General features: G+C 38.7%; 1 protein-coding gene across 2 annotated transcripts; it reads left to right on the top strand.

Moving 5' to 3' along the window:
• Positions 1-34902: 34902 nt before the first annotated feature.
• Positions 34903-97040, top strand: DOK5 (docking protein 5). Of its 2 annotated transcripts, XM_026697296.2 has the most exons (8): positions 34904-35589; positions 66185-66292; positions 79747-79861; positions 80897-81016; positions 82432-82621; positions 84480-84615; positions 90050-90170; positions 96531-97040. In XM_026697296.2, the coding sequence occupies exons 1-8, from the start codon at positions 35524-35526 to the stop codon at positions 96587-96589; spliced, it is 915 nt and encodes a 304-aa protein (XP_026553081.1). In that variant the 5' UTR covers positions 34904-35523; the 3' UTR covers positions 96590-97040. The 2 variants fall into 2 exon arrangements, with proteins under 2 accessions (XP_087785106.1, XP_026553081.1); XM_087928980.1 differs by lacking the exon at positions 80897-81016 and having other exon boundaries at positions 34903-35589.
• The last annotated feature ends 47139 nt before the right edge of the window (positions 97041-144179 follow it).

Here is a 144179-nt window from a genome sequence, read left to right as displayed (position 1 = left end):
TATGTTCATCAGTGATGGCACGGATCCCAAAGAGCAATTGTGAACACGTTGCAGGCTAAAACACAGCATTGTCAAGGTTTTCTAGAGGTTAAGAGCTCAGCTGGGTTCAGCAACATATGGACAAATCATATGTGAGATTTCCTGCCCTCATAGAACCAGGTTGATTAAACTGTGGAGAAAATATGCTGCATCCTGAGGGTATGTCAGAACACTGCATATGCATTCTAATTGGATGGGATGCAGACAATTATAGAGTGGCTTGCAAGATTATCTCTAAATTAGAGGTGTTACCTTGTATTGAATAGTGGCAAGCATGGCTAGAGTAAAATTAGACTTTCTCTGTGATTATGATATCAGATCAATGTTGTCTTTTCTTTGCAGGGAATGATGAAGGGCAACAGAACATAGAACAGAATAATAGTGTTGGAAAGGACCTTGGAAGTCTTGTAGTCCAGCCCATAGTATGAGCCTAGATTATGAGCCACGGTGGCGTAGTGGTTATAGTGCAGTACTGCAGGCTACTTCTGCTGCCTGCCGGCTGCCTGCAATTTGGCAGTTCAAATCCCACCAGGCTCAAAATTGACTCAGCCTTCCATCCTTCTGAGGTGGGTAAAATGAGGACCCAAATTGTTGGGGGCAATATGCTGACTCTGTAAAACCACTTAGGGCTGTAAAGTGCTATAAAGCGGTATATAAGTTGTTATGTCTTTGGAACTGGTTGGAGTCCCCAACCAGGTCCGCTGTTTGAGCGGGAGCACCAGCCGCTCCCATTGGCTGGCTCCGTTTGACAGTCGGCTATAAAAGCCGACTGTCGGGCAGAGTCAGCCCGTTGTCGCCAGCTAACCTGCTAGTTAGAAGGCAGATGCGGCAACCCTTTATTCCCTGTAATAAAGCCTGTTCGTGTTCACTCTGGCTCTTGCCTCGTCCTTCCATCGCTCTACAACATAAGTCTAAGTGCAAATTGCTATTGCTTCTTCTTCTCTACCTTACCAAAAGTGTTATGGATAATGCTGCTATAACATTTAATGAATGATCATGTCAACACAACATTACATGGTGTTGGTTACCACTTAATTTTGAAAAGGGGATGGCTAGAGAGGAAATATATGGTTTAGTTAAAACAGAGTAGGTTTTTTTTAAGTAGATAAGCAGTGAGCAGTAACAATTCTCCCGCAGATACTGTAGGCTTTTTGCTTGTAGGAGGAAGCACAGGGGCATTGCTCCCCAGGCTACCTCGCCCTTCATGGAGAAAAGAAATAATATAAATTAACACATTTTTTTCCTTAGGCCCCAAAGAGTCTCCTTCTTAAATATATGGTTGAAGGCATGTAGCCTCTTGAGCTTTCATTTGACCCTGTTAATTTGGATATCTATGCAAAATGTAGCTGTTTACCAACCCACAAACCCTTTGTGTTTCTTTGTTCTGAAATGTACTGAAATTAAAAAAATAATTTGGAAAACTTTGGTGTATTTATTTCCTTACTAAGAAAATTGGGTATTATAAAAGATGCTCAATTAATAGGCAACAGTAGCAAGACGATGAATGGCCTTAAAAAGAAGATGTTGTTTTATTTTCATTTAAGGGTGAAAGGGATCACTTGATGATCATAATACAGGACACCACTTTATGTAGCTTATCACAAAGGGAGTCTCGAGAAAGAACTTTGAAAATGCAAAATCTGAAGGCACCAGAATGACTTCCATAATAAGGTTATCTGAGGTAGCATTCTTGTGTGAGAGTTGTATAGTAATTTACATTACCTTTGTAATTCATGGCATTTGTTTGAAAAGTTATATAATTTAGATTTGGGGACCCTACAGCATTCATCTGGCATTCCTGCAGACATTACTGTAGGATTGCATATGCCAATAAACTATACTGTGTTGCAGTATCTCGAGATGCTTTGGTTCCTTGTTTAGTAAGCGTTAAATTATGTAGAGTACAATTAAGTGGAACTCCAGAAATAGTGGCTATTGAGAATACTCTGGTATTCTGTTCTGTTCTGCATTTTTCACACAACAGGTGCCCTGCTTTCTCACTTTTCACACTTTCTGGCTCTTCTTCCATCTAGCAGTGTTCCACCTCTCTTCTGTAGCCTTTTATAGGAAAAAAGACTTCTGAGGATGACAAAACTCATTTTGTCTAACCCTTTTAGGGTTCCTTCAAAGTTCTTTCCTCTATCTTGCCAAATTAGAAACTTATACATCTGTTTGAATTTTCCTTCAGGAAAAAAAAATGTTATGATGCTATGGGAGCCTGTTTGAACATTGAACCATTGTTTAGAAATTTTAGTAGAATTGAATAAACTTTTTAAAAAATTTACAAGTCTCTCAGTTGTTTTGCCCTTTAAGCTTGCCTCACATTTTTCTTAAACTGACACTTTGGTAGAACTCATGATTTCATATTTCTGCCATTTATGGAATCTTAGTGAGCTGAAAAAAAAAACAGTAGCTGACAGTGTCAGATCAATGTGTAAAAGGAAGAGAGTGGATTACTCATATAATTAAAATAAGAAAATAAATGTGTTGTTCCATAGGAACTCCTGGCTACACACATATATTTGGAATGAGATCAAACCAGAATGCCACAAATGGCTGCAAGAATGAGGTAGAAGGACAAGTCGAACATTAGATAAGTGCTATTCGGAGATTCTTAATCATTCAGGTCATGGTTGTACCAAAGATGCTTTTACAAAAACAACTGGAGTTTGTTGATTTTTTTCTTTGAAAACATTTGACTTCTCATCCAAGAAACTTCAGAACTGAAAAATGTATTGGATGATGTTTTCAAAGAAAGAAAAAAACAAAAAACAAAACAAAATCCAGCTGCCTTTTAGAAAAGCACCTGTGGTCTAAAATCTAAAGTATCAGAATGAATGCATTTACCATTGCAGCAGCTATAAGTTCCTCTCAGCTTTTCAGATAAAGATACAATAACTGGTTATATTCTGAAAAAGCAAGCAGCATCTCCTGTTTTCAAAGAAACCTACTTCTGTCTTGGAAGGGAGCAGAACTAATGAGAGATATAACAATCTTCATATCAACAATTCTGGAGATCAATTTTAGGTAGCGCGTAAGACAAGGAGGCAATTGAAGTCAAATTGAGCGGTACAAATATTATGACTTCTACTCATTTGGTAATGTATGTGGCTACGTATTCCTTGTCTACAGAAACAGTGAAGGTCTTTTTATCTGTATATAGAGTGGAAGTAAAGTAAGATAAAAAAGCTGGGATTTGTATTAGGAACATTTCAGTTGTTTCTCCAACATTTCAGTTTGAGAAGATTTCAAAGCAAGTAGCAATACAACACAACACAGAAAAATATCCAGTAATATTCAGTAAAAAAAGCAATAATAAAAATAATTAAAAATTAACAGTAAAAGAAATGGCACAATAGTATATATGAGAGGGATCCAGGTGTCCTAGTGGAACCACCACTTAAATATGAGCCAGCAGTGTTCTGCAGCTGCCAAAAAAGCCAATGCAATCCTAGGCTTCATCAACAGAGGGATTGCGAGCATCAAGATCACAATAATTGTTAGTACCACTCTCTACTGCACCAATGTGGCCACACTTGAAATTTTACATCCAGATTTAGTCATCCTGATTTTTTTTAAAAATGATGCTGAATCCCTAGAGAGAGTGCAGAGAAAAGCAGCAAAGATGACAAAGCTTCTGGAGGACTAAACTATATGATGAATGGTTAAGGGAACTAGATACATCTAGCCTAACCAAGAAAAGGATTTGGGGTGATACGATAGCTGTCTTCCTGTACTTGAAGGGCTGTCTGGAACTGAGCTACTCTCCAAAGCAACTGAAGACAGGACAAAAAGTAATGAGTGGAAGCTCATTAAAGAACGGTCCAACATGGAGCTAGAGAATTTTCCTAAAAGTGAGAACAATTAATCAATGGAACAGCTTGCCTCTCAGAGCTGTGGATGCTCCATCGCTGGAGGTTTTCGAGAAAAGATTGGACAGCCATTTGTCCAGAATGGTATATGGTCTCTTTCCTTGGGCAGAGGGCTAGACTAGAAGACCTCCAAGGTTCCTTCAAGCACTATGATTCTAGGATTAAGTTTTCATCAATGATAGCATTTTGACTAATCTGAATATCCTCCTCCTTGCTCTTCTTGTCAAAATTTACCACCTTGCATATAAAAATCAGCTTAGCAAATCTGAATCATCTATAGATATCAGTCATTCACACAACAGGATCCATAAATTCCTGCCTAAGCTTTAATTACACGTTGTCATTTATTCAAGAGGCAGTTTACTCTGCCCTGCTAGTGCCCTATTTTATTGTATAACAGTATAACCATGGTATATTTAAAGAGTTCAGAAAATCTGGATTACGTAGTTGTCAAACAGATCTATTATAGCAGTCAGGCTCATTAAAAACACAAATCAATATCACTCTAGTTTCCAGGACAGTTATTGATTACATATCTCTAGGTTTAGAATGCAGAAGTTGACAAGGTCATGAGTTATAGAGACATAAGCAGCAAAGCCCTTTGGTTTTGAATAATAATTATAAGAATATGAGTTTGGGGGAAGATATCAATAGGAATATTTACGAATGGTCCCTTTTCATTGTATAGGTTGGCTTGTTTATCAACATTCCTCTTTTGTAAAGCTGGTTTTAGCCCCAGTCCTCATTATCGATTGAAATAAAGTCTTCTAGATAAAATAACTGTGTTCTTGCTCATTTTTCTGTGTGGGTCCAACAGGAAACAGAGCTAAACAGCACAAACTGAGTCCAAGCAGGACATTTTATTTCTTAGTTTACAATATATACATTCTGCCCCAATCCAAATGGATTTTGGGCTGGATACTACAGTGCAGAAAGAGAGGCATTAAAAACATTTATAGATAATACAAATCAATATACATTTTTTTTTTAAAAAAAACAGCTCCAGTATATCTAAGGCACTATACAAGTAACCTAATGCCTACTGGAACAAAGCTATTTTAGCTTGTTTTCAAAATACTGGCACAATAGAGTCCATCTACACCTCCAGAAGGAGAGTATTCCATACAGTGGAACTACAACCCAGAAGTACCGTTGCCTGGCTAATTCTCACAAACTTTTCAAGGAAGGGGACATTTTACAAAAGGTGCTCTCTAAATCAGAGGTCGCCAACTTTTTAGACCTCAGGGACCACCAAACTCATAATTTTAGATCCCAGGGACCACTAACTGGTTCGGTGGGTGTGGCCTAATTTGTAGGTGTGGCTTGGTGGTTATGTGACTGGCTGGGCATGGCTTGTATGTAAATATTATAAATATTATAAATATTTACATAAATATTGAATTTTTTATAAAAAAGAACAGTTTTTACCCAAAATCAGGCAAAGCAGGCAGATTGAGTTGCTCATAGTGTCATTCAGTGATCTATCTATCTGCCATCGGCTAGCTCAATCTTTCAAATTTGCTTGCCATGAGTCTGCACTGAATTTGCTTGCAAGCAAACTTTCAGTCCTAAGGTTCGGCTGTACTTAAAAGCAGAGCCAAAGATCTAAAGACTAGCTAGAAAGCAAGAAATCCAACCATTTCCTGCTTCCTAGCTAATCTAAATCTCCCAGCACAGCAGAACAGATGATGGTCGGAAAAAGGAAAAATAGAAATTTAGCAGGCAAGTTTGAGGGGTAAGGAGTGAGTGGATGGGGAGGGTTCCTGCAGGCCATATGGGTGGCGCAACCTTGTGATTCTGCGCAGCCTGGATTAATTGCTTTGGGGGGTACTCTGGGGGTGAGATTTCTCTGCAGCCCACCAAAATTTTCTCATGGCCCTCCAGTGGGCTACGGCCCACCAGTTGGTGACCGCTGCTCTAAATGACCCCTATAGATAGGCAAATCTGATTTTACCAAGACATTGTCTGAATCAATCCTGGTCCTGCATCATAAGGGAATTTAAAAGTGATTATCAAGATTTTGATTTGGAGAAGAAGTCTACTGGCAACCGGAACACCTTTTAGAGGTCAAGCCATCATATTTTATACCAATTGAAGTTAGAGGTTATCTCCAAAAGCAGTAATCTTGCTGAAGGGTCATCAAGACATGAGTTATATAAAGGCAATAGATGTTGATGTTGCTTAGGCACTGAAACTAATAGTAAACTACCAAGAAGTAATATACAGAAATCAAAACTAGTCGTAAACAGCCCTGTTCTCCACAAATATCCTTTTAAAGCTGTCGCTGTTGGTAACCAATGTTCTAGATTTTTTTAGTGAAAAAATCGATGTGTGACGTGATTTTCTTTTTTTTTTCCCCTTTCTCATTTAGAGTTCAGCTGATACTAAAAAAATAGCCTGAAGGGGTGTTGGGCAGATTTGAGTGTGGTTTGAACACGCTTGATACTATACCAGCTGCAAAATTCACTTCGCCTCTTTGGTGCCTGCCTAGCATTTATTTCTGATACGACCGTTTCAGAAAACTTAAAATAATATATGAGGCCTGAGATATTTGTGTGTGGAGCTAACAGTTACTGAGAAAAAAAATGCTATGCATTGCAATGAATAAAATGAATTTCACAAACCTCTCCTCTTACATGTTTCCTTAGCATAGAGCAGTTTGCAAAATGAAATCTTTAAAAAGGGAGTTGGATAGATGTGTTTATTGAAGTATACATTTCTTAGCAGTTTTTAGGTCAAGTGGCATCAATTTACAACTTGGGCAATGTTTTCTTTCTAATTGCCAGTGCTGACAACTAGCTGAGATGCAAACGTCAAACTGGATGAGCAATCTCGATGCTATGTCTTCTGCACCATCAACTGAATTTAGAATTTAGCTTCTCAAGTCTCATCCTGCTGGCAATGGAGCATGCAATACGTTTTCAACACGGAGTCTGAAAAAATCCCAAAGCTTAAATGTGATGCTGTTGGGCTGAAATTCAAAAATGGTTTGCACTTGCTTCTGCAAAGAAATAATATATGTGTCTGAAAAGCTTCCCAAATATGTGCAATGTTATGTTTTCTTGTTTGTTCTCCCTTCTTCTTTAACTGTCAACACTGCTGCATTCTGTGCCAGTTTCCTAGTATGATTTGATTGTTTATTGTACCCTATGACTATTATTAAGTGTTGTACCTTATGATTCTTGACTCTTGACAAATGTATCTTTTCTTTTATGTACACTGAGAGCATATGCACCAAGACAAATTCCTTGTGTGTCCAATCACACTTGGCCAATAAAGAATTCTATTCCGTTCTGTTCGTTCCATTCCATTCCATTCCATTCCATTCCATTCCATTCCATTCCATTCCATTCTATTAAAATGGATACACTTCAAGGGCAGCTCCACGGAAAGCAGTGGTCCAATATTGAAGAGGATGTTGATCACCAGCTTCTTGGATGAGAAGTGAAACATCTTCAAAGAAAAACCAGAAAGTCCAGTTGTCTCTTGAAAAAGCACCGTTGAGACAACCATGACTGAGAATCTCCATTGATATTATTATGCCTCTAGTTTTCTAACACAATACATACATTATAAGTAATCATGGATTTTACACTGATGAAGGAACGGGAGGAGAAATTACCTCTCTTTGGTGAGAGGTAGGCAGGAGAAAAATAAAAGGAGTGTGTTTGGAAAACCTGCAATCATTTATTTGAGTAGCAAGCCTTCCCCAGCCATCAAAGCTGATTTTCCTGAGGAAGGAAAGGAGAAAGAGGGAATGGGGGAAAAAGAAAAACAATAGCAAACAATGCACCTGTTGTGCTGTTTCCTAGGATGGGTAATCAAAAATATTTTTATGATTGCACTTTCTGTGTATGTGTGTTTTCATGTCACTGTTGTGCCACTGTTAGGGTTAATATGTTTAGAATTCTATTTCATTGATTAATTATTTAAATAACTTCTTTAAAAGGGTGATGTAGAGACACTTATGGGCATTTTGTTGCTCATGGGCTGCCAATTTTCCATTAGATTCTAATTCAATAAGCTGTAGGTCTGGGGTGTTCTTTGCTGTGAATAGTTAATAATATATCACATTTTATTAATGGAAGTCCCTAAATAATAGATGTCACTAGAGGAATACTCTCAATCATCCAAGAAAAAAAAAGTTAGTTTTCTTCCCTTTTTAGCTTATTGTGCTAAAAAATAGTGCAGCTTAGATATGTGCTTCATGCTGATCTTAAACACGTTTTCCCAAGCCTCCAACAGAACAGCTTTAAAATTGAAGATGCCCTACTGTCTAGACGTATGTCAAAAGCTCTTGTCTGCAATTCAGCATGTGTGGAATTGCTACATTATTCTAATCAAATTTACTTTTCACTCAGAATTACTATTCTTCCTTAGGCAGTTTTGTCCCCATCTGGAAGCAGACATGGGAAAAACAGTGTGTATGTGTGTGTGTGTGTGTGTGTGTTTATTTAGGCAGGGAGGCAATCATTTGATATAATAATTTCTATTGTACCAAAACATAGCAATAGCAATAGCGCTTAGGTTTATATACCGCTTCACAGTGCTTTGCAGCCATCTCTAAGTGGTTTGCAGAGTCAGCATATATTGCCCCGAACAATCTGGGTCCACATTTTACTGATCTTGGAAGAATGGAAGGCTGAGTCAACCTTGAGCTGATGAGATTTGAACTGCCAAACTTCAGACAATCATCATTCAGTAGAATTAGCCTGCAATGCTGCATTCTAACCACTGTGCTACCATGGCTTCTTGTAGGTCCTTGTTTCTGCAGATGTGTCACTATATATATATGGTCAGTTGTGTTAACTCAAGGGGACAGAAAAATAATATGCATTTCTAACTTACTCTATAAGACAACACAACACTTGATCAGTGGGATGGAGTGTGTTTCTCTCTATGCTGAAGTTTTGCCTAATTGGTCAATTACACATGCATACACATTTATTTGAAAGGAAGTCAGTTGCAGAATTCCAAAGACTGAAAAGTTCAATTCATTTATTTTAATTAGTATTTCTTTTTTATTTTTCCTGTTCATTTTTGTCTGGTGCAGTGGTGGGATTCAAAATTTTTTACTACCAGTTCTATGGATGTGGCTTGGTGAGCATGGCAGGGGAAGGATACTGTAAAATCTCCAGTCAGAGGTGCAATTTGCCAGTTCTCCGGACTACTCAAAATTTTTGCTCCAGAACTGGTCAGAACCTGCTGAATACCACCTCTAGTCTAGTGTTTGGAGACTGCCTGGACAAGTCACTATCTTTTAAAGGTAAAGGAAAAGGTTCCCCTTGCACATATGTGCTAGTCATTTCTGGTTCTAGGGGGCAGTGCTCATCTCAGTTACAAAGCCAAAGAGTCAGCGCTGTCCGAAGATGTCTCCATGGTCATGTGGCTGGCATGACTAAATGCTGAAGGCACATGAAATGCTGTTACCTACCCACCAAAGTGGTCCCTATTTTTCTCCTTGCATTTTTACATGCTTTTGAACTGCTAGGTTGGCAGAAGCTGGGACAAGTAACAGAAGCTCACTCCGGTATGTGGCACTAGGGATTCGAATTGCTGAACTGCCAACCTTTCTGATCAACAATCTCATCATCTTAGCCACTGAGCCACTCTCTCTTAGCCCTAGGAAATAGGCAATAGCTAACCACTTCCAAAATCTTACCTAAAAAACTGCAGACACTTGTCCAGGCAGTCACCAGGAGTAAAGTCTGATTCAAAGGCATGCACACCCAAACTTAGCCAAAAAGCATTTTGATATTTAATGCTCAAAATCTGAATCTCCAGTACTTCCATGCGATGTAAACATGTCACAAATACACGATGTCCCTATGAACACAGTGGAAGAGCTTCCTGATGAAGAGCTGTTGCGTCTGTTATAATGAGCAGTGGAACCATCATGGGGGAAAAGAGAGACAGATGCCTTATAAGTTAATTTTCATCTCTCACCTGCTCAGAATGCATGAAATGGTTCTGGTTCTGCTTGGCAGATGCTCTCACTGAAAATGTGTCCTTCTGCCCGTCTGCCCCAGAAACTAAATTCAAGCTGAAACATTGGAAGCAAATGGCTTTTAGAGTAAAATTAACAGCTGTTGTTGTATTGGCCTGAGGCAGCATTTGTTCAGGGTTTGATGAGGGGGGAGGGGGAGGAGGGGAAGGGGAAGAAGAGGAAGAGGAAGAAGAAAAGGAAGAAGAGGAAGAGGAAGAAAAGGAAGAGGAGGAGGAGGAGGTGGAAGAAGAAGAAACAACAACAACAACCTTGGTCATATTGATGCCTTCTGCTGTAAGTCCTAGAAAATGAGGAAATATAAACAGGGAGTGCATCATCAAATGGCCAGCATACATACATTGTTTAGTAATAGAGGAAGATACTGAGGGAATAGATATTGAAATTCAACTTTGCAAGGACTCACTTTTTTCATTTATCCATCTGCTGACCATTTAGATATAGATATTTAGCATTCTTTTTCTACCATATCAATCTGCTATCCAACAGTAGATGAAAAGTAAACCAAATATCATTTGTGGGTAGCTTGGAGACAAAGCTAGAAAGACCACTGTTTGCTTGAGAACGGTGATCCCTGTCATTAACTATAGGCAAAAGACTAATATGGTTGGGATTCAATTAATGGTGACAAGAAAAGTGTTAATAACAATAGCTGTAGCACTTAGACTTGTATACCATTTTACAGTGCTTTACAGCCCTCTCAAAGCAGTTTACAGAGTCAGCATATTGCCCCAAACAATCTGGGTCCTCATTTTATCCATCTCAGAAGGCTGGAAGGCTGAGTCAACCTTGAGCCTGGTAGGATTCAAACTGCTGAACTATTGGCAGCTGGCATTCAGCAAAAGTAGCCTACAGTACTCTGTTCTAACCACTGTGCTACCACAGCTCTTAATTATTATTTTTTTTAGAAGCTAGACATGTCCATCCATTTTCATAACCATTCAGTTTGCCCATGACTTAATAATCTTTAAATATCCTAATACAGTTCCTATCCAATGCCCTCATTTTGAAGTTGTGGTCCATCATTTTGTAGTCCTGATTTAAAAGGGATATGGAAAAAAGATGCAGTCTTTGTGCTATCAAGTCAGTTTTGACTCCTGGCAAGTCTATGCAATTTTCTTGGCAAGATATTCAGAAGCAGTTTTCTCATTGCTGCCTTCTGGCTGAGAGACAGGAAGTGACCCAAAGTCACCCAGCTGGCTTTGTGCCTAAGGTGGGAATGAAAAGTAATGACCGCCCAGTTTCTCGCCTAATACCTTAACCACTGCACCAAACTGGTTCTCATATGGATATTTTAAATTCCAGAAATAATATGGTATGGATAGATGATGAGCAACAGCAAGGAAACGATCTTCTATTTTGGATATATTCATGGACTTTGCAAAGATATCTGGTTGGCTCCAATATAATATAATATACTTATATTAAATATCATATAATGTACATTATACTTTAGTATACAGTATAATATTTTCATTTATTCCAGCATAGCTGTTCTGGGATAATTGTTCTTAGTGTTTGAACATAAGTTTCCAGGTATATAGCTTACTTTTCTCCATGAAATCATTTATGATGGACCCCGTCACATTGATTTCTGTGTACCTTGCACCAAAGTATAATGTGGTTGATTTGGGCTCAGTGCTATGCTTGAAAACCATCATTTATGGCTTTAGAGTGTTGTGTGATCCCAGCCAGTTAGAGTTTAGCATTCTACGGTTAAACAAATAAGGGATTAGGATGATATTTCATAGATTAATGATAGACAGATAGATGACGGATACAGAGAGAGAGAGAGAGAGAGAGAGAGAGAGATGGGCAGGCAGACAAACAGGCAGGCAGGCAGACAGGCAGGCAGACAAAAGACAGGCAGGCAGGAAGACAGGCAGACAGATAAGAATAACTGCCTCTATTTCCTCTGGTCTAGCCACAACTTTGATAGCAGCATGCTAGGTTGTTTTGGCAACAATCTTTGCCAGCTGTGCACACAGATGCAATATGGAAGAGTTTTTCCATAATTCTGTGCCTAAACAAAATTTCTCCATGTAAGAAGAGAGAATAAAGGGTCAATCAAAATCCCCCCATCTCCATCCATGGCAGAGTTTTTGTACTTTAATGAAAACCTTCATCTAAGTCGGGGGTGTCAAACTCACATTGTCACGGCATTGTCACATGATGTATCAGGACATTCCCCCCACTTTGCCAAACCGGGCAGGGGCAAGGCCAACATATGACACATCCAGCCCATGGGGTGCAAGTTTGACATCCCTGATCTAAGTGAAACTACAGTGAAAATCAATGGCAACAAGCAGAGTTATGCATCTTCACTGTATGAGAGGGATGACTTCTCTTATTGTTCAAAATATAACAAATGAATAAACCCGTTCCTGGAGACTCACAGCAATTTAAATATATTCCCTTCTCATATATATCCCTTATATCCCTAGCTACGTTATGATTTCCATTTCTTTGATTGACCTACGCTAACTTTTGTTGTGATGTGACTGTATGAAATCATTCATTTTTGTCACATGCTTTACTTCCCAAAGGAGCCCAGAGCTGAGTGTTACTACTATGCTTGATCCTAATAGTTAAGGCCAACATTGATTGCTTATTTATTTTATTTATATATGAACTCCTTAACCACCTATTTTCCTTGAATGCAAATGACTTGAATTACATACAATTTGATATTTGCAATTATGTAGTTTAGACCATGATGGTATGATGCAGATAACGTCATCGTGACTTCCACAGGATGATTATGGAGAGAATAACATAATCCTTAGAATAGAAGCTATCAGCATGTTTAATCTCAGGAAAACGAAAGCAGGAAGCTATTATAAAGGCTTCTGGCTGTGCAATCCTTCTTGTTGGATTTAACCAGATTTGTTTAATGTTCAGTTGGCTAACAGCTGGTCTTAAATGGTAAATAACAACAGTTGATTAAAATATCCTTACTCCGTTAGTGCCCCTTATTACTGTTTGAGTACAAAGTCTGCCCAAACAGCAACAAAATCCCTGCTTTCTAAGCCTGTAAGTAACGTCATGTTATTACCATTTAGATCAGGGTTCGCCAACCTTTGGACCTCAGGGACCACTAAACTCATAATTTTAAATTGCATGGACAGAGACCCTGGGAAAATCCCAAAAAAGTCTGCAGGAAAATTCCCCACTCCATTTTCCTACCGATTGATCATTCTTTATTTGGGATCATAGGATACCGCCTCCAGCTCCATTCTCGGGGGGGAAGGGGGGGAAGAGACTTTTGGCTTCATGCAAGGAAAGCAGCAGAAGCAGCAGAAATCTTTCTTTTTCTCCCCCAAATTCCCCAGAAATGAGTCTTTGTGAGAGTTGTTGTGCCAGTGCAGCCTCTTGGAGCAGGATGCCTTGCAAGGTCCCAAAGACTTATTTCTGGTGGAGTTTGGGGGAGAGAAAGAATTTTTTTTGCTGCTTTCCTTATGTGCAGCCAAAAGCAGAAGAAAGAAGCAGAAAGAAGCACCCCAGTGGCCATGGGGCAAGTGGGTCAAGGTCCCCCCTCTCCCTTTCCCCCCTCCCCTCACTACCTCATGTTGTTCGCAATGCAAGTGATGCAAGCCTTGGGCCATGTGGGTGGCACAGTCTTGTGTTCCCGCACAGCCTGTATTAATTGCTTTGGGGGTGACATTTCTCTGTGGACCACCAAAATTTTCTCATGGACCACCAGTGGTCCCTGGCTCACTGGTTGGCAACCACTGATTTAGATAATTTGCTATTACAAAGGGCCATGCATTATTTAATGATGATTTGGGGGACAATATAGAACATTAAAACCAAGAAATAAGAACATTGATTTTTTTAATAGGAGTTGTTTCTTCTGTTAAAATATATTCTTCTGAACAGTTCACACCTTTAAATGTGTGCATACACACAAGAAGGAGAAAACTTAGCTCCCTCTATTTTCCAACTGCCAAAATATTACCATTACTGACCTTGACAACAATAGCTAGAGCTTCAAACTGACATATGGATTTCTCCCATGTTTGAGTTTTCTGCCATCTGGACAGGCAAAGCTTGATGTGAATTTCCTGTAGCAGCTAGAAGGAAATTACATTTTTAACAGTGCATTTGTTCAGATGCTGGTTCTCTTAGATGGTGGGCATGTGGGAAGGCAAATCAACCTCTCAAAATAACTTTAGGTTATATGTGTTCCAGTAAAATCTGTCATCAGTCATCTTAGACTACCAATACTCAGGGATACTTGTTTAGTGACTGTTTAAAGTTAGGATGTCACCTTAAAAAGTGTCATACAACCAGTTTTTCATAGTGTCCTGCATTCATGTGACCCATAATCTGGATACTACTGGCTCATGCTTACAATAGTTGCAGCATCACTGTTACGGGTAAAAATTGGTTATTATACTTGAGAATATAAAGAAACGAACTGAAGCCATTTTGTGTCCACAGTCTGAACTTTTGAAAGCTCAGAACAGTTATGAAATGTGTTTTTGCTAGACAAATATGTTGGATTGCAAAACCGTGTACTTGGCTTAAGTTAGAGATATGTTCTAGGGCGCTTTGACATTATATAGTCACATTAAGAGAAATTAATGACCCTATTATAGCCTTCTGGTATTTGCATAACAGGAAATCTGTAGATAAATCTGAATAAAGAATGTTGATAATTGTCCAATATCAAGTGGGGGAATTTTTGTGGAAAGACCCACAACTTTCCTATGGGATTCTGTGTATTTTTGATTTGGAAAACAAGATGTGTTATGTAACTGTTTATATAACTATATTTGGATATAAATATGTGGTCTTTTTGGAAAAAGGCATCTCCTTTTCCCCATACTATGTCCAGTATGTGTTAAAGGTTGATCGATACTGCAGTATCTTAAATAAAAGCCAGTTACGTGTTTCAACATATCAAGTCTGTTATTTCATTTCTGCTCTGACTTATAACAATCCCCATCCCCATTTGCGACTTTCCCAGTTGGCTTCTGACAAAGAAAGTCAATGGGGAAGAAGGAGGTTGCAAATGATGTCTCCCTTAATGACCATGTGTGATTCATTTAATGACTGTGGCAAAAAAAACCTTAAAATCAGGTATAATTATGTAATGCCTTACTTAATGACTGCATTGCTTAATGACAAATTATGGCCATAAATTATGGATTTGCTGTACCTCTCCTTTTATTTTTCCTAGGATAAGAACTCTATGAATTCTAACAGAGAATGGCCTGAATTTAGCTGGCTTCCATATCTTAAAAAGGATTTACAATCTCCCCTTTTCTAATCCACCTTAACTATGACATCAAAATTTGGTCTTAATATTTAAGGTTTCTAAAATGTGGATTTTGGATTTCTGGCTCAGGGTTCACTGGGATTGTCCCCATATCCTAGTAGCAGCGAATTTCTTAAGTCTACAATTCATCATTGTGATTTCTAACTTGCAGTGGCCATTGCCAGTATGTGTATAAGAGCAGGAGGTCATAATGATTCTGAATAAGATCTGCTTTTTTGCATATTTCATTCCCCCGGAGATTAGAATGGACCCCACTCTAACACTCTTCCGGAAGACACTGAAGACTTGGATCTGCCAGTGGGCCCAGAGAAGGCAGAGCAGGGTGGAACCCATTAAATGGCTCATGTGATATGTTGTCGTCAGGGTAGTGAGTTATTTTATTATGTTATTTTATTAATTTATTATTCTCTCTTTTATTAGTTTTATTGTTTTTATATTTAAAATGTATGTATGTATGTATGTATGTATGTATGTATGTATTCATGTATGTATGTATGTATGTATTTAAAAACTGAGATAAATGTGAGCTAGATCTGACAATGGTGCAAAATATATAAACTGAGTATTCAGAATGAAACTAAGTACTGTAGCACATGCTCAAGAGCTAAATTAGTAGCATAGGTAGGATTTAAATTTTCCTGAAATTCTCCAGGTTTCTCCTGCCTTGTTGCTAAAAATGGACAACCTATGGGTTTCATATAATGCAAAATACTGCAATTTTATATCTTATACTTTAACAAAAAATGAAAAACTGAAGTCTGCAAATAGTATCTTTCCCATACTGGTTCTTTTTGGATAGGCTGAGGGTTGTGTACTTCCAAAACATGCAATATTCCTTTTTTGGCACTGTTACAGATGCTGCTGTGCTCGTCTGATCTGCTAAGGCAGGGCTGTCATACTCCTGGCCTGCAGGCCGGATACGTCATATGCTGGCCACACCCACGCCTGGTTTAGCAAAGGGGGAAAAAGGTCCCAATATGTCACATGACACTGCTGTGATGACATGAGTTTGACACCCCTGTGCTAGGGCAACCCAAGAAGACTTGCTTTCTAAAGAGGAAGATCTGAGGAGTTTGTGGTAGGAGGGGAGAAATCAGAGACATTTTTGCCTCTGCTATCATAGTCAACTTACTGTGAATCAGAGAAGGAAATTGAAAACATATCACCAGTTAATGAAAGAATAACTCATTAAGATTCTCCTGACCAGTTTTTCCTTTAACTGAAACTAGAAGAATCAGGAATTATTCTCATGAATTCATAGGAACAAAGATGTAGGTGTGTTGGTAGTCCTTGACTTACAACCATTCCTACAATGACTCTTCAAAGTTACAATGGTACTGAAAAAAAAAGTGACCTATGAGCAGTTTTTACATTTAAGGTCCTTGCACCATCTCCATGATCACATGATCAGAATTCAGGGGCTTGGCAACTGGCATGTACTTATGACAGTTGCTCTGTTCCAGGGCCACGTGATCACCATTTGTAAACTTCCCAGTCAGATTCTTGTTTTTCCCTTGCTCGATTTGGACTGTCTCCTCTCTTTTGATTCTGGACAGTTTATTTATCACAGCCAGCACATGGTCAGTAGCAGAATATAGCTAACACATTGAACACTTCTGATTCAATCCTTGGACCCTCTGAGTTTTGACATTAAAGTTCTGTGACCATTCTGAATTGCTTGGATGGACATTGTTCTAGATTAAGGGTGTGAAACTTGGTTTGATTGAGGGCTGCATCAGGATTGTGTTTGACCTTGGGGGTGGGGGTGGGGCGTGGCCAGAGTGGGTGTGGTCAGCTCGATGTCACTCATGTCGGGGGCACCTGTGGTTGCCAAGTGCTAAGGCAGGACTTCCCTCAGACCCTCCCTCCCTCTCATAATCTCCTTCCTCCCTTCCCTCCCTCGCTCTTCATTCTCCTTTCTTATCCTTCCCCTCTTTTTCCTTCCTTGCTCTCTTCCCATCTTTCCTTCTTTTTGTTTGTTCTTCCTCTTTCCCCTTCTCCTTTCCTGTCCCTTCTTGGATGCTCAAATGCAAAGGGGGAAATATTTCTCCTTTTGTTTTGTTTTTAGTTTGTTTTGACAGACATCTGCCAGTAAAAATGGAACCCAGGCTCCATTTTCTCTGGCAAAGGGCTGCAGGAAGCTGTCATGGCTGAAAAGGAGGTCTGGAGGGCCACATGCAGCCCTCCCAAACTCCATTTTCACTGGCAGAGGCACTATGGGATGGTCCTTCCCTGTTTCCAGGGTGGCCCCATGGACCAGATTTAAGCACCTTGTGAGCCAGATCCGGCCTGCAGGCCTTGAGTTTGGCACCCCTGTTTTAGATCAATACAGTGCAATCCTATATATACATTTGGAAAGGGTTTTAAAGAACATTCCTTGGGGTACTTCAACCTGGCTTCCATAATATCACAAACTTCACTTTAATGCATTTGAACCCCAAACACGTGTAAATCCAGCTGCAGGATGTCATTCATTTTGCTTAGCAGGAAACAAAGCCTCAGTCATAGTCAGTATTGATTTCCTTGTGAAGAAGACAACTCAGTTTCCCTGGATAGATATAAGAACAAACAATGTCAGTTTGGCATGACAGTACAGATTTCATCTTAATGGGATTTACTAGTTTGAAGTTGGACAGGGATAATCACACCTATTCCATATTAATCTTTTCATGACAGTCTTTCCTAATAGTACCATTTTTTAAACTTCTAGGGTAAATTTAACCTTCAGTGTTAAATCTCTAACTGCAGATCATCCATCCTCACAATGTCATTGCACACTGTCAACATCAAAAAATAAGTATATGTGGGTTGGTGTGTGTGTGTAAAGTATGGTGGTGGGGAAAAAATGGGTAGAAGAGTTATGTAATATAAAGCTTGGATTAAAGACCAAAAGCTTAAAAACAGTAGGAAGTGGTGAGGCTAGGACTCGAAGTCAGATCCAAGATTCAAGAACCAAATGATTAGGGATAGACAGCTAACATGAACAGCTCAAATATACCAGCAGCCAGGGAGATTTAGGTACATCGTGATCCACTATTCAGGGGTTTCAAACTCGCAGCCTACAGGCCAGATGTGTCAAACACAGGCCATACCCACCCCAGCTTTGTGAATGGGAAAAATGTTGTAAAACATCACATGATGACAATGTGACGCAACAACTTTGACACCCTTGCAGGAGATTCTGCAAGTAGAAGTGTTGGTGTTCTCAGTCATCCAGGTCATAGTTGTCTCAAAGGTGTTTTGTTTTTTAAAGGAAATTGGACTGATTTTTTGAGGAGGAGGAGGAGGAGGAGGAGGAGGAGGAGGAGGAGGAGGAGGAGGGCACAACATAGAAGATCTAACCCATCGGGACAAGATTCAGTGGTCCATCTGCATTTAAAAGATACAGGTCACTCTTTTGAGGACACATTTTGGATGGAGAGGACCATTGATGTGAAAGAGGCTATGTTAGAACTGAACAGCCCTCCCTCAACAGAGGCAGAGGAGGAATAAGACACCACCTAACTCCAGTATACAATGCAATCCTTCTGTCTGTTGCAATATTCCACAGTTCTGGTTCAGGTGACTCTAAGGATGACAGGGTCATATTTGGGCTGTTAAGGAGGTTGATTCAAAGGGATCCAGACTGGCTAAGTAACTCTACTTTCTTCTAGAAGCTGAAAGGGGCTTCTTCAAGAGTGGGCTTCATACATTTTAGCAAAGGATTCTCTGCCTGGTTGCTGGGGGGCATGGCCATGATGGGTGTGGCCTAGTTGTCCACATGCACCATGGGGGGGGGCATTTTTGCCCTCCTCAGGCTTCAGAGGTTTTCCTCAAGTCTCCGGGAGGGCGAAAATGGCCTCCTTGGGCTCCGGAGGCTCTCTGGAAGCTGGAAATGGCCCCATTTCTCATCTTCCCAAACTTCCTGGAGGTCCGTTTTTTGCCCTCCCTGAGTCTCTGCATGCCCCCTGCACTTACCTGCATCCAAAACGGGCTGCGTGGGGACTCCTGGAAGGGGAGGGGTAGGTGGGGCCAGCCAGGAGTGGGATTTGGGGATTCTCCAAATGGCACAGAATCTGAGCTAGGGGCTCTCCCGAACCACTGTGAACCCCCAGCAGCCCACCCCTGGACTTCTTATTCAGCATTACAGATGTAGCAAAGCTTCAATTTGATAAAGAATCTTGATTTTCCAACTCAAAGTGCCATCTTGTGTGGTGATGTCTGCTTTGTATGGACTGAAACATGGCAATGCCTTAAGGAAGAAAATGGCTATTTCATAGATAACATGATAGATGATAGACAGACAGACAGACAGACAGAGAGGCAGGGAGGCAGACAGGCAGGCAGGGCAGGCAGGCAGACAAATAAATAAAGATAAATGCCTTTATTTCCTGTGATCTAACCACAATTTTGCAACAGTATGCTACATAAGGTTGTTTTGGCAACAATCTTTGCCAGCTGTGTATGCAGATGCAAGGTGAAAGAGTTTTTCATAAACAGAATTTTACTATCTAAGAAGAGAGAATAATGGGCCAATCAAAATCCCCCCATCTCCATCCATTGCAGAGTTTTTGTACAGGCATGGAAATCCTTCATCTAAGTGAAATTACAATGAAAATCAATGGCAACAAGTAGAGTAATGCACCTTCACTATGTGAGAGGGATGACTTCTTTTATTGTCCAATAAATAACAAACGAATAAGCCCATTCCTGGAGACTCACAGCTATTTGAATATATTCCTCAGGTGACCCTGAGGGAACAGATAAAATGCCAAGTAGCCTCAGTGATTCTCAGAGAGTGTTAAGACCAGATGAATGCAAAGAAACACAAACCATCCCATCACCATTGAGTCTTAACTGTCAGTTCCTGTCCTTCCATCTCCCCCATAGTCCAGTACAACTGACGAAGCTTCCTGAGTGGGAAGCTCCTCCTCCTCCTCCTCCTCCTCCTCCTCCAAAAAATTCATCCAGTTGCTTTTAGAAACAAAAACAAAAACCTTTGAAACTGTAAGGGAGAGGTTCTATGAGGATGAATTGGCTCCATCACAAATATATAAATGATCTTTGCGATCACCTTATAAGCAACTGTGTCCTCTTTGCGGATGACGTAAAACTATTCAACACCACTGACAATGCTACTATCCTTCAAAGCGACCTTGATTATGTGTCTGAATGGTCAAACATCTGGCAACTCCAAATCTCGACCAACAAATGCTTTGTCCTACACATTGGTAAAAAAAAATCAGTACACCAAATACAAACTAGGTGGATATGACCTTGTTAATGATCCTCACTCTGTCAAGGACCTTGGAGCTCTCATATCAAATGACCTAAGCACCAGAGCTCACTGAAACAGCATTGCCAAAAAGGCATTAAGAGTTGTAAATCTAATCTTATGAAGCTTCTTCTCTGGAAATATCAAATTGCTAACTAGAGCATACAAAACTTTTGCCAGACCAATAACCCTAACCCTAACCCTAACCCAATACTCAAATACAGCTCATCAGTCTGGAATCCGCACTGCATATTGGACATTAATACAATCGAGTGAGTCCAGAAGTATTTCACAAGAAGAGTACTACATTCTTCTGCTTGCATCAGAATACCCTATATCACCAGGCTTGAGATTTTGGGCTTGGACAGCCTTGAACTATGCTGGCTATGGTTACACTTAAGCGTAGCACACAAAATTATCTGATACAATGTCCTACCAATCAATGACTACTTCAGCTTCAACCACAACAATACAAGAGCACACAACAGATACAAACTCAATGTAAACTGCTCCAAACTTGATTGCAGAAAGTACGACCTCAGCAACAGAGTGGTCAATGCCTGGAATGCACTACCCGAATCTGTTGTTACATCCTCTAACCCCCACTCCTTTAACCTCAAACTATCCACTATTGACCTCACCCCATTCCTAAGAGGTCTGTAAGGGGCGTGCATAAGTGCACCATCGTGCATACTGTCCCTATCCTATTGTCCCCATTTATTAGTACCTATTTCCTGTATTCTTACTCATGTTTATACTTATACCTATTATCTTGTAAGCAATTGACAAATCAAATAAATAAATCCGAAAGCTTGGAAGACTAAACCTTTGGTTTCGATGACCAACCCTGATTGGATCCTGCAACATTATCCTGGGACACATATATTCACTTTCATTTATGGATAACCTTTGGCCGCACTGGATGTTGCTGAACTTCAGTTCCCAGCTATTCTTGATAGCAAGTTCAGTGATGAGGAATGATGGGAGTACATGACTGTTTGGAGGATCGCTGGGTTCTCTCTCTCTATCTGTAATTATGAATTTGGAAAAGAACATTCCAATCATTGAATTTAACCTTTGTACAGTGTATGAATCCAAATACAAGTATCCTCAGCATCTGCTTGATCATATGAACACACTGTAAAGGAATAAAATAAAATGTTGAATAATTTATTTCTGCCTTCTTTCCTCCTGGATGGATTCCAGCTAGGCTTGTTTGTATGCTTAACTGTAATGGATTGTAAGGCTGTCCTTGAGAAACAGGAAGAAGTGGAGAAGCTATAGAGTAGGCAAAGGATAGATGAGACATAGCTTAAATTGCAGGATTGGTTGTCTGAAAAGGGACCCTCCCTAGTTTCTTTGATTGTAAGGGTAACGGGGGAGAAATGTACTTCTTGCCAGATTCTGTTACTCTAACTCAGGGGTCCCCAAACTTGGCAACTTTAAGATTTGTGGACTTCAACTCCAGAATTCTGGGAGTTGAAGTCCACAAGTCTTAAAGTTGCCAAGTTTGGAGACCTCTGCTCTAACAACAAACATAGTAAGTATGTGTGGTTGATGCTTCTTGTCTGGACTATCTTGAAAGGCTTACACCAATCTTGCAAATCTCAAAGTACATCTCTCTCTCCACCAGCCTCACTCTTGACTTGTAAAACTTGATTCCCTTGTTTAACATCTTTTAAACGCAGTCTATCTATAGAGGCAGGTGCTCTTCAAATTAACCTCTGAGTCCACTGTTTAAAAATATCCTTCAGTATGTCCAGCATTAAAATATTTTCCTCAATTCTGTATTAATAAGTCCAATTTAAGTGTTCTTGTGTTATTGTAATCTCTAGTTTCTTCTAATTCCCTCTAGTATCCATTCTTTAAAGTCCCATCCTATCATGATTTTTAAAAAGAATTGAAAACAAAAGCCTTTTTCCACATGAAGGATCCTTATAATTAATTCCAAAATCTTATTTCAAATCCACCTAAACCATATACAATTTTCCAAAACCAAGTTCTTTTTTTGCTTTCTATTCACCCCAAAACTTGAACCCTCAAATCTTTTTTTTATAAGAATTGAAGGAAACTCACAGATGTTTTCAGCCTTGTTGATCCAAAAGTTCCTAATAGCCAAAACAATTGCTCTTAACAATTTCCAAAAGTGATTTTAAAAAAGAAGTTTGCAAACCCATTGTTCTTCTGAAGGTCCTGATTGTTTATTTATTTTATTTATTTATTTGATTTGTCAATCACTTACAAGATATAAGTATAAACCATAGTTATGAATACATGAAATGGATACATATAAGAAAAATAAAAGAAACAATAGGACAGGGACAGTAGGCATGTTGGTGCACTTATGCACGCCCCTTACAGACCTCTTAGGAAAAAGGTGAGGTCAATAGTAGACAGTCTAAGGTTAAAGTTTTTGGGGTTTGGGGAAGAAACCACAGTCAGGTAGAGTATTCCAGACATTGACCACTCTGTTGCTGAAGTCATATTTCCTGCAATCAAGTTTGGTGCGATTAACCTTGAGTCTGTATCTTTTATTTGCTCTTGTATTGTTACGGTTGAAGCTGAAGTATTCATTGACAAGTAGGACATTGCAATGTATGATTTTATATACTATACTTAGATCAGACCAAAGGCAGCATAATTCTAGGTTTTCTAGGTCTAGAATTTCAAGTCAGGTGGCATAAGCTATTCTGGAACGAGTAGAGGAATGGAGAACTCTTGTGAAATATTTCTGGACTTTCTCAACTATGTTAATATCAGATATGTAATGTGGGTTCCAGACTGATGAGCTGTATTTGAGTATTGAGCAAATGTTTTGTAAGCTCCAGTTAGTAGTGTAATATTACCAGAGGAAAAGCTATGTAAGATTAGGTTAACAACCCTTAATGCCTTTTTGGCTATGTATTTGCAGTGGTCTCTAGCACTTAGATCATTAGAGATGAGTACTCCAAGATCCTTGACACAGTTTGGATCATCAATAAGGTCTAGACTATTCAGCCTGTATTTTATTTTCTGATTTTTTTTTGCCAATATGTAAGACAGAGCATTTATTTGTTGAGATTTGAAATTGCCATTTGTTTGACCATTCTGATACATAGTCAAGATCTTTTTGAAGGGTAGCAGTATTGTCTGTGGTATTGAACAGCTTTACATCATCAGCGAAAAGAACACGGTTGCTCTTAATATGATCACAGAGGTCATTTATGTAGAGTATGAAGAGAGTTGGTCCTAGAATACTGCCTTGGGGGACACACCACTATTGACAGGTACATAATTTGATAGGACACTCCCAATTTTGCCCTTTTTGTTGTCTGTTTGACAGGAATGCTTCTATCCAATTATGCAGGTGTCCAGAGATACCATAAGATTTTAGTTTTAGGAGTAGTTTGTTGTGTACCACTGAATCAAAGGCTTTACAGAAGTCTATGTAGATTGCATCTATTGCTTTGCCCTGATCGAGTTGTGTCATCCATATGTTTTTGCAGTGTAAGAGTTGCAGATTGCAGGATAGTTTTTTTCTGAAACCAAATTGTCTATTAGAGAGTAGGTTGTTTGTCTCTAAGTGGAAGATAATAGATTGGTTAATAATTGATTCCATGACTTTACAGGTGATGCAGCATAAGGAGATTGGTCTATAATTTTCAACTAAGCTGGGGTCAGGGTTGGGATTCTACCAGTTCACACCTATTTGCTAGAACCAGTTGTTAACATTCTAAGCAGTTTGGAGAACCAGTTGTTAGAAGAAATTACTGGCCTAATCCTGTAAGGAAGGCAGGAAGGAAACATTCTGGTGTTGCTTACAGAAACTTCCTCTTCATTAACCCTTATTATATTCTTGGCAGGACTAGACTTCCTGTCTCAGGAACTTCTCTGGAGCTTCCCCCCCTCCTTTGCTGGTACTTTGCTTGTGTGGAGTGACCATTCAAAGTTACAATGGCACTGAAAAAAGTGACTTATGACCATTTTTCACACTTACAAATGTTGCAGCATCCCCACAGTCATGAGACGCCAGGCGAGGGGATGCGTGCCTTGATGTGAGTGATATTGAGTTGGCCACGCCGAGCCAATAACATGACAACCAAGCCATATCCACCTGGTCACATGACCACCAAGCCACACCCACCAACTAAGCCACACCCACAGAACCGATTGTTAAAAAATTTGAATCCCACCCCTGGCTGGGCTCTCCCTTTTTGAAGATGGGAATGACCATGGCTAGTGACCATAGGTTTGGCAAGGAGCTGGTCCTGAAGGATTTTCCAAAGATTATGCTTAGAGGTTTGGCTATGGCAGTGAATAGCTTTTTAAAGAAGTAGGCACATATTCCATCTGGTCCAACAGCTAGAGATGATTTTAGATTGCATAGTGCTTTTTCAACATTTTCTTCTGTAAAATTGATCATTGTAGTTGTCTGTGATTCGACTAGGAAATACTGGGCATGATCCATTGCTGTTTACAAATACTGAGCCAAAGAATGTGTTAAAGAGGTTGGCTTTAATGGTGTCATCATTGCAGTCTTTACCATTAGGTCCTATCAGGGTGGGATGGACCTTGAGTCTTTTAGTTTGTTGTTTACAAAATTGTAGAAAGCGCAGGTGGAATTTGTGCGTAGAAGATTTTCCTTTTGTTTAATATGATATTTGGTGCATTCAGTCTTTATCGGATGGCATAATTTTTTGTATCGGCTTTTGAAGTTGGCAACGTGACTAGATTTGTTTTTTCTCCAAAGTGATTTCATTTTGGATTGAAGCTTCCTTATTGTTATGGGTAATCTGTTTTTGTTGTTGTTGTTGTTTTGGGAGTTGTTATTGGTACATATAGTTTGATGACTCTTTTGACTTCAAGTAAAAATATGTTGCAATGGTCTTCAACTGTATTGAATCCAGGGAATAGAAATTGCCGAACAAGAGATGAGGGATCATTGTCTCTAAGATCATAATTGCCTTTTTTGAAGTTATAATTGGGGATCCCATCATTTTGATGATTTTTTGTGGGCGTATGTTCAGACAAAAGTCAACCATATAGTGGTCACTGTTGGAAAAGGGTTCTTTAATTTGTATTCCATAAATTGAATTCAAACTATTGCAGAAGATGAGATCGAGGCAGTTGTTAAGTCTAGTATTGTTGGTTACTAGTTGTTCCAGTCCCAGATTTGTTACAGCATTGTAGAAGGTTGCGTGTATGGGTTCAGTTGTATATTTGTTAAGGGTCCAGTTAATATGAGGTAGATTGAAGTCACCAAGAAAGATAAAAGCATGTGGGCGTGATGTTGCCCAAGTTAGTAGTGAATTTAACTTGTTTACATGTTCAATGTCATAATTAGGGGCTCTGTAACATAATAAAAATCGAAATGTGATATTTAAGGATATTTCACAGATGATGGTCTCAGGAAGAGCAAGCTCCTGGGTAACTTGGATGTTTTCTTAGATGTAGGGACTTTTTATAGAAGATAGCAACACCACCTCCTCTATGGCTTTCGCGATCTGATTGGTAAACATGATAGTCTCTTACTGTGGTAATGGAGTCAGGGAGAGATGTGTTGAGCCATGTTTCACAGACAAATATGGTGTTAAATTTAGCCGTATTTAGTAAGAGGAGAAATTCAGGTATTTTATTTACAAGGCTTCTTGCATTGAGTAGTTTGCATTTAAGGCCAGTTGTGGTTGGAATTGAGGTAGTTAGGGGTATGTGTGCCTAGTTTTGAGTGATGGTGGGTTGGATGAGGTAGGGTTGGATGTGGAGTTGTGGGTTGTGTGACTTACTTTTGATACAATCAGTGCGGTAGTCAATTTAAAGATCCTTCTCTCCATTGTCTAGACGTCTTTTGAGTTCTGTGCGGAGTTCAAGGGAGTGGATTCTTTGCAGTATGGATAAGTCTGGTCTTGAGTGAAGCTTTTTATGGTTGGGATTGGTTTTTGCATTGGTGTTTATTGTATGAATGAATATACATTTGCTGGACTCATTTTTGCATACAACTCTACAAAATTTTGGGGCCATCGAGCCATCATTGTATTTGAACTCAGGGCCATCTCTGGTTATTTCAATGATATCTTCAGGAGAGATGTTTGTTGTATTTGAGTTGCTTATGATATTGTGAACTTTGGTGATGTCATCTGATTCGTTGGTGTCCTCAAGACCAAATAAGATGGCATTTGAACATTTCTAATCGTGTTCCATGATGTCTCTGATGAGTAAGGGGATATCATTTGTGGAATCATTTAATGGGATAGTAATTATTTGTGGTTGTGGTTTGGTGGTTATTTTTGGTTGTAGTTGTGATTGTAGTTGAGGTAGTAGTTATGGTAGTGGTTGCTGAGTTGGGATTTGATTTTGAGCTGATAGATAGTCGCTTATCTGTGCTGTTGTTTTTTTTTCAAGAGAGATTAGGCTTTCTTGTATAGTTGTTTCAAAATGTGTGGCTAAGCATTTTTCTATCGAGTGAATGAGTGATTCTATGCTATCAACTCTGTCAGGCAGGGTGTTTAGTTTGTTTAGTTTAGTTTAGTTGAGAAAGATGGTTATTTCCTCATCTCCCAGAACTGTGAACCCACCAAAAACTGCTTTGTTAAGAATTCCCTGCAGGGACCATCTGTCTGCAGCATTATATATGATCTCAAGTTCTCTTCTTATTCAGAGATGGATTATAAAATGTTGGCTCTGCTTTAAGTTGAGCCATTTTCAATTTTCCATTTCTTCCCTGAAATCACTTCAATATTCCTCTAAGACAAATTTTACTAAATCAAAAACCTGCATAAAAATTAGGATTTTTTTCTTAAGACAAAAAATAGCATTTTTAAAGGCAGCATGTTTCCTACCAGTGTAATGGTGTAAATAAGAAATAGCTGCACATGTGTTTTTGATCTCTCAGATGACCTTAAAGTTGGAGTTGCAGAAAATTATTTCCAATTTCTGGAAACCTGGAGTTTCAGCCACTGTGCTGAGTGCAGAAATGACATTCTATCTGAGGAGTTTGAACTGTATCAATGGCCCATGAAAGACATGCCTGCTCATCCCCTATTGTCCCCCAAATTTGCTGATTGTCATTGTTTCTATTTTGCCTGGATTCTTCTTTTTCAGTGAATGGACATGTTGCTTCTTATGTGCTGACAAGAGCCTGGCATGCTAATTAGTGAGCCACTTGATTTAAGATTTTGCAGTAATTGATTTATTAGGCTAAGCTTCAGTGAGTTCCAGATAATGTTTGCATTCATTCAGTGTTGGAAAGAAACAAGAATGGCTTTTAAAAAAAGAAAGAAATCTTAGCATGCAATATGAGTATTTGTGTGTATGAGTGTGTGTGTGTGTGAGAGAGAGAGAGAGAGAGAGAAAGAGAGAGAGAGAGAGATATAAAGCGATAACATTTATTTGTTTTTCTATTTGAAGAAGTAAAAATTCTTGGGTGAGTCAGATAAAACCAATTATCTGATGCAGGTAACAAAGCATGAAATGTCACAACTCTCTAGGTGCATCATCCTTATAGGAGGCAGGATTTCTTATTTCAAGATATTGGACCGGACAATTTGATGGCTATTAAATGATGGAACAAGACCTTTGCAACTTGCTCTGGTCTGTGCAAGCTAAAGTAAATGTGTTTACTAGTTTTGGGTTTTAATTTTAAATGGGGACAAAAGAAGAAAAATATTTATTTGGCTGTGCCTCAATGCTGCTCCAACCAGCTTGTAAAAGTGATTGATTTTTTAAAATTCTTGTATTGCACTGACAAGCAGATTGGACAGAGGTAGCTTTGTTCATTTTAAGATGTATATACTGACTCTTAAGCAACACCTTCACCAAAAAACTTTGACAAAAATTGGGGGGGGGGGGTCAACATTGCAGTACACATTATCCATATATAGGTCAAAACATCAGTCAAATCTCAAAACGCTGAAGCTTTAAACCATTAAAACCATGGCACTCTGAATAAAGACTGAATGGCACATCATAATGATTAATTAAAATTAGTTTGAGATGAATAAACTCTGTGAGGGTTGCAGTCTTAGTGTTCTTGAAAGGAGGAGTTAGAGAAACCTGTCTTACTGAGCAACAGAGGTGAGCAGCTGACAGAGTAGAACAATGTTGGAATTTGCTATTAGGAGATGCAGATTTGTCTATCAGGATTGGTCCAGTTGGAAGTCATTGGGATCAATGGCCATTAGCCTTGAAGGTTGTGCGATTGCATGTGTAGGCATCTCTGGGGTGATGCTGGGAGACTTACTTGTGCAATTGGTTGACCATTGTAAAACAGACTAGTGGAGTAGATGAGTCAGAGATCTTATCTAGCAGGACACTGCTTATGATCTTTTATTCTTAAGATTAAACAATGGTTAGCAGGCACTCTGGGAGTTTTAAAAATACACACAGGCACGTTCACATAATGGCTATCAGGAACAATATGGATATTTACAGACAACTAGGTAATGCTATACCCAATCATTTCCCTTACCACTGACCCCAACCCTAACCCTACCCATTCAAAATGCTGAATTGCACTTAGCAATCTTTTTGTAATGATTATATTCTAAATATGGGAATAGGGATTATGTATGGGCATCTTTATAAATAATGGTGATACTCAAGATCAACATTGGTAAGACTACAGTTCGAATATTGCATCCACTTTTGGTCGCCACAATATAAAAAAGACATTGAGATTCTAGAAAGAGTGCAGAGAAGAGCAACAGAAATGATTAGGAGACTGGAGGCTAAAACATGGACTACCATTTGTCAGAAATGGTGTAGGGTCTCCTGCTTAGGTGAGGGGTTTGACTAGATGACCTACAAGGTCCATTCCAACTCTGATTATCTGAATTTAATAAAAAGAAGGACAAGGGATGATACTGCTAGTGTTCCAATATCCAAGAGGTTACCAGAATGAAGGGGGAAGGGGTCAACCTATTCTCCAAAGCACCTGAAAGCAGGACAAGAAGCAATGGATGAAAACTAATCAAGGAGTGAAGCAACCTAGAACTAAGGAGACATTTCCTGACAGTTAGAACAATTAACCAATGGAACAACTGTCTTGCCTCTGGGAGTTGTGGGTGCTCCAACATTGGAGGTTTTAAAGAAGAGATTGGACAACCACTTATCTGAAATACTATAGCTGTGATGGCGAACCTATGGCACACATGCCACAGGTGGCACACAGAGCCATTTGTGTGGGCACACGAGCCCCAGGCAAACTTACCTCACTGCGCATGTGCGTACCTCCCATCTGATTTTTGGCCCATTTGAGGCCTTTTTCAGCCTGCCAGAGACTTGCGGGAAGCTTCTGCAGCCTTTAGAGGCCGAAAAGCAGGCCCGTTTCATCACTTCCAGTATTTCCGGAAATACAAGAAGTGACAAAACAGGCCTATTTTTCAGCCTGCAAAGGCTGCAAAGGCTTCCCCCAAGCTTCTGGGAGACCGAAAAAGGCCTCAAACAGGCCAAAAAACAGCTGGAAGGTGCAGTGCAGGTAAGGGAGCTGGGCGGGGGGAATCACGCAAGCATGCGCGGAGGGCATGCGGGTGCGCATTGCCTTCTGGGTACTGGGTACTGTGCGCACTTGTGCATGCATGCAATTTTTGGCACAGGAGCCCCAAAAAGTTAGCCACCACTGAACTATAGGATTCCCTGCCTGAACAGGGAATTTGACTAGAAGATCTCCAAAGTCCCTTCCAACTTTGTTATTTTGAGGATACCAGTCTTTTGATGTGTGCTTGGTGAAGAAACACACCACAAGATCTCCAGAAAAGTCAACAAAATCATGAAAGCCTGTAAAGGCTTCTCTATGTTCCATTTTATACTAAACAAAAGAAGGATTATTCTGAGTTTCTTTCCCATGCTTGCTTCAATTTTATTTAATCTTTTTTGCAAGTCCTTTCTTAAAAGCTCTTTCATATACTTCTCAAGATTATTTATTTCTTTACATAGACAAATTTGTGAAAACCCTTACTAAGACATTATATAGAATCCAAAACTCAAATCCTGAAACTCATCTCCATAATTGTGTGAATTTATTTTTAGAAAATGAACCTATGAGCATATAGATTGCTGGCATTAAGGTAAATACTTGATCTATGATGAGCTTTCTTCATCACATTTGTCAATGAAATCTTTGTTTCCTTTTAACATTTAAATAACACAATAAACAATGAATTAGGCAGGTTCCAATCTCACCTCAACCCTTAGTCATGTTGGGAGTCCTGTCAACTCCCAAATCCTGTAGGATTTTTTTTCTCCATCAACATGAAACTGTTGATAAGACTAAGCGGCATATCACTTGGATTTATGGCATTTGTTTTCAGGAATTCTACCTAGTTTATCACTTAACACACTATAAAATTAAAATCACAATAAAGTTTCAGAAATGCTAATGAGCAATAGAATAGTGTGTGTGTTCAGCTAGTTGGGCAATGAAACATCTGTAAGCAAACAACCAAGATCAGAGAGCACGATGGACTCCACAGTTCAATCCTGCATTATATTTTTTTCTATTGAATAGATAGATAGATAGATAGATAGATAGATAGATAGATAGATAGATAGATAGATAGATAGATAGATACTGGTAGATAGATGATCTCTTGTTCTGAATATCCTGAAAGCATCAAATTGATCACTGTAAAGCCTAAAATGAGCTTTGGCTGATCCATAAGACCAGCAAATATTGCTGAATATCTATAGACTCAGCTCATTCATATGTTAGTTTTTCCAATGCTTATAACCTGTATGTGTGTACAAAGGTGTCCATAAATGCAGAACAGTCATATCTTTCAAAACTAGCATAAGAGCTGAATGAGTTCTATGCTCTGTGAAGGTGTTGGTTCCTTATTTTCAGAAAACACCATTAAAGGTTGATATTACTGTTCAAAGTCTTAAAAAATAGTGGGATCATTCATATTCTCATCTTCAGGAAGAGAAGTTCAGAAGGGCAAAAAATGGAAGACCACTGGAATGAATTGTCGATCCTTTTGGCTGAACCATTTAAGTGCTTTTTCTTCTCTTGCCAAATGAAATCTTTGTGAAACTGCACCACAGATTAAACATTTTCACCCACTCTACAGAATAATGTAATTATAATTACTATTCATGTAAATTATTAATAACAGAGCCACCAATACTTCAGTCTGACCTTTTGTTCTCCTGCAATTATAAATGCTAACACAGAGTTGAGATTGCCTAATGATAATATAGTGAAAAAAGCTTGAAGATTACCAGAGTAGCAGCATTTGTCTCTATTTAAGTTTTCAGCTTATCCAGGACAAATATAGCAAGACAATGTCAATTTTCTCCCCACAAGGAAGAAAAGATGGGAAGATGCTATCACAATGTGTAGGCAATGTGTAGGCAATGCAACTACATCATTGGATGAAGTCTACGGTACAGTCCTTATTGGTACAAGGAGCTGGAAGATCTCAGTTATAATGCTAAAGATGTGATCAAGGGTTGAGCATGGAATGGATCAAATATACAAGTTCCAAATATGAAGTGGAAGAATGAAATTGACCATTTTCCATGATGAGAGAGTGTCTATAATCTCACCATTTTTCAAGAATCTCTTGGAAGTCCCAAGCCTCATTGATAGGGAACCAGAGGAACATGGAATGAAATCAAAGATGTTGTTAAGGGTCAATGTGAAAAGAGACCAGAAAAAAATACAACAAACAAAAAAGAGAAGAAACCTGAAGCAGTAACGCATTAACAAAGACGGAAAGAATAAACCATACAGTAGGAATCTGTAGAGATGCTAACCAAATTGGGCCAGAAAAGTTGAAGAATGGCACAATGGTAAACAAACTGGAAGAAGCAAGTTTACATACCAATACCAAAGAAAGAAGACTTAACAATGTGCAAAATATTGAACAATATCCTTAATTTTGTATGCATGTGAAATAATGCTCAGGAATAGCTAACACAGATTAGAGCCCTACATAGAAAGGGAAATGTTCATGCTGGTTTTAGAAAAGGCTGAAAAACAATAGGCATTATTCTTGATGCACAAGAATAGCAAAAAGACATTCACTGACAATGGGAAGACCTTCAATTGTTTTTAACCATGTCAAGCTATGGAATAGCCTTAAGTGGGAATCTCAGAACATCTTACTGTCCTCATAAAAATCTGTACATTGCAGTGGTGGGATACTGTAAAATCTCCAGTCAGAGGTGATATTTGCTGGTTCTCCAAACTTTCTGCTAATGGTTCTCCTGAACTGGTCAGAACCTGCTGAATACCACCTCTGGTACATAGGACAGCAAGCCAATCTGGGCAGAAAACAGTGAAGTAGATTGTCCCAAAGGTGCTTTTTCAAGAGGCAACTGGACTTTCTTGTTTTTTTTTTTGAAGATGTTTTGCTTCTCATTCAAGAAGCTTCTTCAGCTCATTTAGTGAAGTAGTTTGGTGCTCAGTTGGCAAAGGAATGAAGTAAGACTCTATATTCTCCCTTTATTTATTCAATCTATGTGCAGAATATATTTTGAGTGAAGATGGAGGGGAAGATGTGTGTGATTTTATATTTGGAGAAAAAAAGCATCAATAATTTTTATCAGGATGTTGATAGCCAACATGCACATCAGTTGCAAGCTCTAATAATGGAAGTCACAGAGCACAGTGAAAATTGAGGTTATAGTTAAATATAATCAAATTAATCACAACGGGTTCAGCAATCAGTCTTAGAATTGACCATGAAGACAATGAAATGGTGGATTGCTTTTGCCTTTTAAGATAACCTATCAACAATAAAAGAACCAGCAGTCAAGAAATTCACTCCAGACTAACACTTGATATGGCAGCAGTGAAGGTCTTGGAGAAAATGCTGTGTCGTGTTTATATGTATTGTACAAAAATTAGAATTCTGCAGTCAATAGTTTTCTTTGTGTTACTCTACAAATGTCAAAGTTGGACTTTAAAGAAGTGGAATAGAAAGCATACTGATGCCTTGAACTTCAGAGATGGAGGTGACTGCTGAGAATACCAGATAACAAACAAACTGATCATAAATCAAGGCAATTTGGAATTCTCATTTGAAACACAAATGAACTGTCTCAAATATTTTAGACACGTGTAGACCCAGCTGCCTAGAGAAGTCCATAATTTTGGGAAAGATGAATGGAAAGTGAAGAAGCATCCAGCAATAACTTAAAGGGACAAGTCAACATGTAGAATATTTATATATAATATATAAGAATTAACACTGACAATGCTAAATAGCAGTTGCTGTATTATCATTATTATTTACAGCACAAGTGCTGATTGTAGAAAATTCTCATGTTCAATTTTGTGATATCATTTGGTATTAGAAGTTGCAAGGCGTGGGACTGGAAAAAATGTGGTTAAAATCTGAGACATATATTTCCAATATAATTAAGTTTCCTGAGATGGTGTTAGATTACTGCTTCAGAATTTGCATTCATCACATCTTTGACCCCAAAGTGTGTGAAGCAGAATCCTCATTGTATTGACATTATAAGTACTTACAATCCTCCTTGGATACAGAACACATTAGAACACATACTATTTTTTTGAAATAAATGATGGTGAGAGGGGGATGATTGCAAAACACTAGGAACTCAACATCTCTTGTCACTGGTATGTTCAGATTTTCTTCTCTCCAACCTACTTCTTAGAAAATTATCTTCCTCTGCAAATAATTTCAGATATTGATATATTACAATTTTCTTGAGAAAATACCATATCCAAAAGGAGAAAGGGTCTCCCGGTTAGAATGACCTTAACTAAGTGGCCCTTGTTTTCATTTAATTTTTTCTCGATTCTAATATAATCTAATAGATAATCTATATTAGATTCTAATAGAATCTAATATATCCTACAACATAAAAAACAATATTTTCAACATTGCTCTATCTTACTAAATACATATTTGATTGATTGTATGCCATCAAGTCAGTGTCAATTATCACTGACTACATAGATAGATTTTCTCCAGGACAAGCCAGCCTTAACCTGGTTTTTCAGATCTTTCAACCGTGGACCCATCAACCACTGTAACTGGCTATCCATTCGTCTTGGTGGTGATCATCCTCTTTTCATTCCATTCACCAGTCACAACATTAGAACCTTCTCCAGAGAACTAGGTCTTCAGAAAACGAATCCAAAGTAAGATAATTTGAGCTTAACCTTGAGTGAGAACTATTGGCTGACTTGTTCAATGATTCGTTTATCTTTGGCTATCCATAGTATATTCAGGGGTCATAGCTAGTGACACACTTCAAACTCATTGACGCTATTTCTATCTTGCTCCTTCAAATACATTTCAGGATAGTGTGCAACATTAAGAAGCTCTGAGTAGCTCATAATGAAGATTATTATTTTATTGTTAATTTACATTTATTACACTTGCCCGCTTCCATAGGCTCTAGAAAACATACTCCATATCTCCTGCCGCCCCCCGCCCCTTTATTTATTCATCTAGATGTGTTGAACTACAATCCTCATGGAAGTTTTTGCTCACCATAGCTGAAGGACAGAAGCTTGAGGAAACTTGGTCAATTCTTAGTCTGATGATCATGATAGTCCCTTCTTGGCATTTGTCAAAGATGCTAGAATAGAAGCTTATTGAACATGAAATTAGAGCCCCTTGTGTTATACTATAAGATTGTCACTTCCTCCTCCTCTCTAGTTGCAGATGGTACTTCTGCCCTATCAAAAAGTGAGGTGGAAAGGAGGGAAATTTGCTCCTGCATCGAGGAAGCAAGAGAGGGAACTGTAGTCCCTACTAGGAAAATCAAGAACAAACTGGGGAGGAGGGAGAAGGAAGAGTATTTGGGCTGATTCCCTTCTCTCATTCCGCTGCGACTTACGCAGCGTTCAAGATACCTTTCTGTCTCTCTAAGAGAGGGAGAGAAAGAGAGAGAGAGAGAGTTAGAGAGACAGAGAGCAGAAAAACAGTCGTACTGATCGCCGAGCTTCTGGGTCAGGACTGGAGGATTTATCCCAAAGACGAATCGATCTGGGGTGGGTGAGGGGCAGTTTCAAACGGCAGCCAAGCGAGAAGCCAAACCAGCCAGGCACAGCTACAAACTGTTTTGCGTTTGCAACTTTCCTCCAGCTCGCCTTCGTCCGCCGTAATTCAGGATGGCTTCTAATTTTAACGATATAGTGAAGCAAGGGTATGTCAAGATTAGGAGCAGACGTTTGGGCGTAAGTATTTTGCCATTGCTTTGGGGTGTCCCTCCCCTATTTCTCTCTCTCCCCCATCCCCGCTTTTCCCTTTGGCATTTTCATCCAAGACTGGCCGGCGGCTTTTGAGCCTTGCCAGATGCTCCTCGCGGCCCCCGGGTGGGTTGGTGGGATCGGTCGGAGAGTCTGAAACGAGAAAAAAAGCAAGCCAGCGGCTGCTTTAGTGTTATAGTTATTTAACTTATACCTTGCGGAGAGTTGAGCCTTTCCAGATCCCTGCCCACCATACCCGAAAGACTTGCAAGGCACGTTTCTAGATAGCGGTTCAGCAAATGGAAAATAGAAGATGTGCGCTGGCATTAAATGGATATTTTTCAGGAGCTTCGATTGTGCTGGTAGAGTAGCAAGCGTTGAATGTCACAGAATTCTCCCTCAAATGGGACTGGGGTGAATGCTGCCCTGTGGGAATTTGGTTGGAGAAAATGCCTTGATAGGAAACTGATTTAGAAATCGGGAATTGACTGATTGAGGCAGCCTGACTTTTCACTTCCTTCTCTTTCCTGAAGAGGAGCCCCGTTATAGCAAAAGAGCAAACAAACTTCAGTGCAGTTGTGCCATTTGCATTTGCAACGGGGTTTGGTTTAAAGTTTTGTGGCACCTTGGAGATGTGCGGCTTAATCCTAGGTAACTTCACCTAGAAGTGAGATCTGTGGTGGATGATGTGCAACGGTGCAACATTTGCTTTTTATAAAAAGAAGTAGATGTTAATAATTTAAGTAAAATGTGCATAGACCTGACGTCAAGGCAACAGGCGTCCTTTAGAATCAACACGCATAGGCTTGTGTTGGCACAACTGTTTGAGATAAGAAGCCAGTAATGCAATCATATATATGATTACCCAATATATATACATGATTACCCAGAAGTAAATCTTCATGGCTTCAGTTGTTGGATTGCTTAGGAGTATAAATGTACAGAAAAGTCCAAATTGACGCAAAATACTCTCAGGAATAGATCTGCAGCATTCATCCCACTTGAATAAAACTGGCCCTGCAAGTAGAAAAAAATCTACATTATTTACACTTAGTGAGTCTTGTATCTCATCATCTGCACCAGACAATTCTGAAGTTTTGTGATATTAAACCATTCCGGCAAGATGAACCCATCATACTTTTGTTAGCTGTCTCTTTAAAAATGTGCTGTCACTCTGCATGTGGGCCACATGGAAATACCATTCAAGTAAACTGTTTCTCCAAGTCAGATGTTGATGGTATGTTTCCCCCAGAGGATTCCTTCATTCATGAAACTTTTTATAGCTCAGGGAAGTCAGGAAGCCACAGCCTTTGACATGGAAAATAAATCTAGATAAATTTGAAACTGGAGTCTTGGGGATATAAGATCTATATCAATCTATCAGGGTTCCTACTGTGCAGGGCTGATTGTTTGGGTGTGTAGAAAACTGTGCATGGGAATTTTTAATTGTCAAAAAAATAATAATACTTGGAATAGGTTCGCATCTCTGATTTTCAGAAGGGTTGTCAATCTGGTTGTCATATTTGTGCTGGAGCATTTCTTTCAAGCATTTAAGCATTTGTTTCATTTTTTACTTATCCAGCATACTTTTTCAGTACAAAAAAAGGCAGAGATGCCATGCATAAAAGTATTAGGAGTCTTATGTTAAAATTGTGCACCGGGCTGTTTTGTACCAGACTGTTGTCGGTGCACTGGTAGCTGTTTTGACAGTTATTGTGGCTTCCCTTGAGAAGTTGATTCATAGGCATCTGCAAGGCTTTAACTCTTTGGAGGCACATTGTCTGCAGTTTTGATATAAACAACTGAGACCGATGTCTCAGATTCAAAAGAAATGGAATACAATTTCAACTCAAGCACCCATCATTTCACCAGGTGGATAGTAAATGTCACTGGCTACTGTAAAAGTGGAACAGCTTCTTTATAACTGAAAGGTTCATGTAGTGTGAACTTTGTGCCTTGTACTGCATATATGTGAGTGTTGGAAGAGCTATGTGGTTGAAAAGAATAAATGCACTGATCTAATAGAATAACAGAGTTGGAAGGGACCTTAGAGGTCCAAACCCCTGCTTAGACAGGAAACCCTACACCACTTCACACAAGTGGTTATCCAATCTCTCCTTAAAAGCTTCCAGTGTTGGAGCATCCACAACTTCTGGAGACAAGTTGTTCCACTAATTAATGGTTCTAACTGTCAGGAAATTTCTCCTTAGTTCTAAGTTGCTTCTCTTCTTGATTAGTTTCTACCCATTGCTTCTTGTCCTACCTTCAGGTGCTTTGGAGAATAGCTTGACTCCCTCTTCTTTGTGGCAGCTCACACAGTGTTCCTGGATACCTGTTCCTAATCATACACAGATAGTCCTTGACTTACAAGCATTTGCTTAGAAACTGTTCAATGTTACAATGACACTGAAACAAGTAACCTATGGCTGGTCCTCATGCTTACAACTGTCTCATCATTCCCATAGTCATGTGATCAAAATTTGGGTGCATGGAACTCATATATTTAAAATAAAGAGCTGTGGTGGAACAGTGGTTAGAATGCGGTATTGCAGGCTACTACTGCTGACTGCTGTCTTCCTGCAATTTGGCAGTTCGAATCTCACCAGGCTCAAGGTTGGCTCAGCCTTCCATCCATCCGAGGTCAGTAAAATGAGGATCTAGTTTGTTGGGGGAAATAGGCTGACTCTGTAAAGCGTTTACAGTGGGCTGTAGAACAATGTGAAATGGTATAGAAGTCTAAGTACTATTTATGATGGTTACAGCATCCCAGGGTCATGTAGTTACCATTTGTGACATTCTCATATAGCTTTCAACAAGCAAAATCAATGGGGGAAAAAGATTCATTTAAGGACTGCAGTGATTGGTCTTAACAACTGTAGCAATAAAGGTCATCAAATCAAAATGTCTTACTTTGTAATGGAAATTCTGATCCAATTGTGCTCTTAAGTCGAGGACTACTTGCACAAATATAAGTCCTAGTTTTTAGTGACCCATTATACACTTCTAAGTAAAAATGTTCAGATTAGCATCTCCAGAGCTCAGACATTTCTGAAGAAGAAAACATGGGCTGGAGGTTATGTTTACTACATCGCTATCATGCCTCTCCTCCAAAATGCTTAAGAAATGTCTATTTTCCCTCTATTTCAGTTTTACAAAAAATAAGATCAGCTAGGAAGATCATTTTATTTCTCTATGGCCCTATTGTTATGGTTTGTTTAATTGTATTTAGGAAATAAATGTCATTTTTTTTTTTTTACAATACACTAATAAAGGGCTTAATGGAATATATGAACAATAAGTTGCAGTATGTAAGAGGCAGAGCTTATGTGATGAAATCCTAATGCACATTTTGGCGTTCAGCTGGCAATTCTGGATTTTATGGACATGTGTGTAGTTTTCCTGGTAACGGTATGGAAGGTTGTCCCAAATATGCTTTTTCAGGAGGCAACTGGACTTTTTTTTTGAAAATGTTTTGCTTTAAAAGAAAGAAAAAAAAAACAGAATGTCCAGTTGCCTCCCGAAAAAGCACCTTTGGGACAACCATGACCTGGATTACTAAAAATCTCTATAGACTGGTATGGAAGATTACTGTTACCTATGGAAGGTACCCAGTTTAACCTGTGGCTGTGATATAACCTTCTGGTTATCCATTCAAGTACTAAGGAGGTATAACCTTTCTTAACTGTTTTGGGCACCACCAAAATTGGCTATAGTCTGCCACTTGTCTTTCAGGAGACCTCATCTCCATTGTCAGAGGACTCTTGCTGTGGAAGTGGGAGAAAACTTGCATAAAATCTTTTGGGTTGCACTTACTCCCCATATTTTTGCCTTTAGAAGAGCAACTCATTTCAACAGGCTTTTAATTGCTAATTGCTAGTCATAATAGACGTGCTTAATTTTGTTAATATCCCGATCCAAGTAATTATATGATGTTCTGACATTTTTATGTATGTTTATTATGATTATCATTACTGTGCCTGTGTTAATTTGATTAATTTAAATCTAATTATTTAAATTGGTTTACTATGGATATTTGATGTTCATGCTCATGTTGTTACCCACTGGGAGTCATCATAAAATATAGCTATGTACAAGGATGATAAATAAACACCAATTGTTTTATTGTTCCTTTAATCAATATTTTTTATTTATTTTCTGTTTTGTTTCTAAATTTTGTAGATGTCTTGAGTACTCACCAAAGTAAAAAGGTAGGGTAAAAATCAGAGAAGCAAATAAAGAAGAGTTTTAAATCCTTATTTTGATTTTTAACAACCCTTTTAGCTTTCTGGACAAGGCTATTGCTAGTATGACATATAAATAAAAAAGATGGAATACATTTGAATTTTAAAAAATCCCTCCCACCAACCCACCTCACCAAGTATACGGATTTAGATTGCAGGTAGAATAATTAATGTAACATTACTACAAACCAAAGTTTGAGATTGTGGCTAAGATAGACAACTTGAACCATAGTTCTAGCCTTGGAATGATTTTAAAGTCTAATTTAAGTAAAGTTAATCATGTCAAATAATTATACCTACAGAGTGCCATTATATAATCTCCCCTCATTCTCCTGTTCTGCGTTTAATGGATCCAGATTATGCATTGTGAGTTTTTCAAGTATAGGGGCTTAGTTCCTCATGGAAAGTGTTTCTTGAATCTGAGAAACTGAAAAGAGGAATGAAGAGAGCAGTTGATTCTGATCTTTCCATTCCCATGTACCAGATGACCATCTAGAAGAGGGGTGTCAAACTCAAGGCCCACGGGCTGAATCTGGCCCATGGAGTGCTTAGATCTGGCCCATAGGGCCGACCTGGAAATAGTGGATTGGCCCAAGATGCCTCTGCTAGTGAAAACAGAGCTCTGGAGGCTGTGTGTGGCTCTCCCGAGCTCTGTTTTCACTGGCAGAGGGTTGCAGGAGGCCACTGCAGCCAAAAACAGAGCTCAGGAGCCCATTTTTGATGGCAGAGCATTTGAACCACCACAGGCACTCCCAACATGAGTGATGTCAAGCTGACCGCACCCACCCTGGCCACGCCCACCCTGGTTCCCCAAGGTCAAACACAACCCTGATGCAGCCCTCAATGAAATCAAGTTTGACACCCCTGATCTAGAATAAGGGCTTTCAACCTTGGGTCTGTGTACTTTCTGGGCATGTGTGAACTTAGATGGAAAAACCTTATCAATTTTACTTTCACTAATGTCTAACTAAAATGTAGCTATTCAGATAGATACCAAACTAATTTATGGCAAAATGTTTCTTTACATCAACAAACACTAAAATTATTACACTTTAAAAAGGGGATGGCCTTATTTATTTATTTGGTTTCTACAGCTGCTCATCTCCACAAGTGATTCTGGGCAGCATAAAACAGGTATAAAACAGTTAAACAAGCATTGATCTTGATTTAATGGGTTAATAAAGAAGTACCTATATTAATAATATCCATATTGGCTATTCTTAAAATATTTTGATAATTGAGGATCCTTGGCTTCCTTTGTAATAACTTCTATATGTGTTTTATGCAATTCAATCATATTTTCTGAGAAGTGTCTATAGGCTTCACCAAACTCTCCAAAGTTCTTGATGGTACAAAAAGGTTACAAACCATCATCTAGATAAAGCTTTAGTTTTCAGGAGATTTAAGAGCGGCTAATGACTTTGTACCACACTGTGCTTGCCTATAGTCTCTTTTCCAAATTTATATGCAATGTGGATAGATGACCTGCTGGGAGGCCAGAATTCACTACAGCAAAGTGGCCTGGGAGAGCTTAAAGTCACCTTTTATACTGCAGTTAATACTGAAGAATGAAATCCATGTGTTGAGAAAAAGGCTGCAGCCAAGGTGAAAAGCCATAGATCCCGGCTGTGTATTACAAGTAGTGGCAGCAAGGTCACACAACAAGAAGGCTCCCTCTGGATCATTTACCTTGAAAAATAATAAATCAGATGCGTTTGTGGTTATTGTCCACTTAAAGCCCTTCCAGAGAACTTTGGGACATATAATGGTGCCTAAGAGTTGTAAAATACTTTCATCCCTCATTCAAAGGACATCAAGGAGAATGGATGCAGAGACCTCAGAGCTGATGGGAAATCCACTGGCCTGTGGAAAGTGGATAAAATTGTTTTAAGGGCCACAAATTGCTTTTATTTTCTTCTTGTTTTTAAATAGCCCTGTATAACTACAGGTCAGGTCAGAATTTGTTTACTTAACAGTATTAATGGATGGCCTTTCAGCCAACACAGTCATGGTGGTTAAGAATGTAACACAATGAAAGGCATCCACAAGGCACAGTTCTAAAGAAAAAATAATATGAAGAGGAAAAAAGGGAAGACAATCAACAGACTGAAATCCTTTATTTTTAGGTCACAAACATGACCCCATGTGGCTATATTCTGTATTTCTTTGCTGTTTTTAAATAATCCTCCAGGTTTGTTTATTTAGTCTTGATCTAGCAGTATTAATTACTTCTAAATTTCATGATCAGCAGCTGTATTGTTAAATAGAAGGGAATAGCTCAGGATTGAAAAGACTTGGTTGAATCTAGTGGTTAAGGCAACCTAGTAGAACCAGGAGACTGTGAGTTCTAGTTCCACCTTAGGCATGAAAGCTGGCTGGGTGACTTTGGGACAGTCATTCTCTGTCAGGCTACAACATCAGGCTTAGGCAACAAGCCAGTCAGTCAATTCCTGTTATAAACAGTGGAATAACATTTGGTTAATTCAAAAAGCAGACCCTGCATCTGAGGAAAAAAAGCTAGGAATTAAAAATAAATCATTTTGTTACCTAATCAGGTAATGAAACATCTGCAACCAACCAACCAAGCTCAGAGACCACCAAGGACTCCGTAATATTGTTAAATATCAGAATTGGTTGAAAAGAAACACTATGGATAGTTTCTATAGATACTTGAACACCAAAGTTTGTGGCATAACCAAGGGAAATATATAAAATCACATAAAATATTAAATTATATAAAATAATCTACACATATATGCAGGCAGCAGTAATTACAAATATGTGTTACAGGAAAGTGAATTACAGAGGGCTAGCCAAGGAATACTTCAGACATATAATCTAGGTAGTTTACTCTTTGTACAATAAAGGAAAATTAAAAAAAAAGTTTTACATGTAGTTTAAATAGCCAATTTCATAAAAAATATTTTTATAGCAGCAGATATGTTCTGAAGTAAATTATCACATCTCTAAATCATGTGTGTGTGTGTGTATGTTTTCTTAAGTTTTTGCGGGTACTTACATGTATGGTATTCAGCTTTGTTCGGGTATTTTCCCACGTCATTATAGTTGTGCTTTTAAAGTTGTAGCAATGTTTCGGCAGAATCTCATCTGCCATCATCAGGCTTCTGGATGGACACAACCAGAAGCCTGATGATGACAGATGAGATTCTGCCGAAAAATGCTACAACTTTAAAAGCACAACTATAATGACGTGGGAAAATACCTGAACAAAGCTGAATGCCATATATATATATATATATATATAAAGCACAACTACAATGACGTGGAAAATACCCAAATAAAGCTGAATGCCATACGTGTAAGTACCCACGAAAACTTAAGAAAATATATATATATATATATATATATATATATATATATATATATGTGTGTGTGTGTGTGTGTGTGTGTGTGTGTGTGTGTGTGTGTGTGTGTGTGTGTGTGTGTGTGTTATATATATATATATATATATATATATATATATATATATATGATCTTTGGTTGTTGGGTTTTCTCCAGCGTAAGATTGAAGTATCTAGGCAACGTTTCGATGAAGTCTCATTCATCATCTTCAGCTTCTGTCTCCGGCTCTATGCTTCTCAGAGTGATGTGAGATTGCAGCTGCTTCTTCCTTTAACTGCTAGTGGGGTGGGACTTGATTGGGTGGGGTCCCACCCCACTAGCAGTTAAAGAAGAAGCAGCTGCAATCTCACATCACTCTGAAAGCACAGAGCCGGAGACAGAAGCCTGAAGATGATGAATGAGACTTCATCGAAGCTGCCTAGATACTCGAATCTTACGCGGAGAAACCCAACAACCAGATCCACATACAAATACCCTGAGAACCTCAGAAAAAAATATATATATATATATATATATATATATATATATATATATATAGAGAGAGAGAGAGAGAGAGAGAGAGAGAGAGAGAGAGAGAGAGAGAGAGAGAGAGAGAGAGAGAGGCTTTGCTCGGGTATTTTCCCACGTCATAGTAGTTGTGCTTTTAAAGTTGTAGCGACGTTTCAGCAGAATCTCATCTGCCATCATCAGGCTTCTGGGCAGATGAGATTCTGCTGAAACGCTACAACTACTTAAAGCACAATTACTATGACATGGGAAAATACCCGAGCAAAGCCAATGCCATACATGTAAGTACCGCGAAAACTTAAGAAAAAAATAATAATAATAATATATATATATATCTCCTTGGCTCACAAAGAGGAAAATATTATTATGTGTTATATTTATTTTACAACATTGTTTCTCATTTTTAGCCCAAGAAGGAAGCCATGGTAACTTCCAAACTGTAGTTTTATTTTTTTTAAAAAACTTGCAATTTTTAGTTTATAAAATTATTATTTTATACATTGAATATATAGCTATAAAGGTAGAATAACTCCATTTGAAAACAACAGAGTGTACTAAATCATAATGTCTATGGGTGAATTTTATTCAGTGTATTAAACTGTGTCTGGTCCATGTCGCAAGGTGAATTGAATTCCTTTTAATCACAAAAGTAGTTTGCTTCCATAGTAATAATGCCTTAATAATATAGTCCATTATAGAGATTATCCATTAACAAAATGGAATTTTGTGTTCCATTTCCTGACATAGAGGTTATCTGCTTACATGTTTTAATTCAAACTCACTGCTTCCTGTCAGTGAATTTAATGAGCTGTTGTACAATTACTGTGACAGAAACATTCTACTCTTAGCAAAACATTCACCGTATCTTCTCTCTAAAGCATTTGTCTAGACATAGGCATTTCTTCTAGTGTGGTCTCATGATATTCCTCCTAGTTCTTAAATCACCCTTGTGGGCCTCCTAAAGATTTTGCATGGCTTATCAAAATCCATGTTCACATGTTATAGGCCCTGCAATCATCAATAATACCCTCTTCTGTCACTGACTGTAACATGAAGAAGAATTCCGTGTAGATAACTTGTGTTTATTTTTAGAATGTGAGCAGGGTTGACTTGGACATTCCATAGTGGCTTCCTTCCTGCAACTTTTATATCCTATTTAAATAGGGAATCTGAGGACATGGTATGGAATTGCCAGTATCCAGTCTTGGATAGGAGCCATCCAAAGTCTTCAGACTTTTTTCTCCGCCGAGTGTAGTTATACCTATTTTTTTGTAACTTCTGTCTCACATTCTTTAGCAGTGATGGGCGGGTTTATGATCAGTAGCAGTGAAGAAGTTGAGGTAGCAACAAGATCATTGTGGAATTAAGTATCTTAGGAATAACTGTAAATGAGATGTTGGAATGCTGGCTTAGAAAGGACAGGGCCTCCGAGGAAGCAGGAGCAGGGTGGGAAAAAAATGAAGTCACATGAATATACCAGACTCACAAAGAAGGAAGAATTGCTCAGAAAGGCAATTTTTCACTGGTCCCTGAGTTGCTGATCTCTCATGCAGTTCCCACCTCTTTTATGAGCACCTTCAGAAATTCTAGTCTGGGTTGCAGAGTGTTGTCAGCAGGACTGCTTAGTGCAGACTGTGGTCACCACAACACCTAACAGAATAACAGAGTTGGAAGGGACCTTGGAGGTCTTCTAGTCCAACCCTCTGCTCAGCAGGAGACCCTGTATCATTTCAGACAAATGGCTGCCCAGTCTCTTCTTGAAAGCCTCTAGTGATTGAGCACCTACAACTTCTGAAGGCAACCCATTGGCATCCCACTAGTTAATTGTTCTCACTGTCAGGAAATTTCTCCTGGCAGAAGGCATTACTTCTCTCCTTGATTAGTTTCCATCTATTATTTCTTATCTTGCTTTCTGGTGCTTTGGAGAATAGCCTGACTCCCTCTTCTTTGTGGCAGCCTCTCAAATATTGGAACATTGCTATCATGTCTTTCCTAGTCCTTCTTTTCACTAGACTGGACATACCCAATTTCTGCAACCATTCTTTGTACGGTTTTGCCTCCAGCCCGCTACTCATCTTTGTTGCTCCAGCCCCCTACCCATCTTTGTTGCTCTTTTCTGTATTCTTTCCAGAGTCTCAACATCTTTCTTAGATTGTGGTGACCAAAACTGGATGTAGCGTTCCAAGTGTGGCCTTACCAAGGCATTATAAAGTGGTCCTAGCACTTCATGTAATCTTCGCCTATTTGGTTATTTTTCTGCTCCTTGACTTCCTCATTTGAGCAGGGAAGGAAAGTCTCCCAGGTTATCCTTTTTAGGAGCTGGTTTCTCAGTACCTACCTTTTCATCTTGGAGAATAGCAATAGGACCAGGGGTGTGATTCACTGGTATAACAACAGGTTTGGTGAGCACGCGCATGCTAAACATGCACTCTACACACGCAATCTGCATTTTAAAAAGCTGATTTTCAGCTCTTCAACTGCAGCCCCTGTGAATCAACCAACTGAGGTGAGGCAAACCGTTCTGCTGCGCCAATCAGCTATGCTCTAAAAACAGGAAATAAAGCAGAGGAAAGAGCAGGGGCTGGTGGCGGGCCCACAGTGAACCGGTTTGGAGCCAGCTGATTGTCAGATCAAGAGAGTCACCCGAACCGGTCCAAATCGGGAGAATCCGACCCCTGAATAGCACTTAGACTTACGTACCGCTTCACAGTGCTTTACAGCCCTCATAGAATAGAACAGAACAGAACAGAACAGAATAGAATAGAATACTTTATGGGCCTACTAAGCAGTTTACAGAGTCAGCATACTGCTCCCAACAATCTGGGTCCTTATTTTACTGACCTCGGAAGGATGGAAGGTGAAGTCAGTCTTGAGCCACTCAGAATTGAACTCCTGGAGTGAGCAGAGAGTTAGCCCTGCAGTACTGCATTCTAACTGCTGCACCACCATCGTATGTTCCCTTCTTAGTATTCCAATGCCTTGCCTTTTCCAGATATTTGCACCCATGGATGCCTTTAATCCTTCTTCCCACATTACCTCCTTTGACATTAATGCAGATGCTTTCTATTTTTTTTTCCTTGAAAAAAACATCAACATCATTGTGATGCCACTGTAATCAAAGTAAAAGGGAATAGGTTGGTTTCCCCTCCCAACACACACACACATTTTTACAAACCACAGCCAGAAAAGAATGAATGAATGTCAAAGAATACACATATGACAGACTGATCTGATTTCTATGTTAGTAATAAAAAGAGTGAATTAATTCAGAATTTTATAGAAGTCCTTTTTAAAAGAATATACAGAGATAAAACCGGCAAAAAATGCTAAGGAGGAACTCCTATAATGTGAAGGTATAACTCTTTCTGTGATGCAATTTGTCAAATTTCTTTACAACCAATTCTTTTTTAAAAAACTTAGCCCACGTTTGAAGTCAAGAAACAATCATCTTTTTGAGTTTTATATATCCATAAAGATTCACAGACCCAAGACTTGATTTGTGGTAAGGCTAGGAAAATGCTGATTTACTCCAGATTGTGCAATCTGATCAACCATCCAAATTCAGAATAGAATTTATTAAAACAAAGCATTGCTTGTCCCTAACGTGGGTGAAATGCAAAATAACAAAAAACTATTTTACTTTTTCCAGCAGAACGGAACAAAACATGCAAGCTAATTAGGTAATAATGACAGGATCAAAATTGCCAGCTTTGATTAAAATCAATGTAGAGGTTTCCAAGTTGCAAATTTCTGAATTGGGAAATAAAAATGCCTGTTAATTTAGGCTGTTTTGACATAGAAATTGATGAAATTTATAATGATGATAGCTTTTTTTCAAGATCACTGTGCCAGATTTCTCTTTCACTCCCTCCCTCATCCCCCTCACATACACACATAGACACATAACATGGACACACACACAAGATACAAATGAGATAGTTTCAGGGATTGCTATACAGTTGGGAAAGATGTATGCAAAGTATGGTAATATTTTTCAGTGAATAGTATTCTGCTTACTGCATTGTAAATTCATTTATACTCTAAACATACATTAAAGGAAATTGCATATTATAGGAATAGCAATCTATTTGTCCAATTATTGTTGAATTTTAAGAATTTTCTTCTATTGAACAATTCTTCTATGGAATGAAGTCAGATGGTATGAAAATAACAAAAGTTGCAATAAAACTGCCACCTTATATGCTGAAGAAAACCATTTACTAATATTAGTCAAATGGGAAATAGGTTACCTATTCATTACTAGCGACATGATATCCATACTTAAAAATAGAGAAATGTATGTATTGCACCTTCTTTCAGTTACTCAATTTTACCATTTGTCCCTTTAATTCCTATTTATACGGTGTCCTATGCCTGAAACATTGCAGGGTATTCTATTAAAAGTAGAAAAATCAGTTTCTGAGTAAGTTTTAAAAAATAGAAGTTATAAAAGAAGTCTTGCTCATATGACCTATTGAAATCAGAAGCAATGGAAGTAATACTTCCTATGTTCTTGTGTGAGAATTTATGTTGATCTCATTACCGGAACAAACAGCTTAGAAGCTGATTGGATTTCCATTCCAAGAAAAGATTGAGCAGGAATTTCTCAGGAAGACATTAAGTGTGTACGGTAGTATATAATCTTAGGACATATTTTTGGATCAGACGACAGGATTTAAATTGAACCAGGTCTCACTAGGGAACAGACAATACAAACCAAGAAAGAATGGTAATCCTGAGCATCTACAGTTCCCCACTAAGTTGTTATTACATCCTCAAATTAGTCTTCAGATAAGAATACCTCATATATGTGCAATTAAAAAAAAAAATCTGATGTATGACTTTAAAGCCCATCATTGCTCAATGGTGCCCTCTAAACTGGACTTCTAAAATTTCCAATTAGTTTGGCCAGCTAGGAATTCTTGGTGTTGAAGGCCATGCATATTATTGAACCCCCCAGTACAGGTAATCCTCGACTTATGACCATAACTGAGCCCAACATTTCTGTGGCTAAACAAGACAGTTTGTTAAGTGACTTTTGCCACATTTAGAAACTTTCTTACCACAGTTGTGAACCACTGCAATCGTTAAGTTAGTTACTTAAGTGAACCTGGCTTCCCCATTGAATTTGCTTATCAGAAGCTTGTAAAATGGGATCACATGACCCCAGGATATTACAATCATTATAAATATAAGCCAGTTGCCAAGCATCTGAATTTTGATTGTGTGACCATGGAGACGCTGCAACAATCATACGTGTGAAAAATGAACATATGTCAATTTTTTCAGTGATGTTCTAACTTCGAACTAAATGAAATGTTTTTCCTCCCAAATTTTATTGATTTTTTATAAATTATATTTCTTAATAAACATCATATTGTCTCAGTATTTAATTTGCTTAACAATTCTGATTATATTCTTAATCTCCACCCTTTTTTTCCAACCACTGGTAAAATAGATTCCATGTTTGATAGTATTCTGTGTCTTCTTTCTGCTTAATTTTCAGTGTCAATCTATCCATTTCTGCACAGTCTAGTATCTTCTTAATTATCTCTTCATCTCATTGTGTTTCTTCATTTTTCCAATACTGTGCAAATATAATCCTCACTGTTGTTATAACATGTAATATTAAATACATACTTTTCTTATCTAATTTTTCTGATATTATACCTAATAAAAACAGTTCAGGTTAAAAATCCACATGATTTCCTATCATCTTTTCTAACCACCTGTGCATCTTTGCCCAATATTTTTTTGTTTTAGCACAAAGTTAAGGACTACCTGTTACTGGTTCAAAAGGGTTTCATGGTCACCAGTACTGAAAACTCCTGAGAGATCAAAGATGGATGCACCACTGCCATCCTGGCTCTGTCACATGTCATCTAACAAGCATGATCAAAGCTGTCTTCTGACCAGTGGTGGGATTCAATTTTTTTTACTACCGGTTCTGTGGGCATGGCTTGGTGGGCATGACAGGGGAAGGATACTGTAAAATTTCTATTCCCATCCCACTCCAGGGGAAGGATACTGCAAAATCTCCATTCCCACTAACCTATTTTCCAGCTCTGTTCTCCTGTGCAGGGCAACAAAAGAAGACTCAGCTGATCAGCTGGGACTTGCGAGGCAGAGAATAGATGGGGGCAGGGCCAGTCAGAGGTAGTATTTGCTAGTTCTCCAAACTACTCAAATTTTCCGCTACCGGTTCTCCAGGACTGGTCAGAATCTGATGAATACCACCTCTGCTTCTGACCTGAAAACTAACTGAAAGCATTCTAGAGAAATCTATTTCATCAGAGTTTTCATGAGCTGCATACTGACTAGTTTTTGAACAATCTTCCCCCTAAAGGCTGGGGACAGATTAATAGTTATGGAAAACATTTGGATCCAAAGGCACCCCTTTTAGGGGTGGGGAGTCAGATGGGCATATCAATTCAATCAGTCAATCATCATCATGGCTGGGAGCACCACTCTTTCCATCTAAGAGGATGACGTTAATGTACTTTTGACTTGTTCATAATTGCTATCCACTTCTTATCTCCCAGTCATGTTTGGTTCTAAATTACAAAATCCATCCATGCTTGAGCTATTGAATATCTTGCCCTGACAGATTGTCTGTGTTATTAAAGAACTGAGTCATTTTTTTAAAAAAAGTTGCAGTACTGGAAGCTTAATCAATAACAGGAAGCATGTTGACTCAACTGTGTTTTCTGGATCTTTTTTTTCTTTTATGAAAAATTTTTTTTATTGTTTTTTTAGACAAACATAGACAAATACATAAAAACATCAAGCCATCTTCCACATATATACACACAATGTGTCGGTTGGTTTACAAATTGTTTTGTGCATACACTTCATAGTCATCACTTACAATTTCATTGTATATGTTCTCACATTGTCAATCAAATATTATGAAATACATTAATATTGTTGTTAATCAATCATTTGACTATACTATTATTCATTCATGTTTTACAAAATAATCCATATATTACTTGATTTATTTTATGACAATTCATATTATCATCCCAAGTCTATCCTATAATTATATTGTAGTTATGATAAAAAAATGCATCTTTATATATTCCTTATATTCTAAAAATCTACATATTTCATTACCATGTTTTATTGTCTAACCATTGATAAAGTAAATCCCAAATCTTACAAAATTGTTTATCTTCTTGTTCTCTGATTTCAAATGTCAATCTACTCATTTCAGCACATTCCATTATTTTCTTAATAACTTCCTCCTGCATTGGTATTTTCTCATTTTTCCAGTTTTTAGCAAATACAATCCTAGGTGCTGTCAATACATTTACAATCAAATACTTCAATTCCTTACTGTATATATACTATATATTTCAGGTAAAATTCCCAATAAAAGTATCTCTGGTTTTAGGTCTATGTGTTTAATTGTCATTTTTTCCAACCACGTGTGGATTTTAGTCCAATATCTTTTAGCATCCGCACACGTCTACCACATATGGTAATATGAGCCAGGTGTCTGATGACATTTCCAACATTTTTCAGATTTATTCTTGAACATTCTTGCTATTCTTGCTGGGGGGAAGTGCCACCTGTAAAACATCTTATACAAATTTTCTTTATATGCTGTTGACATTGTCATTTTATAATTTTGAGACAACAATTTTTGTCATTTCTCTATCAATCCCATATCCAAAATATTTCCCCAAGCAATCATTGTTTCTTTGACTTGTTCTTCTTCTAGCTTAATTTCTAATAAATATCCATACAGTTTTTTACTCACCTTTTCATCAGTACCTGTCAAAATCTTATCTAAATCAGTCAATTTATCATAGAAACCCTCTGTTTTAGAATCTTTATCATATCTTGAATGTATTTGTGCATATGAAAACCAATTCATCTTTATACCTTGTTCCTCTAGTTTTTGCATAGATTTAAGTTCACCCTTTTCATTCAAAATTTCACCATATCTAACTGTTTGTTCCTTTTTATATATTATAGGATAAGAAAAAGCTTCAATAGTCGATAGCCAGACTGGAATTTTCAAATAACATTGCCTCTTAATCTTCTCCCAATTTAACCACAGAGCCTCCCGTATATAATGTCTTCTGAAGTACCCCTGTGTTTTAGTTCCTTGGTACCATAGGAAGGCAAGCCAACCCAACAACAGATTATGTCCTTCTAATGTCAACTATCCAGTATTTCTTAATGTTCTCCATTCCTTGACCCACATCAAATTTGTAGTTTGGTAGTACAATTCCCAATTAGGCAAACCAAATCCTCCTCTTATTCTAGTATCTTGCAAGAGTTTTAGTTTTATTCTCACTTTTTTACCTTTCCATATATTTTTCAACACAATTTTATTTAAATCTTCAAAATAATCTTTTCCAAGCCTAATTGGAATTGTTTGGAACAAATATAAAATTCTGGGTAATATATTCATCTTGATTGTTGATATTCTCCCTATTAATGATAATTGTACGTTTTCCCATTTCACCAGATCTAGCGCTATCTGCTGTTTAAGTTTGATATAATTATTCTCTTTTAATGTACTACATCTTGCTGTCAAATGTATCCCCAAGTACTTGATCTTATTTGTGACCTGAATTTTCAAAACATCCACCAATTCTTCCTTTTGTCTTGGTAACAAATTCTTTGTCAAAATCTTTGTTTTGTCTTCATTTATTTTCAAACCAGCCACCTTTCCATATACCTCTATCTTTTCTATCAATTTTAATGCTGTTTCTAGTGGGTCTTCTAAAATGAAAACCAGATCATCTGCAAATGTTTGCAATTTAAATTCTTCCTTTTTAATTTTCATCCCTTTTATATCCTTTTCTTCTCTAATATTTCTATTTAGTACTTCCAAGGTTAACACAAACAACAAAGGTGACAGTGGGCACCCTTGTCTTGTTCCTTTTCTTATATCACTAGAATCCGTCAATTCTCCCTCTATCATTACCTTTGCCATTTGCTTATAATATATAGCTTCTATTGCATGGATAATTTTTTTACCAAAGCCCATCTGTTCCAGCTGTAATAACATAAATCACCAATTCACATTGTTAAAGGCCTTCTGTGCATCTAAAAATATCAAAGCCATTTGTTTTTCAGGGTGTCCCTCATAATATTCCAAAGTGTCCAAAATTACTCTCATATTGTCTTTAATTTGTCTCTTTGGCAGAAATCAATTTTGATTGGGGTGAATAAAGTTATTTAAGTATTTTTTGAGTCTTTCTGCCAATATTGAAGCAACATTTTTGTAGTCTGAGTTTAGTAGGGAAATAGGTCTATAATTCTTAATGGGTCGGTGTCCTCTTTTGGGACAAGTGTAATATAAGTTTCTGGCCATGATTTGGGTATCCTCTTCTTTAACATAACTTCATTTATAACTTCTAACAATGGGAGATTCAACGATTCTTGTAATGTCTTGTAAAATTCCACTGGAAGTCCATCTGGGCCTGGTGCCTTTCCATTATTTTGCTTCTTAAGTGCTTCAGTTAACTCCATCATTGTTATATTGCTTTCTAATATTATTTCAATCTCTTTAGGTATCTGGGGTAGGTTAGCATTCTATAAGTACTGTTTAACTCTTTCATCATCAATATTCTCTTGTGTGTATAGTCTCCCATAGTAATCTCATATGATTCTTCTTCTTCTCTTTCGTTCCATAGCAAGCTTGGCCTTGATCATCTATTAATTGCAATATTTTCCTTGATTCTCTCTCCTTTCTCAGTTTATATGCTAACCATCTACCTGGTTTATTTGCATCTTCAAAATAGTTCTGCTTCACACCGCTGATTTTCTGTGGTAGTTCTTCTTTTTCCATTAATCCCATTTATGTTTAGTTATATCCATTTTTAATTTAATTTCCTTTTTCTGTGGTGTTTTCTGTAACTCTTTTTCAAGTCCTTTATACTGATCCTATAATGTCTTAGAGGCTAGTCTTTTTGTAATATTTCTTTTCCTTGTATAGTCTATTATCAAGCCTCTGGCATATGCCTTCATTGTATCCCACACATTCTGCATTGATATGTCTTCTTTTTTATTTTCTTTAAAGAAAAAAGCCAGTTCTTTCTCGATTCTCTGTATAAAGTCTTTTTCTTTTAGTATGTTATTATTTAACATCCATCTAGATCTCCTTCTTTGTCCTTTCCATTTTATTGTCATTGGGTTATGATCTGCCCAAGTACTTGTTTCAATGTTTATTTCTTGGAGATTAGCGATCAATTCTGTTGACATCCATATCATATCTATTCTGGACCATGATGAATGTCTGTTTGAATAGAAAGTGTACTGTTTAGTCTTAGCATTTTTTTCTCTCCATGCATCTTTTAAGTTTATTTCATCTATCAATTTAAAAAAGGATTTCGGGAGAGTCTTTCTGCTTTGTTTTGTTGTTTTCTGTGTTGTATAGTCCAATTTATTGTCTACTATTCCATTAAAGTCTCCCATCATAATGATATTAACATAGTCCAGTTCACTTATTTTCATATGTAATTTTCTATAAAATTCTTCTTGATTTTCATTCAGAGCATATCAGGAGTGTTTTCATATTGTTGTCCATTATTTCCACCATTAAGAGTCTTCCATCTTCATCCGTATGGATCAATTTCACTGGGATAATATCTTTGATGTATAAAACCACTCCTCTTTTCTTGCATTGTGTCAAAGAAGTAAATATTTTCTCTAGCTTTGGCTGTATCAACAGTTGTTCATATTGCTTTTTAATATGTACTTCTTGTAGGCAGATTATATCAAATTTTAATTTCTCTAATTTATGGAAAGTTTTTCTTCTTTTAACAGCTGAATTAAGTCCATTTATATTAATTATAATCAATTTTTTCTCTTCCATGATTATACTTTATAAGTAGGTTTGCAGCTCTCGTAGAACTTGGTTCTCATTGTTCTCTAGCTTCCACCTTTCTGCCTACTGCACCTTCTTTTTCAATCACTGCTTGGCAGTCCTCTTGGAATTCAACTGGCATTTTTTCTTCTGTCTCCTCTTCTTTCCCTCTGAAGTATTCTGTGTAAAATAATTCTGCTTTCTCGAATGAGTCAATTCTGTGCCTCTGTTCCTGCCATGTGAACATTAAACCTGGAATCAACCATCTATAATTCTCCTCTTTTTTTAAGTAGGATTTTAGTCAGGAATCAGTACTTTCTTCTCATCTCTCTCATTCTTCTGGGTACTTGTTTCAGGACCACAATCTTCTTATCTTTATATTTCAACATTTTCTCTCTTGCCACCTGCAATATTTGCATTTTAATAGCTTTCTTTGTAAATCTAATGTGAACTTCTCTTGGTAGATTATTTCTCATTGCGTATCTTGTGAAGACTCGAAAGTCCTCATCTATCCATCCATCATCTTCTCTTTAGTTATTTCCAGAGCTTCAGACAAGATTTCTATCATTATCTCAGCCACGTTTTGTCCCTTTTCTTCCTCTATGTTTTGGAATCTGAGATAAAATTCTGATCTGCATCTCCCATCTCAGCATCCCACTTTTATCTTGTTCAAGTAGAGTTAATCTGCCATCAATATCTCCAATCTTCTTATCTCTTTGTTTATTTTCTTCAATTTTTTGGAATCTCTCATCATACTTCATCGTCATTTGTTGAATATTCTCCACCTTTTCATCAGTTTTTTCTGTTCTCTTTTCAATATTCTCTGTTCTTGCTTGTATGTTTTGAATTCCTTGCATTATCATCTGCAGTGTCGCCTTTTCTTGTTCTTTTTCTTGTTGTAACATCATCTGTATTGAGCGTTGTCCTCTGGATGGTAAAGAGGAAGAAGTAGGAATTGAGGAACCAGCCGCTGTTAGTTTTCCTGCTCATTTCAAATGATTCAAAATCTTCAGGTTCTTCTAGACCTTAATCCACTCATGTAATGACCAATTGTAATTCCAAGTCAAAATAGTGCAAAAAAGGAAGCAGGATAAAAGAAGAGTTTCTTCAGGTTCTTGTACACCTTAATTCAATCAATTGATTAAATAGCAGGAAACCCCCTATTTAATTATCCAAGGCTTTTTGTTAAGTTTTATAACTCTCTTCTCTAGAGTGTTATCATCTTTTTTTCTGTAAACTTCAACACCAGACTCCAAATACTGATAGAAACCCAGAGGAGCACCTGCAATAATACTCTCCCATGTTATTTCCTCTATCTTATCAAACAGGCTCAAAGTCCTTGAAAAGAAACCTGAATTCTTTCTCAGCTTTGTCTGATCAAAAAAAGAAAAAAGAAAAAAAGAAAAAAGAAAAAGAAAGAGAGAGAAACAATATTTCTAAGCCTCTAGTTGGCAGTGTTACAAAATTTCCTCTGCTTTCACTTTCCCCCTCCTTTTCCAAACAAAATGTAATGTAATGAAAATTAATTAAAAAGGAAAAAAGACTTAGAAGAAAAGGCTGAAAGCCTAAAATATTATAAAGACAAAAAGGAGAAAAGACAACAAAGAAAAAGTAAGGTAAAAAAGAAAACCAGTCTAGTTTCAAGTTCAATGTAAAAAATCATGTATTAAGAGTCCAGCAATAAAAAAAGAAAACATTAATTTGACTTCCTGTTTAAAATTGCCGCTTAATCACTTCTGTCTGAGATTTTACAAATTCTTTCTTTTCCTTAGGGTGTCCTTTCAAATCTTAAAACAAAGAAAAAACTCTCACCAAACTGGCACACTTTCTCTTTCCATTATCTTCCGTTTCGGAGCTGTCCCAACTTCAGCAGCTTTAATGGCTGCCTCTTTGCTGCTGGCAAAAAGAGCTTCTCCTGGATCTACCAGGGACTTTGCAGTATCCCTGGGATCGACAGGATGCTCTCTTTACATTCACTATCTCTTCAGGACGGTTTAATTCTGTTTGGACCATCCAGGAGCAAAGATATCGGCGGCAAATCTCAGACCTTCAAGATCACACGCCATATTGTCATGCCAGCTCTGCCCTCCCCCGGGTCTTTGTTGTTATAGACTTAGACAATGTACAATAAACTTTACTCATCCACGTTTTGTTTGGAATTAAAACAAAATGGATGTTAGTGAAGGGAGTCAGAACATATTTGTAGCCTATGGAATTGTTGAATGATTGATTTTGTGCCACCAGGTAGATGTTGACTTAGTGACTACACAATACACAAGTATCAAGGATAATCTGCTCTTACTTAATTACAGTCATATAGCTTCAGGGACCTCCCAGGTCTTCTAGTCCAGCAGCCTGCTCAAGACAGAAAACCTTATACTATAGGTGTCAAACTTGATTTCATTGAGGGCCTCATCAGGGTTGTGTTTGACCTTGGGTGGCCAGGGTGGGTGTGGCCAGCTCAATGTCACTCGTATTGGGGTGCCTGTGGTGGCTCGAGTGCTCTGCCAGCAAAAATGGGCTCCCAAGCTCTGTTTTTGGCTGTGATGGCCTCCTGAACTCTTTGCCAGTGAAAATGGAGCTCAGGAGGGCTTCCCATGGCCTTCCTGAGCTCCATTTTCACTTGCAGAGGCACCATGGGTTGGTCCTTTGCTGTTTCCAGGGCAGCCTCATGGGCCAGATCTACGTACTCTATGGGCCAGATCTGGCCCCTGGCCCTTGAGTTTGATATCTCTGCCTTATACCATCCTTCTCAAACAATTGTACAATCTATTGTACATCCATCACTGCTACAGTTGAGTCCTTCCACCTTCCTAGCACTTGTTTTCTTCTTCTCTTTCCTTCCTCTGTTCCAAATATTACAGATTTCTCAAGAAAGTCAGGCCTTTGCATAATGTGTTCAAAATACAGTGATCCAAGTCTGCTCATTTTTGCCTCAAAAAAGAACTCTGGATTGATTTATTCTGTGTTTGTATTCTTTTTCCATGGCATTCTCAGGAGTCTTCTCCAAAACCAAACATCAAAAATGTCAGTACTCTTTCCATTCTGTTTCTTCAAAATCCAAGGGACAACTGTCAGACTACAGAATAAAAATTTCAGACTAAAAGTTACTTCAGATGTAGAATAATTCTCTCTCTCCCCACCTTCCCTCTCTATCTATCTATCTATCTATCTATCTATCTATCTATCTATCTATCTATCTATCTATCCATCTATCCATCTATCCATCTATCATCTATCTATTTTATATCTGTCTGTCATCTGTCTGTCTCTCTCCACCTGTAGTTCATATAAGTGATATACATTATTTACTCCACATGAATCTTGCATACAAGACTTTATGGAAATATTTTCATCATTGCAGTGATGGAGTTACTGTAGCAACCTCTTTGATCTTATGGGTGAATGATGGGTGCCTCAGAATATACGACTCCTTAATTCTCTATTTTTCTCATGTGGCAAATTGTGACAAATCAAATGGTTAAAATTTATTTTATTTTTTACACTTTTGAGCATCATCATATTTCTGTAGAGGTTGTAAAAATGTAATATCTGCACTTTGGAAATGTGTTTAACAAACACATTTAGAGCAGCAGGAGGGTTATAACAGTGTCGTGTTTAATGAATTTCAGGCATATTTGACTAAAGTAGATAAGTATCACAACATCTTATTATGGATTGGTTTAACTATAGTGTTAATAATGAAAATTGTTGGATGTTGATGGTGATTTGTAGAGGAATAGAAATGCATTTTGTTGCAGCAACAACCTTCATTTTATCAAGATAATCCCAAGTAATGTCTAAAACTGTCTCCTCTATCCTGGTTTCTTCTAAAGGACTAATACCTCATCTCTAGACTCTCAACTATTTCAACATATCTGAAGAAAAGGCTTCCCCGGGCTACAGAGGCCTTCTGGAGACCAGAAATAGGCCCATTTTCAGCCTTCCAGAGCCTCCAGGAGGCCCATTTTTCAACTTCTCTGAGCCTCAATGCAGGTCTTGTACTTACCTGGGATCCAAAATGGGCCATGTGGGGACTTCTGGGAGGGGCAAGGCAGGATGGATGGGGCCAGCCAAGGGTGGGATTTGTCAATTCAGCAAACCGGTCATAAAATGGCCATAAAATTAACTACAGGTTCACCCAAACTGGGGCAAATCGATAGCAGCCCACTCCTGCTCATCCCTGGAATAAAAAAAACCCTACATGTACGTATAATTTTTTGTTTGTTTGTTCCCCAGTATCTCCAATAAAGACTCACACCTCTAGGGATTAAAAATGCTCTTTTGTCTGCCCAAGAACCTTCACAGAACACAAAAAAAACTTATTTTAGGACAGTGTTTTTTCAAACTTGAAAACTTTTAAGATGCGTGAACATCAATTCCCAGAATTCTCCAGCCAGCGTGTCCACATATCTTAAAGTTGTCAAGTCTGAAACACACTGGTTTAGAATATATGGTACTGCCATCTCATTTCTTGATGTATTTTGGGAAGGTCATAAGAAAGGATGTTAAGCAAAGATTCTGATATATTCTTTATCTCTGGAGGGGCTAATCTATTGAACTGAGACTTGTGAAACTTAGGGTCAATAAGGCTGTCAACTATGGAAGTCATTGGATGTCCTTGAACCAGAGACTTCCAACCTAATCGATCTCACAAGGTTGCTATTTTGGGAGTAGTTGGAGTTGAGTGTGATATGCACATTGCCCTGAGCTGAATGAAAAGCTGTTATATAAATCTAATGAGCAGATTAATTTGTACCTTATGATTCTTGACTCTTGACAAATGTATCTTTTCTTTTATGTATACTGAGAGCATTTGCACCAAGACAAATTCCTTGTGTGTTCAATCACACTTGACCAATGAAGAATTCTATTCTATTAATTCATGAATGATCTTACTCAGTTCTTAAAGACTGACTCATAATAAATATGTAAAAAGGGGCAAGGAAAGAGAAGGAAAAACAGACATAAAGAAGAAAGGAAAAGAAAGAGACCCGAGTGAGCCAGAATTATTTTTTTTTAACAAGACCTAAGTTTAAAACAGAGCCACTTGAATTCCATTATAAACATTTAGCCTTTTAACCCCATTTAAGTTTATTTTTGACTGTCAGGTCTAGATGTTCTCCTGTCTGGACTGTATTGTGTAATAAAGTTTAAATTTTCCAGCACATGAATTTGAAACAATCATAATAGTTCCCAATATCTGTAAATTTTAACCATGCTGTAATTTTCTAGATGGGTACAATAAATCTCCCACTTAAATTAAGATATGAAAAAAGGAAGCTGAGTTAATAGCCCACAAAATATATTAATCAGAACGTAGCTATTTCTAATGCTTGCTACAATTTTTGTGAAAGGTCGAAACCTTGCAAAGTTATTCTTACAATTATTCTGAACCTTGGAGAAGGAAGCATTAAGAACAGATGTGTAATTTTTCTCTACAGGCCACTTATAGTTTATAAATAGACAGAAACCACACTCCAGAAAGAAATTTAATTTTATTGAATTTTTTATTTATATTCCATCTTTATCATTTTGATAAATAATTCAAATCTGGGCTGAGCAAGAGAGAGACTTGCCCAAAGTCACCCAGCTGGCTTTCATGCCTAAGATAGGCGTAGAACTCATGGTCACTCATGCCCTAGTCACTTCCCATCTTGACTATTGCAATGCACTGTACAAGGGGCTGCCCTTGAAGAGCATCTGGAAGCTCCAGTTGATGCAAAATGCAGCAGCCCACATTGTTTTGTGCAGACTTTGGTGTGCACATATATCACCTCTCCTAAGGGAGCTGCATTGATTTCTGATTTGCTTCCAGGTGCAATTCAAGGTGTTGGTTGTCACCTTTAAAGCCCTTCATGACTTGGGACCAAGTTATCTGAGGGACTGTCTCTTGCTGGTCACATCTACCCAACCCAACAGAGCAGGGAGGCAAGGAATGTCTCCATCTCCTAGGGAGATACACCTGGTGTGACCGAGAAGTAGGGCCTTCTCCGTGGTGGCTCCCTCTCTGCAACAACATTCCCCCAGAGATTAGAACACCCCCCACTCTAGCATTCTTCCAGAAGACACTGAAGACCTGATTCTGCCAGCGGGCCTTGGGAACTCAGAGCAGGGTGGAGATCATTAAATGGCTCTTATGATGTGTTGTCGCCAGGGCGTGGCATGGGGGCTTATTTTACAATATATGATTCTCTCTTTTATTAGTTTTATTGCTTTTTATATGATGCTTTTATATTCTTGTAAGCCACTTTGAGTTGCCATGTGCAAATAGGCGGCAATATAAATTTCCTAAATAAATAAATAACTCATAGTTTTCAGCTTGATGTCTTAACCACTACACCACCTGCCTTTAATGGACATGCCATGAGTTCCGTTATAGGAGAAGCAGTTTGAATGTCTTCATTCACCATCACAAACAAGGTCACAAACTCTACTGTTTCTTTCCAGAAGTATCACAACACACTGAATGGTTATTTGCATGGTCCACGGCTTTCATAGGCAAATTTTAAAATAAGAAAATTCAGTTAGAAAAATAGTACATTTTATCAGATTGTTTGTGTGGAATACATTTTTGCTGAAAGGGGCAAACCCGCATTTACCAGATGGATCTTCTGTTAATTTTTTTTGTATTGGACAGAGTTGTGTGTGTCAGGAGAAATTTAACATGAATGATCAATATGAAATAACTACATTAAGGGTGCTTTGCACCTGTAAAGAGAATGAATGAAAACCAGATTGCAAAACAAATATCTGAAGGAAGACTCAGTAATTTGAAAGGGAAGGTAAGATTTAAAAAAAAAAAGTCCTGGTCGGTTGGAGTTGACAAAGTCCTCAAAAAAAGATAGATACTCAATACGAAGAGCAAAAGGCAATATCAAATCTGGGTATGGATGTGATAGAAGATAGGATGAATGGAAAGGATAAAAAGTAGGGACTATTATGATGAATGGTGTTGGCATAAATTTAGGTTTCCTTTTTATCTCCTTTTGACTCACTTTTCCTTTGCTCACTATTTTTTATTATTTTTATTACTTTTTTGTGTGCTTCGGAAAACATTGCTTACACAAAGAAGGTAGATAATTGATATATATATATATATATAGATAGATAGATAGATAGATAGATAGATAGATAGATAGATAGATAGGAGAGAGAGAGAGAGAGATTTAAAAATACTGGAAGGCCCATAGTTCTGAGCAGAGAGAAATATCTGCATGAATGAAAAGACATAATATCAGAGAAAAACAACAACAGAGGGTCTTTGATCATCCAAACCAGTAGAGATGCATTTTTGATATATCAATGGTAGTTCAGTTGCATAAGGCATGCCCAATGATCTGTGAATGAAAGGACAAACCAGCCCAATCCATATTTCAGTCTCACCCAATGTAGTCTTTTGGCACTAGATCCCTAGCGCTAGTACTTAGTGCCCATGGCAGCAATTAGAACAGAAAATAGATTTCTCAATGTGAACTGAGTGCCCCAAATGAAAATTTTAAAGTAAAAATAATACAACTGTTTGCATTGTTAAAGAGTTGCCTTATCAGGGAGGTGGGTGGCATACCAATCAATCAATAAAAATAATGAACATTAAAAATGAAGGAAGGCACAGGAACAAATGACTCACTCATTCCTACCTCCATTTGAAACCTGTTTCAACTAGAAGTATCTAAACTAAGACCACAGTCAGATAATGTACCAACATATAGCATAGCTTAACTACATGCTATGTAAAAGTAGCATTTTTTTTGTCTCCTGCTATGTTTTAAAGTAATATTATCACAAATCTGTACAACATTTTTATTTGAAATGACCTTGTATCATTATTTTGAAGGACAGCATAGTGAATTTTTATATTATAACATATAGACACGGAGAGACACACATGTACCCATGTATTAAAATGGTAAAATTACCTTTCTTTGGTCATTTCCTGCAAGACCGCTGTTATTCCAGTGAGATGAAAACTCTTTCCAATGAGATTCAAATGAAAAAAGATCACTGAAGAATCCTGTGATAGAAAGTCCAGCCCTAGTTGATATTAACCAATGCCTCCTGTATGTATGGCTAAGCAAATTATGTCACAATAAACAAACTCAGTTCACAAAGGGCTTTCTTGGATTTTTGGAGGCATTTGTCATCGCTCAGAGTGCAGATGTCAGCTTTGGAAGCCATATTGAGATTCAATGCTCCCATGCTGCTACAAGCCTGAGAAAGTGGGAGGGGGCGATTCAATTGAGTAGCTCTAAGTAGACAAAATAAAATTCTTTTGTTAGTTCAAGGTCATTGAGTATGGCGCAGAATGAAATAAGGACCTGACTTTAGGACGGATTGTGATTGGACCATGCAATGTGATGATGGCCAAGGGGGGATGGATTTGTAGTTTTGAATATATACTTTCAGATTCAGGATTCCACAGATGTTCCAGTTTACTATCCAAATCAAGGTACCTTTGTCTGTCTCAGAGTTATTGATTGGAATGGAGGGTTGCTGGAACACTAACAGCAGAAATGTTTAAGGCGGAATAGAACGGAACAGAGCAGAGCAGAACAATAAAATAAAATAAGAGTTGGAAGGGACCTTAGAGGTCTTCTAATCCAACCCCCTGCTTAGGCAGGAAACCCTACACCACTTCAGACAAATAGTTGTCCAATATCTTCTTAAAAACTTCCAGTATTGGAGCATTCACAACTTCTGGAGGCAAGTTGTTCCCCTGATTAATTGTTCTAACTGTCAGGAAATTTCTCCTTAGTTCTAAGTTGCTTCTCTCCTTGATTAGTTTCCACCCATTGCTTCTTGTCCTGCCTTCAGGTGCTTTAGAAGATGAGAAACTTAATTCTATTGTAGAGCACAATTAAGACCTATTGTTAGAATCTACTAATTGTCTTTCCCCCTTACATTTCCAGTGTTTTAAAGTGCCATTAGGTGAGCTTTCTTAGTTATTGGCAGCTTGTTTAAGCAGATGTTGAGCTGAAGTTGTAAGTGCCTGTCTGGGGCTGGTGGAAATGACCCAACCTCATTTACTTCTGGCATTCCTTCAGATATTTGATCCTCCTTGTTTGGAACAAACAGCTACCGCTTAGCTTCTTGGCTGTTAAAAACCTGCCTTAATAGTTGCCATATGCTTGGGATCAATAGAGAAAAGTGAAGCCCTTGCTATTCCTTGGCTTTAATGAAAGTAGCAAATTAATCATTTTGAAGAATCAGCACTCCGGGATACATTAAGCCCCCTTTGTCCTTATGCATGTTTTTCTGCAATCTTTAGACACAACAATAACAACAAAAATGAAATCCAGACAATGCATTTCATTGATCTCTCTAAATAGTGATATTGCTCTCATTTTTCTCTTGATCACAGGTTATGTTTTGTAGTAGAATGAATGTGACTTTTGGGGATGCCCCAGTAATCTAGCTTCCTTCCTTCCTCCCTCCCTCCCTCCCTTCCCATCCTAGTGAGAAGTGTAGGAATGGTGAAAGGATTTTTTTCTGCTTTTTGGAACAGGGATAAGATCATGATTTTCCAAGGCAGGGATTTTAGTGATACTCTTGGATTGATAAGATGCATTTTATATATCTACCTAAGTATATGGTTTATAGCTTGACTCAGTAGGTGGATCCAGCTAGTTGTGATTTATGAAAGACAGAGCACAAAGTTGGACAAGGTGTGGCCTTTCTTATGTAGTTGAATTCTTACGTTATTATCCATTGTACATTAAATTGTCAGGATTTGAAAATCAACACCATAATGTTACTTCCAAGATTAGTGGAAAGCAATGTGAACAATGGTTAATTCCAATATCTGCCCAGGTGTTGAGACAGAGAAGATTTTTTTTCTAGGGCGCTTCCTGGAGAAGCTATAGCTGCCTTGCATGCAAAAGATCGATGTTGCATTTTTGAGCCTTGATATTTTCCCCAAAGGAAAATAAAATAGTAGATTAAATTTGAAGATCCTCTCCTCCCAATACATTTTTTAGAATACATCCCAAACAATCGGTGCTCTGGGATGAGACTTCCTGCTTGATGCTCTGACAACAGTTTTATCACCTGAATGGCTTGTCAAAGACAGTAGCTTAAAAAAAGGGGGGGGGGGGGAATGAGAGCCTCTATTGAGCTGTGTTCTTCAAACAGCTTCATTTACCCACATTCAGTTGGGCAGAAAGACATAAACAGATGCTCTGATTAATTGCGGTGAATGGATATGATAGCACTCACGGAAACAATAATGTAATTAATTAACAACAGTTTAATTGTTAAACATCTAATCTTTAATGTGGCATGTTTACAAAATTTGAAACCTTTTTGCCATTACTTTGACTGTAGTAAATTGAATCAAAAAATGGTTTGATTGCATACGTCCTAGTTAAACGAGGGAAACACTGAAAACTGAACTTTAATCTTGTAGCCATCAAATTTCTGTTCCAGAGATTCCATCCACCCACCTATAATTTTTAAGAAATTACAAGTCTTACAAAAAGTCTTACACTTATAAATATGAGGTTCTTATTGATGCACTGCCTTCTAAAAGTGCAGCAGGACAAGTTGTTGCCAAGGAAATGAATTTTAACCAAAAACAAGCCTGATTGTATTTACAACATAACAACTGTATGTTAATAACTGTTGCTGTTTTGAAGTGTGAAATAGTAGACTCTCTGTAGCTACAAGTCCTGCATTTTTAGCTTATAAATGTTGAATCATTTATGTCCATTCCAGTTGGCTCAGAACTTTATTGGTACCGGATTTAGTTCTCCTAGTTTGTTAGGCCCCCAAACCAAGAAAGACATGAGTGATTATTTCAAACTGAATTCTTCATTGGTTGACACCTATAGACAGATTCTTGCCAGACTAAACAGTCTATTATTTGCATCTGCCATATACTCTGAGAACTATTAGGGAGGAACTTTCTTCACCTTCCTTCTCCCACACAAGATATCTTAACTGAGTTATCCTTATCCTCATTTGTCTGGAATACACCCCCTATCTCCTAGGAATCCAGCCTGCTGCATTCTATCACATCATATGGAATCAGAAGTTCCTGCCTTCTGTAAAGTAAACAGAGTAAAGTTTGGTCCTTTAAAAGAAAATCTATTAACCATAGTAGGTCAGTACATTTATCAAGACTGAACAGAGCAAAGAAGAGCAGAGCTCTTCATCAGACAAGATAAAATAAAGAGCTGGGAAGAATCCAAAAACTCAGCTAGGTGTTTCAATGATAAACTCTCCATTGAGATTTTGGAGATTATATGCTAAATGTAGACTAAATCAGAGGTAGTGGTTGTCATTATATGATTACAACTGATTTACATGGTCAATGAATAAAAGTTAAGCTTATCCTGAGAGACAGTTCCCATTTATCTTCTAACATTCCAACATATTGCAACTAGGATATATAAATATTTACAGTTATCAAAATCTTTAGTTATCAAAATCTTCAGTTATCAAAAGATGTTGTTTGTGATGTTTAATTGCTGAGATACATCCCAAAATAATTGACCTTCAACTGTCCTAGAATTAGTGAGACAAATTGCATAGACCTAATTTTAAATCCTGGATAGGTATGTAGAGATGTTTATGAGTGTATATTTGTCATAAAATCATTGTCATACAAGTCATGGGGAAGTATGTTTTTGTATGTTTTTCATAGATTTATCAGAGATGTTGGCTAGTCTTCAAGAAAGCATCCAGCAAAGGGCCCAGAAGAATGGAGAAATTTTCAGATGAACGTGCTGCATACTTCAGATGTTATCACAAGGTAAGAAGAGTTAAAGAGTTGGATGAGATGCTTCTCCCGCAGTTTCATGCTGTGATGAAAATCTTATGCAAATTATTTAAATTGGTCTTTTGTGCCAAATCATCTAAAGACATAAAGCGTTTACTGACATTTAAAGAGAATTAAAGTTGGGATTGATCTGATTTTATTACCACTTAATCTAGGGATGTCTCTGTGGAGACAAAGGAAAGGTATTTGTATTCCTTGCCCCAGCTTAATCATATTACCTATACCTATATAGAAACTAGAGTCATTTGGTAGAATTAGATGTTACAGAAATTTGATAAAGGTTAAAAAATATTATGGCATACAAGCTTAATAGTCTTCAGCCCTTCTAGTTAAATGTTAATATAATCAATGTACTAAAGAGTGCCCCTACCCTCAAAAAAGAGATGAAAATCTGTTGGAGTTCAATACATATTCCATGGTTTGTCAAATGATAGATGTTATAATGTTAACACCTTGAAGTTTCTTTATTATTGAGGGAATTTATAACAAAATATTTAATAGTCTTGCTTCAGATTTTGGGATGTTGGAATGGTGGTATGAATTTATTTGGGAAAGTGGATGATAACATGCCTAGTACATTTGATCCAGCTTTTTGAATTCATTATGTATTTTTGGTTCATTTGTGGTATTTTTGGTTCATTCTATTTATAAGGCCACTCATCTTACTATAATGACTCTGGATGGCTGACAATAGTTGCAATATAATGTAACAAAAATTGAACACACGAATTTATAATTGGTGGTTAAGATAAAACAAACATCCATCAACATAGCCATATCCTGGGCTCCAATTGATGCTCTAACCCATATGCCTGGGAACACAGCTCTGCAACATACTACAAATAATTTCATTGCGTGTTAATAGCATAGCATAGCATAGCATAGCATAGTATAGCATAGCATGGAATTCTTTATTTGCCAAGTATGATTGGACACACAAGGAATTTTTCTTGGTGCAAATGCTTTCAGTGTACATAAAAGAAAAGATATATTCATCAAGAGTCAAGAATCATCAGGTACAATACTTAATAATAGTCATAGGGTACAATAAGCAATCAAATCATACTAGGAAACAGTCAATATAAATTGTTAGGATACAAGCAACAAAGTTACAGTCATACAGTCACAAGTGGGAGGGGATGGGTGATAAGGAGTGATGAGAAGATTAATAATTAAGGTGTGTTTGGCACATTTTATTGTACTTCTTATATAGAGAGAGCCATCTTCTTAAGTGACCCACCAGATATGTTCTTCCAGTTGTTACACTTTCCAGCCAAATTACTTATTGACTTTGCTCAGTGAGCATTCTTGGACTTATAGTCCAAATATGAGCAGAAGTGTTAAGGAATTCTACTACAGTGATTAGTTGAATTTTGAGGTTTTGGTAGTTATAGTCAAGTTTGGCTTCAGATTGTTATTGTTATTGCCTAGCCTACTATATGATTTTGAAACAGAGTTCTCATCCTTTCTTTTAACCACCACATATCTAAGAGAAAATGGATCATTTTTAGCATTTTTAATCAGCTGTATAAATCTCCGAGGTTCAGATAAGGTATAAAAAAAGAATACAAGGCCTACTCTGAGAACTTGTGAACTTTCAGAATTGTATTGTCCAATACTTTCTGGAATAAAATTGCTAGATATAACCTGGTTAAATAAATCTTCCTGACCGTTATATCTCCATCTTCCTTGAGCAAGGATTGTCTTCTCTGGGAGCCAAAGAAACATACCTTTTAGGTGCTGTCCTCTTCTTAAGGTACAGCTGTTCATATGGCCCGTTCATGACAGACTTTCAGAAAGTCTCTAATGATTTTGTTCCAGCTCAGGATCTGGGTTGTTGTGATTATTCTGCTTGATCAGGAGTTTGCCTTTTGGTTTTCAGTGCTTGGATTCCTGCTATTATATATGGTAATTTATGATTTTCAGTTTTCATTTTCATTATATTCATGATATTTACCTTGGCTATTTGTGTTATCTTTTTAAACCAATGTTATGAATTTCAGAATGTGTACAACACCCAGTTAAACTGGAATGGCTTATTAGCATTGCAAATTAATAATGATCTCCCTCTCTCTGTCTGAACATCTCTGTCTCTGCCTGTCTGCCTGTCTGTCTGTTTCTCTCTCTCTCTCTGTGTGTGTGTGTGTGTGTGTGTGCGTGTGTAGGATCACATACTCTGTTGGGAAAATATATGTGTAATTCCATGCTGTGCTATGATAACTATACTAGACCTTTACTTATTTTTTAAGCTTTGGCAGTGCAGCTTATTATATTAGAAAAATGGGATTTAGGTGTGGCGTTTAGGAGCCTTGGAGCAAAAAAAGATAAGCTTCTGGTAGCTGATCCATTTTTGTTTGACTTGACAAAACATTTAAGAAATAAAAATCATGTGCAAATTGCATTTGAATCTTTTTAAATTCCCTTAAATTTTCCCCATCTATCTACATTTGCCTGATGCATAATGTGTATAGTATTGATTATTAAAACTATTTGCCATGCTTAGAATCTGAAGAAATAAAAACTTACAGATTTTCAAAACCAAAGATCGGGGGGGTGGGGGGCAGAGAAAAGGCCAAGGATCTATCAGTTCTTAACAGTTCTTCTCAATTTGACTAACATCTGTACACTGTTGTATACAGACCCAATGGTCTGGTCTTTGTTAATTTTCATCATTAAATGTGCCATTTTATATGGAAGAATTTGTGATGTGAAATGCCTCTGCTGGTTACTCCAATTCTTTGTTTCTCTGTACTATGAAAAATATTGAATATGCTGGTTCTTTTCTTTCATGTGTTATGCACCTGCACTTGCTTTGCTGAGGACAAAAATAAAGATGAATTTTAAACCCAATCAACCAATCCTCTTCATTTGTTGGTCTATAGAAATTGGGGAGATCCATCTTTATAGCAATAAAATTTTAGATTGGCACAGAAAGTATGTAGTTTGAAATAACATTAAGTAGATCAATTGTTGAAGCAAATCTTGAATTTTTTTCTCTTTCTCATTCCCATTATTAATACAAAATGTTATTAATACATTAATATTAATACAAAATGTAAGTGGTACAGAATGATGGGGGAATTAGAGCCTGAATAGAGTATCCTGAATTAAGTAATAATTAATCCTTTTCTTCTCTTCTCTCAAAAGGTGATTTTATTTCTTGCTATGCATAACTTCCCAAAATAAATTCTGTCCTGCTCAGAAAGAAAAAAGAAAAACAGTTTCTGAACTCAGAGTTATTAGCCACCCAAAATACCTGTTGCTATGATTGCTTTATATTCTGAGGATAAATTTAATCTAAGAATGTCTGTCTAGGGTATATCACAATATTTCAATAAAAATTAATAATTCTTTAATCTTAACTTTATTAATTTACATTTTTCCTGTGGTCTGGATTTCTGTTGTCTAATACCTGCTGTTATTATTAAGTCTGTTTCTATATTTTGAAATGTTATACTGGGAATTTAATCCAGAAGAAAGCACAGGAGAACCACTTTTGTATAATGGCAAGATATTCCTAGGTATATCTTATATGTCACTAGGAATTGAGCTTGAATTGGAGGTGACTTCATTTTTCTCCCTTTTAACTTGCAATTTAGACTGGTTTTGAAATATTTTGTTAAGTCAGAATAAATACACATCAATTTCCATCAATAACTCAACAGTTTGAGATCTACTGCAGGGTAATGATGGGTGGTGAAAATTGAGCTTGCCATTACTGACAAGACCTAATTATATAATGTTTCTTATGGTCAGATTTAGAATGCTAAAGCTTGAACAACCATTACTGAAGTTATTGAACTTGCTGTTATGTTCCAATAAGCATCACAGATTGAAGTTTGTTTTAATTTTGCAGAGCCAGATCTGATAATTTTGTTCTTATCACCTTAATGATTTATTGCAGTTGTTCAGCTGACTTATGCTTATATCCTTTGGTGATGTTGCAGGCTTACTTATAACTAACACTCTTATTTATAGATATGAGGCCTTGGATGAATTTTTCCATCATCAAGAAGGTCCTGTGAATGGAATGCTTCTTCATCTAATTGTAAACTCTTCCTTGTAAGGAATCCTCATATTGGAAAGGCGTTTTCACTTCAAATTTGACCAATTTAATTTTAAGTTACAAAAATTAGCAGCAGTTTAAGGAGAATTATTAGAAGATTATAGCAGTTACCCTGTGAGAACAGATATTACAGAAGAGAATTCTTATTTGTAACACAGGGTTGAATTGTGGAGTCCTTGATGCTCTCTGAGCTTGGTTTTATTGCAGTCATTTCATTACCAAACTAGGTACTATCAAGACATCACCTAGTTTGTAATGGAATGTCTGCAAGGAAATAATCAAGCTCAAAAAGCACCAAGGACTCCACATATACTACATTTGGGGCTTTCAAATTTAGGGTAAATGTGGGCACCCTAGCCATCAATATTCTGTTTGCACTCTATAGCCCTCTAAGATCAGTGGCAAAATGGCTAGGGTTTTTTTGGGGGGTGGGTGGGGGAGGCTTTTTTCCCTCTTAAAAATGTGAAAGGGATTTCACTAATCCAACTATTACAATATTTACATAATCTAAAAGCCTTCAAGAAAAATAAGCTCATGCTCCACCTTGTGATCTCTATACTCTACCTGACTCTGTGGTTTCTTCCACAAACCCCCAAAACTTTATCCTTAGACTATCTATTATTGACCTCACCCCTTTCCTAAGAGGTCTGTAGGGGGTGTGCATAAGCGCACCAACGTGCCTACCATCCCTGTCCTATTGTTTCTTTTATTTTTTTTTATTTTTCTTATATGTATCCATGTATTCATAACTATGTTTTTACTTACACCTGTTATCTTATAATCGCTTGACAAAATAAATAAATAAATACTATTCTCATAACATTGCGTGTCTAAATGACAAAATTGGGGCTGTTGACCCAAAGAAAGTTGTCTAGGACTGGTAGGTACAGGGAATTGCATACAGGTATATGTGGATAGAGATACATTTTAATAATGTTAAAACTTGCAGTCATTCACCGAAATTAAATGTAGGGATGTTCAGGTATCTCTTTAGGAGTTATCATTGTTTATTAGTCTTTGTTATCTTCTATTATCATTGTGAACAAGTAGCTTAATTGAAATTCAAAACAAACAACAATGTAAAAAGGCTGTTGTTCTTACATCTCACCTGTCAGTTGAGTTCTTTGTTAGAAAGGGTGTTCTAATATGACAAGGCCTCTGTGTTTTCCAGGATTACAATAGTTTGAACTTGGCTTCTCTGAAAACATTCAATGTGACTTCAGACTCCATTCCAGATACCATTGTCTCCTTTGGAATTTTGAATGAATTCTGTATAATCAGTGTCTTGTCTTGGTTCACAGATGTTTGAGGCAAGCTGTTGGGTTCAGAAGATTAATCTTTCTTGATATCTGTAGTATGAAATCAGAATCTTGTTCAGTCTAGATAATAGTCATTGGTGATGAACAATCTTCATTGTCTGCTTTATGAACTGATAAAGTGCAGATGTGGGAGGAAAAAGTAACCCAAAGCAAACACATTTTGCTCTTCAGATGGATGAACTCTGAAGCACTAGATGGGAAGTGAAGCTTGCAAAATGTTTGTTGAAACCCATCGTCCTTCATTTTAAATTTTGGCAGAGCAATTGCTCTTTCTGTATCTGACCTTTAAGGATGAATTGATAATGGGAATAGATTGGGAAACATCTTTTGTATTACATTGTTCCCTCCTAAACCTCATAAAGCCACCATGGGCAGCCAATAGCTCATGTCTCATCAATATCTAGCTACCTTCACAAAGAAATTGAATAGGCAGAATTTCAGCAGGCTGGGGAAAAAGGGGGGGGGGGGAAATGCTGTTACCAAAGACAAAGTATTATAGATAATTAAGAGAGACATAAAGTTAGTTTTCAATAATACATCTAAAAATTGATGTGTGTCTGTCTGTGTAATGTATACATATCACACAGATGGACACACATCCATATATATAGTGGTGATCGATGTAGCAATACTAAGTCACAGTAAGATCAGGAAGGAGTATGAGTAACTGGAGAAGTACCAGGGCATGAAGGAGGAACTATAGAGGATGTGGAAAATAAAGTCGAATGTAGTCCCAATGCTATAGACTGAAATCAGGAATAACAGAAAAACTATTGGAAGGGACCTTGGACATCTAATCCAACCCTCTGCTCAATTTTAGTGTAGTGTAGTGTAGTGTAGTGTAGTGTAGTGTGGTGTACTTTACTTTACTTCACTTCACTTCACTTCACTTCACTCCACTTCACTTCACTGTCATTGCACCTCATAGGGTCACAAGCAGGAGACCCTATATCCTTTCATATAAATGGCTTTCTAATTTTTTCTTAAAAGCCCCCAGCAATGGAGCAGCCACAACCCCTGAAGGCAAACCATTCCACTGGTTAATTCTCCAGAAATTTCTCCTTTGTTCTAGGTTGCTTCTCTCCTTGATTAGTTTCCATCCATTGGTTCTTGTCTTCCTTCTGGTGCTTTGGAAAATAGGTTTTGTGGCAGCCCTTCAAATATTGGACCACTGCTATCATGCCATCCCTAGTCCTTTTCACTAGACTAAACATATCCAATTCCTGCAACCATTCTTCATGCTTTAGCCTCCAGCCCCCCTAATAACCCCCCCTCTCTCTCATTGTGTGTGTGTGTGTGTGTGTGTGTGTGTGTGTGTGATATGTAGATACATAGAGCCTTTCACACATGTACACACACACATACAAGAACTGTGATGTTGTTTCTGGGTTCTACTGAAGCCATTCTCTCAGCCTACCACCACAAAGCCATTTTTGAATTTCATCCTTACAAGTAAAATAAAGGTCTCTGATAGCCTGAATCTTTCCTTCAAAAAAGGAAGTAACCCTTTATTAATTACCTCCTCTGACATTCTCCTCCTAACTCTCTATTTAAAGTTTAACATCCTCTCCCCCCAGTTCCTGTTAATATCTTGTTCTTTCTGGTATCTCAGATTTGGGAAATTTTTTGAGAAGAATTTTGCTAAACTTTATAGGCATGTATAGGTACAAGGCATTTATAGGCACTTATAGGCATAATCAAGAAACTGTTAGCTTATGCATTATAGGTTAATTATGAAACTGAATTATGCCTATTGAAATGTGAAATTAGATTGGAACTTCTTTGGAAGAGACATTAAACAGCTTTAATTCAGTAAATATCATAGCTAAATAATTTTGCTGGGCCAGAATACTTGCCAACCATTTTTCCCCCCTACCCCACTCATTTCCTCTAAATGTTGGAGTATCTTCCTTTTTAGCACTTCATGTGCTATGATTAACAATAATAGCTTTCCTGGCATTTTCAATATGCACGAGCTTCTTTTGGAAAGTAAAGATGTTTTTTTTTTTTAATTAGTCCAAACATTTTGCTTTGCTTTCCAGGCTCATATTCTCTTCTTGCCAAGATGCCGTGACAAGAAAGATGAAAGCAGAAAGAAAGGTTACTATTAAGCCAGGGAAAATTTGCAAGGAAGTAATCATTCACACTGTTGCTTATGGTTTTTCCTAGAGAGAAATTTAAATGTAGGCCAGGCTTTTAGGTAGAAGGAGGCAATTCTTACCTGCTTGGCTTCTGCTTGTTCTGTGGTATATAGAAAGTAAGCACCCACCCACCCTCCTAGAGAATGAAATATTTTGAGGAATATTAAAAAGGTAGGATAGAATATTTCCCATAAAGGAAAAATGGGAAAAAAAAATCTTAAGGGAGGCAGAAATGCAGATTTGGTAATCCATTCAGAAAGACTGGGTCGGACAAAAACTCCAGATAAGCAATTAGGCAAGACAAAATTAGCTCAGACAAACATCTATGATTTGCATTTCGTTTTTTGCCTATAGAGCCAGCTATGACCCATACATGACCCCATAGAAATAAAAAAGGTATAAAAATCCATCCTACTCTCAACTCTATTTTGTCAGCTGTTCCAGCACTGGATGCTGTGTGTGTGTTGGTTCTGTTCGCCAATAAACAAAACCTTTCTTTTCAATCAGCCTCCATCTCACCTTAGAATTGGACCTGAATTTTTCTTCCAACAGGTAGAGGAGATAACTTTAAATCTTTAAAACTAGAGGTATTTACAAATATTTAAATCAAGTAGATGACTTTAATATTCTAAACACCAGAGGCCTACTTGAATTTTTGCAAGTTTATACAATACAGTGCAAGTCTATTCAGTACACTGAACCTGTACAAGTCTATCCAGTATATTTGCACAGTTTCTGAATTTGCACAATTATGTTGAGTTGCACACTAACCAAAAGAATTGAGCTTGCATAGTACAGTAAGAAAAGAAAAACCCATTCTAAATAAAGTTTACAGTATTCATGTTGAAACTGAAATGATAGAATGCTGGAAGGAGATTTTAGAGGTGATAGGATTGATAATATAATGTTGAGGAGTGGATGGAAAACCAATGCTATAAATGTTAGTGATCGAGAAAAAAAGAAAGAAAGAAAGAGGAACATATAAATCTCAAGAGTGTGATTTTGCCTGGTTATATGGAAGTAGGTATTGAAAGTAGTTTAAATGAAACACTGAAGACTGAACACTGAAACACTGAAAACACTGAAGAAAACACTGTCTCAACATACGCCCACACAAAAATCATCACAATGACATAATCCCCAATTATAACTTCAAAAAAGGCAACTATGATCTTACAGACAATGATCTCTCATCCCTTGATTGGCAATCTCTATTCACTGGATGCAATACTGTTGAAGACCATTACAACATATTTTTACTTGAAGTCAAAAGAGTCATCAAACTATATGTACCAACAACAACTCCCCAAAAAAAAACAAAAAACAACAACAGATTACTCATAACAATAAGGAAACTTCAACCCAAAAAGAGATCAGTCTGGCGGAAAAACAAATCTGGTCACGTTGCCAATTTCAAAAGTCGATACAAAAATTTATGCCACCAGATAAAGACTGAATGCACCAATTATCACATTAAACAAGAGGATAAACCTTCTATGCACCAATTCCACCCGCGCTTTTTACAATTTTGTAAACAACAAACTAAAAGACCCAAGATCCATCCTACCCTGATAGGACCAATGGTAAAGACTGCAATGATGATACCATTAAAGCCAACATCTTTAATACATTCTTCAGCTCAGTATTTGTAAACAGCAATGGATCATGCCCAGTATTTCCTAGCTGAACCACAGACAACCACAGTGATCTAATACATGTTGATTTTACAGAAGACAGTGTTGAAAAAGCACTATGCAATCTAAAACCATCTCTATCTATTGGACCGGATAGAATACGTGCCTACTTCTTTAAAAAGCTACCCACTGTCATAGCCAAACCTCTAAGCATAATCTTGAAAAATCTTTCAGACCAGCTCCTTGCCTAATCTATGGTCACAAGCCGTGGTCATCCCCATCTTCAAAAAGGGAGACCCCAGCCTAGTTGAAATTACAAACCAATCTCCTTATGCTGCGTCACCTGTAAAGTCATGGAATCAATTATTAACCAATCCATTATCCTCCACTTAGAGACAAACAACCTACTCTCCAATAAACAATTTGGTTTCAGGAAAAAACTTTCCTGTAATCTGAAACTCTTACACTGCAAAAACATATGGATTAAACAACTCGATCAGGGCAAAGCAATAGATGCAATCTACATAGACTTCTGTAAAGCCTTTGATTCAGTGGTACACGACAAACTACTCCTAAAAATAAAATCTTATGGTATCTCTGGGCAACTGCATAACTGGATAGAAGCATTCCTGTCAAACAGACAACAAATGGTCAAAATTGGGAGTGTCCTATCAAATTCTGTACCTGTCAATAGTGGTGTCCCCCAAGGCAGTGTTCTAGGACCAACTCTCTTCATACTCTACATAAATGACCTCTGTGATCATATTAAGAGCAACTGCATTCTTTTCGCTGATGATGTAAAGCTGTTCAATACCACAGACAATACTGCTACCCTTCAAAAAGATCTTGACTATGTATCAGAATGGTCAAACAAATGGCAACTTCAAATCTCAACAAATAAATGCTCTGTCTTACATATTGGCAAAAAAATAATAATCAGAAAATAAAATACAAGCTGAATAGTCAAGATCTTGTTGATCATCCAAGCTCTGTAAAGGACCTTGGAATACTTATTTCTAATGATCTAAGTGCTAGAGCCCACTGTAACTACATAGCCAAAAAGACATTAAGAGTTGTTAACTTAATCCTACGTAGCTTTTTCTCTGGTAATATCACACTACTAACTACAGCATACAAAACATTTGCTAGACCAATACTCGAATACAGCTCATCAGTCTGGAACCCACATTATGCACCTGATATTAGCACAGTTGAGAAAGTCCAAAAATATTTCACAAGAAGAGTTCTCTACTCCTCTACTCATTGTAGAATACCTCATGCCACCAGACTTGAAATTCTAGACCTAGAACACCTTGAATTACGCCATCTTCAGTCTGATCTAAGTATGGTATATAAAATCATACATTGCAATGTCCTACCTGTCAATGAATACTTCAGCTTCAACCATAACAACACAAGAGCACACAATAGATACAAACTCAAGGTTAATCGCACCAAACTTGATTGCAGGAAATACAACTTCAGCAACAGAGTGGTCAATGTCTGGAATACTCTACCTGACTCTGTAGTTTCTTCCCCAAACCCCAAAAACTTTAACCTTAGACTGTCTACTATTGACCTCACCCCTTTCCTAAGAGGCCTGTAGGGGGCATGCATAAGCGCATCAACTTGCCTACCATTCCTGTCCTATTGTTTCTTTTAGTTTTCTTATATGTACCCTTCATGTATTCATAACTATGTATATACTTATACCTATTATCTTGTAAGCACTTGACAAATCAAATAAATAAATAAATAAAATAAAGACGTGTGTACAATCAAAGAAGAAAAGATGAGGTCAAGAATGCAATGGTTGCTTGAATGACTATGGATCTAATGTAAAAATGAATGAAAGAAAGGAATGGATTTGTTTTGGACATAAAGGCAGAATCAATGCAGAATGAATCACAAAAGAAATATGTCAAGAATGAGTGAATGGCTTAAGAAGAATGCTTGGAGTTGAAGGGATCCTCAGAAAGATATATGAAACACTTAAAGAACAAGGCAAACAAAGAAGCTTGGAAAGAATAGAAAGGAACAGAGAAAAATAGCGAATGGCATGTTGGATAACTTGACTTAGCAGTTTTCTCTTTCTTATTTAATTTCTTCAGCTTATTACTTATTATTCATTTTCTATATTTTGTACAATACAGGTAGACAGCTAGACCTGCAACAATTCATTTAGTGACTGTTCAAAGTTACAACAGCCACTGAAAAAAGTGACTTAGGACCATTTTTCACACTTACAACCTCCGTAGCATCCCCATGACCAAAATATGATCAAAATTCAGATGCTTGGCAACTGACTCATACTTATGACCATTGCTGTGTCCTAAGGTCATGTGACGCCCCTCCCCTTTGCAACCTTCTGACCTGCAAAATCAATGGGAAGGCCAGGCTCACCTAACAACTGTGTTCCTAACTTATCAACTGTGATGATTCACTTAACAGTTATAAATCCCCAAAACTTTAACCTTAGACTGCCTACTATTGACCTCACCCCTTTCCTAAGAGGTCTGTAGGGGGCGTGCATAAGCGCACCAACATGCCTACCGTCCCTGTCCTATTGTTTCTTTTATTTTTCTTATATGTATCCATGTATTCATAATTATGTTTTTACTTATACCTATTATCTTGTAAGCAATTGACAAACCAAATAAAATAAAAATGAAAAGTAAAAAAACAGTTGTGGCAAGAAAGATCGTAAAATGGGGCAACACTCACTTAACTAATGTCTCACTTAACAATAGGAATTTTGGGCTCAATTGTGGTCATAAGTCAAGGACTCACTAGCTCACTTCCAGAGAGAAAAGATACATCTGCATGTAGATGCAGATGCACATACAAGTGGATAAAAGTTGGGAGTCTTGTTGCTTAGGAGTTTAGTAGTTGCTTGTGCCTGTATATAAGAGACATGCACATATGGTTTCATGTGCTGACCTTGGACCCTTTCATTACAAGAAGCTACTGTATATTATGTCAGCTCATAAAATCTTTCTGTGGTCTTTTTAGAGTTGCCAACAGAAAGGGAGGGGGGAACAGTTAGTTTAGTTCTAGGTAGTTAGATACTTTCTAGGTGACCGAAGTTTCTGCCATGCAAAATTCTAACTGGAGAGTATGATTGATGACTCTTGGCTATGGATGTGTCCCACTGGAGAGTACAAATTATGATATTTCCCCCCAGGGGGTGGGGGGAAAATCAGGGTGAAGGGTGGCAATGAATGATGTGTCTCAGAATCGGCTTCACCCAAGCAATGCCGCGTCATTTAACTCCCAATAAATCATTTTGAAGTTTGGCTAGAGACTCACGATTTAAACGGGGTTAAGTGTCAGAATCCTGACACAACACAGGGGTCCCCAAACCAGGGGCAATGGCCTATACTTGCATGAGTGGTGGGCCGGCATTCACTCAGCTTGACTCACACAAACAGTGGGCTGGCCTGCACATGTGCATGCGCTGGCCCAATTCTACCATGGGCTGGTTTATATCTCGGCCACTAAGCTATAAAGGTTGGGACTACCGGTATATCACATTGCTAATCTTTCAACATTCAGAATCCAGTTCCGTGATAAAGTATATTCCAGTCCACTTGCTCTTCATTTGCCGTTTTAAATTAGCACAGGTAGTCCTCATCTAATCACAGTTTGTGTAGTGACCATTCAAAGTCACAGCCGTATTGAAAAAAGTGACTTATGGCCATTTTTCACACTTACAACTGTTGCAGCATCTCCATGGTCACATGATCAAAATTCAAATGCTTGGCAACTGACTCATATTTTTGATGGTTGTACTGTCCTGGGCTCATTTGATCTCCTTTTGTGATCTGCTGAGAAGCAAACTAAATGGGGAATCCAGATTCACTTAACAGCTGTGTTACTAATTTGATAACTGCTGTGATTCCCTTAACAAATGTGACAAGGAAGGTCATAAAATGGGACAAGATTCAGTTAACTGTCTTTCTTAGCAACAGAAATGTGGGACTCAATTGTAGTTGTAAGACGAGGACCACCTGTATTTATGTTGTATTTCCATTTCTCCTTTCCTGAATCAGTTGCTACATTCCAGACCCTGTCAAGGTACAGGTAAGTTTACCTGACCATGAAATTGGCCTGTGGATGTAGAAAACAGAAAAGAGCTTTAGGTTCTTTACCTCAAATGAATGGTATTGATTTGTCAGGTTGCACCTGTTACCTAGAATATTCATTGTGAAACAACCTTAACGAGATTCACGAATGGCTGTTTTTTTGTTTTAATTTTTAATTCCAGGTTACAGAACTTAATCATGTGAAGAATATATTACGGTTGCCAAAAGGCACAAGGAAACATGCTGTAGGGATATATTTTAATGATGACACATCCAGGACTTTTGCTTGTGAATCAGGTAGGTGACAGACTTCAAAAATCTTTCTTCTGCTTGTCTTTCTGGCTGCCATAGTAACTGGGGGAGGGAGGATATATTGGGCTTTGGGGGGGAAGTGTGCTGGAGGCTTTAGAGAGTGAACTGTAACACTTGGGGAAATCTTTATTGTTTATGCTTACTTGCATACTGCGTAGCCTCAGCATCTTATCTAACCAGGCCAAGGTCAACGGCCAGATGTCTGCATCACCACCTGAAGATGCCCCAGATGACATTACACATATCTCAGATTGGATGGACTTTTTGAACTGTTGTGGGTGGGAATGTTGCCATAACTTTGTATATGTGATTTTCGTGCCTAATATCTCAGATCTTGAATTCTTTTGATGCTAGCTCTTGATTTCCAGTAAAAGTGCTTTTCTCTGTAAGAATGGAGTCTAAGGGTGTCTTTCTTGGATTTTGAATGGAGCCTTACGCAGGGGTGGGATTCAAAATTTTTACCAACTGGTTCTGTAGGTGTGGCTTAGGTGGTGGACATGGCTTGGTGGTCATGTTATTGGCTGGGTGTGGTCAACTCTATATACCTCACATCGAGGCACGTGTCTCCTCCCCTGGCCTCTCATGACTGTGGGGATGCTGCAACAGTCGTGTGAAAAATGGTCATAAGTCACTTTTTTCAGTGCCATTGTAACGTTGAATGGTCACTCCACACAAGCAAAGTACTACCAAAGGAGGGGAAAAAAACTCCAGAGACGTTCCTGAGACAGGAAATCTAGTCCTGCCAAGAATGTAATAAGGGTTAACAGAAAGGCAGCACCAGAACGTTTCCTTCCTGCCTTCCTTACAGGATTAGGCCAGTAATTTCTTCTAACAACCAGTTCTCCGAACTGCTTAGAATGTTAACAACCGGTTCCAGCGAATAGGTGCAAACTGGTAGAATCCCACCCCTGGCCTCACGTGACAGTAGGTCTAATGCATGTGTGCTTGCACAATTGTGGTAGCTGTAAATATTACAAATGGTCCACACCAAACTGCAGATTTTTGGTCATTTGTATGCAGAACTTGAAGCAGATGAATGGTGCAAAGTCCTTCAAATTGAGTGCCTGGGGACTCAGATTAACGATATTAGCCTGGGAGAACCTGACCTGTTGGCTTCTGGTGTAGAGAGGGAACAGAATGGTATGTAAATACATGTTGCATATAACCATAAATAGATACATTCAGGGTGCCTGTCAGGATGCCAAATAATAGATCCATTGCAAGCAACACTCCGAGGCAGGTAGATTCCTCAAAGAATAGCTTTATTGGAAATATCATATTAGCATATATCTGGTGAACACCAGCTCTGAAGGGTCCCTCAGTTTTCCCCTGATCAAAAGTGAACATTTTTTTCCCCTCAATTCCAGTCATATGCTTGAATTAAGGCAGCATTTGCTGGTCTGGTGACATCACTCCTCCTTCCTCCAGCCAGGTGTGAGAACATCGTTGGTTCTCAAGAGAAAGTATTTTATTTTGGCTACACAGCCCCAGCTATCTCTAATCCCCCGCTTCCTATCCCTCAGCTCTAGTGTGGCAGTGGCTCCAAGATGTTTTCAGCCAGGCCAACTCTAGGGTTGACAGAGTCTTCAGAATGGCTTGATAAAATCCAGAAATGCTCCTTTTGTTAAATTCTTTAATTTAGTCATTTTTTTTAATCTGCAAGTGACATATTCTGTCCTCCTCTCTCTTGCCCCATTCTTTCCCTCTTGCCAGTTAAACTATGTGTCACCCAACAGAGGTAGATTCCGCATTGCTTAATTAAATGTTTCAGTCCTACCTTTCTAAGCAAAGGAGAAATTATTTAAAATGAGAATAAATCCCAGCTGTTGTTAGGAATGTGAAAAATGCTGAGATTGGACAACCATTTGTCTGAAATGGTATAGGATTTCCTGCTTGAGCAGGGGGTTGGACTAGAAGACCTCCAAGGTCCCTTCCAACTCTGTTATTCTTTTATGTGGAAATCAATCTATTTTAACAAATGCATAATTTGGATTGTCCTTGTAGGATCCAAGGGTTTTTGGATTGCACCTTGTGTTCATGTCCAACAGTTACACTTCTATATCACTAAGAACCCTGTTGACTTTCTAACTTCCCAAAACAGAAAGTTTGTAGGCAGAACCTTGCAGATTCTTTGGGTGTACATCATGCACAATTCAGTACCCCTAATTCCTAGAATTTAAGTTTTAACCATTGCATTGGGGCTTCATGTTTTTGAAGTGGTTTCACATATATAAACCATAGAGCAAAGTACCATGTCTAGCAAAAGCCTAAACTGAACTTTTGTCTTCAGTGAACTACGTTTTTACAGTCAATTGTTTTTTCAGTGACATTCAAAAATATGATTTTCTTCTGCCAATGGAAAAGGTACAATCAAATAAAAATTATCCAAGCCATTTAAAATTGCTCTTTCATTTTGTAGGTTGTTAGGAAAAAATGTAGGAATAGTTATGGACCAATTTGAAAATGCCACAAAAAAGTGACGCATGATTTGTTATGATTATGCTGGCTTTTAGTTCTGCAAGGATTTTAATTTGAATGTTTTGTTTTTCTCCCAGAGAGATTCCACGTGTACTTGATGCCTTCACCTAATTTAGATGTGCATGGGGAATGTACCTTGCAGATAACATTTGAAAATATCTGTCTTTGGGACATACAGAATCCCAGAATAAAACTTGTGTCTTGGCCTTTAAGTGCCCTCCGGCGATATGGGAGAGACTCAACCTGGTTTACATTTGAAGCTGGAAGGTGAGCAAATTCTTTTCTGCAGGATATTTTTTTTTTCATAATAATGTTGAAAACAGGAAATTCTCTCTGCATTGGATGGAGCCCTTGTATATCGTATTAACAAGACACACAACAAGCCAACAGACATATACAGTAGCAACAACTGTTCTCTGTCCTATTAATATAACATCTGATATATTTGATGGCAGAGGAAGTAGATCTATTTGGTTTTGGGAGAACAGCCAATATTTTAAATCTCTTGACAAGTGTGAATCTGATTACAGTCAGTCGCATTGGAAGCTATAGAAGCATGATTCAAGACTGGACTGAATCTTTTCTGGTATTAGATTGGTTAGCAAGGACTTTTGGGGGATTGTTTTAGATTTCTTTTTCAATTTCTTCAGCCCAATCTGAAGATGTGCAGAATCAAACGTATACTTCTCTGCATGCAACACAGGTACATCAGCCCTGTGTGTTTTTACTCAGGATAATTTTAAAGGAAGGATAAAAACACATTTCCCATCCATGTACATACACATATATTCACACACATATATTCACACACATGTACAGATTTTGGCTTGGGGGGTAGACAAGAGAGAGCATTTAACAATGGATGAATTAGACTATCCAGTACTGGAGGAACAATCTTTTCTGCTTCAGAGATGAACACATTTTTTTTTTTCAGTACTGAAAGTCCTCTTAAAATGTACAGGTTTAATCTGGCGGAAATAGTCAGCCAAAATGGCAGCATGGTTGTATGCTATGGTAGTATGCAAGTAGTCCTTGACTTACAAGCATTTGTTTAGCGACTGTTCAAAGTTACAACTGCACTGAAAAAAGGAACTTGAAACTGGTCCTGGCACTTAGGACCATTGCAGCATTCCCAGGTTCACATGATCAAAATTTGAGTGCTTAACAACTAGCATGAATTTACGACAGTTGTAATGTCTTGGAATCGTATGATCTCCTTTTGTGACCTTCCCAAGCAGGTTCCAATAAATAGAGTCAATGTGGGAAAACAGATTTGCTTCATCATTATGTGATTCGCCAAACAACTGCAGTGATTTACCTAACAACTGTGGCAAAAAAGGTCATAAATTTCAGTGTGACTCATTTAACAACCGTGTTGCTTAGCAAACAGAAATTCTGGTCCCAATTGTGGTTGTAAGTTGAGGACATTCTGCTGCTACTCTACTAATTCATATCTGTGCTCCGTATGGAATAATGGGTTGTAAGCTATCTTGTCATACAGAGAAAGAATGTATAATTTTGAGAGTATTAAAAAGTAGCCTTCTAGAGATGAAATGAACTTTAAATTCTCTCTCTCTTTGTGCTTTTATTTTCATTAAATGTGCTTCGTACGGCCTTTATTTAGATTCCCCAGATGTAGAAAATATTTGTGCTTATCTGTCTACCCAAGGATATACGTGTGATACTTATCTTTGACTAATAACTGTGGTTTAAATTTTAATATGCAAGCAACATACGCAAACTGGACTCTTAAGGAGCCTTAGATTTTTGCACATTTCTGCATGTCATGGTACAGCTCTTCAGTCAATACACACTTTATAGAAAATTGCACACCTAAAACCTGCAGAAAAAGGTATTTCCATAGCAATATTTTGCAATGGAAAAGCTACAAAGGAGGATAAAATTGGAACAGGATTGACTTCTGTGTCAAGAAACATGGTAAAATTGTAAGAAATGGGTGGAAGACAGAAATTCATCTGAATTTAATACACTGTTATAGTATCTGCTATTTTTGCTTCATCCTTTCTTGCTCCTTTCTTTCCCCCAGCAGGGACCCTGCTGTAGGAATGCACAGTTTAAATTATTCTGAATCATGTGGAACCACATTCTGTTTTTTTTCTGGCAGGATGTGTGATACTGGGGAAGGCCTATTCATCTTCCAGACAAGAGATGGGGAGGCAATCTATCAGAAAGTCCACTCAGCTGCCTTGACCATAGCAGAACAACATGACCACTTACTGCAGAGTGTGAAAACCTCAATGGTAGGCCTCCTAATTTCATGAACACACAAGCCACCTTCTTAAGTAAGAGTTCAGGTTGGATGGTAGGAACAGCAAAGCAATCTACTTGCTCTTGCTAGCTTACTCCTCATCTTTGTTTCTAAGCAATGGGTTTACCAAGTGAACCTGTAGCTGCAATTGCTGTTTGATGGATGAACATGGGAAGTGAAAGCTACCTCAAGTATCCCAATGGATTGATTTGCCTCAGTTATAAAACAGTAGGCCAGATATCCTCTAAGGTGGGGTGTCCAACCTTGGTACCTTGAAGACTTGTGGATCTCATCTCCCAGAATTCCCCAACCAGCCATGGGGAATTCTGGGAGTTGAAGGCCATGAGTCTTCAAGATGCCAAGGATGAACACATCTGCTCTAGGGGTTGGCAGAAGGGTGGTTTGGAACTCCATGCATTTCTAAGACTGCAGTCTATCCACTCCTGGTTTCACCCTTGTTGCTGAGCTACTCATTTAACCCTGAAATATTAAAAGGAAGCTCCTTGGAAAGACATGAGCCTCTCATGAGTCTTTAGGGTGGGGGAGGGTATAACACAAGTAAGCCAAAAGAAGACATTATAGGAAAAGCATTTTGGTGTTCTTCTGCCTTTCTCAGCAAATCTACAGAATTGCCCTTTTTTAGCCTTATACCAGATAATGTATTGTCTTAGTTATAACATTTTCTTGTATTAAGTCCAATGCCAACTCTCTTTTTGTTATTTTTTTTCTTTTTTTTAAATTTCTTTTTATAAATTTTCATTCATGAACATTTTTTGTTCAATATGAAGTTTGGAGGAATCAAGTACATGTTATAATAGGACCTGAAAGGAAAGGTTTAGCATGCCAGAAACATAATCTCTTGGTAGCTCATGTACAGAACTACTGCATGAAACCAAACAGTTGGATCAATAATCTTGTCCTCCTCAGATTGTTATCCATTTCCCAAATGGGAAACATCTTGCCAATATTTTTACCTTGGCCAAAGTTGTGCTGACTTGTTCACCCAGATTTAAGTCTACAAACTTCATGATGCAATATGAGATTGATGAAAACTATCTGCCTGAGAACAAATGTATCTTAAACTAGAAACCTCATTTGGACTATATGTGTTATTTTGCCCCAAATCATGCTGAATTTCACTGGAAGACAGAAATGTATTCTTTGATTTTGTGGAACTGAAGCAGAGATAGATTGGCTGGTACCTGAAATCACCAGGCAAAATTTAAGATGTTAGAGTAACATATTATGATTGGTCACACAGTCAGCCAGATGTTTAGAGTGGGTCTGGAATTTTCATCCACCTATCAAGTTGTTCCAAAGGTGCTTCTTCAGGAGGCAACTGGACTTCCTTGTTTTCTTCTTTTGACGTTTCACTTCTCACCCAAGAAGCTTCTTCAGCTCTGACAGGATAGTGGGAATGGAATAGGACAGTGGGGAATGGAATTCTCAGTCATTCAAGACAACCATGATCTGGATGACTGAGAATCTGTACAGACTTTCACCTACCAAGTCCTTCTCACGGATCTGGATTATAGGCAGTTATTATTGTTGGAAGGTGTTAAAGGTATCATCACAGGATGTAAGTTGTTTCAAGTAAAGTTGCCTTTTGCAATTGACTGGTGGTGATTTTGTCAGTGTTAATCAGAGGTAGTATTCAGCAGGTTCCAACCAGTTCTGGAGAACCAGTAGCAGAAATTTTGAGTAGTTTGGAGAACCAGCAAATACCACCCCTGACTGGCCCTGCCCCCATCTATTTTCTGCCTCCCGAGTCCCAGCTGATCAGCTGGGTCTTCTTTTGTTGCCCTGCACAGGAGAACAGACCTGGAAATCAGGTTAGCGGGGTGGTGAGGAAATGGGATTTTGCAGTAACCTTCCCCCAGAAGTGGGGAGGAAATGACAATTTTGTAGTATCCTTGCCTTGGAGTGGGGTGGGAATGGAGATTTTGCAGTATCTTTCCCCTGGAGTGGAGTGGGAATGGAGATTTTATAGTATCCTTCCCCTGCCACACCCACCAAGCCATGCCCACAGAACCGGCAGTAAACATTTTTGAATCCCATCATTGTTGATGGTGTTCAAGTGGAACTCTCAAATTGTTTTGGAATTGCATCCAAGGTGCTCATTATTATTCCCTATCACAGCAGCATGAAGTCACAGTTTTTTAGCTAATGTTGGCCTTCATAAGTTCTTCCCAAGAATTTAGGACATCTTTATGTACTTGCATAGTATACGGTATGTGTCAATCTAAGCAATGTTGCCTTTCGTAATTGATAGATGGAAATTTATCAATGCACAGGCTTGTTAAATGTTATCCAAGACTTTTTGGCATGGTAAAAATAATAATTATTAGAAATTATTATTAGCTGTATTTCCTTAATCTATTAATTGCTTGTGATCTATAAATAAATATCAGAAAGGTTTTTTTCTTGTACAGTTCTTTTCAATGTTTTTCTCCTGTTAAAAATAAGTTTATTTGTTTTCTTTGATTAAATGCTTTTCTCCAGCCCTTCCATTCTATCAGAATATTTGAAGTTTCTTTTAAAATAACCTTTTAAAAATATTTTATTCATCTTTTATTTTAAACAAGAAAGATACCTTTAGTTCAAAAAGATGAGAGATATGGAGGGGTACGCTTTTAAGTTGTTTTCAAATGCAAGATTTTAAAATGTGCTACGGTTACTAAAATAGATTTCAATTGTTTCCATGACAGTAAAATATAGGATAATTTTGTACATTCTTTTGAAGGTTTACCTGATGGAATGTATTTATTTAACAGTGTGGGTAGAAACTTTTATTTCATGGTGTATTTGTAATCCAAATGCAAGTGTTAAAAATTTCAATTTGGATATTTGTTTCCAGTAAAATGGCTAAATGTTACAGAGACTGAAAGTTAAATATAAGTAGTTTTCTCTGAAGCACCTTCAGAGATTCAGTAGGATCCTACACTCATAGTTTTCTGACAGACCCTAGAGAACCGTCTCTTCTTGTAAGCTTTTGGAAAGAATGAGACCGAAGGCCAGCAAGCTAAAACACTGATGTGTTGGAGATTGGTTTCCCCCAGACCACCAAGTTTTTATTTGTAGTTGTTTTGGTTTTTTTTAATGTTCTTATTGTTTTGGGAGCTGCTCAGGACCATGGCTCATAATATGGGTAATGTTGCTCTATTTGTTTATTTGATTTTCATCCTGCCTTTATTACTTTTGTAAGAAACTCAAGGTGGCACAAGTACATAATATTCTCCTTCCTCCTAATCTTTTCCCCCTCACAACAACCACCCTGTGAGCTGCGCTATGCTGAGACAGGGTAACTGGCCCAAAGTTATCCAACCAACTTCCATGCCTAAGGCGGGACTAGAACTCACAGTCTCCTGGTTTTCTCCTTCATCCTAACCATTACCTCAAAGTGGTATAAACAAAACTATATATGTTTTTTTTAAAAAAAAAAACAAGCATGGCATTCATATTTTGCATATTGTCCTAGTATGTGTAAGTCTTATTAAACTCCAATTTGAAGGGACTAAGGATATGCTGATTGGCTAAGATGCATTACATTCTACAGCTTGCCATTTTTGATTCCAGCAGCTCTTTTTTTTTTTAATTAAAAAATAAATTAACAGATACCTAAGAGATGTAGTGTGTGTGTGTGGGGGTGGGGGGGTGGGAATTACTGCCTCTGAAAATCTACAGGGTGTTCAAGATAACTTTTTCAGATATTTTTGACTTTCAAAAACCTGGATGGGCTAATCACCACAATGACAGACTTCTTCTCTTCTCTGGTGCTTCCTGGAAAGACCAGGTGACATTTAGCTTCGTTTTATTACCTGGTGAATCCAAGAAACACAAGAATGGTGTCTTTCTTTTAGGAGTGTTGCAGCAATTCATAAACGTTTAAGCAAAGCTAGGGATGAACTACTTTCTTTTAAAAACTATCATTCTTCAGTTCTGCTCTTTCTCTGTGTATGTGGAGAAAGAGAAGGACAGAAAGTAAAAAAAAAAATTAGATAAAATATCATTTGTATCTCATATTCATCCTGCCATGGTTTCCTCTAAGGAAAATACAGTCTGCAAATTTTCTTCCAGAAGAAATTGTGGGAAAATAATTATATATTTTCCCTAGTGTTTTTGTCTTCGAATGGCCATGCCATGTGTTATTTTCTTTACTCTTAGAATAGCATATTTGTTCTGAACAAGTGTGATAATCTGTAGCTTATTCTAACTCCCTCCTAACTCCCTAAAGTAGAATTGTTATGAAATCAACTTTCCAGCAAATGGCATGTTTTTCTTTTTTCATTTTATACTGTGAAAGTCTAATCACACATTTTTATTCGTTGAAAAATATATCAGGAAACGATTGTAATCAGTTTACGGCCAAAGTTGTAATCCCAAAACAAAGTCAAACTGAACTATAAACAGTTGCAAAAGATGTCATTCTTACTTGAACTTTTCCCCCAAGAACTGGTGAAAGTTTTGATACTGTGTTGGAAATGTAGAATAAATTGCTTTCATGGACCAATGTACAGATAGAAGAGGGCAGAAGCGATAGAAGTAAATTAACCCATGTGGAACAAGCCATGGCAGGATAAAGATGGTCTTGGAGGGAGTTGGTGTATACCAATCATAGTTTGTCTCCCATTATTATCAATATATCTTAACAAATCTCTTATATGTTTGGCTGTCAGGAAGGAGATTCTGGTATTCCCATTAAAAAAAATCTAATGTCATCCAGTCTTTATTTTAGTGATTCCTCTCTCCCAGAGATCCTAAATGTATGTGTGTGTGTGTGTGTGTGTGTGTGTGTGTGTGTACACATTGGGAGAGACAAATTGTTAGAATGGCATATCTCCCACCTTGCTGATATTTGAGAAATTTGAATGCAATGCTGTTAAATACGTGATGTGCCATTAATTCTTTATTTCCTAAATTATTCATCTTAAACCCAACAAAGGGGTATAAATGAATAAAATTGCAACAGTGTTATTTCTCAGCCAAGGAAATATGGTAAAATCTTGGTTAATGGGATCCATTTCCTCAAAGGAGTTATCAGTGTGACTCTTGGTATCTTTAGATTGAACATACAGCTCTCTCTGAGTGGTTTATAGAGTCAGCATATTGCCCCCAACAATCTGGGTCCTCATTTTTACCAACCTTAGAATGATGGAAGGCTGAGTTAACCTGAAGCCATCAGAATCAAACTCCAGACTGAAGATATTAAAGATAATGATCTTATTTGATAAAGCCAGATTATTCTAACATTCTTCTGCTTTCTTCGGTTACATAAACTATCATTAATTTTGGATATGAGCTTCCTTTTTACACATTGAAAAGATGAAAAGCATTTAAACCAACCTAGGTTTTGATGCAACATGTTGAAGATGCATTTCATATGGTCCTCAGAGATTCATCCCATTATGTCTTGGATTTTCTTTCAGCTTCAAATGAAAATGACTGACCGGGCTGTTTCTCTTGGCACCATGGTCCCTTTGCCCAGGAGTGCCTATTGGCAGCACATCACACGGCAGCACAGCACTGGACAGCTCTTTGGCTTACAAGGTAAGGTGCTGATATAATATTTCCAAAAATAATCCCATTGGTTGATGGGTATGCGTGAAAGATCTTGGGAGCCTGAGCCAAGAGATGTAGCCAAGGGAACAGTCAATAAGAGACAACATTTCCTGCAACTGCATAATGGGTGGGACAAGAAGCTCAGAAAGGACCCTCCCTAATTGCTTGGGCTGCAAAAGAGATGGGGAAGAGATGTACTTTCAGACTTGCAAGATTCAATGTCACTTTACAATAAAATAGAATTAGCTCATCTGGTTGGGATCTGATTTACATTGTGAAGTTGGCACCAAATTTGTAAGTCTGAAAATTCATCTCAACCAACTCACTCCCATCTAATTTATACCCTGAGAAAATAGGGAGGGTGTCTTCCCTGCAGCCATTTTTTTTAAGCTGGAGCCATTTTGGGAGCACCTTCAGGGATGCCACAGCAAGGATGGTTGGAGCTGTGGGAACATGAGGGGAGGATTAGAGATAGCTGGGGATGTGTAGCCAAAACAACATTCTCTCCCGTGGGAGCCAAGGATGTTCTACCAGGTGTTGGAGAGATGTGAACTAAAGCCAGCCTGGATGGTGGCTGTAACCTGGTTGGACCATGTGACGGATGTATGACTTGAGGGGAAGAACTTTGGGGTTTGATTTGGGTGGGGAAAACCTCAGGTCCTCCAGAGTTGGGTTTTCTCCAGATGTGTCAATATGACATGCCTAATAAATCTATACTTTGAGGAGTATTGATTCTGTTGGGTCAGTGGTGGGATTCAAAAACTTTTACCACCGTTCGGTGGGTGCGGCTTGGTGGGTGTGCTTTGCTTGCATACGCACACACCAAACATGCACTTTGCGCAAGTGCAGAGGCGTTTGCACAGGCGTAGAGGCGTTCCAACTCACCTCCTGCAAGCCTGCACTCTCCCAGTTACGCAAAGCAGCTGCACTTCAAATTCAGAAGATAAAGGTGAGTATGGAAGCCCAGGCAGGTGGGTGATCCTAACAGCAGAGTGGCAGAGAGAACCGGTTTGGTCTACGCTGCTCATCGCCGCTACTGGCTCTGAACCGGTACTGCCGCTATTGGCTCTGAACTGGGCTGAACCGGTAGCATACCACCACTGAGTTGGGTGTGTTAACTGGAATTCTGACAGAGGGCCCCTTCTGAACTTCTTTTCCTAACCACTATGTGGATTATAGTGTCTCTTATCTGCACATTGAACCTCAGGATCATTTATATAGCATTACACAGATTCATAGGTATTGCCACACCATGGTTTGGTGTTGTATCAATCAAGTCTTCGGTGCTTTTTTTTTCCCCTTGATCTTCTTTCGTCTCCTGGGCAATGACCTTCTCTGCCTTCCCATTTTAACGAAGCCCTAATTTTTTTTATTATGCTTGTATTACAAATCTTGAGGCTTGCCTTCCCAAATAAAATTGGAAATCAGATTCAGACCATAGTTCCCAGATTTGGTTTGGAAGGCAAAGAAGAGTTTGCTGATTTGGATGTGGTGAAAAAGTATGGTTTGGATGAATGAATGAGGAGGTTGCAGGTGAATTGGAGAATGTAAAAGAAGAAGTGAGAATGAAGAGAGACTGCATAACCTTCATGTTCGCAAAGGAGAGATTGTGGCCACCTGTAAAGAGCAAAGTGGAAGACCTTTTCTTTGTTGAAAATGTGGATGACACGATTAGATCTCAGGTGACATTTTACAATGTGCTTTCTAGACTTCACATCACTATTTTCATCTAAGAAACACTTGCTTTTTGTGCATAAAACCTACTAATTATATCTTAGTGTCCAAATAATCTTGACTAGATTGCAGATGGAATTGACTAAGTGGGCTGACTTCAAAGGGTTGATCAAGTTGCCCATTTTGGAAAGCCTATAACAATTAAGTCCACAGGCTTAATTGTTCAGTCTTCATTCCATCTCAAAAATAATGCCTGATTGAATGGGTCTTTATGCAAAGTCATTGCACATTATTTTTTCCTTATCTTGCTGAAATGTGGATTGTGAAAGCTGAAAGCAAAGGTGGAGGAAACTGGTTGTATCTATCAGATTCTAAATCTTGACTGTTCCAAAACCATCCATGTTTTAATTCTTTACATTCTAAATCAATTCTTATGCACACCTGATGACCTTCTAGTAGTCAACATAAATAAAAATATTAATTATGATACACACTGTGTTGAAAAAAAAATGGGGGACAGAGCAGCTGTCATATGAAACCCTGTAAGTGAGGGCATGTTATATGTAACACATCTGTGGTCTAAAATGTTAAGAAATGGATGGTGGGCTATATATATCAGTCGTGGCTAAACTTTTTGGGCTCCTGTGCCAAAAATTGCAGGCATGCTTGTGCATGCTCATTTGCTCACGTGTCAGCACCCAGAAGGCAATGCGCGCCCCAATGCCCCTGCGCGATTCCCCCACACACCGCCCCCTTACCTGCACTGTGCATGTGCATGCCTTCCAGCTGATTTTCGGGCCGTTTGAGGCTGTTTTCGCCCTTCCAGGGGCTTTAGGGAAGCCTCTGCAGCCTCAGGAGTCTGAAAATGGACCCGTTTTGACACTTCTAGTATTTCCAGAAGACCCATTTTTGGGCCTCCCAAGGCTGCAGGGGCTTCCCTCGAGCCTCTGGGAGGCCGAAAAAGGTGTTTAAGTGGGCTGAAATCAGCTGGGAAGTGTGCGCATGCTCAGTGCAGGTAAGTTGGGCTGGCCCAATTTACCTGCCCAACGTGTGCCTGCACAAATGGTTCTACATGCCACCTGTGGCATGCGTGCCATAGGTTTGCCATCACAGGTATATATGATTCTTAAAAATTAGGAAATAATAGACATCAAATTCCAAACCTACTCCAGTCTATTATACAATCTATAAGTATTCTTTTTCTTATTCTCAAAAAATTGTTTCCAGTTAGGTAATTATTCTAAATGCATCTCTAATTGTAGAAACTTAGATTATCTCGTGCATGATGAAAGGCACATTTTATCTCTCTCTCTTCTAAATAAACTTTTTTCTAGTAAAGCTAAAATGTTGCTAATATTTTTGTAGCCTTAGTTCAAACCTTGTTGATTTGTTTTATAATCTCTGAGGACATCTAGTGGCCAGGGAAAGTATCTATCTAACGTCCACTATAATTTATTTGTGAGGGACTGGAAAGAAAAGCAATGAAAAAGAAGTGCTATGAAAGATTAAAAATATTTGTATTTGTAGTCCTTGATTTACAACTGTAATTGACTGTACCAGTCATATGTTGTGGTTGTAAGTTAAGACATAACAAGACCAGATTCAAATTTTCAACACTTTTTTTTTTTGCAGCAGTTGTTAAGTGAATATGACAGTTGTTAAATGATCCCCACTGGTTGTTAAGCAAATCCATTTTCTCCAGTGTTTTTTTCCCCAGTAACCAGAATTAAGCACCAGAAATTGGCAAAAGTGTCACAAATTACAGTAAGATGACCAGGAGAGCTGCAAAAAACTGTAAGGGGGATCTGGTTGTCAAGTGCTCAAAACAAAATCATATGAATACAGTGTGTGCATATATGTGTGTGTGTGTGTGTGTGGTGGGGAGCATCATGGTATAGGGTTTCCTGCCTGAGCAGAGGGTTGGACTAGAAGACCTCCAAGGTCTTTTCCAACTGTGTTATATTATTCTATTCTATTCTATTCTATTCTATTCTATTCTATTCTATTCTATTCTATTCTATTCTATTCTATTCTATTCTATTCTATTCTATTCTTATTTATTCCATTCCATTCCATTCCATTCCATTCCATTCTATTCTATTCTATTCTATTCTATTCTATTCTATTCTATTCTATTCTATTCTACTCCCATTCTCTACTCTACTCTACTCTACTCTACTCTACTCTACTCTACTCTATTCAAAAATGGGTTGTGAGTAGATCTGGGGAGGTCCATAGTAACTTTGAATGGTTGTTAAGGACAGGAATCCTAGACAGATATTCTAAAATAAGTTTACTTGTACTATAACCAGTTGGTTTCTGGGAGCAATTCAAGATGCTAGTTATGATCTATAGAGCCATAATGATATGAGACTTGATTATCAGATGGACCACTTGCCTCCTGTATTTTCTGTCTGTTCTATTTGATTGGACAGAGCTGGATGCTTTGGGTCCCATCAGTACACATATAGACTGGGTGAAACCAGGCTCAATAGCAGTAACTGTGAGAGGGATCTTGGAGTGTTAGTGGACAACCAGCTAAATATGAGCCAGCAGTTGTGGGAGCACCATCACTTGAGACCTTCAAGAAGAGATTGGACTGCCATCTGTCAGAAATGGTGTAGGGTCTCCTGCTTGGGTAGGGGGTTGGACTAGATGACCTATAAGGTCCCTTCCAACTCTGATTATCTGTTAACTGTTGTCAGTTAAGTAGTGCCCTCTGATGGGATACAGAAAGCTGCTCTCTGGAATAGTATTCTCGCAGAGATGGGAGTCTTCATTCTATGACCACATTTGAATGAGTTCTTTAAAATGGCCTCACCCCAGGCCCAGATGGTCTCACAAGCCAATATAATAAGCACTTCAAGGATGAACGTCTTCAACCATTAAAGGGCACAATGAAATATATACTACAGAGTGGAAATATAGCCCAGATGTGGAAAGAAGCCAACATTGTGTTGCTCCCAATGGAGGGTCAAGATGTTACAAAGTCTCAAACAAGGGTGGGTGATGAGGGAATGCTTTGCATAAAGTGTGTATTGTTTTGCTCTTCCTGGGTTCTCCCTCCCTCCTCTCCCCAATGTTACTGCTTAATTGTTCTAAGCTGTCTTTAACATTGTAAAATCCCCAGAGACATTATGCAGTCAGGTGGCTATATATATATTTGATAACCAGACAGTAAATAGAAGACTGCCTGAAAATTCTTCTACCCAAGATAATAGCTAGTAACTATTAATGGAATGCTGTAAAGCTACTTTTCAGTATTCCTTTAAAATCCATCTTTTTGTCTCCCCCCACCCTTAACACTTCAGTGCTTGCTTCAATTTGTGTTTCTCCCAAGCCCCACATTTGTATAGGCTTGTTATGGCTTTCCTCCTCCTAGAACCTAGTCTTACATTTTAGGCCCAGCACAGGAAGAAACACAAATATGAAATACATTAGAGTATTTCTCTACTATTAATAATAACAACAACAGCTTTGGTTGAAAGAAAGGAAATGTTTTAATTCTCTTTTTATTCAGGAAGGGTGGTCCACAGCGGATCAAGAAAGACAAGATGGTGGCCATACTTGCATCATCAAAACTCTACCCTACCCTATATGATGGAATGTTGTCCAGATTCCCAGGAGGGAGGGGATGCATTCCAGAGGAGCAAGAGACAATGTGGCAATAGCAATAATACTTAGACTTATATACCACTTCTGAGTGCTTTGCAGCATTCTCTAAGCAGTCTACAGAGTCAGCATATTGTCCCCAACAACCTGGGTCCTCATTTTACTGACCTCAGAAGGATGGAAGGCTGATTCAGTCTTGAACCAGCAAGGATCGAACTCCTGGCAGTGGGCAGAATCAGCCTGCAATCTTGCATTGTAACCACTGTGCCACCACGGCTCTAGTTTAGAACATTTTGGTGAGAGAAAGAGGGTAAACATGGCTAGTCCCTAATAGTTCCCAGAATATTTGTTTCATGCTGCAAGTAATCTGCTTGAGTTTGCCAAGACTTTTTATCTATAGGTGAGGAACTATAAACTATGAGCTGTGGTGGCGCACTGGTTAGAATGCAGTACAGCAAGCTACTTCTGCTGACTGCCAGCAGTTCAGCAATTCAAATCTCTCTAGCTCAAAGTTGATTCAGCCTTCCATCCTTCTGAGGTGGGTAAAATGAGGACCCAGATTGTTGGGGGAAATAGGCTGACTCTGTAAACTGCTTCAAGATGGCTGTAAAGCACTCTGAAGCGGTATATAAGTCTATATGCTATTGCTATAAAGGAAATTGTTTTGAAGAATCTCTGTCTTTTGGGTTTTGGAACCTGTCACCTGTCTATATGAAAACATGAAAAAGATGTGGCTTTAGTTCATAGTTATGGCCATAATCTGGATTCCTGTCCTCTCGGCAGAAACCTCTGGGTGAGGACAAAGTTAAGTAGGTTTGTATTGGCATTTTAACATTTCAAGCAAATGGAATGGATAGCATTATGCAAAACTCTATAAAAATCTGAACATTAGAATGAAGGGAACAAATACTTTTCTTTGTCAGGATGCTGTTGGCATCTCAAATCTTAGTTTTAACAGTGAAAGTGCGCAGCTGCTCAATCAGTCCAACTGATTAGATCCTGAACGTGTGATAATTTGATGACACATTTTTTTCTTTCTCCTTTTTGTTTGATTTGGAGAAGATAGCCCACTGAAGATCCACAGAACAGAAACCTTTCCCACCTATCGGTCAGAACATTGATAAAATGGAGCCAAGGACTTTAACAAGTTGTGTGTGTATGTATTGAAATGGACTTGCAACTGAACTGGACAACAATAATGAAGCAGATGAAAGGAGGAAAGACTGGATCATAGCTGCTAGATTATTTCTTAATTTTCAGGAGAAGAGGAGACTGGCTTGAAAATTATCATTTGTAATTTGCAATGTTTCATAATCACATCTGAAACAAAGAAACTTTCTTTCAATATGGGCTTTATATATAGTTAATCTCTGCTGTTGATTTGTCCTTTGCTATAAGTTGTTCAAAGTTATTTAGTTCATTTTGGTGATTCCTTGAATAATGTAGTTTAAGGTTTTATTTTTCTTGTTTCAACACTGACTGTAGCACTTTTCCACTTTTAAAACTGGTTGCTTATTTTTAGGAACTGGAATCAGTTGTCTCCCTGTCTATTAAAGTCTGGTTTTGTCTCCTCTAAACTATCTAAAGATAATTCTTGTGTCTCTATGTTTAATTCGTGTTCAAATGCTTAAATATGTATCTTAGAACGTTAGAAATACAATGGCCTTTCCCATATTGTTAGAAAGATTACACATGTGACATTTCTGGGCTATTCAAGAAGAGCAATAATGCCCAGGATTCTGTAGATAATACTGTTACTCTATTTGGCTCCAGCAACACTTCTTTTTAAGCTGCATGTTAACATTATGCATTGAGAAGACTTCAGATTGTATGAATGGTTCAATATCTATTCAGAATACAGAGAAGAGCTTTTAAATATTTGCTAGTTTGTGATACAACATCATGTTAATGACAGTAGTCCTCACAACCATTCATTTTGCAACTGTTCAAAATTACAATGGCACTGAAAAGAAGTGACTTATGACTGGTTCTCCCACTTATGACTACTGCAGCATCCACATAGTCATCTGATCAAAATTCAGGGAATTAGCAACCAGCGTGTATTTACAACAATTGTAGCATCCTGGGGGTATTTTTGACCTTCTTATCCAGCTTCCAATAAAGAGTCAATGGAGGAAGCCAGATTTGCTTCAAGATCATATGAGTCACTTAACAACTATGGCAAAAAAAGAAGAAGATAAAGCTGTGTATAACTTACTTAACAATCCCCTTGCTTAGCAATGGAAATCCTGGTTCCAACTGTGGTCACAAGTTAAGAGCTGTGACACAGAAAGGATATCAAACCTTATGACCTTAACTATCATAATTATGGTTAAAATGATTTAGGTTATAACCTCCCTGCCCAGGGCAGGAATTCTAGACAGATATTCTAAAATAATTCCAGATAAAAAACTTCCCAAACTTTGAAAATCTCTAGTGATGGAGATTACCACCTGTAATTTCAGAAAGAACCTGTCCTGCTGTTTAGTAGCTGTCACAATCAGAAAATTCTCCCTTATTCTTAAGTTCACTTCTTTAATCTAAATATACCCAAACATAACCAGATCCTTTGGCTTTTCTAAGATTTAGCATGGTTAGGTGCATCTAAACTTCTGAGAAACAAAACACATTTATCATATTTAGTGCATAAAATAGGAAGGTGAAAATGAATGGATAGTTGTTTGGTAACCTGGAGCTAAAGTTAATTTAGAAAAATGTTTAGGTACACAGTGGGAAGAAACATATTATAAGGTTGTCAGAATTTTTCATACATGGAGGAGGGCAATTTTTTCTGGGTTTATATAAATTTCTTTTCCAAATGGCTTACACTATAGTCTTCCTAACTTTATAATAGTTATGGCACAAAACTATAAGTAATCATACTATTGATTTTTAGCAATGGTAGTAATAGCATTTATACTTATATATCCTGCTTCATAGTGCTTTAGTGCCTTCTCTAAAGTGATACATAGAGTCAGCATATTGCTCCCAACAATCTGGGTCCTCATTTTACTGATCTTGGAAAGATGGAAAGTGGAGTCAATCTTGAGCTGATCAGGATTGAACTCTAGGCTGTGGGCAGAGTTAGCCTGCAATACTGCATTCTAACCACTGTGCCACAACTTCTAGTAGACAAATGAGACTCCGAGGTTACATAAAAATTGGTCTAGGAACTACATTGAAGTCATAGGTTGTTCTGTCCTTTCCCAACAAGACATACAATGTGCCAGATATTTTAAATGCAAACTCTGGTCCCCTTTTCCTCTCATCATATATGAGACAGAATAATCCTGCCATTGGCAGAATTCATTTAATACCCTCCATCACTGTCACATGTGTTTGTGTGTGTATGTGTGTGCATTTGACTTTGAAACAAAATCCCCCAACTTTCCCCCCCAAAATTTCTATCTACCTATTTCAGTCTTTTTAGGTATTTGTTCATGATTGCCTGTTTCTTTTCAAAATGTATTCTGACATTGTTGGATTCTCTCAACACTTGTGACTGCAGAAGAAGAAATAACATTGTGATCATCTTTCTCCAACAAGCTTCATTGCTGTGCTTTGCTTGACCAAAAGATGTTGCCCTAACACTGTATATTGTGGTGTCTACATAAACTAAAGCAAGACCCAGAAATACAGCACAATCATCACACCAGCAAAGAAAGGTTAAAATTCCTACATTTTGCCAGAGAAGACGCTAATGAAAAGCTACAGGCATCTGCTCCCAAACACCGTTAACAGAGCATAGAAACATAACCAGGCATATCATTTCTGTCAGCTCATCTTCACTCTGAGCTTGAGAACCTGACACTTAAAGATCAAGATACATTACTTGCAATCATACACCCACTTAGGCTGTGTAAAACCCATCAATTTGTTGGAATTATGGAGTGTGTCCACTCTCCCAGTTTGTGAAGCCTCAGAAAGGATGCTGGGTTTTTATTACTTTCATTGCTTAACTTTAGAACTGTTGATACATTAAATGTGGGGGGAGAGAAAGGGAAGGAGAGAGAGAGAAAGGGGGAGAAACAGGGAGAGAGAGGGAGAGAGGGTGAGGGAGGGAGAGAGAGACAGGGAGAGAGAGGAAGGGAGGGAGGGAGGGAGGGAGAGAGAAACTGAAAGAGGAAATTACGCAGCCATTAATGTATTTTATGGGGGGAAATGTTAACTTGGGTTAAATTTAGTCATATGTATACATCTTGAGTGTAATTAAATCCATTTTAAAAAAAGAACAACTCCTTAATTTTAATCCAGAAAATTCAGACTTCTTTTAGTTGCATGCTTGCCATAAAACTACTGAGGTCTTCAGTGGAGATAGATCTTCCCTTCTTTATCATATTATGCAGTTAATGAGCCTAAGAGGTGCTAAATGCAATATGAACGCACCTCCTGATGCATGTCTTTTCTTTCTACTTGCAACTTTAGAAATATGATTCTGCCTACTGAGATCTCTCTTGCTGGACTGGGTCAATTGATACAATATGTAACACTGAACTACTATGGGTATTTTTTTCTTCCATCCTTCCCCTGTATATTCAAACATGTTCTTTGAAGAGCCAATTCGGACTTTCAGTTAAAAGGTGATTTTGATCAAATCATTTCTTTCATTGACTCCTGCCGAATCAATTTAAAGTATCAAATCAGAGTGGACATTTTTTTTTATTCAATTGGACAACTGTTTTTTTCTCTCTATCCCCCTAAATTGAATAAACAGCTTGGATTGATTATTTGAAGCACAACTTGGGTGATTCAATGAACACTAATATTTAGAGTGGTGAATGTCTTCTTTAAAAAAAAAATGTTTTCCTGGTTTTTGTGCTATTTTTTCTTTTCTTACAGATAAGATTTGTGTTGTTTTTAAGCAATATAGTGGATGATCTGATCTGGGCTGGAAGATGCTTAAATGACAGAATATAAGACCATGCGGGAGTTGTCAGACATATTTGGGAGTTCTTCTATTTCTCTTCTGCTTGTGAACTGTCAGCTGGATGGTCTACATACACAGATAAAATTTAGTAATTTTTTGCACTGGTATAGAATGTGTACATGCCATTGGACATGCCCTGAGCATTTCTAATTCTTCTATACAGGTAACCTCGGCTTACAATCATTCATTTAGATACACTGATACAATGGCACTGAAAACAGTGACCTATGACCATTTTTTCACACTTAGAATTGTTGCAGCATCCCCAAGGTCACATGATCAAAATTCAGATGTTTGTCAATTGACTCATATTTATGACAATTGTAACATTTCAGGGTCATGTGAACACTTTTTGCGATCTCTGATAAGCAAAGTCAATGGGAAGCCAGATTCACTTAACAATTGTGTTAGTAACTGAACAACTGCAGTGATTTGCTTAATAACTGACAAGAAATATCACAAAATGGAACAAAACTCACTTAACAGCCATCTTGCTTAGCAACAGAAATGTTGGACTCTGTTGTGGTCATAAGTCAAGGACTATCTGCAATTCTTGCCCATACAAGCAAAGTTTTACTACAAAGTGCTGGTGAGTGGGTACAGAAAGGAATGAAGCCTTACACATACACTGCCCCCACTGCATTAGCCATCATTCTAGTATCCAAGTCAGAGGTGGTTCGCACAAGTTTGAGCAAACCAGTAGTTAAGATGCTGTGCAGTTAGGTGAACCGTCAAATCTTATCACTGGCTGGCCCTGCCCCAGCTTGTTTTTCAGCCTGTTTTCTGGGCCATTTTTTGGCCATTTTTGGCTGTTTCCCATGTCATTTTTGGGCCTGAAAATGGCCCAGAAAAAATCCCCCAATCAGCCCAGAAAACAGCCTGAAAACATCCCCCAAATGGCCTGGAAATGGCCCAAAGACGGCCTGAAAAAAGTCTGAAAAATGGTCTGAAAATAGCCCCAAAATGGCCTGAAAATGGCTTGAAAAATGGCCTGAAAACTGTCTGAAAAATGGTCTGAAAATAGCTCAAAACTGGCCTGAAAAACGACCTGAAAATGGCCAAAAATGCCCCCCAAAACAGGCCAAAAAATGGATGGGGGTGGGACCAGCCAGTGGTGGGATTAACTTTAACTGGTTGAATCCTACCTGTTCCTCTGAGGCAAGGGGCCGGGAGGCAGGGCTGGGTGTGATGAGTGACGTCACCCATCCAGTCACATGACCAACCAGCCATGCCTACCCAGCCAAAGAACCAGTTGTTAAGTTATTCAAATCCCACCACTGATCCAATTAATTATATACAAAGTGACCAACGATCCACCTAAATTTGTACACTAAAAGGTATATAAGCAAAGGAATATACAGGTAGTCTTTCGATGTACGACCACATGGAGCCCAAAATTTCTGTTGTTAAATGAGACATTTGTTAAGCAAGTTTTGCCTGATTTTACAACCTTTCTTTCCACAGTTGTTATTAAATTAGTAATGAACTGGTTAAATGAATCTGGCTTCCACACTGAAATTGCTTGTCAGAAAGTTGCAAAAGAGGATCACTGTTGGAAGCACCCCCAGTAGAATGAAATATTTTGGGGAATATTAACAAGGCAGGATAGAATATTTCCCCTAAAGGAGAAATGGGGGAGGGGGAGAAGAGTAAGGGAGACAAAAACCACCTCCAGTTTCCCTGCCCCAAGCAGAAACTGAAGAGGCCAGTTTATAGAAATGCAGATTTGGTAATCCATTCAGAAAGACTGGGTGAGACAAAAACTTCAGATAAACAACACAATTAAGCAAAAGGTTGACAAAATTATTTCAGAGAAATACCTAGGATTTGCATTCCCCCATTTGCCTATAGAGCCAGCCATGACCCCTACTGGAGCGGTTGGGAGTCACGAGTGTGTCCCTCAGTTCGGGTCGGCTCGGGACTCGTAGGGCTGGTCACTGGGGACGTGCTCCTGTTGCCTGGTTCAGACTGGTCAGTCATCAGGAAGTCGCTGTCCGTGTCTGGATTCTCTGGTTCGGCTGCTGGTGAAGGCTGGTCACTGGAACTGGTGCTGATGTGGGGTTGATGCTGTGGCCTCTCCCAGGTCTGTAATTCTGGGTCACTGCTGGCGAGAGTGTTGGGGCGCCTCCGCAGCTGGTCCAGGTGCCTCCTCCAGACTCGGCCGTCCTCCAGTCTGACCCGATAAGACCGGGGTCCGGTGATGGCCACGATCTCGCCCGGTATCCACAGAGGGTCTCCAGCAAAATTCCTCACGAACACGGCTTCCTGTAAGACAAAATGCCTAACCCCAGATGTGGAAGAGAGGGGAGAGTCAGGATAGTAATGTGGGTGAAGCCTGTCTAATACAGTCCGCAGGCGTCTGCCCATCAGGAGCTCCGCTGGGGACTTATTAGTGACTGTGCATGGGGTTGAGTGCTGGCTCATCAAGAACCGGGAGAGTTTGTGGGGCCAGTCTTCCTTGCTGAACCTAGCCAGGGCTTCTTTAGTCGTCCTAACGGCTCTTTCAGACAATCCGTTACTGGCAAGATGAAATGGGGCCGTGAAGATGTGGCGGATGCCCAGATTGGCAGCGAAAAGGCTGAACTCGGCGGATGCGAACTGGGGGCCATTGTCGGAAACAATAGAGTCTGGAAGGCCGTGTGTTACAAAGAGGCGAGTCAATACCTTGATAATTGCTAGTGAGGTGGTTGTGGTTAGTTGTGCCACGTCAATCCATTTAGAGTAAGAGTCCACAACCACTAGGAACATTTTCCCATACAACGGGCCCGCTAGGTCGATGTGGATCCTGGACCACGGAGCGCTGGCGCTTTCCCACTTAGTGGGGGTGGCAATTGGGGGGGCTGGACGGGATTCCTGGCAAGGATGGCAGGAGCTTACCCATCTGACGATGTCCTCGTCGAGGCCCGGCCACCATACGTAGCTGTGTGCTAATGCCTTCATTCTGACGATGCCAGGGTCTCCTTCGTGCAACGCCTCCAGAACTCGGGTACGCAGTGAGGTCGGGATGACCACTCGAGTGCCCCACAGCAAACAGCCCTGCAAACTGGATAATTCCTGTAGGCGGGTCTTGAAAGGTGTGAATTTGGTTTCAACATCACCGCCCGGCCACCCCCTCCTCACCCAGTCCAGTACCTGGGCGATCGTTTTGTCAGACCTGGATTTGGCCGCAATGTCAAGGGCGGTGATGGGGAGGTCCAATTGGGTGACCTCAAAAATAGCATGGACCGGTGCAGGGTCTTCCACTGGAGCAGGCAGGGGGCAGCGGCTGAGAGCGTCTGCGTGGGACAATGTTTTACCTGGACGGTGTGTGAGTCTATACGAGTAAGCCGCCAGGAAAAGAGTCCATCTCGTCATTCTAGGAGACAGGACTTGAGGGGTCTGTTTGTCTCCAGCTAGTAGACCGAGGAGAGGCTTATGATCCGTGACCAGCTCGAAAAAGTACCCAAAGAGAAATTCGTGAAATTTCTTCACTGCTGCAACAGCTGCTAGAGCTTCTTTATCGATCTGGCTATAATTGCGCTCTGTCGCAGAGAGCGTCCTGGAAAAAAAAGCGATGGGAGCCTCGGAGCCATTGGGGAGCCTGTGGCTTAACACTGCTCCAATCCCAAAAGGAGATGCGTCTGCTGCTAGCACTAGTGGAAGGTTGGGGTTGAACTGAATAAGGACTGCCTCTGACGTGAGTAATGCTTTGACGGCGCGAAATGCGGAGTCTTCTTTGTGACCCCAGTGCCAAGGCGATTTTTTATCCAGAAGTCTGTGCAGGGGTTCTGCCACTGATGCTTTATGGGGCAGGAAGGATGCGTAAAAATTCAATAGCCCCAAGAAGGCCTGTAGCTCCGCTTTGGAGGTTGGAGTGGGTGCCTCGTGAATTGCCCTAACCTTGGACTCCAGGGGGTGGATGCCTGAGGCGTCAATTTTATAACCCAGAAAGTCCACCTGTCTAGTGGCAATGGCACATTTTTCTTTTTTTAATTTGAGGCCATGCTGTCTGAACCTCTCTAACACTGCTCGAACTCTTTGGAAGAGTTGGGGTCTGTCCCTGGCCGAGACTAAGATGTCGTCGAAGTAGGGTACTACACCAGGGAGGCCCTGCAAAATCCGCTCCATGAGGGATTGAAAAATGCCTGGGGCAACACTTACGCCAAATTGGAGACGCTTGCATCTGAAGGCACCCCTGTGGGTGACAATGGTCTGGAGCTCCGCTGTTTGGTTGTCAACAGGGAACTGTTGATATGCTTGAGACATGTCCAATTTGGCAAAAATACTGCCAGGTTCAAAAGTGTGCAATAAATGCTGAATGACGGGCACTGGGTAAGCGCTGACTTGTAAAAACTTATTGATTGTGGTCTTGTAGTCCGAGCAAATTCTCAGGCTACCGTCTTTTTTGAGGGGTGTGACAATGGGCGTCTCCCACTTGGCGAAATCTGTTGGCTCAATGACCCCTTGTTTTAATAATTTATCCAGTTCAGCATCTAATTTAGGCCGAATGGCGAATGGGACTCTACGTGGTTTCAGCCTGATTGGGACTGCTTGGGGGTCGACTGAAAATGAGATGGGGGTACCGTTATAACACCCCAGCTCATCGCTGAATACGTCTGAGTAGTCAGCGAATAAGGAGTCAGTGTCAGAGGTTGAGACAGCATGGACTCCTGTTAGCCCAAGGCCGAGATGGGGAAACCAATCAAGCCCCAAGAGTGTGGGGAGATTGCCGTTAAGCTAGAGGTAGGTGACCTTTGAAAGTTTTAAAATTGACAAAGAACTTGCCTTTGCCGATCACAGGGATGTCCTTCCCCTGGTAGTCCTTCAGGCTAAACTGGCACTTCTGGAGCCGGCTTCTTGATAGACTGGGCTGTAGCCTCTTGATGGTGCTCCACGAGATAATTGAGAGCGCTGACCCCGTGTCAACCTCCATGCGACAAGGTTTACCTTCTAACAAAACGGAGAGAGAAATTTTACTAATGGTATGGCTAGTGTGCTTGGCATGGTGGTGAGTGCGACAGTTCAATACTTGCCTCTGCGGTTCTGAATATGAGAAGGAAGGGTGCCTTTGTGCCGAATTGTGAGAGGCTTGACAGACTCTAGCGATGTGCCCCTTTTTGAGGCAGACGTTGCAGGTGGCTCCCTTGAATTTGCAGGTGGCCCTCGGGTGAGATCCACCACAGGATAGGCACAGGGTGATGTGCTTGGGTGGATTGGCGCTTTCTTGCCTGGCTCCTACCTGTGGTTGTCTGGCGTTGGCGAGGCGGTGGATGTCGGTTGCATCACTGGGGTCTTCTTCTATGACCACTTCTTCGGAGTGGACTGGAAGTGCCACTAGCTTGGATGTGGGACCTTGGATTTCGGTGGCTGAGTGTGCTGCCAGCTCTGCTGCCAGGGCCTCTTCGACGGCTTGTGCGAGGTTGAGGTCCTTCTTAGCGAGTAGGCGCCTTTGGAGGTGAAGGTCCTTGACTCCGCAGACTAGCTGATCGAGGAGCATGTCCTCCAGATAGGTTCCAAACCCACAATGTAGTGCTGCAGTCCTGAGGGCGGCCATGTACTGGTTGATGGTCTCCTTGTCTGATTGTTTCCTCATGCGGAAGGTGAATCTCCTGGCAATCTGTGAGGGTCTGGGAGAATAGTGGTTAGTAAGGATTTCTAACAGCTCTGACCAGGGAACGTTTTTTAACTCACGTGGAGCCACGAGTGCTGTGGCAGTGTCAAAGACGATGGCTCCACAGTAGATCAGGAAATAAGATTTTTTCCGGTGCTCCCCTGCATCAGCCAGCCCAATTGCGTCGATGTAATGGTTAAAGCGGTTCTTGTATGACTCCCATTTCTCCTCATCCGGCTTGAACGCTGGGAAGACTGGGTTGGAGTTCATAGTGAGGAAATCAGGCTGTGTAATCTGTTGGAAAAAAATCTCTCTGGGGCAGCAGCAGGCAGGTTTCTTGTGCCTATGGCAGGCAAGTGACTTCAGCTCAGGAGAGGTTTTTTACACTCCTCTCTCTCTCTCTGGGCTAACACGTGGTTAGGCTGCACGGCTGTTGGCAGCGTTTTGAAATTCGCGCCTGCGTGGGCGTTAGTGGCTTCGCATTACAGCACCGCGCTGTATTTTAAGGCAGAAATTCAAATGACAGCCGTTTGAATTTCGCGCCAAAGAAACAAGCGGCTGCGGCTCGCAGCGCTTCACTTTTCCTGTAGCTTGGCTAACAAGCGGCTACAGACGCTTCTCACTTTCGCTGAAGCTGACCGCTCTCTCTGGCTGCGGATCAGCGTTCGCTTTCGTTGTTTCACTGATCGTTCTCTCTGGCTGTGGATCAGCGTTTTTGCTTGTATTGCCGGCTGATCGCTCTCTCTCTGGCTGCGAATCAGCGGCTAGTGACTCAGCGGTTGCATTGTGCCTCTGGTAGCCATCCCACCCTCGTCGCCAGTGTTAAGTTTGGGAAATGAGAGGCTGAACCAGGGCATGGGTGCAACAAATACTTTATTGAGTAATAAAGGGCTGAACGTGCTAGCCTAGCCTGGAACTGGCTCGCAGCGATCAGCAACTGGTTGGACCCCGCAGCCTGCTTTTATAGCTGGCTGCTGGGAAGAACCAACCAATGAGCGAGGGAGGCAGCCGCCCCCGCAGCATGAACGGACCTGAGTGGGAACTCCTTTGAGTTCCAGGGACATAACAGCCTTGCTTGGTTGTTAATGTACCAAAATTTACTATTTGTTCTCCTTATCCCACTCTTGCCCAGTTTTCCATCCCTTAAAACATGGGGTGATTGCTTTGCCACCCTTTATAATCTAATCTGTTCTCCTTTCTGCTGCCTCTTTCTAGGGTTCTTTTTAGTCATCAACTCCTCAAGATTTCTCCTGATTCCTTCCTCTCTTGACCCATAGATCATCTTCATCCTAGATATCTAAGGTACTTTCCCATCTGATCTGCATCCTGTCTGGCCACCTCTCATTTCAATAGCACTTCCTGATGGTGTGAACAGATGGATCAAATTTAACTTAGAAGATTTCCTCTCCCCCTACACACACACACACACACACACACACACACACACTTCTCTCCCTTCTATCTATCTGTGATGACTCAGAGTGTAACACAAACATAACAAAATCCAAAATCTAAATAAATGTCCTTTATTGCCTCCAATTTGGCCCCACTGTTCAATAATACTCAGTTGGAGATAAAGTGTACTCAAAAATAGTTTTCAAAAGAAAGCAATACAGTCCGAATTTAATGAACAGATAGAGGTGAAATAAAAAAAAAAAAATTACAATGACGAAATGTCCACAACATAACACGAGAAGTATTTACCAAATTCAAGGAGATAACAAAGCACAGTCTGTTGGAAGGACTCCAACCAAGATAACTTCAGACCAAAATAAAACATGCTTGCTTCTGGCAACCTGTGTTCTAACCGTCTCTCTTATATACTCGTCTTCCCAGCTGTAACCAATGAGGAGGATTATGGCCGCTTCCTCTCTCGCAAGCCAAGTTGTTGCCTTCTCCTTTCCTCCCTGCATGTCCTAGGAGGAAGAGGGGATGGGCCTGGTTCTTCCTCTGACTACCCAGCCGTCCTCAGACCTTTTCCAGCCTCCTCCACAACATCCAGAGCCACACCTCCACTCCCTGTTGGCTGTTCTTCCTCTCCCTCAGAGTCCGATTCTATCAAGGGCATGCCACCATCAGCTGTGGCTTCATTTTATTCTTTTTACCCTTCAAATCCTAAGTGCCAGGTTGCACACAATTCTATGGAATTTAGAGAATGTTCTTTTATCTTCATTTCTGTAACTTTTTTTTCTTCCTTATTTTCTGTATCCGCTTACTTACCTAAGCTGTGCAGCTGACAGACCATCAGGGAGGGGGAAAAAAAAAGTGATCTTAGCTTTTCCATGTAATATTTTTGCTTGTTTGTTTCACCAGGGAAGTTCCTCCTTCCACACTAGGATTTAGCAATCTTTTGAAAGTGATACTAGAGCTTTTTCTTTTTAATTAAGCACTCTTGAAAGAGCACTAAGCTTGTGTTTGAAAAACAGATGTAGTTCTCCAAAGATGATTAGTCCTGTGCTGTGCATGAGATTGACTTATACTGATAAAGGCAAATTGTGCTTGATTTATATGGCAGGCTCTGTCTTAAATAGATGCAACCATTCAAAATTAGGTTTCGGACAGCTCGCCATGGCCAAGTTGCTATGGCCAAGTTGCCACAGAGCAAGAGTTACACTAATATCAAAGAAAATTATGGAATAGAATCATTAAAGAAAGGATGCAAAAGGAGGACAAAATGAAATGTGAATATCAAAAATTATTACAGGGTAGTGATTTAAGAGTTGGCCAAGTGATGCAATGATGGGAATAAGTCAGCAAGGTTTTTGGCTGTTATTCCTTTAAAAGCCTGTATAATAATAAGAAGCCCTGTTAGGGCATCTCTCTCTCTCTCTCACTCTCTCTCTCTCTCTCTCTCTCTCTCTCCCTCCCTCCTCCCTCTCTCTCTCCCTCCCTCCTTCCCTCCCTCCCTCTCTCTCTCTCTCTCTCTGTTTTTTCCTGCTGTAATTCACTGATGGTTTGACTCCTGCCTATAGTACGTGTATGTATAGTATATATTCTTTTCTAGATAAAACCACTATTTATTACAAACCTCTGTTTGCTCTTTTAGCTCCTGGGTTGTCTCACATAGTAAAGCTGTGCACACTCTGACAAACTAAACTATTTTTTAAATTATCTGTCATTTAGGCTCTTCAAAAATATGGATTTAGCTCTTTTTCAAAAAGGTGCCAAAACTGTTACATAATGGAGAACAACTGCTTGCTCAGTCTGTTATGATACTATAGGTGATACTCAATGAAAAATGAAAAGATGGACTGGGGTGACATGATAATAATATTCTAATATTTGAGGAGCTGCCACAAAGAAGAGAGGACCTAAGGCAGAACAAGTAGCAATGGATGGAAACTTATTAAGGAGAGAACCAACCTAGAAATGAGGAGAAATTTCCTGACAGAAAAATTTACCAGTGGAACAGTTTGCCTCAGAATTTGTGGGTGTTCCATCACTGGAGGTTTTTAAGAAGAGATTGGACAATCATTGAAATGGTATAGGGTTTCCTGCTTGAAGGGGTTGGACTAGAAGATCTCTAAAGTCCCTTCTGTTATTTTGCTATTCTGCTATTCTTTACTTAGCTTGTCCCACATTAAAATTGTAATAATGGTAGCATCCATCAGCTCTGATATTAAGACAGAAAGAGGGTCAACTACTTTTATGCCACATAATTTTCTGCTGCTTTAGGGACTCGGATGAATGCCTGTTAATACAACTATGATGAAGCCTCCTGGAGTTGTGGGTACTCCATTGTTGAGGTCTTCAAGAAAAGATTGGACAGCCATTTGTCTGGAATGCAATAAGATCTTCTTTCTTGGTCAGGGATTGGACTAAAAGACCTCAAAAGTCCCTTTCAGTTCTCTGATTCTCTGATTCTAAGAATCCAAAATCTCCAATGATGATGTAGCATTTTCAACAGAATAGTTGTATTTTATTCAAAGCACAAAGGAGAGAAAAATTGCTTCTGATAATGACCTTCTAAAAGTATAATAAAATATCTCAGAAAACAGAATGGGTGAGGTCATTCACCAGTGGGTCAGAGCAAAAGATAGTCAAGACACTTTCTAAAGGCACTGCAAAACAACCATGTAAAGATCTCAGCTTGAGCTCAAACTACAGGTAAACAGGATCAAATAAACAATACTGTAAATGTTTTGTTTCAGGTGTTTCTTTATTCCTTCCTTTTTAAAATGAAGCTGAGTTCATAACCGCAGCTATATGTTTATAGTGAACAAATAAAGCAAAAAAATCAAAGTGTGCAATGAAATACATGCTCAAAATTTAATATGAAAGTGATGAAAATAAAAGAAAAGATATTAAGAAAAGAGCAACAACAACAAAAAGAATATGGATGTAGCAAAACATGAAGGCCATTACTAAGATGATTGCTGAATGCAATAAAAGCTAAGTTCACTAACATTCAAAGAACACAGGAAATTCCTATCTAACCAGAATTTTGGCACAGAGTAACTATTGTTTTTTAGGATTTGGGGCAATTTTCCCCCCAGATCCTATTTGAAATTCTGGAAACCATGACTATCTTCTATATTCTAAGTACATAACACATATGTAAAAATGATAAAAGAGATATTTATTGTTAATAGCAATAGCACATAGACATAGCACATAGACATATATACTGTTTTGCATTGCTTTACGGTGCTCTCTAAGAGGTTTACAGAGTCAGCATATTGCCCCCAACAATTTTGGATTCTCATTTTTACCTACCTTGGAAGGATGGAAGGTTGTGTCAGTCTTGAGCCAGTGGGATGCGAACTGCCAAACTGCTGGCAGCCAGTGATCAGCAGAAGTAGCCTTCAGTACTGCACTCTAACCACTGTACCACCATAGCTCTAATGGGATGATACTAGATAAAAAAACGACATGCCTTTCTCAAAGTTGTGTGAGATTTCTTTGGATGCTGCTTCATGTAATTGACATTTAGAACACACAAAGCAAATTCATGCAATTTGCAGATATAAACATAATGAAGTCCAAGAAGAGATGGGCAGCACATGTATAGTTCAAATGTTCAGTAGTTTGGGATTTCACAAGGCGTGTAATGGGATATTAATAGTGAGAGGAATAAAAATACAGAAAGGTGGAGCCTGTTTTTGTTGTGAGCCTCCAAATAAAGAAAATAATGCCTAGCGATTCATCAGCGATACAAGAATATTGGGGAAAAGGTGTAAGGAGAACCCAATGTTTCATATGTTTAAAGGATTTTACTTGGACCAGAAATACTCAGCTTCAAATCACCACCTGGCCATGAAATTGATGTGTGATTCATGTCAATAACTCTCAGATCAGCATAAGAACCAGAGTTGTTGTGATAATAAAAATTAGGGGGAAAGCTGAGGTACATTGCTGGAATTCTCTAGGAGGGGAAAAACAGAAGAATGAAGGAAGGAAGGAAGGAATGAATGAATGAAGGAAGGAATGAAGGAATGAAGGAATGAAGGAATGAAGGAATGAAGGAATTAATTCAGAACCTAAAGTTAGTATTGAATAATCTGAAGCAGGCCTACCTGGGCTAAATGTTGCTTTGTGAATGAGGAAAAGGAACTTTGACATTAAAATGTTATTGGATCTGAAACGCCAAAGGCCTTTTAGAACAGAAGAATCTGCACAAAAATTTAGATACTGAAATAACAATGTAAACAAAGCATTGGGACATTGTAAAATAGAGCTTGTCTTGGCAAAAGGGATCAACATGAAATGAAAAGAAGTTAAATAGCATTATATTTCTCAGCAGGGAAATCAATACACCTCATTGTTTAAAGGCACTGGACACTGTTACACTATGAGCTTTATTGCCCTGAAACAAAGATTATTATTATTATTTTTAAAAGAAATAGATGAAAATCATTCATTTCCAGACAGGAATGTTCGTGTAAATGTGGCCTAAATGGCAGTTTGGGAGTAAGCAAATTTTATCTAGGAGACTGTCTCACCAGGACATTCTCTCTGCTAAATGATAGCACCTGTTTCTTTGTCCTGAAAATAACAGTTCAGTAAATATTTCTATTCAGACTTTATTTGTTCAGCAATTGATACAGAAAGTCTTTATGTTCAGTCCAATTATTTGTGAGACAAGTAATTACATTGCATTGGCCTTGAAATAATGGATCCTTGAATAGGCAGCACTAGACATCTGGGAAACTTGCATTAGTTGTAGGAAGGAAAGCAAAATTGTGGAGATAATATAACATTGTTCTGTACTCCTTGTATGACTTGAATATTGTATATGACAGGTCACGTCAACAAGCTGCCGAAAATCACAAGAGAAATATGTACTTGTTGCTGATAATCAGGATCAATTGGGCAGATTATTAACTTCTCCTTTAGGATGAATGAGAATTAACCAAGGGGTCATTAACAAAATCGAATGAGAAAAGAAAGAACTGGAGGAGACAACAAAATATAAAGATGTGCAAATAGAAATAGAATGACTGTGGTAAAAGAACGCAAAGGTAATAACAATGGTAATAGGTGCCTTGGGTGCAATCACAAAATAACTGGAACATCACTTGTACAGCATTTGTCAATTTGACTATCTTCTATATTCTTAGTACATAACACATATGTAAAAATGATAAAAGATATTTGGCATTGACAAATTGAACATGTCACTTGCAAAAGGTGGAATAGCTTACAACTTGCAGTGATATCTTTAGCACCATCAAGCATCCACATGTCCCAAGTCCTTGGAAAGGACTCAATAGGTAGACAAAAATGCCAAATCCAATTGGAACATCTGGCCTACTGTGCGACAAACCGTAATGACTCGAGAAGTGAATAAAATTGCCAAATCTAGTCTAAACATATGGCTGACTGTGCAATGAACCATAGTAATACAAGTGGAAAGACTGTGGTAAAAGCAATAAAAGATAACACCAATAGTAATAGGCAAGAATGAAGGTGAATATATGTTTCCCAGGATAATGTTTCAGGATTCAATCTGTGTCAGTCACCAGGAGGAGAGGTTTAGTTTACTGAACCTTTGGACACTTCTCTACAGAGAAGTTCCCTAGAAGATAGGCTCCAGAACAAATCTGAAAGCTCAGAAGACGAAACCTCTGATCCTGGTGACTGACACAGATTGGATCCTGCAGTAATAGGCACTTTGGGTACAATCCCAAAACTTCTGGAGCACTACTTCAATACCATTGGCATTGACAAACTCACCATCAGCCAATTGTAAAAGGTTGGGGCTGGTGTTGCAACAAGGCAATCCATTGATGAAATAATGATCTGATCCAGTTTCTGTTTCCTTATGATGAAAATGAAAAAGTGTATGTCTCTCTCTTTCTCTCTCTCTCCATGTGTGTATGTGCACATTTTATTTCCTTTTTTCAACCTTCCAATCCCACTTCATTTTCTCAAGTGCTTCAGAGAGTAAAAGCAGGAAAATGAATGATCCTGTTCATAGCTAAGCATGCAATGAAATCAATAGGATTTATGAAATGCTTAAGAGGCTTTGCTGAGATACAACCAAAAGCATCGTAACTGAACATTAATCATAAATGATGTGTCCAAGTTATAAGAGTTTGCACTGCTATGTTGTGGTTCTAAACAATGTATCAAATTCTATGTCTAGCTTCAGATTTCAAGTTATTAAATGTTTTCCTGTGTGACTTCATTATGACAAGAGCAGATTGACCTTTCTTTGTTCCAAACAAATAAAAGCACTGACAAATGACTGATAAAGTCATATTTTAAATGAAAATTTTCTGCTCTAACTAGTATCTAAAATGAGAAAACTCAAGACTGTACTTCCCTTTGTGAGTTAAGAAAAATGCAGATATATCTAATTATATATAATACATAATTCTTCACCCTTCTCTCTTAGGATTAAATTTTAGTTTCAGATAAGAACACTTTAATCCCTTTGTACACTTTAACAAATATGGCATAGGTGTTGTTATTTTTGTTGCTTGTTTAGAAATAGAATAACAGAGTTGGAAGCAGGGGTGGGATTCTACCAGTTCGCACCTATTCGCTAGAACCAGTTGTTAACATTCTAAGCAGTTTGGAGAACCGGTTGTTCAAAGAAATCACTGGCCTAATCCTGTCAGGAAGGCAGGAAGGAAACATTCTGGTGTTGCTTACAGAAACTGCCCTTCCGTTAACCCTTATTACATTCTTGGCAGGACTAGATTTCCTGTCTCAGGAACTTCTCTGGAGTTTTTTTCCCCTCCTTTGCTAGTACTTTGCTTGTGTGGAGTGACCATTCAAAGTAAAAATGGCATTGAAAAAAGTGACTTATGACCATTTTTCACACTTACGACTGTTGCAGCAACCCCACAGTCATGAGAGGCCAGGCGAGGAGATGTGTGCCTCGATGTGAGTGATATTGAGTTGGCCATACTCAGCCAATAACATGGCTATGTCCACTCAGTCACATGACCACCAAGCCACGCCCACCACCTAAGCCACACCCACAGAACCACTTGTTAAAAATTTTGAATCCCACCCCTGGTTGGAAGGGACCTTGGAGATCTTCTAGTCTAACCCCCTGCCAAGGCAGGAAACTCTATACCATTTTAGACAAATGGCTGTCTAATCTCTTCTTAAAAACTTCCAGTTTTGGAGCATTTACAATTTCTGAAGGCAAGTTGTTTCACTGAATAATTGTTCTGTCAAGAAAATTTCACCTTAGTTCTAAATTGCTTCTCTCCTTGATTAGTTTGTTCATGACAACTACTGTTTTTAAAATTATATCAAATACAGTCCTTAAGCAGATTAAGGATCAAGTGCTTAATCTGGTATCCTTTCAAATATGGGCTTGATGACATGCATCTTTTGTATTAGCTAGAACACTCAATTTGATAAGATTCCTTCATATGTGAAAAATCCCATTATGATTAGATTAGAGTCATTCTGATGTTTTACCTATCCAAGAGGGGTGGGGGAGTAGAATAATGTATCAAGTACACAACATCATTTTTTCTCTCATACCACACCTTTGTGTATAGGTGTTTTCAGATTATCGCAATTCCAAATATAGTTATCTAGCTTGTCCTTCAGCACCTCCAGAATAAAAGAGCCCATTTTCTTTGCTAATTCATTCTACTCTTGAATTACTCTTAATTATTCTTAGAAAGTATTTTATTATGTGATCAAAATCTGTTCCTGGCTTCTTTGGGTGATAGGAGGTCCATGAATGTACATACAATAAATGCTCTGCTCCCTCAGCGGTCATTCTCCAGGGATCTGCAGAATCTGTGGCTTCCTGCTTTTCAAATTTATTTTAACATCAAATGGGATGTTATCCAATTAGGTTGGAATTAGGTTTTGAAGTAGAAGATATGAGTAGCTGCAAGGATTGAAGAAGAAAAGAGATGCATATGAGAAAAGAAAAATAAATAAAAACATCACCCAGCAGGAACATTGAAAAGTTGTAAAAATAGTCAAATGGTAGCTGCATTCAATAAAAAAAAAAAAACTTGGCTTGGTAACTCTTTGCTCATGCAGATTACCAACATTTTAAGTATTCGTCTCTCCTCTGCAGAGAACCTGCAGATTAAACCCAGGGTCTTAATGGATTGGGGCAATCTGTAATAAATGAATACATGAATGCATGCACAAAGTCACTTCTAGACAAGATGAGTGGCACATAAATGTAATAAATAAATAAAATAGATACAACCACATAATTCTGAAATACCTGCAGTTATGTGGGCATAATCAAAATGGGACCTGGTTATCCAGAATACAGTCCAAAGCCTTTGTAATGGTATGTGAGAAAGACCTTGGGAGATGGAGCAAAGAGATGCTGCTAAGGGAAGAGACAGCATAGCCTGCAGCAAGATGCTTGGAAGAGACCCTCCCTAGTTTCTCAGCCTAAAGGAGATGGAGTGGAAGGTGAGAGAGAACTAGACTTTCATACTTGCAAACTACTCTCGATATACTTTCACAATAAAATAGAAATAGAAAAATTGTGAGGAGGCTTTCACACAATATAAATATGGATTCTGCTGAAATTTTAACAATGGCACATTTTAGGAATGCCAAATGGAGCCATGGTTGTCCTTTTGTATTCTGTGTGCTAATAAAAATCAAGATTCAGTTTAACAACAAGGACTGAAGCAGCAGATACATTAAGTTATGGGGGTGTCTACAAGAGAGATTTAAGAATGTCAAAATGGAGATTATGACTGTTCATTGAAAGCCCCCCCCACCGCCTTTTTAGGTGTGTCATATGTAATGTGACAAAAGTCACATCTAATTCTGTAACAGTTATAAGATCTGCTTTTTCCTTTTCCATACATCATTTGTTCCCTCTGCCCTTCTATTCTACTCTAGAAATTAGTTTTCTTTTTCTTTTCTCTTTTCTACTACAGCAATCTTTTGCTTCCTGGAACACCCTGCATGCATTCTCAATCTAAACCTCCAGCTGTTATTTATTTTAAATGCAAAATAAAATAAAATATGCAAATGCAATCAAGTACTGGCTAATGATGCCTTGAGACTCCAGCAAAAAAAAAAAAAAAAGACACACAGGCTCACAATATAAATCTCACATTATTACCATTTGCAAACTCAGTTTCCAAAGACCTGTTGAGCGGATATTTCCCAACTGATTGGGAAAATAAAAACGACTTGGAAAATGTGAACAAGACATTCATAGATATACATAAATACACACACACATACATTCATACAAACGTAAGAATACTTAGCTTTCTTTTAAAGCTCATCTTTATATACCGTATGTATTGCTTCTTTAACCACTAGGTGTCTCTCTCTTTCCATCTCAAAGGAACAAGAGCCCACGGGTAGGAAAAAAAAATAGCAAGAACTTTATTTGGTTTATCAGTCTTGCTCCATGCTTTGATCCTTGGCTAAACTGGGGTTTATAGCTAATAAAGTCAAAAATATCTTACACTTTATTTCTCCTTTTATCTGACTTCTGGAACTTCTCATTTTCAGTATCAGGCCTCTATTCTTTATCTCTTCTGCTACTGGCAGAACTACAGTGCCGGCACGAGGCTCCAGCATTTCATTAAATGGGATCTTTCCAGTGAAACAGAATGAAATGGAACTGTCTTCTCTACACATATATGGGTCCATGGCAAACCTTTTCTGCTCACATTCGTGCCAGACAAGAAACCCTGAGTGGGATTTTTAATCACTGGTGAAGATGTTTCCTGACTCTGTTTCCTGCTATACCCTAAGATGCTCCGTATCTACAATCTGGGTTTTCAGTTTGATGCCTACCACTTTGCTCTTGGCATCTATTCACTTCTATTCCCCATCTGATCTTATTTAGCTAGTTGATATTATGTGTATGGATATATGTATAAAATGTAGCCTTAAGCATTTTTTAAAAAAAATTCAGGAATGGTTTTACAATTCACATGCTACGTAACCTGGAGACTTTTTTATATGATGAATAATTATCAAAAGCTATGACCCAATGAACTTTAATGGATGTTTGGAAAAAGGAAGGAAGGAAGGAAGGAAGGAAGGAAGGAAGGAAGGAAGGAAAGAAAGAAAAGAAGGAAAGAAAGAAATGAAGGAAAGAAAGAAAAAAGAAAAAAGAAAGAAGGAAGGAAGAAAGAAAGAAAAAGAAGAAGACTAAGATGTAAAAAGTATTTTAGAAATCTCAGAAGGTTGAGTAGAAATCGTCTGTACTGAATTTGGTATCATTTCTGCAATTTGAGGATCAGGATTTTGAAATAAAAATTCTTCTGTATCCAGATAACAGATAACAGATAATCAGAGTTGGAAGGGACCTTGTAGGTCATCTAGTCCAACCCCCCGCCCAAGGGGGGAGACCCTACACCATTTCTGACAGATGGCAGTCCAATCTCTTCTTGAAAGTCTCAAGTGATGGCACTCCCACAACTTCCGAGGGCAAGTTGTTCCATTGGTTGATTTTTCTCACTGTCAGAAAGTTTCTCCTTATTTCCAGGTTAAATATCTCCTTGTTCAGTTTCCATCCATTATTCCTTGTCTGGCCTTTGGGTGCTTTAGAAAATAGCTTGACCCCTTCCTCTCTGTGGCAGCCCCTCAAATATTGGAAGACTGCTGTCATGTCTCCCCTGGTCCTTCTCTTTACTAGACTAGCCAAGTCCAGTTTCTGTAACCGTTCTTCATATGTTTTAGTCTTCAGTCCCCTAATCATCCTGGTTGCTCTTTTCTATACTTTTTCTAGAGTCTCAACATCTTTTTTGTAATTTGTTGAACAGAACTGGATGCAGTTCTCTAGGTGTGGTCTTACTAAGGCTTTATAGTGTGGTATTAGTACATACCTTGATCTTGTTTGTATCCCTCTGTTAATACAATTTAGGATTGCATTAGCTTTTTTGGTGGCTGCTGCACGCTGCTGACTCATATTTAGCTGGTTGTCCACGAAGACTCCAAGATCCCTCTCACAGTTACTGCTATTGAGCCTGGTTTCACCCAGTCTATATGTGTACTTTTGGTTTTTCTTGCCTAAGTGCAGGACTTTACTTTTCTCTACATTGAACTTCATTTTGTTAGATATGGCCCAGTGTTCTAGTCTGTCAAGATCCATCTGGATCTTGAGCCTATCTTCTTGGGTGTTAGCTATTCCTGCCAGCTTAGTATCATCTACAAATTTGGTAAGTTCCCCTTCTATTCCCTCATCTGTCATTAATGAAGATATTGAAGAGTACTGGGCCTAAGACAGAACCTTGTGGCAGGCCACTGCTTACTTCCCTCCATGTAGACTTATACCCATTAAGGACTACTTGTTGAGTATGGTTTGTCAGCCAGTTGCGAGTCCATCTAATGGTGGTGGTATCTATTTCACATTTTTCTAGCTTACTAATATGTAGGTTGTGGTCTACTTTGTTGAATGCCTTGCTGAAATCTAAATATATTATGTCCACAGTATTTTGCTGGTCTACTAATTTAGTCACTATGTTGACTAAATTGACCCTCCTGGCAAACTATTTGTGGATGGCAACCTTGCTGAAAATTGTCATAGCATATTTTCAAAATTATGGATGTGCCCATCAGCCCAAAAAGGTTGAGGGATTCTCACTTCAAATTTATCTTCCTCTTAATTGTGAGCAAATAAACAAAGGAGAGAGTATACTCCCTCACTAAGTTTATTTTCAAAACAGATCCAACAAGATCTTAAAGAACTTGGAGGCATTCTTTCAAATAAAACTGATCATGGCAACTCTATGGCATGTCAGATTATCCCTAAAAAAGACTTAAACAATAAAAGTAAATATCGCATATCACAGGCAACAAAAGAGGCATTTGAAAGCTCATCTCTAAAAATATCACATTGGAGAATCTGGCAATAAACAAACTAAGATGTGTTAATGAGAGAAGCTGTAGAGGCAGGCACTAGCCAACTGCTAAGCCATGATTTATTGTCCGATGTGAATATGACTCCTATATTTTGGAAATAGGTGGATCACGGAGTAAATATTGCCATGCAAAAGTCAATATCAGCATGATACCAGAATGATCCAATCCATTAAGGCTTGCTGGCTTTCAGGCAAAAGAGTGGTAACTCTAATTTAGCACTCTAATTAAGGCTGAGAAACACAGAATGGGACAACTCACCATGGCCAATGCATCTTAGCAACTTGCTGCAGCCAACTCTCCACAGCCAACTCGCCATGGGACAAGCTCTCTGGCCAACTCACCACGGGACAACTTATTGCAGGACAATTCAACAAATACAAAAGTTAAATTAATGTGCACAGATTTGGCAGTTTTGTTTTTCTTCTACTTTTTTTAAAAAAGAAATCTCAAATTCATTATGCTTCTTATACAGAAGTTTGCAAATTTCAGTAAGTTTTTATTTAAAGTCAGCAGTTCTATTTTTATGTGACAGAGAGGCAATCCTTTTTAAACCCAGCGTTAACAATAGCATCAACATTTTATTTTTTCATCAGCTCATACTGATCTTGATGAAATCTGCGTGCTGTTAGATGATAGATGATCTGCATTTCAGCATAATTCAAATGAGGGGATAAGACGGACACATACATTTAACATATTGTCACGTTAATTGCTTTGAAGTAATGCAGGAAACATTGTGCTGCTTTAATTTAAACTTGGAAAAATGGATGCCACATTTATCGCTATTTTTAGATCAGCAATGATTCTTGTTTGGGTTTGCTGTTTGCTCTCATTGGGAAGGTAGGGAATGCTTCTGTTCACAATCCCGATTCTCATTCTGAAGAATCAATACAGACTTCAAAATAGGCTATTCCCTATTTGTCCATATGGCTGGTTGAGATTAGCAAAGAAATAAGCAATATTTCATGTCTAGGGGAATCAGACTTTCTTAGGAGTTTAATACTCTCCTTACAGTATTCTCATGCTATCAGCCTATCAAATACATATATAAGGATTTGGACATATATTCTGTAAATCAGCAACAACAACATGTTGTAGTGAAATAGAACAAATCTCAATCTAGCCCAGCATTTTTCACCTGAAACAGGACATTTATGTCTAGAACAGATCCGGAGAAATAGCCAGAGAACAGCAAGTCTTATGAAGAGACATTGTAAGGCTCATCTCAATTTTTAAGGCTAATGTTTAGCCTTAAAAAGATTAAGGGGTGGTGGTAGTATGAGAATATTTATTATGTACATTAGTGAATTTTACTTAGAAGATCAAGATCTACTTTCCATTTTTACAGACCAAAAGATGCACAATTTAAATTGCAGAAAGGAGTTTCATATTGAATGACAGAAAAACTTTCTGAAAAGAATGTGGAATTTATTATCCAGAAAGGTGGAGGCAGATTTCTTTCTTTCTTTCTTTCTTTCTTTTTTTTTGGTGGTGGTGGTGGTGGGGATTTGATTTGGATTTCTTTGCTGAATGTGGGGTAAGTTTGATGGCCTAAATCAGGGGTCTCCAACCTTGGCAACTTTAAAAGACTTGTAGGCTTCAACTCGCAGAATTCCCCTGCCAGTCATGCTGGCGGAGGAATTCTGGTTGAAGTCTACAAGTCTTAAAGTTGGCCTAAATGGATTGTCCCAGCTCAATGCTTCTACAACAGCCAAAGGTTAGACAGATTTGGATACTGTTTTGTTGTCCTCAGGGAAAGACCCAAGAACCACTTATAATCTGGTACTGTATTCCACATGCAATACGTGTATGAATATTCAGCATGCCATCGGCCAACTTTTTTTTAGTTAAAGATCAGAGATGGAAAGTCTGCAGTTCGGAGGCATTGATAGTTCTTCACCTTAAACTTCATTCAGACTTTCGACTATTTGGAAAAGCCATTTTAATTGATGCATTTAGATCTCTGTAAAAACTTATCTGTTGTTCCAAGACCTGCTGCTTAGGAGACAGAGTAGTGGATATCAAAAGAAAAAGAAGAGATGAAAAACAGTGTGCCAGAAAAAGAAAAGCTGTTTGAGTGCGAGGATTAATGTTGTTAACATATATAGCTAAATTGCAGAATGCAAGAAACAGGATATTTTTATATGCAGATGGTAAGAAAATAGAGAACCAGATTTTGTGAAGAAATTGAACTCAGGAACAAGATTGATCTTGGGACTTGGTAGCTGACAACTATTTAAATCCATAAAAATAAGAAGGAAGGAAGGAAGGAAGGAAGGAAGGAAGGAAAGGAAGGAAGGAAGGAAGGAAGGAAGGAAGGAAGGAAGGAAGGAAAGCAGGTAAGCAAATTGATTGGAGACAATCAAACATTAAACCACAATGAAAAGGTTGAAACTACCTAAGCTTAGGATGCCTGTAAATACATCTGCTTCTTCTTAATTGTAGTTGCTTGATTTTGGTTTATGAATGGACCTGACGCTCTATACAACTGACCTCTCTTTCTCACCCCTGAGCTATTGTCACACACACTGTGATGCAGCTGCTGAACACATCACCGGTCACCATATGTACCCCTCAACAGGAGAAATGAGAATGCAGCGTTCCAGTTTCAAGACCATCAGATGTGTAAGGAGAGCTTAATTTTCTCCTCAGAGCTGTTTCATCATAACTTTAATTCCCCATAGAATTTGCTTTCGGTTTATAGATGCGCATCACATTTACAGTACTAGAGTTTTTTTTAAAGGCAAATAAATCTTTCCCTTGTTCTGTGTGCTGTGTGAATTGGGCATCATACCTATAGAAAACAATGGTAGGAAAACTGCCCAGGATGCATGTAGCACACTGAGAAATTTAGTCCTAAACAACCACAATCACAACCACTACCACAACCACAACCACAACCACTACCACCACTACTACTACTATTAATACTCATCTTCATCTCTTTCCCTTCCCTTTGTATAAATTTTACAATTAAAAAAAACTAACAAAAACTAATACAAAATAAAGAGAAAAGGGAAAAAAGGAGAACAAATGGAAAAAGTGCAGAAGAAAAGATAAAATAAATAAAAGAAAATATAAATAAACAAAAGATAAAAAAGTAGAAAGAAGCTTTCGATTTCCTTTTTAGCAAATACAAGTATGATTATAAAATTACCTCTCATTCTGTGGTTACAGAAAAAGCTCTCTTTTTCTGTTATCTAATGTTTTCTAATCATCAAAACTCCATATCAAAAGCTTATTTTTTACAATTTCAGGCAAAAAAAAAATCTCTAAGGGATTTCCAGTCAGCAATAAATATAGATATTGTCTTTTCTTTAATCAAAGAAGTCAGATTAAACATCAGTGCGAGTTCCATCATTTCCACCAACTATTCTTTTCTTTTGTCAAGTGCCAAAGCTTTCTCCTTTTGAGTATGTAATAATTGCTTCGGCTGTCATATATAAAAACAAAGTTCCATGATTTCTTTTCCTCCAGCTGTCTATCCATTAGTCCTAAAAGAAAAGCCTTTGGTTCCAATTGTATATTACTTTTAAAATCGCCTGAATTCCCCATCTTCTTGATATTGTTTGCTCTAAGGCAAGTTAAGTCAGATTGTGTGACTGGAATGAATTGGTAAACCATGAAAACAATTAAATGAAACTAAATGATTCAAAATATAAAACATTAATAAATCCCTATAAAGTATAATCTTTAAAAACAGAGGTGCCATTGCAGCTTGCCAATATTACCATTAGGGGGGCATGGTGGCCTAGCGGTTAAGATGATGGCCTTGTCAACTGAAAGGTTGGCAGTTTGAGACCATGTGACAAGGTGAGCTCCCATTCCTGCCCCAGCTCCTACCCACAGCAGTTTGAAAGCATGCAAATGCCAGTAGATAAATAAGTACCATTTCAGTGGGAGGGTAGCAATAGCAATAGCGCTTAGACTTCTATACCACTTCACAGTGCTTTGCAGCCTTCTTCTAAGCAGTTTACAGAGTCAGCATATCACCCCCAACAATCTGGTTCCTCATTTTACCCACCTCGGAAGGATGGAAGGCTGAGTCAACCTTGAGCCTGGTGGGATTTGAACTGCCAAATTGCAGTCAGCTGGCAGTCAACAGAAGTAGCCTGCAGCACTACACTCTAACCACTACACCATTGCAGCTCTTAACAGCATTTCATGTGTCTCAGCATATAGTCATGCCACCACATGACAGTGGAAACATCTTCCAAGCACACTGGCTCTCTCAGCTAAGAAATGGAGATGAACATTGCCCCCTAGAGATGGACATGACTGGACAGGCTTTGATCTGGATTCCAGCACTGAGGCAAAATTTTTGTTTGCCCAAATGGCCCTTTCTAACTTTATGATCCTAAAATCTGTATAGTGAGTCCTTGGTGAAAGGGTCATTCTTGCTCTTTATGCCTTAAAATAGTAACTGGATTTACACACTGCACACTGTAGCACATATCCCTAAATTGTAATATGGTTTATTTGATTCTAAGAGGTTTTTGTTTGTTTGTTTCTGGACATTGTACAGCATCAAATATTTGTTTTCTGGAATTTGATTTATTATTATTAAGTACATTAGTACAAGGTGAGCTCCCATTCCTATTTGGACTAGTACTTGCTATTTGGACTAGTACTTACCATCACTGTATGTAAATTCCATATTGCATCCCAGTGAAGGAATTTAGTTGAAACTTTACTCAAAAGCTGGAAATAGCAGTAGATGCATTTGCCCAGTTAACAACATGCTGGGATCTATTTTCACACAGAGTACTCAGATGTCGAACATGTGCCCAGTTACTATGCCAATAACCTGCCATGTGTTTTTCTCATGTCATATCAGAATACATCATGGGCATCTCTTTTTATGACTCTTCCATTTTATCCAACCTCAGCTGTTTTGTACGGCTTATTTTCCTTCAGACTTGCAAGGATATTACACTCAATTCCAATTTCCCCCCTACTCCCTTTTATTGGCAGTCTAATCAATTATCGCCTCACACACAACTAGCCCAGATACAACTGATAAATACGATAAACCCCAAATGGGTGACTTTTATTATTTTCCTGTAAATGAATATTTGAATTAATAAATCTATTTCAGGAGTGGGTATCTACTGGTTTGGACCAGTTGTTATGATTCTGCGCAGTTTGGGGAACTGGCAAATTGTGACCCTGGCTGGGCCCGCCTCTCTCTGCCCACCCCTCCTCACCCAGCCCAGTCAGTCCTTATCGTGGATGCATGACATCACTGACTGCATTCTCCCCCACCCAGTAACTCCTTAAGGTATTTTTTTTCCCCTTCCAATGATCAGCTGCTCCAATGATGAGCTGTGCCAGTATCCCCTTCGCTGTCTTACTGCTTCGCCCAGGAGGCTTCCCTGAGGCCCAGGAGGACAAAAAGGCAGGTGGGGGAAGCAGGTGGGTGGGTGCAGTGCCCCCTCCCCACGCTCTGTTTTTTGCCTTCCTGGACCCCAGGAAGGCCCAGGGAAGCCTTCTGGGAGTAAAAATGTCTCTCGAGGAGGCTTGCCTGAGGTCCAGGAGCCCCAAAATGGAGTGTGTGTGGGATGCTGCGCGGCCACCCCAGGTTCCATTTTTTGCCTTCCTGGGCCTCAGCGAAGCCTTCTGGGAGCAAAAACACACACCCCCTGGATGCCAAAAAATGTGGCGGGGTGGTTTGCTGTGAAGAAGAAGAAGAAGAAGAAGAAGAAGAAGAAGAAGAAGAAGAAGAAGAAGAAGAAGAAGAAGAAGAAGAAGAAGAAGAAGAAGAAGAAGAAGAAGAAGAAGAAGAAGAAGAAGAAGAAGAAGAAGAAGAAGCAGCCACACCCACCCAGTCACATGGCCACCTCCAGGGGTGGGATACTACTGGTTCTGCCCAGCTCTATAGAACCGGTAACTCCGAAGAGCAGCAGACACCAAATCAGTTCTGTGTTTGCTGCTGTTTGACCCACCCACCCACCTGGGCTGTTACCTGACCTTTATTTCCTGCTTTTTCAACCTCAGCGGCTTTGCGCAGCACAGCTGAGGTTTAAAAAAGCAGGAAAAAGTGGTTTTTCAAATGCTGTGCACCTGCATGCAGTGCTTTTCAGCTGTTCAGGTGGCACAGCTTAAGGTTTTTTACATGTGTGCACAGCGTGCCTCAGGCGCAAAATGTAGTCACTGAACCGGTAGTAACACCGGTTGAATCCCACCCTAGACCCCACCCACCTAGCCACATCCACAGAACTGGTTGCTAAACATTTGAATCCCAACCCTGATCTATTTCTCAAAGCACCAGAAGGCAAGACAGGAACCAATGGATGGAAACTAATCAAGGAGAGAACCAACTTAGAACTAAGGATACATTTCCTGATTGTGAGAACAGTTAACATGGAACATCTTGCCTTCAGAACTGTGGATGCTCCATCATTGGAAGCTTTCAAGAAGACATTGGACAGCCATTTGTCTGAAATGGTATAGGATCTCCTACTTGAACAGGAGGTTGGACTAGAAGACCTCCAAGATCCCTTCCAACTTTGTTATTCTGTTATTCTGAAGAAAGAACCTAAAACAGAGATCTTAGCACTGAGTATAAAAATAAAATTCTAATTAAATGCCCTGTTCTGAGTCATAGCAATGGATCACATTGTTTCAAACGATTTTTTCAGGACTGCCATTACATACTTCAAAAGGCAACCAACTCTGGATCCATTTATTTTCATGCTGAAAACAAGTACATCAAATAATCAATCAGCAAAACAAATACATCTTTGTAAAAATGAGATGCCAAACAAATATTACCAGATTGTATTTGCTGTGCTAATGTTCAAAGAAAGTTTTAATTTCTATCAGTCCTTAAATCACCTTCTTACAAAAGATTATCAAAAGCTAAATGTGAATCTTTCCCCCCATATATCTTTCCAATAATACCATTCTATAAAGCCTTAGTAAGACCACATCTAGAGTACTGCATCCAGTTTTGGTCACCACATTATAAAAAAGATGTTGAGACTCTAGAAAAATTGCAAAGAAGAGCAACCAGGATGATTAGAGGACTGGAGACTTAAAACATATGAGGAACGGTTACAAGAACTGGGCATGGCTAGCCTAATGAAGAGAAGGACCAGGGGAGACATGACAGCAGTCTTCCAATATTTGAGGGACTGCCACAGAGAGGAGGGGATCACGCTATTTTCTAAAGCACCCAAAGGCCAGACAAGGAATAATGGATGGAAACTGAACAAGAAATTTAACCTGGAAATAAGGAGAAACTTTCTGACAGTGAGAACAATCAACCAATGAAATAATTTTCCCTTGGAAGTTGTGGGAGTGCCATCACTTGAGACTTTCAAGAAAAGATTGGACTGCCATCTGTCAGAAATGGTGTAGGGTCTCCTGCTTGGGCAGGGAGTTGGACTAGATGATCTACAAGGTCCCTTCCAACTCTGATTATCTGTTATCTGAATAAAGCTGTATGGCTTAATGAAGGAATTCTTGTTCTCTTTTTACATTCTATTCTTCTGAGAAAAGACTTTTATCTATATCACTTGTGTATACTTTATAGATATTACAAGTAGTCCTTGACTTTTGACAGAATAGGAACTGGAAAATTCTGAGGGATGTTTTGGATAGTGAGGAGGATGGCATATAAATTTAATAAACAAGTAAACAAGTAAATAAAACTCTTATATAGTACCCCTCACTATTGTGACTCAGTTTTCAAACAGGCTTCCTTTTGGCTGAATATTGCACAATTTAATGGAAAAAATGTGTGTGTGTGGGGGAAATCCTTGATTGATTGATCTGATTTATATCTATGCTTGGAAATCAGATGCGATTTTACAATCTACAAATGGAAATAAGTCTTCAACTTATTCTCAAGGGAAGACTAGCTGCTAATATTTTCTTCCCAGGTTGCAGAGAGAAATCTACTGACTAAATCATTTATTCTAACTGCCCAGTGACAGCTGTTTAGCCCATGTATGGTTTTCTTTTTAAACAACCCTGTGATTTTCCATACTTTAATATGAGAAATTTTGACCTGAGCTGTACTGAATCATATTACCTAAGTAAATAGGTTTATGGAATTGAAATGTCCCAAAAGTTAAACTTATTTATTACTGGTTTTATCCTCAGGCATTCTGATGGGCTAGAATAAAGATTAGAGCTGTGGTACAAAAGATATCTATAGAAAGCCAGTAAACTCTGCTTTTAGTGGCTCCTGTTCCAAGGTTTTGTGCTTATTCATTACATAGTAATTGTCCTATTCACACAACCAAATCGTCCTGCTGAGTGCATGAGCTGAATACATCTGGGATGATTTGCTGAGTTTAACTATAGAAAATGAGGTCTTTGGCTTTCAGGCAGGAAGTTGCCTTAAAAAAAATATTCCCTCTGCATTGTACACCAGTTAAATCAAATTATACAATAAACACAAAGAAGCAACAGAAAAGTAAAGCCAAATATACAAAGTAGTCGATAAATGACTAAAAGATCAATAATAAATCAGAAGTCAATTAATGAGCAGCAGATAATTCCAACACTTGTCAGAAAAGGATATTGTTAGGAACAGAAAAGCACAGTGAGGGAGTTCTGCATTCTTCATGGAAAAAAGTCCCTTTGTCTGAAGCATCCCAAAGACAGCGGATGGGAGATGGGTAGAATCACAAGGGAGGAGAGGAATAGTTGGGGTCAAAGATCTTTTGGATTTTAATAGTGACAACTCAATTCAAATTGTTGCCAGAATTCACATTTGGCTTACAATCCAGACAACTGCATCACCTGATACCAGCCCTCCTCTTAATGCTTGAACCATGGTTTTTGTGCCTAGGTGCTGGTTGTCACCTTTAAAGCCCTGCATGACTTGGGATCAGGCCATTTGAAGGACCCATCAGAGCTTGGAGGAAGCATATCTTACAGGTCCCCTCTCCTAAGGAGGTCCATCTGGTGGAACCGAGAAAGACCTTCTCTGTGGTGACTCCCTCCCTATGGAACATCATTCTTGCAAAAATAAAATTAGCCTCCACTCTGACACTCCTTCAAAAGGTCCTGAAGACACGGTTTTGCAGATGAGCCTGTGGATCCCAGGGCGATATGGAGCCCATCAAGTGGTTGGTTTGATTGTTGTCACTGGGAGGTGGGGGGTTCATTGGATTTTATATTAGGGTTTTATTTCTGTAAGCCTCCCTGAATTATCATGAGTGACTTGAATGGCCATGCTGCATATATTTTATTAATAAATAAATAAATAATAGTAACCACCATTTTAATTCCCCTTCAGTGCTTCTGAGACTCCATCGTAGCACTCTGGGAGAACAGGTGTGGTGGCCATACCTAGCAGCAATTAACAGCAAAACCATGTTGCATTTTCTTTTTGCCTACACAATTCTTCGCTGCCTCCAATTCTTCTTGTGCCTCCAAAGACATGAGAAGATCCTTCGAATGGATTTATCACTGGAATCACCAAGACCTCATGAATCTTACCCAAGCTGACTCTTTCCTTCCCCATAAAATGGCATTTCTTTAATCCAAAATAAAAACACACATCCCTTCATGACTACATTCTTCTATTTGAGCTGGGAGCTATGTTTCCAAATACGGCACATGCAGAATTCTGTGTGAAGGGGCTAATTGAATTTATTCAGGGGTGAGAGAAAATTTCTTGATGTTTGCCTTACAGCATCATCTTTGAAACTGATTCACAGTCTACAACTGTGGCTGAACCCTGCAGGCAATACACCAAGTGAGAGCACAGCTCAAATTAACCTGTGTGTTAGGCACCTGACCTGATAAATGTAATTTTTGTCATCATTAAGCTAGCTAACAAAATTTTCAGCTTCATTCAGCTTCTGAAAGTTAAGGCCTGGAGAAACTTGCTAGGGTGGCAACACTTCTTATCACAAACATTTTGATTTAGGGGTTGAAGATGTGGAGCACACAACTTGTTAGGGTCCTCCTATTTGGCCCTTGGCTGATACAGAATCTCCAAAGTAGATGGAAGGCGAGTGGGGAATGAATCTTATTTAAATGCAGTTAATTAAAAACAACATAATTGCTTCCCATCAGGATTGTGCAAAGAAATCCTAAGGGGTGTTTTGCAATGCATACTACAATGAGCAAGTCATGTCTCCTCAAAGCATTAAAGCAGCTGCATCCTCTTTTGGGTGCTCTTGTATAGTTGTTTTGTTCTTCAACCTGTACATTTATTTCATTGGTGGTCTTAAGTGAAAGTCCTGTCTGGTCTAACTTAAGTGAAAGCCTTGTCTAGCTGAGATCAGTTCACAGGCCTATATGATTTGTATTACTGGTGTTTATTGTATGATTTGCCAGAAAACACAAAGTGAGAGTGTTTCCAGTGAAAACAGCTTTTGACATTTGGATATAGTTCAGAAACTGTAAATACATACAATTCAGTATATAAATATTAACTGTTTTTATGCACAATTCTCTTTTTTTCTTTTTAATCATGACTGATTCTCAGAGGCTGGCTGAACTTAATAAAGTTTCTGCAGTTTTCTCAGAAGCCATATTATAAGATTCCTTACCTGGCATGACAATACCAGGTATGACTCAGGACTCATGGAAACAACAGGCCACATGTTTTTATAGTACCTGTGTTACAGAGACATTCTTAGTAGCCTCATCTCACCATTACTTCATAAATATTCAGAGTACAACAGGACAATTGTATACTTTTCTGCTGCTTTCAGATACCGAACCTGCTACAACAGGGTCTAAGACAGCTTGTTGCCACCAGCTTGCCAATGCCAAGTTGCTTCTGCCAACTCATTGCTTCCAAGTCATCATAAGGCAACTCAACAAGGACAATTCACCATGGGGACAACCCACTATGGGCAGCTGGATGGGTGAGTGGATGAGTGAGCAGGTGGGCAGAGCAAAGAGGAGCAGCAATAGCTGGAGGGAATTCCTACTGGAGGGAGAGTCTGTGGGCAAGCAAGCAAGCAGGTAGACAGAATGTAGAGCAGTGACAGCAGAGATCAGGCTCATACCATTTTCACACACACCATTGCTGCTGCCACCACTAACAACCGTTAGGAAGCAGCAGCATTGAGCAGAGTGGGAGCTCAGTGCAGCGGAAATAGCAGTGGGGGGTGTATGAAAATGGGACACAACCACTCATCATCACCACCAAATGGCCTGAACACCTTCTTCTTGTGCCACATCTGTCATCGGATGTTGGCAATCATGTCGGTGATCCTATTTTTATTAACAGCCTCACAAAAAAGTGCTGTTGAGCTTTGTCCAAACTAGTCCCTTAGATTTTAAAGCCATGACGTTCTTCTTCTGCCTGGACCTCATTTGCCTTCAATCTTTCCTTGGGGAATTAAGTGAAGTATGCTGTATTTTTCTGGGTGTCGCATCACATGTCCAAAATATTCTAATTTTTGCTTTTTTATGGTTTTAATGATTTCCCTTGGCTTTCCCAAGAGGCTGAACACCTCTGTCACTGCCGAATGGCTCACAGAAGTGCCAGTGGGAAGCATGGAAATGGGGTGTAACTGACCTCCACTGCAATCACTCTGCATTCTGCCCAGCCACTTGCTCACCCGCCCACCCGGTTCTCCCTCCAGTTACCAACAGTGAGCTGTCCATGCTGAAAATTGGCCATGCTGAATTGTCTTGTGATGATTTGGCATGCCAACTCATGTCCTGTGAGTTGGTCGAGATGGCATGCCAGTGATGAGATGGCATGGAGAGCTGGCTGTATCAAGCTGGCCACAGTGAGTTGTCCCATTTCAGCTGCAACATATAATGTCACCAGGTTCTGTACAGTAATGCTTAAAATTTGACAGATAATGACCTGTGCCATAAAATAGATTTAATGAGCATCTAGTTCACTACACTAGAGTGCTCTATAATTTATTAGGTATTTTTTCCATGTGTTAACTTTTATGCTCCCCTATATCCATTTAACGTTCTACCGTTGCTTTTGGATTCCCATTGACTCTTGGTTTTTTGTTTTGTTTTTACATATTCCTATTTTAATGTATATTTTAGCTTTTCATATCCAGTGTATTTTTGTATGCTTTTAATTGACCAGAGCTCCAACCACCACTTCCTATTCTAGTCTATGGCCATAATGAAAATTTGATTTGATTTGAACAGTTGTCTTCTCCAGTGCTAAAGTTCAAAACCATCAATAATCTTCCTATCCTTCTTGGGAAACAGAAATCTGGCTGGGAAATAGAATTTTATTGACAAATCATATCAGTTTTCTTGTAGTCACCACTTGGAGGCAAAAGCCCAGCTACATAGTATTTTTTTCAGGGGAACTCTTGGTATTAGGATGAAGGAGTCTCAGAGCCAATATTAAACAAAGGGAAAAGGATATGAATCGTTATTTGGCTGTGTCACAAGTTTGAGTTTAATTTGGATAGAATTAATTGTTCCCTGAAGCCAGTTAATTATCTTTTCAATATAACAATTCCCAATTACTTAAGAGTCTTTAGACAGCAATTCTATTTGGGAAACAAAAGGAAAACTTTATACTGTAAGAGAGGTTTCTCTCTTATAATATGGATCTATGGCTCTGGAGAGGTTGAAACAATAGAATTTGTCCTTCTAAGCTGTGTATTCTAAAATATATATACAGCATTCAGTCATTTAATCCTGACAAAGAGAAATTTGGACAGACTTTCAAGATTCCTGGGCTCCCTTTGATATCTATCTTTTGAGCTAGCTCAAACAACTGACATTAATCCTGTTCCAAGTTTGTCTGAGTTTGTTTGTTTTCTTATTCAATTTATATAGCTGCCCATCTCACTTTTACCTGACTCTAGACAGCTTACAATAAAATATACAATACAACAAATAAAACTAAAATGCATAGCAGGCAGGCATTATCTAATCAATCATCCATACAGCCTAAGTGTCTATGGAGATTGTCAGTCATCCAGGTCATGGTTGTCCCAACAATCCTTTTTCAAAAGGCAACTGGACTAAGAAAGTCCTTGAAAAAGCATCTTTGGGACATACAGACTAGGGTCCCAGGCTTGGGCACACAACTAAATTTTAAAGGCCTTTTGAAATGCCAACAGGGTATTTAGCTGGGGCTAATCGACTCTCAGGAGGGATGATGTTGCACAGGGCAGATGCCAGGGTAGAAAAGGCTCTTCTTCCAGGCTCAATCAGCTGATAGTGCCTGGAGCATGCCCATCCTATCAAACTGGAAAGAGATAATTGGGGAGAGATGGTTCCATCAATAACCCAGTTCCTAGCCATGGGGATTTAAATGTGACAATCCACATCTTGAGTTGCATATAGAAGAGAACCAGAAGCCAGTGCAGCTCCCAGAACAAGCAATGGTGTCACATGTGCTGAGTATCCAGAATCAGTAATTGACACCAGTTATGTACCAGTTGATGTTTCCAAATACTCTTCAAGGGTAGCCCCATGTAAAGTGAATTTCAGTAGTCCATGGTGTAATATCCATGAGCAGGGTCCTGGTCCAGGAACAAGCATAATTGACTTACAACCCAAAGTTGTAACCAAAAACCCTCTTAACCATAACTTCTACCTGATCGTTAAGCAGGAGATGCAAGTACATAAAGACCCCTAAATTGCACACTGGTTCTCTCTGGTCCAGTGCCCAGACATCCAAAACCAAACATGGAATTTTCCCAGATCCAGATGGTTCAAAAACCTGGAGCCATTCATCTTGCTTGGGTCGAGCTGAAGTATGTTGCTTCATAGCCGGCCCCCTACAGCTTCAAAGCTGATACACAAACTCCACAGCATAACTCAGACAGCCTGGGATGGAGGTATAAACTAAGTATTATCAGTATACTGATGCTACATTAATTCAAACCATCAGCTGGCCTCACCCAGAGGTTTTATGTAAACGTTAAACAAAAAGAAAGAGAGTACTAAGCCCTGCAGCATGCCACAAAATTGGGGTTGCAGAGTGAACCTCTTCCCCACCTTCTTCAACATCAACTGAGCCAACACTAGAGGAAGGAGAAGAACCAGCACAACACTGTGCCACTCACCTCCAATTCCTGAAGCCAGTCCAAAAAGATTCCAGGATCAAAGGTTTTAAAAGCCACTGAAAGATAGGAAGACCCCCATCCTGCTTATACCAGAAGTCACCCAAGAATAATCAGTGTTCTCTTAATCCCATATCTAGGCCTAAACCCTGATTGGAAAGTGATCTAGACAACTCACTTCTTCCAGAGTTCTTTGAATTTAACCACCTTCACTCCACATTCAAGTTTAAATTTACAGCTGTCAAGGTTCAAATTTCTCTTCAATGCCTCTTATACTAATTGAATCAAGCAATTGTTATTTTAACCGATTTTAAATTTCTTTCCGTGTTTGATTTAGTCTCTGGGTTATGTAATCGCTTGTCTCTGTCCCTCCTTAATAGTTCTTTCATATCAAGGTCATCTCTAAGTGCCTTTATTCTGGAATCAATGTTCCTCTTATACCATTAGAATTGCACAGTCATCTCTCACAAATCTCCAGCCAATCCTATCATCTTTCATAGGCTAAAGGTTAAATGTCTTGTTAAAGACCATGTTCTTGTAGACTTTCCATAGCATTAAGTACCCAAATTTACCATGGTTCTTCATAGAGTGTAAAACCTATATGATTACATTTGCCTGGCAGGTATAATAAGTTTCCACTTTGTACAGAAAGGAGTTAGAATGCTGGTCTGATGATTGGAAGGCTCACATTCGAGATCTGTTGCTGCTGCAGGATGGGGTGAGCTCCCATCATATGCTCCAGCTCTTGCTGACCCAGCAGTTCAAAAGTGGGATGACTGCGAGCAGATAAATGGGTACCACTTCAGTGGGTGACTTCATGGGGACACAAAAGGAGCCCCCAACTGGGCATCCCCCAGGCAATGGTGATGTTGTCATGAAATCTTTTCACCACAGAAGCATTTCGGTGCTTCTGACACAAAAGTAGTAATAGTAACTTATAATTTATACAGAGAGACAGTAATGATGATGAAGAAGATCCATTCTTGGGTGGTTGATCAAAATGATTCATGCTTTTCCTGCAATAAGACAGGAAATATACATGGTCATGTGTGAAGTTCATGGCAAACTAAACCTGTGATTTCTTCAGTACATAAAAAGAAGGTTAATATTAAGGCAAGAAAGGGAACCCACTATTTCTTTTATCTGTTCCTCTGTAAAATTCTCTAAAAATTTCTGTGAGTTGGATTAGCAGTCTAATATCTGGCCAAAGCCTGTGTCTTAACAAAAGACACTTAATAACCCATTTTGTGTTTCCAAGGAAACTAGTTTTTATTAAATGTTCTGAAAGGCGGGCAAAAGGCAGAAATTTTCCCACTCCATGCAAGCTAAGGACATTGTAATTATGATACACTTCTGCAAAGTTTCCAGAGGAGTGCGTAGAAAAAAAAAAGAATTTAGTGGCATCTTAAAGATTAACCTAATGTATTAAGGCATACTCTCCCATGAATTCACTTTTGGGTGCATGAAATACAATCATAAGAAAGAAATATATATGTGCATAGGTGCAAAAAGACAGAAGGAAAAAGAGGTGGAAGGAATGTAGGAAACAGAATTGCTTTATGGCCAGTCTAGAGAAATGAAGGGCCAGGGATGACATAATAGCAGTATTACAGTATTTGACCGGCTGCCACAAGGAAGAAGGGGTCAACTTATTTTCCAAAGCATGAGAAAGCAAGACAAGAAACAATGAATGGAAACTAATCATGGAGAGAAGTAAAACAGAACTAAGGAGAAACTTCCGAACAGTGAGAACAATTAACCAGTGGAACAGCTTGTCTTCTGAAGTTGTAGGTGCTTCATTATGGGAAGTTTTTAAGAAAAGTTTTAAAGAAAAGACAGCCACCTGTATAAAGGGGTATAGGATCCCCTGCTCAAGCATTGAAGACCCCCAAGGTCCCTTCCAGCTCTATTCTTATTGATTCTGATTGAATTGAAATATAAAGCAGCAGTTAAGTGCACAATACTAATCAGTTTCCTGGTTGAATGTGGGACATTGGAGAGCTGATCAACGGGAAGCTGCTATTTCAGGAATGAACTGTCTTTTCAGCATTTGCATGATTTTAAGCAACACCATCTCTCCTTTCCTTTTGGCTGACCTTGCCTGCAATCCCACTATAGTAACAGAGATACTTTCAGGGCATTTGGCCATGAACTCAATTCTTGAAGAATGACTGACTTGCAGGAAGCATTCCTTTTAGGGGTGACTTTGAATCGCTATTGAGTCCTGGCAGCTGCCAGAACAAGTCCTGCAGTTTTCTTGGCAAGGTTCCTTCCTGGGGCTGAGAATGACTGGCCCAAGGTCACCCAACTGGCTTTCTGCCATAAGGCAGGACTAGAACTTCCAGACTCCCAGTTTCTAGCCTGGATCCTTAACTGCTACACCAAACTGGCTTTCGCAGGAAGCTTTGTTACTTATTTAAGAAATTTATGATAGATCTCATAAATCGGATCAGCAGTGGGTTTCAAATATTTTTACCACTGATTCATTGGGCATGGCTTGGTAGGCATACTTTGCACATGTGCACACACTTTGCATGTGCACGCCAAATGCACACTTTGTGCAGGTACAGAGGTGTTCTAACTCACCTCCTGCAAGGCTGCACTCTCCCGGTCACTTCAGCATCTGCTGCATGGCACTCTGTTGTGCCGCGCAAAGCAACTGCACTTCAAATTCAGAGGATAAAAGTGAGTATGAAAGCCCGGGCAGGTGGGTGGGCCCAACAGCAGGGCGGCAGAGAGAATTGGTTCGTTCTCTGCTGCTCATCGTCACTACCAGCTCAGCAGAATGGGGCCGAACAAGTAGAATACCATCACTGAATTGGATAGATTATGGTAGATACTGTTTCTACCTGGAAATCACCTCTGGGCTTTGTGCTTGAGGTGGGGAAAAAAAATGAAACATTGACTTTGAGTTTTAGCGATTAGATAGATTTGTTGTTATAGAAATGGCTAGCATAAACTATTATGTAAAAGTAAAAAGTTGAGATTTGATATTAATGCTTTATTCTACTGCACCAAAGTTGGAAGTTGATACCTTTTCTTTCTCCCCTGCTTCTCTCCACACATTTTTCTTTCCTGTTTCTCTTTTTTTTTGCTTTTGTATTTGTATTTGTAATATTGCAAATTAATAAAATTGTTATAAACAGAAATTTATGATATGGTCTCCAATCTTAATGAACATAAAACTGGATAGCAAACAGAAAAACAAAACATAATAATTACCAATTATTAACCAATTAAAAACCTAGTAGAGTTGCCCCACCCATTTTAGCAAAGGGGGAAAAAGTCACAATATGTCATGTGATGACAATGTGATGCCATGAGTTTGATACCCCTGGAGTAGAGCATAGCAATGTCTTCAGCTTTTAACAGTAGAAGAAGAGGAGCTGTCTTTCTCAAGATTGCATTAGCTCGAATCAGAATGAATCCAATATTTTATACATTGTAAGGTGTGGAAATAGGACGTGATTGTTAGGAATAACATAGGTTACCTAACGTAGTTTGGGTAAAATAATATATATAAACTATGATTGTAAGTTTAAGTGTGTGTCACTTTAAAACTGCAAAGCATGTAATTTTGGGTGTGGTGTGTGAAACCACCATAAGAGGGAGCAAGAGAACCTGATTGATTGCTGGCAATTACTGACAATTACTGGATTGCATGGTTTGTTAGCTGCGTTTTTCCCTCTACTGCTGAGTTGCTGAAAGAAGAGAGGAGTTTTTGAGTTCTTCATATCTCTACTGCGAGGAGATATATCACCAGACTGACATTTGTAAGTTTACTGACCTCTCTTTTTCGACACTGGAATTTGCAACTGAATAATCCCTGGATGGACTGAACTAGGGAATGATATATGGACTGTTTTGACTATGATATAATTCTTACTGGAATAAACTATTTAATTAGCACTGTGTATCTGTTTTACTGAGTGTAAACTACAAAAACGTTTATCTCACATATTTTGCCTGCCTGCCTGACTGCCCTGCAGATCCTGCTAGGGTGATACAGTGATACAGTTCTTCCTTTTTCTGTTCTTTTCAAATGATGCCCTCTTGCCCATATGTGTATGTGTGCTGGTGTGCTGGTGTATGTATACACACACACACACACACACACACACACACACACGCACATACACATTGGCTAGAGAAAAGAATTTCTGATGAAGATAGTTGAAAAACCTGGTCTTCAGTACCCCAGCCCTTTTCATCATTTTCTCATTGACATGGATACTGTCACACCAAGCAAAATCTCCAAATTCATCCCTAATTTTGAAGTTAATGCAAAATCTCCAGCAAGAATCAGACTAATAGAACAAACTGGAGCAATTCATTAAGAGTATCCAGTAGCTGCAATGTCTTTGTTTCAGGTTTTTGAATGCTGAGGAATGGAACTGAAAAACAGCTGTGCTGTTTGCCCTGCTTTGTGCAACTGAATCAAATGTTTCACACCAGGAAATTGTCAGTCTTTTAAAAGCCCGGGCAGAAAAGCTTTCATTATTACTTTATATTTGCCTGCTTAAGTGTAACATTCAGGGACAGGCAGTCCATTTTGTTTCTCTGTAGATTTTTATTTAGCAGGTACAGACATCCAATTGGCAGACAGTTGATAGATCTCACCTTCATTTCACTTTTGCCTTTATTAATGTGTTGAAAACCATAAAAAAAGCAGTGAGGACTGCTGATTTCTCTGCTCCATCTCTGATCATACTGTGCTCTCCACTGTATAGGAGCTCCCAAAGGTACTTACTTCGAGTCTCTTTGACAGAAGCAGCTGATGCTCCGCAAATCACTCCAGATTTCCATTATATCCGTCTATTGTTTCTAAAACGTTACTTCCTCATCTTCCTGTAAGCATTCAACCTAGCGCAGGCACAAGGGACGTAGGCAGTCCTGTTCTCACTATCCCCAGCTCCATCTTCCTCATCCTGACAAATTATTTTACATTCTGAATGCTTCAGGACTTCTATACATCAAGAATTTGAAATAATACAATAAATTTTGTAAATAAAAATGGTGACAGTTCATAAAGATGCAAATAGAAGTACACGTTATTCCCAGAGCAAGGAAGATAAAGCAGGAATAGTTAACCTAATTACTTTATTTAAAGAGGAAAGTATGTTCTTATTTGGATATCACTTCTGGAATTTGAGCCATGGTGGCGCAGTGATTAGAGTGCAGTACTACAGGCTACTTATGCTGACTGCTGGCTGCCTTCAATTTGGCAATTCAAATCCCATCAGGCTCAAGGCTGACTCAGCCTTCCATCCTTCCAAGGTGAGTAAAATGAGGACCCAGATTGTTGGGGGCAATATACTGATTCTGTAAACCACTTAGAGAGGTCTGTAAAGCACTATGAAGCAGTATATAAGTGTATTGCTATTGTGAAGAAGAAAAAGTGAAACTTTGATCTTGGTTTTGTTGATTAGAAATATTTGGTGTTATAGAAATGGCTACTTATATAGTAATGTAAAAACTAAAAGTTGAGGCTGGAGTGTGTTTATTTTGTACTATGCTAGGAAAAGTTGGAAGTCAATACCCCCTTTTCTTTCTTTTTTTTTTCTTCCCCTTTGTGTTCCACACCCCTGTTTCCTTTCTCGCCCTTAATTTCTTATTTTCTTTTCTTTTCTTTTTTGTATTTTATATTTTATAAAATAAAAAATTAAAATGGATAAAAAGGACTTCTATACATTTTGTGTACTTATGTAACTTTGGCCAGTGTATGTACTAATGGGCTAAATTGGAACTGAATAGGCAAAGATTCAGATAACAAGATATGCTTTTGTTAGAAAATGTACAACAATACAGTGTAGGTAGTCCTCAACATATAGCTACAGTTGAGTGCAACATTTCTGTTGCTAAGCAAAACATTTAGTCAGTTTTGGTCTATTTTATGACCTTTTTTGCTACAGTTGTTCAGTGAATCACTGCACTTGTTAGGTTAGTAACATAGTTGTTAAGTATTCTGGCTTTTCCACTGATTTTGTCAGAAGATGTCAAAAAGTGATTGATTACATCACACCCAGGACACTGCAACTGTCATAAATATGAGGCAGTTGCTAAGCATATGAAGCTTGACCATGTGACCATGGGGATTTTGCAAGATATAAGTGTGAGAAATAGCCATGAATCATTGTTTTAGTACCAATGTAACTTTGAACAGTCACAACACAAATGGTTATACATACTACCTGCATTATGTTATAAACATACCTGGTCCTGATGAGAGAAACAGCTGAAACCAAATGTCTTTATCCAAATGAAATACACATAGCTTTGTTTTATACTCAGCTGATCCATCTGCTCCTAGTTCTCAAAATACAATCTACATCAGGACACTAACAGCACCTTATAATGTAGAACTTTAGAACTTGAAATCAGAAGTACGCAAGCAACAATATTAATTAAAAAAACCCAGAAATGTTCATGAAGAATTTGACTTTTTGTTTCTTTACAATTAACCCTGCACATCCACCAGTTTAGTGTAGTGCATTCAGGATAAGAACTCATAGTTTATATTTAGCTTTAATAATCAGCTTCCCAACAGAAGTATACTCACTTTCCCACTTCTACGCTACTCCCTAAATGGTGATTTTGCACTGACGGAGTGTGTGTATGTGGGGTTAATACATACAATCTTTGAGCACTGGTCAAAATCTTCAGATATATATCTGAATCTATCTTCAGAAATCTATCTTCAGAGATCCCAAGCGATGGGGAGGAGAGATCTGTGAGAAGAGAACAATTTGTGTGTATGTGTGGCTGCTTTGTGATGAAAAGGACACCAACACCCTTAGGGTAGTACATATATTAGCAATCTTAGCAGCTGCCAAAGCATTCCAGGTGCTAAACTTGCCACTTTCTGTATTTATTTTATTCCTCTTCCGTGCAACCATGGCATGTTACATGGCTCTCTGGACAGAACTTTATCCTTTGTGCATTAGCTACAGATTTAGCTTTCTTTGAAGGAAAAGCCATATGAGCCACAGCTGCTAAAGCTGAGCCATTGGTTTGGGCCACCTGTGAGAGGGATATTATTTTTTGGAGGGTGAAGAAGCAATCCTAGTAACCATCTGGTGACAATTTAAACCTTGTGCTTTTAGGCTTTTCTCTTAATCCAAGAACAAAATGTTGGTCTTTGGAGTCTTTACTGGCAATATAACTTAGGACAAGGTGTTTTTTTGTGTTTTTTTGAATGGAAGGCTTCTTTCTTCCCGGGCTTGTTGTGTGAAAAGCCCTTCTAAATCATTTGCAATCTGTTGGGGCTTAGCATCAGTTCAGATGACTTGTAGAATGACTTGGCACTCAGCTGAGACCAATCCAGCTGATCATGATGCCCCACTACTGCCATTAAGCCAGAAAAAGCATTGATGTGGAATTATGTGGTATAACTACCTCACCATAATTGAGAAGAACTTATTTAGGCATCTAATGAATCCTTTGCCTTTCAGAGAGCAGTTTTTCCTGACAAGTGATGGAGTTGAGACTTTGGTTACCTGGTGGAAGGATATGACTAGGATGCTTGAAGGGATTGCAGGAAGCTGACTCTCGCCTCTCATAGGTCCACTGCTGCTCCCTCTTTCCCCGAGTTGCTCAGGGAGAACAGAGAGGCTGGCTTTGAAAGATAATGGGAAGAACTGCTACCAAGACAATAGATAAGAGAAATCTGAGCTAGAGCCAAGAAAGTAACCTGAGAAAATATCCAAGATAAACACCTCCCTAGTTCATATGATGGACAGAAGGGAAAAAACACATTCAGGCTTTCAAGATTCTATTATTATTGTTACAATAAAGCTAGTATTGATCTGCATGGCAGAATTTTTTAGGTTGATCTACCTTATAAAGCTGAGAGAGAGCAGTAGTAGCAGAGGAGATGCCTACAGTAGAGACATGCCTTGGTTTTGAGTGGACACTGAAAATAGCTCATACGTCTTCTGGACCAGTGGACTTCAATAGATTGTTGGGGTTTCTTTTCATTCCTGAAGAAGTAGCTTCAGTGGTGGTGGTAATAATGGGGAAAATGTTTTGCTCAAAATCCCCTACTATGTGGACTGTGCCATTTCTTCCTAGTACATACAGGAAACTATTGGAGTCGGTCATCTTCTTGCACAGGATTTGGCATGATCAATATGTCTTAGCCATGGCCCAAACAGGCAATGCTGCAGGAGCACATCCCAGTGCCTTAAAACTGTCAGTATCTAGATGGGAAGGAACAAACTCAGATGAAACCCTCCAGGAGAGACCAGTGTGGGGTTTGTGGGCCTAATGATTCAAAAGAAGTACCAGCTTTGATTTTGAACAGACTTGTACTCCTCCCCTCAGAGATGGTTCAAAATTTGTGTTCTTTCTAGGTTCACAACTCTTGCATGGTGAGCAAGTAGCAGTTATGGCTAGGAAAGCTTTTCCCAGTTACATATTATGTGCTAAATCCTAGATTGGGAAGCGCTGTTTTTAGACATTCACATCTTAGTTACCTCCTGTTCAGATTGCCATAATGTGTTCTAGATAAAGTGGTCCTTGAATAATTTTCAGAAGCTTCCATGATACATGACAGTTGGGCAGTAATGGGTGTATCCTAGTGACCCCACTACTCTGGTAGCTGTATTGGCTTCCCAATTCTTTTTTTGCAAATAACTCAATGTGGCAAACATATTCAACACACCTTCCTCTTATTTTCCCTACAACAACAATCCTCTGAGGTGTATTGGGATGGCTTTCATGGCTAAGGTGGATTTAGAACTCATGGCCTCCAGTTGTCTAGCCTGTTGCCTTAACCACTAAACCAAACTGTGTCTCAAATTAGTTTTCAACAAAAAAATAGTGTTCCTATAATTCTTTTGATAGATGTTTCTTCAGCTATGCTACTTCAAAGGACCAATATCTCCATAGCTTTGTATACCTTTTCCTGAGTTTAATTTCTTATTTCTCTACACTCCATTCCAGAGGTCCTCCATCTTGATTTGTGGGCTAAGTCCAAGTTGTCTTACAGCAGGCATTTTACTGCTTCTCTTCATCTCTGCCTCTACTTTCTTCAGCATCTTCGAGGATCTGGTCTCCTTTGCTCTGACATCCCCCTGTTACTCTGCAACCAGATGCTTAACAAACAATTAAGTTTTGTATCTCTAGCAAGCTCCTGCCAGTTTTCCCCTGATGTTTTTCTCCCAACTCTACTGCAATCAACTGAAAGGCAAGTGTAATAAGGCTGCAAAAGAAAAACAGGACCATGGGATTTCCGCTGTAATGTATCTTACAAAGTGATGCCATCCATAGTGTTTTGCTGTGAAACAGATCACCAAGGCAACACAACAGCATTGTTTGGTTGTGCAGTGCCTATGACAAATATAATTGCAACATACTGAGCTGAATAAATTATAATTCCATGAACTTTTAGGATTCATTCTTACTCCAATGCATTTTTGTTTTTGTTCCTTCATTCCAAGCAGAGCCTATAGTTCTCCAGAACAGTGAACCCCACTGATGAATTACTCAAATGGGGGAAAAAAGGAATCCTGAGACAGTATAATAAATACCTGAATTTCTCCTCTTACTAAACATGGCTAAATTCAACATCATACTTGTCTGTGAAACATGGCACAATGCATCTGTCCCTGACTCCATTACCACAGTAGGAGACTATTATGTTTACTGATCAGATCGTGAAATTCCTAGAGGAGGTGGTGTTGCTATCTTTTATAAAAAGTTCCTTACATCTAAAAAACATCCAAGTTACCCAGGAACTTGCTCTTCCTGAGACCATCATCTGTGAACTATCCTTAAATATCACATTTCAATTCTTACTATGTTACAGAGCACCTGATTATGACATCAAACATGTAAACAAGCTAAATTCACTACTAATATGGGCAACATCCTGCCCACACGCTTTTATCTTTCTTGGTGACTTCAATCTACCTCATATTAACTGGACCCTAAACGAATGTACAACTGAACCCACACATGCAACCTTCTACAATGCTGTTACACATCTGGGACTGGAACAACTAGTAACCAACAATACTAGACTTAACAACTGTCTTGATCTCATCTTCTGCAATAGATTGAATTTAATTTATGGAATACAAACTAAACAACCTTTTTCTGGACTCCGGTTTGAGCTTCTTCAGCAACAGACCGAAACCACGTCTCTGCGCGGTTTTGATCCGTGCTTGTCACTGGAGCGCCTCAAGCTAGCTGGTTTTGGGGCTAACCCACTCATAGAGGGGGTGAAGAAGGGGGAGACAGCCTGAAGGGTTGAGGAGAGCCACATCTCTCCTCCCCAGCTGGCCATTACTCTCTTTCCCGAAGGCGGTTGTAGCAGTGGTCAGAAATGGCCACCACAAAGAAGAACTTGAGCAGAAAAGAATGTTCAGGAGGAAGATAAAAAGAGAAAGTTTTGGTTGATTGGGTCAAACAGCAAAAGCAACATATAAGGTACCCTGGAATTGAAACTATTAAAAAAAAACAATAACATTGTTCCCTAAGAAGATTTCTAAGCTGTGAAGGAGAGAGAAAAGGGAAAAGATTTGGGTTTTTTTTCCTCCTCTCCCTATACTGACAGCTAAGCAACTTAAGCAAGAAATTGGAAAAAAAAATCCACTTTGACATTAAAGGCATTTAATGCTGAAAATAAAAAGTCAAAGGGATAATAAAGATTTATGGATAATTGAAAGCTTTTGAAAACAGGAAAGGAGAGAAAGAGAATAAAAGGGCAGGATCTGGAAGGGAGGAGACTGCCTGGAATTAAAAAGAACTTACAGTAAAATCTCAACAAGACTTCCAAAAGATACATCTTAACTGAAACATCACAACAAAATAGTAAAACCCCAGGAAGAGGGAGTGAAAAAAGAAATAAGAAGAAATAGCTTGGGATTATTTGGATTACTTGGTGATCTCTGGATTCTTGGTTATTGCATTTCAATGACTAAAATCAA

Source organism: Pseudonaja textilis, chromosome 3, assembly GCF_049901715.1.
Source record: "Pseudonaja textilis isolate UNSWEBS1 chromosome 3, rPseTex1.2, whole genome shotgun sequence".
NCBI classification, from domain to species: Eukaryota; Metazoa; Chordata; class Lepidosauria; order Squamata; family Elapidae; genus Pseudonaja; species Pseudonaja textilis.
Note: the sequence above shows the minus strand (reverse complement) of the source record. Positions and strands in the feature narration are given on the sequence as shown.

Excerpts from the sequence above, each read along its gene's own strand:
- DOK5 (XM_026697296.2), top strand. The coding sequence starts at position 35,524 with ATGGCTTCTAATTTTAACGATATAGTGAAGCAAGGGTATGTCAAGATT. Across the intron at positions 82,622-84,479 it reads TTTACATTTGAAGCTGGAAG|GATGTGTGATACTGGGGAAG; the intron begins GTGAGCAAATTC and ends TTTTTCTGGCAG. Across the intron at positions 84,616-90,049 it reads AGAGTGTGAAAACCTCAATG|CTTCAAATGAAAATGACTGA; the intron begins GTAGGCCTCCTA and ends ATTTTCTTTCAG.